Source organism: Mustela nigripes, chromosome 12 (assembly GCF_022355385.1).
Source record: "Mustela nigripes isolate SB6536 chromosome 12, MUSNIG.SB6536, whole genome shotgun sequence".
Taxonomy (NCBI): Eukaryota; Metazoa; Chordata; class Mammalia; order Carnivora; family Mustelidae; genus Mustela; species Mustela nigripes.
Window position 1 is genome coordinate 65,863,915 of NC_081568.1, and position 144,179 is coordinate 66,008,093.

The 144,179-nt window shown below is 40.1% G+C and overlaps 1 protein-coding gene and 1 long non-coding RNA gene across 6 annotated transcripts; one reads left to right on the top strand and one right to left on the bottom strand.

Moving 5' to 3' along the window:
* Nucleotides 1–23,017: 23,017 nt before the first annotated feature.
* On the bottom strand, nt 23,018–103,757 carry LOC132027852 (uncharacterized). The gene is made up of 3 exons (XR_009407227.1): nt 103,632–103,757; nt 31,259–31,391; nt 23,018–23,116 (listed from the first exon to the last, which is right to left on the bottom strand). It is a non-coding gene; the product is annotated as an uncharacterized LOC132027852 (long non-coding RNA).
* CTXN3 (cortexin 3) lies at nt 44,124–76,009 on the top strand. 5 transcript variants are annotated; one of them, XM_059416579.1, is made up of 3 exons: nt 44,124–44,148; nt 55,071–55,144; nt 74,394–76,009. In XM_059416579.1, exon 3 carries the CDS (start codon nt 74,493–74,495, stop codon nt 74,736–74,738), a length of 246 nt encoding a protein of 81 aa, XP_059272562.1. In that variant the 5' UTR covers nt 44,124–44,148; nt 55,071–55,144; nt 74,394–74,492; the 3' UTR covers nt 74,739–76,009. The 5 variants fall into 5 exon arrangements, with proteins under 5 accessions (XP_059272562.1, XP_059272563.1, XP_059272558.1 ...); XM_059416580.1 differs by lacking the exons at nt 44,124–44,148; nt 55,071–55,144 and adding an exon at nt 66,033–66,123; XM_059416575.1 differs by lacking the exons at nt 44,124–44,148; nt 55,071–55,144 and adding an exon at nt 66,271–66,580.
* Nucleotides 103,758–144,179: the final 40,422 nt, after the last annotated feature.

Here is a 144,179-nt window from a genome sequence, read left to right on the forward strand (position 1 = left end):
CATGAAAAGATGCTTAATATCACTCATCATTAGGGAAATGCAAATCAAAATCAAAATGATGTATCACCTCATGTGTATGTCAGAATGGCAAACATTAAACAGACCACTAGCAAATGCTAGTGAGGATCTGGAGGGAAGAAAACCCTCATGCACTGTTGGTGAGATTGTAAATTGGTGCATCCACTGTCGAAAACAGCAAGGAGTTCCCTCCAAAAATTAAAAATAGAACTACTGTATAATACAAAAATTCCACTTCCAGGAATATATCTGAAGAAAACAAAAATACTACAATAGAGAGATACCTGTATTCTCATGTTCATAGCAACATTATTTATAATAGCCAAGACACAGAAACAACCTAAGTGTCATTTGGTGGATGAACGGATAAAGAAAATGTGGGATGAGTATGTATGTGTTTGAGTGTGTGTAGAATATAGTTCAGTCTTAAATAAAAGGAAAGCCTGCCATTTGTGATAACATAAATAGAACTTGAGGGCATTATGATAAGTGAAATAAGTCAAAGACAAATATTCCATGATCTCACTTGTATATGGAATAAAAACAAACAAACCAACAAAAACCCCAACCAAACTCTTCATAGAAAAGGGGAGATCAGATCTGTGGTTACCAGAGGTGGGGAAAGTTAAATGAAGGACATCAAAAGGTACAAATTTCCAGTTATAAGATCAATAAGCACCAGGGATATAATCTATAAAGTGATGGATACAGTTAACACCACTGCATAACCTGCAGCATATATATATGTATATATATATATGTATATATATATATATATATAATATGGAAGTTGTTAAGAGTAAATCCTAAGAGTTTGCCTCATAAGGAAGAAATGTATATTTTATCTACATCGGATGACGGATGTTAACTGAACTTTTAGTGATAATTATTTCATAATTTATGCAGCTGAAATCATACATCATACTGTACACCTTGAATTTATATAGTTCTCTATTTTAATTATATCCCAAAACAACTGGAAAAGAAAGATATAACAAGTGTTGGTGAGGATATGCAGAAAAGGGAAACCTTGTGTACTTTTGGTGGGAATATAAATTGGTGCAGCCATAATGGCAAACAGTATGGAGTTTTGACACACACACACAAACAAAAACAACAAGCAAACAAAACCCTAAAAAACAAAAAACAAAACAAAAAGCCAAATATAACTACCATATTATCCAGCAACTCTACTACTGGATATTCATTCAAAAGAAGTGAAAAGACTAACTTAAAAAGGTATATGCACCTCAGGTCCACTGCAGCATTATTTACAACAGCCAAGAGAGAGAAACCATCTAAGTGTCCACTGATGGACGAATGTGTAAAGACAATGGGGAATGTAGATGCAATGGAATACTACTCAGCCACAAAAGAGAAAGACATCTTGCCATGGTGCAACATGGGTGGAGGGCAATATGCTAAGTAAGTCAGACCTAGAAAGAGAAATACTGTATGATATCACTTATGTGTGGAATCGAAGAACAGAAACAAAACACCCCTAAAACCAAACTCAAGAGAAAACATATTGGTGGCTGCCAGGGATCAGGGGTGGGAGTTGGATGAGAAAGGTAAAGGGGTCAAAAGTTACAACCTCCAGTTACAAAACAGGAAGTCATGGGGATGCAGCATACAGCGTGGTGACTACGGTTAATACTGTATTATACATGAGAAGGTTCCTAAGAGAGTAGATCTTAAAACGTCTCATCACATGAAAGAGTTATGAAACTATATGCGGCGGTGGATGTTAAGTAGATGACCCTGGGGATCGTTTCCCAGTATATAAAACTGTTGGGTTGTATTTTACACCTGGAACTAATATAACGTATGGATTACATCTCAATTTAAAAAATTTTTTGAAGGTAGTTTTGTGTCAAGGGAGGGTAGTAGTAAAGGGTTGAGGATGCCGAATTATGGAGAAAGGACGAAATACAGAATGATGGGGGAGAACTATGTAAAGAGCACTTCCTAGTGAGAGCAGGGTTCTCTCTAAGCCAACAAGAACAACACGGGATGAACCAGTGTAGGGTTCTAGAGCTTCCGGTCCTCACCTGTGTTTGTGATGTTGAATGTGGGTGTGCTAAACAAATCAGTCAGATGTCTGGATTATGCAATCTACCCATTTCCCGATTTTTGTCGTAACTAATTGCTACGGAAGTGTGGGTTGTAGCAGAATGAAAAGAACTTAATACTTGGCTCACCTGTAACCTTTAAGAAATTGTTAGAGTTGAACTGTGCCCCTTTAATTTTAATTGTTGAGACTGTATTTGGAAATAACATCTTAAAAGAGGCAATGAAAATAAGGCCATTAGGACGAGTGCTCAACCAGGATGACTGGTGCCTTTATAAGAGAAGATTAGGACACAGAAACACAAAGGGAAGACCATGTGAACACAGAGGGAGAGGACAGCCCTCTGCAAGCCAAGGAGACCTCAGAGGAAACCAATCCTGCCAACGCCTTGATGTCAGCACTTGCAGCCTTGAGAACTTCTAGGGGATCAGGAGAAAATACGTTTCTGTTGTTTAAGCCACCTGTGGCACTTTGTCATGACAGCCCTAGCAAATGAACACAGTCTCTAATTGTCACTGTATATAAAACAGCATGTGTAAACCACTGTAGGCCCAGTCCAGGGTGTGCAGGGGCTAGGAAGGCAGCAGAGGTGAGATGCACGGAGGGGCTACCCTGGAGAAGCCTTCCCCCACCCATGGGACACAGGTGCTTTCAGCTTCCGCTGAGTGCTGTCATATGGGACTGTGGGCCTTAGTGTGGCCAGACCGACCAATTTTTTCAAGACAACCTACATATCTGGATTGTCACATACACAACTGCCCAATTCCTAAAACCCTGACCAAAGAACAAATGACAGAGGGTGGGGTCTAGGCTTTGGGCTTCCAGTTGAGACCATATTGGAATGTAACAGATTATACAAATCTACCTGTCGATTCCCCTGAGAGCTTTAAAATGTGGAGTCGGGGGCACCTGGGTGGCTCAGTGGGTTAAAGCCTCTGCCTTCGGCTCAGGTCATGATCCCAGGGTCCTAGGATCAAGCCCCACATCAGGCTCTCTGCTCGGCAGGAAGCCTGCTTTCCCCTCTCTCTCTCTCTGCCTGCCTCTCTGCCTACTTGTGATCTCTGTCAAATAAATAAGTAATAATAAAAAAAAATCTAAAATGTGGAGTCATAGGATGGTTGGTGTGGTATGGACCTAAGGTATAGGACTGTATCAACTCCATCCAGATCTGGTTATGGTAGAAATTGCAAGGGACGCTACATAACATGTACATATTGAGATCAGTTCAGTTCAACTGCCACTAAGATGACCTATTATTCTATTTTCCTATTGCTGGGCTGTTGCTCCCATGCTTTCCACCAATCATAAAGATGAGTTTCCTCCTGTCTTTGTGAAGTTGGTTCACCCAGGATAAATCCCAACACTTTGTAGAATATCAGGACCTAGTACAGCAGCCTAAAACCATCCCTCTGGCTTTGTTCCTTATCACTGCTTTATTTAACATGAAAACAACAGGGTTGAAAAAATTCCAGTGTTTCTACCCAACAGAGCTAATGAGATTCTGAAGTCTCTTCCATAACATAAAAACTGAAAGAGTTTTGAAGCTTAATCAACAGGGCTTGTCACGGAAAGAACACTTATGGAGCAAAACTTAATGCCCCATTTTTAGATTTTCGTAATGGTTTGTTGGCAAGCTGGGTCTTTTTCCCCTGCTACGTTGCCTATGCGAAATGCTTTAAAAGGGTGTAGGCAAGTATGCTTGTCAGCAGGGACTTGGCAACTCATGTCTCCTTCCTGGACCCCCTGTGCCTTGCTTCAGCCTCAAGACAGTGAGACAGCCAGCCACCCAGGCAATGTTTTATGAATCTGATGCTATGAAAAGGCAGGCAATAAATTAGCGGGACGGAGTCTATCTGTCGCCTTTAGAACATGCCACTTTGGGTATATGACCTATGTGTTGCCAGCAGGCGTTCCTGAGACCAGATGATGAAGTAGAGGTCTATGCATATGATTTTATTATTTTTTCAGCTGACTTCGCCCCAGTGGATATATAGAAGGTGAGAGGGGAAAGAAAGTGATTCAATTGCTTAGTAGTAAAAATATACTTTGCCCCTGCTTCTTGGTATGAAACTAAGGAATGGTCGACAAACATTTCCATGAAGTAATAATTGCCTTTTGCGTAAGCGTTTATAAGTTAAAAAAGAAAAAAAAAGTGGTCTATGCCAAATTCAAGTGAAAATGTGCATGGAATCATGGTGGAAAATATATATTCAGCATGAGATCAGAGGGACTAAATTTTCTGAGTTTCCACTGCCGCTGCAGAAAGCTCAAATCCAGTGAATTATGGCCATGTGTATACTGTGTATCAGATGGACAGATAAAACTCCATTCAGTGAGGGCCCGGTTCTCGATAAGACCAGGCACATACTAACTACTTTAGTCTTCACTTTTCACAGAAGGTCCTATTACCTCCCTTCTCCACGTGAAAAACGGAAGCTCAAAATGGTTTATTACTCGCCTAAAGGCACACAGATATGAGGAAGTGGCAGCAAGATTCAAGTCCCATCCTTACAGGCACTGAATTCCAAGCTCCTTCTATTTTGACTGCTGAGATACTGATAAAATGAAGTTCACCTTCACAATTGTGTAATATTACACACATAGAGTGTGTGTGTCTGTGTGTTTGCATGAGCACGCGCACACACTCACTACCATCTGCCAGGCAACTCAGCCAAACCAAGTGAGAAGCCTGATTATGCTAAGCAGAGTAAGTCAAAGACAAAAACACTATGATCTCGCACGTGTAATCTCTAAAAACAAAACAAAAACATGACACAGTCTAGCTCATACATACAAACAACAGATTGGTTCCCAGAGGCGGTGGCGGGTGGGGGGTGGGGGTGGGTGGAATTTCTGAAGATAGTCAAAAGGTACAGGCTTCCAGTTATAAAATAAATAAGTCATAGAGATGTAATGTATAACATCGTGACCATAATCCTGTATCTCATCTTTCAAAGTTGCTAAGAATAGGTCTTAAAAGACCTATTCAGCACCATGAAAAATTTTTTTAAAAGATTTAGAAAGCACAAGCATGGGTGGAGGAGTGGCAGAAGGAGGGAGGGAGAGGGGGAAGAGAGAGAGAGAGAGACAATGCAAAAGACTCTCCACTGAGTGAGGAGCCTGATGTGGGGCTCAGTCTCAGGACCCTAAGATTATGACCTGAGCTGATATGGAGAGCCCAAAGCTTAACCAACTGATCAACCCAGGAGCTACAGGGAAAAATGTTTAACTATATGTGGTGACAGATGTTCTTAACACTTATTCTAGGGATCACTACACAATACACAAATCTTGAATCTGGAAACTAATATAATGTAATGTAATGTAACATAATAGAATATATAATATATATAATATAATGTTATGTGCCTCTTGTATCTAAAAATTTTTAACAAGCATGTTTGGTTATATAATTCTAATAGTTTTAGCAAATTTTTAGAGCATTGTATTTTATAATAATAAAGTAATTTTTATTTATTTATTATTATTTTTTAAGATTTTATTTATTTATTTGACAGAGAGAGTTCACAGTAGACAGAGAGGCAGGCAGAGAGAGAGAGAAGGAAACAGGCTCCCTGCTGAGCAGAGATCCCGATGCGGGACTCGATCCCAGGATCCTGAGATCATGACCCGAGCCGAAGGCAGCGGCTTAACCCATTGAGCCACCCAGGCGCCCGAATAAAGTAATTTTTAAATTAAAAAAGATCTAGTTTGGTTCTGGAGGAGGTAGAGATAAATGCATAAGCAAGAGATAGCAGAACTCCTGTGAATAGTGCTGCTGTCCCAACAGCTAGTGTGGGATCATGGGCAGGAGCCATTACAATACTAGGGAGGACTCCTGGAGGAGAGGACATTTGCAGTAAGTGAAGGATGGCCAGCCGTCTGCCATGTTCTGCACAGAAGGCCAAGCATGTGTGGGCACAGCAAGAGAAGCTGGGGAAAGGGAACCAGCAGCTCAAGAAGCGACCTGAGGTCATGTCATTTTATTGTACTTTTCCCTAAGATCACCAGATAATAAATTTTCTCAAGCAACCAACCACCCAGCTAGGAGCCATGTAAAAGACGAGTGAGCAGGGCAGAGGGTACCCAACTTGGAAGATATAAAAAAGTCACAATGCAAGGTGACTGAGTCACAATGCAAGGTGACCAAGGCCTGAATTGAAGTGCAGTGTCCAAGAGAGATGAATGGGAGAGATGCTGAAATTTTAGGTGCCGAGGCCGGCTTGGAAGGAGGGTATGCTCTGCCCTGGGGACAGGTAGGTACCAGCAGTGAAGATGGTCCTCCAGGTCTAAGAGCCACTTTGATAGCAAGAAAGACTTTGGACAGTGGAGGACTACGGAGGAGACTTAGGTAAGCTATTATCTCTGGTCTCCTGCTGGCTGGTGGGAATTTTAGCTCCCAGGAGGTCCATGTTCTCTTCTGGCTAGGGACTGTGCAATGTTTGAGGTCTGCCCCCTTATCCACCATTCTCAGAACCAGGAGGAACTGTGTGATTTCTGGAGCTTATCTGAATTTTCTAAAACAACCTGGGAGACCTGTTTTCAGCTATGAAGTTTCCCAGAAGATACCTGGCAGAATACTGTCCTCATCTCTGGAAGAAAGCTGAACCCTCCAAGAAAGGTCTTCAGACCCTTATCTTGTAAACCCAGGGTTACCTGCTGGGATTTACCTTTAAAATTACAAAGGTACTCCAAAACAATTTCTTGCCTTCTGGCTCCTTCATTTTCTTGTCCCTCTCTGTAAATCTGGGCTAGGTTAAATTAGGGAGAGGGGATTGCTTGAAGCTTTAAAATGAGGTTTGCATGGCTGGAGATTACTCCCTGCCACTAGAGGGCACCAGATGCACGTAAAATCTCTAGGTATTAAAGTGCCCAACATTCTTGAAATAGAGCAAAAGGTCACATGAAAAAGACTAGCAAGGAGGTAGCTTTCCCACTACCTCATCCTTATTAGCTTCGTTTCTGCTACTGAGTTTATAATGTTTTCAGAGTTTTCTTTTAATTCAGAAATCCAGTAAGTTGGAGATAACGCAGAATTGATGGTTTTCACAGACTCGTCTGACTACATGGTCTTTGCTACTATTTCCCTCTTATGTGCAAGATGATGTGCGAAACCTATCAACTCTGCATATGGTTGTATTTCAGATTCTGCAACAAAATAGCTGGTGTGGACAGAATGCCTCTCATAGATAGCAAAACCGCAAAATACAATTCCCCACTCTCCCCAGTAGAGTACAGGTGTCTCTATGAAACCAAGATATTAGGTTCTTCTGCTGAAATTTAGTAAAGCTGCTCAGACATTTGGTGTTTATAACCTTGTGAGGGATGGCACAGAAATACAGGGTCATAAAGAAGCTGTTAACAGTCCAGTTTTCTTCCCTAGGCTTTGTCTCTGGGGGCTGACCCTGGAGCCAAGATCTTTCTTGACTTTAGCCAAGCAAAACTAGACTCATTGTTTGACCTGTGAGGTTTTCCCTAATCCAGAGCCTTGTGTTTTGGGGAAAACAGAAAGGAAGTGAATATCTACCACAAAACTCTCTTTGCTTTTGTTGAGCGCTGACAGGTACTCACTACTGAGAGAGTACCCTGGTACTCTGGGACCTGGCCACCCCAGGCACACCCCGTGTCAGGTCAGCTGTACAAGGCCCCTGGGAAGAGAAGACAACATGGGCTGTGGCGGTCCCTAAGATAGGGGTTTGTAAGTGCTGTCAGGGTCCTCCTTGATTGGACAATATGATTCTCTTGAAAGTCCAGAGGCGTGAATAGATCTTTGTGTGCTCAGCCCTCATCCAAGCCAAGCCTCAAGAGAACACCATAGGCCAGTGGGTTTTGATTTACAGATACACACAAGGAGATGAGATTTCCTTTCCAGGAAAAGGGCAGGATGGGCTAATGTGCTTGAATTTACACACACGGGGCTCTTTTAGAAGCCCGTATTATAGTCAGGCCTTGCTCAAAGTGAGTCCTTCGGCAGGAAGTATTGCTCCCAAATGCTTACGGGTAGACAGGAAATCTGGAAAACCCTCAAGACAAGGAGGTGGGAGGGAAAGACAGGGACACAGGAATTTTTGAGGCCGGAACGTAAACATCTCGCTGTAAAGAGTTCATAAATTTCACAAGCCTCCAAATTTTATTTGGATCTGGTTTTCTTTGTTTTAGTGATTTCCTGTTTTTCAGGCGGGGGGTGGTCCTTTTGCCTGGAAACACTGACTCTATATTTTTCCTAACATGTGGTTTTCTGAGGGATAAGATTTCTCTAGTAAATGAGGTAGATTTGCTTCAATCAGCTGGGTGTCAATTTTCTGTTTGTGGACATGGTTCCTTCCCATCACCTATGCAGAAGCAGTAACTTAACCTTCCTTACAGCCCAACAACCTTCAACAATGACTTGTTGGTTCCGTGAACACTCCTAAATTTAGGAGAAAGATAAACAGGCAGTGCTTTTTAAAAGCATCGGGATTCTCATCACACAGTCCTGTGTGCAGAGAAAAATGTTTGCACTGGTTGCAGATTGAGCCCCAAAGCCCCAGGGAAACGTCTGTGTTGCTCACAGGGGGAGGCCTTCAGGAAAAGCATCCTTTGCCACTTTCCCATCCCTATTCTACACATTTGTCCTTTGTTCCCTGACCATTCAGAGAGACAAAGGACACCTCTATCCTTTTTTTGATTGGCTTTTCCTTAGTGGGGCTTCCTGCTCCCAATTTGGATCCTATACTCCATTAAGACTGTTCCTGTGACCGGAAAGTGATGAAAGAAACACATTCCAAATAGTAAAAACAAGTGTCCAGGAAGGATCTTGCCAGCAGGTTCAAACAAATGAAAAAGCCAGGCCTCTATTTCTCTGTCTGTATCTAGCACAGCTGAGGGAGGAGTACCAGCGAGGCTCTGGGTAGCTCTGTCAGGCACAGGGAGCCTGGCCACACCAACGTCCGTGTCACGGGCTGGACCTGAAAGGGAGGGGGAGGACACCTGCCCAGGACAGATGCTCTGGCAGTTTTTTGAACAGCTCTTGCTTCCCTTTGTCTCATGTCATATGTCCCCCCTCCTCCCTTTCTTACCCTATTTCTCCCCCTCCCTTTTTTTGGCATGTCCTTTTTTTATTCTCTGCTCAAAACCCTGGACTCCTCACACCTTCCAGTCACCTAGCAAATACCCTCAAGTCCCCTCTCTTTAGTGGGTCCCCTTCTGTGTATCATAGCTGAGATGACCAGGGCTCTCGTTATGGAGAGCTGATCATGTGCTTACTGTCTCCCTAAGGTGGTCCAGCAAACTTGGGGCTGCTGTACGAATCCGGATAGGCTAACTGTTGCAATAGGCCATCCCAGAATTGTAGTCGGTGTTTCTCGCTCTCCCGCCAAGTCACAGCCCATGTTCCAGGCTGTGTAGCTCTTTCAAGCAGTGAGCATGTGGTTTGTTGTGCCTCAGCTGTCCTGAAGCCTTTTGCGTAGAAGGGAGGGAGTTTGTGGAAGATCACAAGGAGCTTTTAGGGGCCAGGTCTCTGGGTGCCATCCCACTTCCTCCCCACGTTCTTTTGGCCACAGTCTGACATTTGGTCCCCCTCCAGCTGCAGGACAACCAGGAAATGGAAGGTGAAGACAAAACTTCATGGTGGGTGTGGCATGGTCTCTGCAAGGAGATGATGTCATTTCCTCCAGGTATGGGAATCGAGGCTCAAAGAAAAGAGTCATCTGTTAGTCATCTACATTGTAGAACCCAGATGCCAGCCCTGTGAATATGACTCCAAACTACCGTCTCAACCTTGTGTTCTGCATTCGTGGTCTTCCAGTAAAAAGTTATTCTCTCTTTTATGCCAACACTTGATCTTTTACAAATTTTCATTCCCCTCCTTATCACTCTGTGCTGCACCTGTGAGGGTCCCAGGGAGAAGGAATGCTTTTCTTCATATCTGCATCGTCTGCAGATAGCACGGTGCCTGGTACACATTGGGGGTCAATAAAAGTTTGACGCATGAAGAATAGCTGCAGTTGGCATGGGGGTGCATGGAAGGGGACCTCAGGCACCTCGCAGTGATTGGATTAGTCACCATACAACTTCTCTAGATTACAGGAAGTCTGGATAATAGTATTGCAACCGTCATCCCCATGGGGCTGTTTTCAACCCAGCCATAAGACTGATCATTTAAAAACATAAGTCAGAGCATATCTCTCTTCAGCCTAAATCTCTCCAATGACACACTTGTACCCTGATCATGGCTTGCTTCTTTCTTTCTTTCTTCTTCTTCTTCATCTTCTTTTTAAATATTATTTATTTATTTAAGAGAGAGAGAGAGAGAGAGAGACAACATTGGAAGCAGGGGGAAGGGCAGAGGGTGAGGGAGAAGGAGAAGGAGGAAGAAGGAGACTCCCAGCTGAGAAGGGAGCCTGATGTGAGCCTCGAATCCAGGACCCTGAGATCATGACCTGAGCTGAAGGCAGACACCTAACTGACTGAGCTACTCAGGTGCCCCAGATCTTGGTTTCTTAATACCATGCTCCAACTGTAGTTACCAGGGCTGCTAAGAGCAATAGCTGATTCTAGGGCTATACAGAGAAAATTCATGATGAGCCTAGAGTACCAAGAAATCTTGTAGGACCAAGGAAATACTACTACAACTTACAGTACCAAGATATGCAAATATGCTAAGAACAAAATAAGAAATAGGGCCATGTCAAATGGACACAGGAACTAATCTGAAAGAGTGCCCAATGTCCAAAGCCAGAACAATTGGAATAACCAAGCAATTATGGTAGTATTAGATTATCCAAAGAACGAAACGATTATACATGAGCCTGTCCTGATATAAACAAATGAATAAATAGAGGAGAAAGGATAAATCTTCCTTAGAGAAGAATTCCAAACATAAAACATAGCTGGAATGAAGGAAACATAAGACGACTATTCAAACACTACTTGTTATGGTCAAGATCCACTGAGAGATAGTATTAGTGGGCACAGCTTTAAGAAGCAGGGTATTTCCATAGCTTCCAAGTATCTGCAAATGTGTGAAATGCACATTACATACTGTGGCAGTTTTAACATAAATCACAGATTCTTTTTTAAAATTTTTTAAGGTTTTATTTATTTCTTTGAGAGAGTGTGAGAGAGAGAGAGAGATATCACAAGTAGGCAGAGAGGCAGGCAGAGAGAGAGAGAGGTGGAGAAGTAGGCTCACTGCTGAGCAGAGAGCCCAATGTAGGGCTCCATCCCAGGACCTTGAGATCATGACCTGAGCTGAAGGCAGAGGCTTAACCCACTGAGCACCCAGGTGCCCCTAAATCACAGATTCTTGATAGCTCCTTAGTCTAGGAGGTAGAACTTACTGCACTCCATTCCAGTGTGGGCTGCACGTAGGACTCACTTCCACTGAACAGAGTGTGGAAGGGGGAAAGAGTTACTTTACAGTGGGTAATCCTGGCAGACAACACGTTCATCAAGGGATCAAATTTAACACCACCAGTAGTTAACCACAGTGATATCACATACCCCCCATGATATGTGAAAAGAAGGACACTCATCTATATGGAATCTTCCCCCAAACCCATAACCCCAACCCGTAACCATGGACAATGCCAGGCAAACATAAATCAAGGTACATTTCCCAAAGACCTGACCAGGGCTCTTCAAACACATAAAGGTCATGAAATGCAAGAGAAGGATGAGAAGCTATTCTAGCTCAGAGGGGACGAAGGGGACATGACAAATTGCAGCATGGGATCCTGAGCTGGAAGAGAACATGAATGCAAAAAACAGTGAAGTATGAGTAAGGTCTGTAGTTTCGTTAATAGCTTTGTACCAACACTAATTACTTAGTTTGGGTAACTGCCAGGGTTACTTAGTTAATCCATTGGGAAGCTGGGTAAAAAGTAGATGGGATTCTTCTGGATCATCACTGCAATTTTTCTAGAAATCCAAAATTATTTAAATAGAAAATGCTTCTAAAAACATTGAAGAAGAAAACCTCATGTCTCCCTTTTGTGCTCTCTGAGTCAAACCAAAGCTCTTTTCCCTAGCCTGTGAGGTTGGTATGATGCTCCTCCCTTCCCTCTCTGTCCATCTTCTTTCATCCCCTCCATGCCTCCCACAGCTTTGACTCTGCTCGGGTCCGTCTGTCCTCCTACACTCCTAGCATGCTTTCACCTCGGGGACTTGACATGCTCCTTTTGCAAGAAAGCTTTCCCCGAACACACCTTCATTGTTAGTTCCCTTATCTCTCAGATTTTTATTCAGAGGTCCCCTCACGTGGAGGCCTTCTCCGATCAAGTTGTATAAAAGAACACACAGATCCCACATGCCAGGTTCCTGATCCTGCCTTGTTTCTCTCTATTGCACTTAACATCATCTGCCATTCAATATATTTTGCTTTTCCTGAACTATCCTTCTCATGGGAAGCAGAATAATGGCCCCTAAAGTTGTCCGTGTTCTAACCCCTAAAACTGATGAATGCATTAGGCTAACATGGCAAAGGGGAATTGAGAATTGCAAACAGAATTAAGATTGCTAATCATCTGACCTTGAGATGGGGAGATTGTTCTGGATTAGCTGGATGGAAGAGAGAGGCAGCAAATAAGTTGGGAGTGATTCAATGTGGCTCCATCCCTGTTTATTGGTTTGGGGAATTGAAAGAAGCCATGAACCAAGGACTGTGAGGAGCTTCTAAAAGCTGGAAAAGATGAGGAAACTCTCTCCTATGGCCTTTGGAAGCCATGCATCATGGCTGACATCTTGTTTTTAGTCTAGTGAGACTCACATCATTCTTCAGCTTACGGAATTGTAAGGTACAAAATTTGTATTGTTTTAGGCTACTAAGTGTATGGTAATTTGTTACAGCAGCACAAACAACTGACTCAGCACATGAACAAAGTCAGTGACCCATCCCTAATGTCCAAAAGGGACCTTGTCTGATGAGGGCTGTCACTTGACCAGTGTGGCAACTGATGCACAAGGCGAGGACCGTGTTTATCATCAATGCTCCAGAGATGGTCTGCAAGTCAGTGAGGTTCCATGAACACAGGGAATGTCTGAGGGGGTGGGCGCGTGAGGATTGGTGCCGTCTACGGTGGAGTTTCTGCCACATGCTCAGAGACCTCACAGGCATGGTTCCCAGCTATGGGGTAAATACCCTAAGTGAGTCCTTTACCATTTCTTGTGTTCAAGAGGCAGAGTCTCTAGTGGACTTGGAAAACACTTCCAGACCCTCCGTCTGCATGCCCTCACCACCTATTCTGCTTTAAATGAGAGAAATGGTGGCCATAGGATCTTGGAGCTTTCTGTTTGGGGCTGATTCTGAGGTGTTAAAGAAACCTGACAAGAAAAAGCTGATTGACGAAGGCAAGGCCAGTGCCTCTGCTGAATTTATTCAGAGTCCCTCTCAACTACAGTCAGACCTTTAAGGGGTTATAGATTGATGGAGGAATTTCCTTGTTTTTATTATGTAGAATAACAGAAGAGCCAGAAGCAATAAAATCAGAATATAAGAGCGCTTTATAAATAAACTAGAAATAATAGATACTTGAAAGATAATACCCCCAAGCACTTTAGAAATGACGAAAGTGCTTAGACATTTTTAGATGCATGACTCTGACTTTATTCCAGAATCGGATTTCGTCATTAAATTTCTTTTCTGAGTCACTCAGTGAAAGTTTTAACTACAAATAAAACACAAATCCAACACCCAGAGCATCCACCATTAAGTGGTCACTGATGGACTTAATGTCACTCTAATCACATTGTCTCAGTAGAAGATCTTGGTTTGCCCATGACAAGAAAACCTGCCTCAATTCAGCTTAAACAGTAATGGGAATTGATGGGCTTATATAACCAAGAGTCCTGAGGTAGGATGGCCTTTGGCAGAATGGACCCAAAAGTCTAAAATGTCATGGAGACTGTATTCGTTTTGGCCCTTCTCTCCAAAATTTGTTGGCCTTTTCCCTGGACTGGCTTCTCTCATTTCTACGGGTTCCCAGAGGAGTCAGGTTCCTTTCCCACATCTGGTGGACAGAGACACCCCGGCTGGAAATTCGGGGTTGTTACTAATAGAGCAGAGGTCAACAAATAAGGCCTGTGGGGGAAATCCAGACAGCTGTCTGATTTAGTAGATAAAATTTCACCAGAAGATCACCATGCCCATTCAAGGAGTTACCACAGAGAACTTATGTATTGAAAAGCCTAAAACATTTACTGTCTGGCCACTGACAGGAGAAGTTTACTGACCCACTGAAGCAGGATTTTAGAAAGTAACTCCTTGAGGTCACACCCAGCCCAGAGGCTGCTCTCTTCTCTTTGATTTTCTTTCTTTTTTCCCCACCAAAGAATAAGAGGAAACTTCTTCTCAGGCAAGTACAGCAAGTGATTTTCAAAAATCGTGAGCTCGACTTCCTGATGGTTTGGGATTTACACGGATCCCCACCATAGTGAAGAGTCACAGCAGTAGCTCTCATTTGAGAAATGGAATTCTTGAGGATTAACACTAATGATCACCAATAGCCTGCACTAGAGGTCAGATTCTGTGTGAGTGCTCTACATACACTGACCTCCCACAAAATCTCTTGAAGCATGTTCTGTAATTGTTCCCACTTACGAGGAGGTGCCCAGTGTTGAGGAAATGTCCCTGGCTTACAGAGCGGCTGCAGTGCAGAGTGAAAGCCAGGCCATGAGCCCCCAGAGCCCCCCGTGTTACTTGGCACGTGAGGCTGCCTCACTGCGTGGGAATTCAAACTGAACAAATGCAGAAAGAGGCCAGGAAGTATCTTTAGTTTGGGACGTGACTCAACACTAAACATGAAAAGGGTGAGGTGTGCAAAATAAGAGCAAAGGGCTTCGCCCAGAGCAGGGAACAGAGCACAGGGGAAGGGAGGAACAGAAAAGAAACATTCCCTTTAGAGGCCCCTTGCTCTAGGTTCAGGGAAGATCCTGATGAGGGGGCTTAGGAAGGGAACATCTGAGGCGAGGCACGTCAGTGTCAGACAGAGTGAGTGCCTTGGAACGCACCCCTAGAAGTCACTCTATAGGAAAATGGGCCTGTGGTCAACTCCCTTATAGAAATACCCACATGCGCTAAGCTAACTTGTTCAGGGAGATTCCCAGTGCCAGTGTTTTGACACTTTAAGAAATGTTACAGGAAAGGAACGTGTTTGTTTAACCCAGTATTTACTGAATTTATTTGCCCATTACCCGTTCTTCGTGGGTAGGTATGATGTCTATAAATATCTCAAAGAACAAACTTTGGATCCATTTTGTTGTATAATTTAAATGCATCACTTAAATATTCAGTAATAGGATTCATTCCGTAGCCCATCATGGGAAACGATTGGTTCTTAGGTTACTTTCTTGGGTTGTCTTTTTTAATCTTAGTAAAAGAGCCCTTCCAGAACCATTAAAATAGGAATCTGAAGTAGGTGGATCTCAACAGGCAAGAAAGAACGACCACAGAACGGCAAGGTGAGCTTCCTCGCCAAAAGGTGCTGTGGAAAGCCCGCTCATGGGAGACATGCAAATACCAGTTCTCTCTCATTGCAATGACAGCATCGAAGGTAGGATTGTTATAAGATCCTATAATATACTACAGGGCTAAATCGTGCAGGACGACTGAGTAGGTAATCAGAGATAGGAAAAAAAACCTGCAAATAGTACAAGTAATTAAAGTCGAAGGAATTTAAAGATGGAAGCTCTCAGCACAGCATGGATTATGGTTGAAAGGGGATGGTGCATCAGAGGATAGGACATCTGAGCTGGACCTTCGATGGTCTAGTGGATGTGGGCAGTGGAGGGAGGGGGGGGGTCTCACACCAGCAGGGGCAGAGCTAGCCTGGATGCACCCAGGGCTAGGGCAGCAATGTGTGGAGGGTGTTGGCTGTGGTTGGTGGGATCTGGGAGGTGACGTGGTCGGTGTATGGAAGACCTCAAAAACCTGGCAGAACAGCGTGGCTTTAATTCCACTAATAACACTGTAGGATTCTGAAGATAGCCAGAGTGTGTGTCATTTGACATAGATCTTTCAGGCTGCAGGATAAAAACGGGTTGGCAGAGAGGAAGCTCAAAGAGGAAGCAGAGTTTCCTTATTACAGAGAAAGAAGGGATGGTTACGGACGATTCATTCTAGTTCCATGCATCCAAGAGGGCTAACTTTCAAATCACCAAAGTCGAAGTCATTAATTTTATTCTTTGGAAATGTCCGTAGGCATTGGTTCTATAAGCAACTATAATTGACTGACCCTCTATTGAACCATCATAACAATTAAGAAGATGATTTGCTTGCTTTTGTTTGTTTCTCTCTTTTATTTATGAGAGAAAGAGAGAGAGAGCATGAATAGGGAGAGAGGCAAATGGAGAGGGAGAAGCAGACTCCTCACTGAGCAGGGAACCTGACACTGGGCTCAATCCCAGGACCCTGAGATCATGACCTAAGCCCAAGGCAGATGCTTAACCAAATGAGCCACCCCGGTGCCCCCAACATTCTTACTTTCTACATAGTCTTTGTGAGTCTTGAGTCATGCTGTTTCTTGAACCCTCCCTGGTCCACCTTTTCTGGAATAATGCTTCATTAATCTCATTAGTCTTCTCTCTTGCTGATGTCTTCTTTTTCCATCTTTCTTAGCTTTTTTTCCCCTTTGTCTGCAGACCTTCACAAAGCCTCTTTACTCAAAACCAGCAAAATGATTATCCTTTTACTTTCTCTTTCATGTATGTGTCCTTCTATCTTTTCCTGTCTCTGACTCTGTTCCCCTCACTCTTCCTTTGACCTGAGCTGAGGACAGATGCTTAACTGACTGAACCATCTAGGTGTCCGGTTGCTTTCTTTTAAAATATTATGTGTGCATATTAAAGAATTTTAACCAGGTACATTATTTATCACAGCATATTTGGGACGTACAGAAAAATCCAGGAAAGAAAGTAAATCATCCACAGTCAGAAATGGTTGTATGTTTGTGGACTATTCCTTCCAGGAAACAACATGGTGGGGCCTTCATGAGGTAGTAGAAGACCAACATGTGAGGCTCAACCATTGCTGTGGTGATGTTTGATGGCAGCCTGGGTCCAACTGAGGGGAGAGGAGCAGGATGCGGGGGCAGGTCACATGGCTGCTCATCTGTCTTGCTTGTATGCACATGTGAGTTAGGGTTAAATGATCTTGACTTTTCATTCTCAAGGGTAGGTCAACTGTCATCATCTCATTAATGTGACCCTTTGTCATGCCATCCAAACTCTAAGTTCAAGCCCAAGTCAATAGCACATAACAAAGAGACACTTCTGTTTTCCACAAGTCTTGAAACATAATGTGCGTCCTTAGTGAAGGTGTCTAGAGGGAGTTCACATCACATAACACACAACTGAACTGCCTGGAAACCTCTTTACCTGGTCATCTCTGAAAAGCCCTACCCGGCCCAGCAGAGGTTCCTAGAAAGCTCTCCCAACAAACGGTCTCTACAAATCTGTAGGATTTGCTGGCTCGCTCTTCAGTGTTCTTGATGCTTAAGCTTGCTTCCTCCTCTCCCTGTTATTTCTGGAAGTTTTCCTTTTTAGAGAGCTCAGTTTCTTTCTTTATTTCTTTGAATTTATGTGAAGAAATTAAGTGTCCCTAAGTACTCATCTTGCCTTTACCTACTACGCTCTCTGAGAGATGAAGGCCGGGAAGCTGAGCAGTTCTGAGAATCTTCCTTAGAAAGTTGAGGAGAGTAGAAGATAGTGAACCACTAGGTTTCTATAATCTTGTACCTGCCACATCAACAGGTGGAGGTGATCCATTTTATTAAGAGACTAGAACTCCTTAATCCAGATTATCTACAGATTAATTCCAAGCAAAGATGATCTCTGGAAAGTAGAAAGCTGAATACTGCTAGCAAATAAGCTGACTCTAAACTGGGAGACACCTGAAAAAAAACTCTCACTCCTAAGTAGTTGGCTTCTTTGTGATGTTTTCTGCCACTTAGAAGCATAGGTTTGGCCACAGTGATTTATGAGATGGAAAGGCTCACACCAGCTCTGGGGGCCCTGAATGTTGAGTAAGGCCAACTTGCTTCACATGGTTGTAGTTTTATATAAACTTTTCAGGAAATTCTGGGTGTTATTTGAGAGCTGAAATGATGACTTCTCAGCCTTATATTCTCTCAGTGGCCATTCATATCACACCCAAAGTCTGACCATATCAGGGGTACAGTCTGGGTCCCTGTGTTAGTTTTATGACAGTTAAAGATGGCTGGGTGTGGCCTCACCTTTGAAAATAACTGTGAGTCTCTCTTGTACTTTCCAGGTTTTGGTAGCAAAATCTTTATCTCCTGCCATTCCTTAGATCTATGGGTCTGCTCTCAGTCATGCCTCTCCTTGTCCCTCTGTCTGTCCTGCATTTGTATATACTTCTGGCTGCATGCACCGGTGTCTTCTCTATTGTGGAGTTCAGCCCAGTCTTGTCTTTGCGGTTTCTTTGGGAATCTTTTGAGCACAGACTATAACCCTTCCCTTCTGCCATAAGAGATGAATTGTAAGGCTGACAATGGAATTCTTAAAAAAAAAAAAAATAAAAAAGGCTTTCAGCAGCTTATGGTAAACTATTTAAGGAACATGAACCAACTGATGGGAGTTGCATGCAGTCGTGACATGTGAGAGAGAGAGCAGGGTGTCTGTTGCTCAAGAACTTGACAATAGAAGGAGTTCTGACTGTCACAAAGCACAGACTCTCTCATGTGGGAGGGGTGGAAGACAAGGGTAGGAATGTGAATCCATGACTTGCTGGAGTGTAGTAGGTCTTCAAAAAGCTCCTATGCTGTCTCAGTGAAGCCTGTCCAACCAGAGAATAAAAGAGGAGGTCCCAAATACATCAGATCCCACTTGCTAAGGAGATGGCAGAAGCTCCCTTGTTCATCCTGAGTGTTGCTATTGAAAAGGGAGGAGTTTTATTCCTTAAGATCAGTGCAAGGAGCTTCAAGGGACCACTTAGGTAGCTGAACACACCCCGTCCCCAGGCTTGAATGTGAGGCTAGATCAGCCCAGATTTGGTGGAGCAATGGGAGAGTGTACCTCCTTGAGCAAACAAGATGGCAGTGCAAAATGGCGGTCTCCATGGATCAGATGTGGGTCTTCCAGGAGAGAGCCGGCCTATCCACGAGGATAGTCTGGAGTAGTAAAAGGATCCCAACAGAGGCATAGACTTCTGAAGCCCAGAGGCCAACGGGATGATAGGTGGCCACGAAAGAGGCATTGTTTATTCAAGGGCACTGTGGTCAAAGGCTCCAACTGGCTTCTCCTAGAACCTGCTGCCATACCCTGCTAGAATCAAGCCCACCTGAGATATGCCCCATGCCTAAAGGGCACAAACACCAATTTACTTCTGTAACTTCTCTCCCTACCCCTATCCCTGGGCCTAATCACAGAGCAATTAGAGCAGAAACTGTCGGGGAGAGAAGGGAGGACAAGAGGGAAGAAGCCCAACATTTTCTCCTCCCCCTCCTCATGGCAGAATTCCAGGGCAGAACAGACACGGATGGGGTGATAATGAGAGGCTTCAACTCTGAACGAGTTTGGAATTTTGTGACTCTCCTAGAATTGCCTAAATGCTACAGTTTTCCACTGGACCAGACTCAGTAATGTTTGAAGGTAACCAGAGAACTTTTATTATCTAAGCATGATTGGAAATCAGAAACATCCCTAAAGTTCCCTTCTGGGAAGGGTCAGGGTCAGGAGAGGGTCAGGAGAGGGCAGGTGAGGGAGTTTAATCAGCAGAGAAAAAATAAAATAGAATTGGTTTCTAGATCAGTTAACAAGCTGGTTCCATGACCTGAACACACATTGAGATGGTGTGGCTTTTAGGTTCCAAGGAAAAGGTCAAATGCCAATGACCGGTAATGGTATTTGCTTAAGTCGCATTCTCTCTGAGACAGTGTCTGTAAATTGCTTGGCATCGTGTCTAGCACAGCACAACCCTCAATAAACAATAGTATTATTATGCTAGTTATGGTTAATTGTTACTGCACAGCGTGTGATTTAACACAGATCCATTAGACTCTCAACCAGCAGGTGAAGAAGCAGGGACAGTTCCAGGCGTCTGAAGAGGGAGCTCTGCAACCCTTCCTCCCCAGGTTAAGTCAGAGGTGATGGGGACTCTCCCAGCTGTGGCTTCCCCCAGAAAAGGATTGAAGGGATGAGTATGACCCTAGGGCAGTAGCATGGCAGAAGGATTGGCTGTCTTGATGTGGAATCTTAGCTCCTGAGTCCGTGGTGGCATAAATTATTAACCTCTCTGAAATTCAGTTTTCTCATGTTTAAAAACCCCAAAATAATGTGTACCCATGGTAGGGGGATTGGTAGCTACTTAACTGAGTTGTTGTGGTCCGTAGTGGGCATTCCATCTGTTTGTTCCTGTCTCCCACTTCACCTAGGCTAGCCATGTTTCTCTTTCAACTCTTGATATCAGGCATTCTCCGACTTTCCTGTTCTATGCCATGTTTCCTCTACTTATTTGGGAAAGTAGTCTAATAAATTAACCTCTAATGGTAGAAAGGAGTGGTAATTGCTGAGATTGGAGACTGCCTTTCAACAGGAATGTGAAAGATGAAAAGTAGAGAAGTAATCTCCGATCCTCAGCTTTCCCACCTGTGTCAACCTGATGGGACAGGGTTAGGGTTGGAAGGACCACAGTAAGTACCTCCACTAGGCTGGTGTTCCACTGGTGGCAAAAGCACCTTTTTTCTGATGTGGGTACCCGACTCTTCTAGCTGATGACGGTGACCTGCTCTGTATGCCTGTGCGCCTGGCGCTGAACTCGGAACTTTGCTTCAGGATCACATTGCATCTCTAACATCTGAAAGGGGAGGTATCGTTAGCTGAGAGAGACACCTACTCAGACCCCAAACTGGACAGGCTTCAGACTAGTGTTCATCCCAGACACATCCCCATGAGAAGACAATACTGACATGATTCAAGGCATATACATGTGGGTGGGGAAAAAAGATGAAAACTTTGCAAAGAGGAACAGAAGAGGGGGAAAAAGATGAAAAGTCCCAAACATGAAATACTTGAGATCGTCCTTGAGCTCTTCATCTTCCTTCCTTGTGAGCTAATACCCATTTCTGTTGGATCAGCACACAATCTGCTTTCCACAAATCTGCCAGGTACTCGACTGCAGACAAGGGGTCAAAGCATAATGCGTGTGCATGTCCTTTCATCTGGAGCTGGCATTTGGCGGTGTTTGAGAGGACTTAACTTTAATTAATTGACTCCTCAGGAAGAGAGCTGACAGTTTTCCCTTCATGGATTTTAGAAAGTTGCGTTTTTTCCCTCAAAGATCTTTACAGTGCTCTAAATCCCTGGGCCTGCAGAGGAGGCGATCATAAAAGGGACATCTCTTATGGGGGAGGGTCTCCTGCTTCACACCACATGCAGCGTTCTTCACCCTTGCAAGATAATGGAGACCCTAAAGGATAATCACAGGGGGTATTTGGCATTGAGATAAGGGGGAAATGCAGAAATTATAACCGAGGTGTGGTCCCTGACCATGCCTCCTCCTAGTCATCAGGAAACTTTCTGGTGGCTTCCCGTCTCATCCCATTCAAACTTCAGTGCCCAGTGAGCACCTCCCAATCCCAGTCCTCTCTCCACAGGTTCTGAGCACACTGCCATCGTCATCCCTAATCTGTGAAATGAATGCGGCCTCATGCTGGCTTATCCCCCTACCTGGAGTGAGGCAGAACTGGGGACTCATTTGCCCAGGACTGTGACCCAGTGAAGCCCAAGTAGTAAGTGCCATTGCGGGGGTGGGGGGGATTGCAATTCTGAGCAGAACATGTGTTGGATGACTGGATACCTCTGAGCCAGCTCCTTTGCTATCAGGAGTAACCTTGGGATTGTGACCTAGTTTGTGTGGAGGGTGAGGAGCTGAGTGTCTACAGAGCTATAGGTCTGAGAACAATCTCAGTGAGACAACACCTCCATACTGCCCTTCCCTGAACGGGGAGAAACTCCTATCAGGTCAGCATTGGCAGCTGTGCTGTGCTTCCTTCTGTAGGCAAGGACTGCATCAGCAGAGTGATAATCAAATCACGATAGCTGAAGAGTATTGACTACTGGATTGACCGATCCAGACTGAACATCTGTATTCTCGCAACATTCATATCTTAAACTCCTAGCTGCCAATGATGGTATTTGGAAGTGGGGGCCTTTGGGAGTGACTCGTGCCCTTATAATAGAGACCCCTGAAATCTCCCTTGATACCAGCACCAGATAAAGACACAGCAAGAAGACAGCCTTCTGTGATCTAGGAAGAAGGCCCTTAACAGACACCACATCCACCAGGGTCTTGAGCCTGGCAGTGCCAGCCCCCAGGACTGTGAGAAATTTGTGTTTGTTTGTAAGCCGCATTGTATGGTCGATGGTGTTTTCACACAGTAGCCTGAACAGACTAAGACTCTGACCAAGGGAGGTGTTCTAGGCTCCCTCCTGGGATAGCTGGTCATCAAAACTGGGCCAATGCACTGAACAAACACCCCTGAGTCTAGGAACTTCTTTTGGGAATAAAGACCCCAGGAATGGAAGAAATGCTTTGCCCCACAGGTGGACTGGGAGAATTAGGACAACTTAATTTGAACAGTAAAAAGAATGGGACCTTATTTTGTTTCCCCAGTTAGTAGAGTATAGCAGACAGTTCCATATTACACTGCAGATAATTATTATTAGGAAGCCAAAAAATGTGTGTTCCCACTCAACAGTCAGTTGTTTTTAGTGCTGATGTAATGGTCCCAAGAAGACTTTGAAAAATTTAAGAAATCCGTAGTTCCTGCTGGGAGCCATGCTCATGTAAAGATATGGAAGAACCTGCAAATACAGGATAGACAAGTGAGGAAAACAAGCCTGGAGCTCATCTTCATGAATTTATTATGAATGCCTGAAGTAAAAGCTAGAACCTGGTTTGAAAAATAAGGAAGTCCTGTGGTTTAAATCACTGAGCTGTCCCCATGCATCAAACTCTAGTGACGATCCCTGAATTTGGTCTTTCTTTTCATAGGCCTTGTGAAATACTGAATCATTTCTGGGAGAAGACACCTGGATAAAATAAGAGATGAAACAACAAATAAGAAAATGAAACATTTTCTTCTGAGAAAAATAGAACTAGGCACCTTTGAATCCCGTAAGCTTGGCTGTACCAAGTTTTCTTTCTTAACTATTTATAGCAGGGATCTATTTAAGTTCTGCGTGTATCCAAGAGGAAGATTTAGGAATGGCTGTGGTCTTGTTTCAAATGTTTCATTGCTAATGCTGATCCGTAATACGATAGCTTTATTTTTAACATACTCTCTTTAGACATATCATATATTCAAAACTTCCCAAGCCAGAATAGTCAGGCAAATTAGATCATGTCCAGCAAGTATCAGAATGAATAAAGGATGCCTTAAAGGCTGGCAGGGAAACCATTTCAGTCAAAGGCCATAGTCAGTTGATCAAAAGCTTTGTTCATGTCATTAGGAGAATCAATGTGTCTTTAATTATTATTGCTGTCTACTGGAAAAACCAGGGAATTACAGAATCTTGAGTCTGATTTCACCTTTCGAGAGAAAGATAGAGTCCACCTCTTGATAGGAAGTGACAAGATCCATAAGATCAAGTTGGATGAGACATATCTTTGGACAATACAAAAGCTATAAAGCTTCTGTTTTCTGATGGCAATAGAGCCAATGCAAGAGTTTTAAAAGAATGGTTTAACTCAAATCCTTGTAGAAGTTCAATGTACAAGTTCAGCCTAGAATATTCTGTCAGTTGTAAGAAAGCAGACATAAGCAGGTATCAAATCCAGCATTACTGTCTTCCATTAAGTTCTATATATGACAGTATAAGACAGTAGCTAAACCAGGTTATTCCTGCATCAAAGAAGCCAGCTGAGTGAATTCTACATTAATTTTTTATCCAGGACTAGCCTTTATGTTAACATAACATTATGCACAAACTCCAAGTCAATCTTTGGATTTTGCAGTGATGTTAGGAAATCATGAGATTGGTCCCCATGTTTCTGACACTCTGAACCTCTATTTAGACATAGAAATACCGTTGGCTCCCCTCATCTAACTTGTTGAAGAAATGTGGTCACCACCATGGGAACCTGGACTCATACTCTGTTTCCAAAGGCAAGTAAACTTTGAAACCAGGCAAATGACATTAGCTCAGACGAGGACAGACTCTTGGATTCGTTCGATCGATGCTAATAGATTTGTCCCTCTGAAATTTCTTTGCTGTTTCCCAGGAGGAACATAAAAATACCTATGTGTGATGCAATGTGGGGAGACAAAAACCAGCCTTTGTGCCTCAGGGTGCGGCCCTTTGGGGATGGAATTCAGACATGTTCAACATCTCTGTCCTTTCCTTTCATCTCTTTTCAATGCTGTTCTGGGTGACCAGGATTACCAAACACCGCTGGGCGGAACAATCGAGGCAGGGACACAATCAGCGTTTGTCTTAGGGGAACAAAAAGATTTCTTTTAGATTAGGAATCCACCAAATCAGGCTTTTGCAAAAACTTCTGAGTTGTTTTATTATAAGATCTATTGGTCGAGATAGTGAAGGCTTTTTAGCATACAATCTGTTGCCGTCAAGTGTATGATGTACAATTTAGATGATAATAAACAAGACTCAAAGTCCTTTTATGGTGCAGAATTGTGGGGTTTTTTTAAGCAACATTTGGCAGTATAATCAATGTTGTTTTCACAACTTAAAGTAAAAAGCATTTGATGTAAAACCGCTGTTGCAGAATGACATTGTATTCTAGCATTTTCTTCAAAAATGAACAACGTTAAAAATAACTTTTGAAAGAAATGACTCAAACCTCCAAAAGATATAAACTTATCTCAAAGTAGTTAAGTGATGGCTATCTGTGCATTTTAAACCATATCCCAAGTGTGGAGAAGATATAATAAAAAAGCAAAGAATCTTCATGGTTGGACAAATATTACATATTTTGTTCTCTAAAGAGAGGCTTTTTCACATCTTTATCTCTTTGAGGCTGGAGTGCCTGGTTGGGAGATAGGCAGGCTGTACGTGAAAACCTTCTGGACTATTCTCAGTTCAGCTTCCATTTGGCCCCAGGTCGGGAGCTCTGCCACTGGAGTTGCTGCATTGTTTCTCAAAATGCTTAAAAATGCAACAATGGGTAGGGCTTGGGAAGCTTTTAAATTGCTGAATATTATCAGCAGTTCAAGTCAATGTTGTGAATGCTTCCCTCAGTACCTAGATGAAGAGGGAGATGGAAAGAGACAATAGGATGGGAAAGAAGGGAGAGAAAGTGTCCTCTGCCAGTGACAGGGAGAGGTGTCACCAGCTGGGGAGTGGCTTAATAACCCTTTACTGTGAGTTTATGTGTGCATGCTCGTGTGTGTGTGTGTGTGTGTGTGTGTGTGTGTGTGTGTGTGTCTACTGTGGGTGTAGGTTTAACCTTGGTCATCGGTGCTCAGGAGATCACTACAAAACAGGTTGTATGACACTTCTATGTCTTTTTATTGTTTTCTTAATTTTAATTTTAATTTTTTAAAATTTTTATTTAAGTAGGCCCCATGGCCAGCATGGAGCCCAATGCAGGGCCTGAACTCACAGCCCTGAGATCAAGATCTGAGCTAATATCAAGAGTCTGAAGCTCAACTGACTGAGTCACACAGGCCCCCCTGTTTTTATATTAAAGAAAAAATTACCTAAGGAGCTCAGGTAATAAGGTTGGGGCTGTGGATGTCAGCTCAGAGAGCCCTGATCTCTGCCTTCCTGGCTTCACCTTGGTCAGGAAGAACCTCTTCTTGACTAACAATGATCAGGATGAGGTTCCCCTTTGCTTTCTTTAGGGGTGAACTCCTAAGGGATTCTGAGGAAACGACCTTGACTGGTCTTTCAGAGGAAGAGGGCCGGCGGTTCTATTCTGTGTTTTTCAACCTCTGTCCTTTGCTCTCCTCAGACTCTCTGAAATTTGTCACTTTTGTCATTTTCATTTTCAGAAACTGACAGTTCCCTGGAGATTTTTCACTCTACATCATCTCTTGACCTTTCTCTGAGAGGTTGTTTCTCATTTTGCTGCCAGCTTGCTGCATGGCCCTTTCTTATTTGCAAGTTCTTAGGGTGAATACTTTCTTGCATGAACTTTCTGGACCCCAGGCTGTATTTTACATGGGGACTAACTCTCCCCTGTGAAAAACAAAGACAAGACAAAACAAAATGAAAAGACAAAATGAAACCGGATAAGATGACATAATGACCTAAGTTTTCCTGCAAACTCTTGAATTCTACCATTTGGACCTTTCCGTTTCAAATCTTAGGCAAATTTGACTTTTCAGGATTTCTCTTTATCTTTTGTAAGCACTTTCACTGAACCGGAAGAACTATCTGCTTCATTCAGATTACTATCAAAATCCAGAGAATTTGACATTCCCTTTCTCCTTACTATTTGTGTGTGTGTGTGTGTGTGTGTGTGTTTGATACGAAAGCCCAACATTAATAGATGATCAGAACCATGTGTCATTTATATTTTACCTGACCCTGTTTGAAGCACCCTGACATCAGGGGTAAGATGCTAAGGGAGAGTCTTTCACTTAGTGGTGGATTCTAAACTAAGAAAGAAGAAAAAAGAGTTTGGAGAATAAATGTCTCTGACAGCATGAAATTGTTCTTGACATTTTAATGATAGAGAAAATACTTAATAAGTTTTCATTTAAAATAGTTAAATGATGGGGCGCCTGGGTGGCTCAGTGGGTTAAAGCCTCTGCCTTGGCTCAGGTCATGATCTCAGGGTCCTGGGATGGAGCCCCGCATTGGGCTCTCTGTTCAGTGGGGAGCCTGCTTCCTCCTCTCTCTCTCTCTCTCTCTCTGCCTGCCTGCGTACCTGTGATCTCTGTCTGTCAAATAAATAAAAATAAAATCTTAAAAAAAATAGTTAAATGATCTCATTTGTTCAAATGTGGCTGATTTGTACTTCCTCTGAATTACCTGATTCAGTCCAGAGTAAGTAGCTAAATACACATTATATTTATAATATAAATACATATTTAAGGAGGAATCATGAAAATTAAGACAACGTTCATGGAAGTCTTATGTATACATGAAGCTTCAGGTCCCATATCTTTGGTATTGTTCCTGTGCTGAACCTGTTCCGTATGTATACTTACCTTTTTAAAATTGCACTTTGTCTGAGATGTTATGCCAAAACATTTTCCCCATCATGGAATTTTTCAGATTATTTGGGTGAGTAGGACATTTTCCCATCTTCCTTATTTTGTTTTTTGATGAGTGGCAACTGAAGGCTAAAGCCTGTTTGGATTTCGGAAGGTGGGCGGGGGGAAGCAGATCCTGCAGGTGTTCTTTTTTTTTTTTTTAAATATTTCATTTATTTATTTGTCGGGGAGAGGGAGAGAGAGAGAGAGAGAGAGAGAGAGAGAGAGCACACAAGCAGGCAGAGAGGCTGGCAGAGGCAGAGAGAGAAGCAGGCTCCCCACCGAGCAAGGAGCCCATGTGGGACTGGATCCCAGGACTCTGGGATCATGACCCGAGCCGAAGGCAGTGGCTTAACCCACTGAGCCACCCAGGTGTCCCTCCTGCAGGTGTTCTAAGAATCAAATACCTTCGCCCAAAGTTTAAGTGATGCAAGGGGCTTCCTCTCTTTATTTTCCTTTATTTTTTTTTTTTAGGAGCTTGATAAATGTATTAGTTTCCTATTGCTGCTATAATAATTCCTCTTGAAACCAGGGAGTCAACACAGATTTCTTTCTTCTCTGCTCTTCAGAAAGTCAGAAATCAGTGTCATGGGGCTGCATTGGGCTACAAGGTTTTGGCCAAGCTGTTTCCTTCTGGAAGCCTGAAGAGGAGAATCCATATCCTTGACTTTTCAGCCTTTTCTCAAGGCTGCCTGCATTCCTTGCTCGTGGCCCCTTCCTCCATGCTTCCGAGTGAGAAGCACAACATCTTATTTCCTCTCCAACTCTTGTTTACACCTTGTTTCTCGGACTTTGACTTCTCCTTTGCCTATTTCATGAGTCCTCTTGTGATTTCTGGACATAGGCAGGTAACAAGGATTGTCTTTTCATCTCAAGTTCCTTAACATAATCACTGCTGCAAAGACTATTTTGCTATGTGAGGTTATGTATTCCTAGGTTCTGGACTTCAGAGGCAGACATCTTTGGGGGGCCTTCACATATCCCATTCTGTATAGCATAGGAAACAAATGCTCTGTATCCCTCAAAACTTTTTTCACTAGGCTTTCTTTTGAACCCTAGGGCACCAGAATGCCCTAGAATTAGCAGGCACTATTCTTATAGCTGAGGAGAAAATGTTTAAGCTGCAACCACTGTTATAATTTTAATATTTACACCATCTTGTCTCACAGAGGGCCTCTCTGGTAAAGGTTTGTTTATGGTGTTTGGGCTTGGGAACTTAGCTTTTAAACCTATACCACTGCTTGTAAGAGAGCATGAGGGCAGGGATATTGAAATGCTGTGAAATAAATTTTAGGAGTACTTTAGTTTTTTGGACTCTTTCCCAGCCAAAACAACATTTTCCATTTCCCATTTATACTCTGTGCCATTTTGAAAATGACTTGTCAAGGCTTCTAAAAGCTGGTCAGTCAGCTTCAAATATTCTTACTGATGGACGAGATTAATTTTTACACCAAGATTTTTTTTTCTGAAAGCATTACATCAAGTACTTCTGTCAACTGTTTACTTTTTACTCAGGTACCACAATCTATGGCTGATTTTCTATTCAGAAAAGGTTGGGGGCGGCATACAATAAAAGCATTCCTTGAAGCGACATAGGGACAAATGAGTTCGGAAGACACTGCCAAACAGCAGTTAATGTTAGACTGGGCAACGGAGGGCAAAATAGGATAAATGGTCACAGTCAGAGCACCACATCCCAGACCGGTACAGGGATGACCCCCGATACACAAGGTGCTTCAGAAGTCTAGGGGCATCCCAGTGGCTCTCAGGAAATGCCATGATCCCAAAGGGAAGTCTGTAAGTACACATACCACGTTTTTCTCATTCAGTCCCAGAGCAGCTGCCACACTGGACTCTTACTCTGCTGATAGGGACTGCCATAGAACAAGGGAAGTGCCCTCCTTCCCCCGCCTGATTCCCTGGGGAATTCTAACACAGGAAGCCATGGAAGGTTCCAGAACCAGGGTAAAAGTCCAGGGCAGTATCTGTCAAGTGCCCATCCCTCATCAAGTTGCCAAAGATGTCATGCTCACTGCTGAGTGCTCAGCAGTTTTTGTCATAATGAAATAAGCCCTGAAAAGGCCTCTTTTGAGACTTAACTCTCAATAAATCTGTCTGCATTTCCGTTTAATAAAAAATTTTCAAATTAATCCTCAAAATGCCAACAAAGCCCAGTTATCATAAATCTTAAGTTTATTTAAGGTAAGTAAGATTTTTTTAAAACCCTTCAGCTTATACACTGACTGAGGGCAGTAATTTTTAAGAAGTTAGGGATGTATTTTTTTATAGTAAAGTACTTATTTTTCCTGAGAAAGATCCAATATTTTTGATTAACTTTCTATGAATTAGTTCACATAAATAGTGTTTCTTTTTCAGCGAATCTAAGAATTAGATTGGATTTGTTACCGTGGGTGTTTGCTAACTGCTTATGAAGGTGCAAATATTAAATCCATGATTTTCTTAAGGGTTTCTTTTTTTAATTTTTAAAGATTTTTTTAATAGGAAATATTTATTTTATTTTATTTTTTTCAGTGTTCCAAAAGTCATTAGAGAGAGAGAGAGGCAGGTGCGTGTGTCCACTTGCCTGTGTTGGGTGGAGGGTGGAGAGGCAGAGGCAGAGGGAGAGAGAGTGAGAATCTTCAGCAGATCAGCACAGAGCAGGAGGTGGGACTCAACCTCCCCACTCTGAGATCACGACCTGAGCCAAAATCAATAGTCAGATGCTTAACTGAATGAGCCACCCAGGAGCTCCAATCTATGGTTTTTCATAAATAAAACAAAATACCTTTTTTCTGCAATCCACAGTAAGAACTACATTTTACAGGGCAGCCTAGCATAGTATAGATACACATTTACATAGTTTAAAAACAAAATTTTAAGAAAAATAATTGCCATTCTTGTAGAGATATTCAGTTAACTCTATTTTATTCTATTTCTTTAAGAGACTACTCGTTTATAACCCACTAAATCAATTCATGACCAGCACTATGACAAACATTGTGTTATGAAATGACACAAAAATCCATTTTATTTTGAGTTGGAAAGAAAAAAAAACCCATCATTCTGGGTAATTCAAATGAATTATCTGAACATATTCTATTATAAAAAGATTAAAAAGTTAAATCCTTGAATCATGAAGACTATGGTTTAATTTTTTTTTTTTTGTTAAATTTACTTTTCTTAGATTTATAATGACTTCTGAGTGACACAGACTATCCACAAGAATTTTTAAGTAATTTTTTAAAAAGTTGCGGAGGTGGTTTAGCCCCACGTTCCAATGGAATCTGTTCTACTGTTTATGAACACCTGTGATTATGTTTTAGCACATAAAGAATTCCATCCAGAGTATCCATACCAGCTAAATGAATGTATCTAAAGGAATCAAATGTCAGTATCTTTTTCTTTTGTGAGCAATATTCCACCCCTCCCAGCTCCCCCCACAACCTTCACCTCCCTGAAAAATAAGTTACAAGTGCTATTTTTATTCTGGAAAAATACTGTGTCTGTCTGCAGCTGGTGGAAGCTTCAAGACTTTCTGAAAGTGCTCTCTGCTGGGTCAGAGGAGAAGATATGACTGGGGAGGTTAAGGTTTTGACCAATGAAGGATGGAGTTAAGACTTGCAGAAGAGCAGAATGGGTGTCTAGAAAAGCCTGGAATGACCCACCTTGAAAAATTAAAGCCCAGAAAGATTAAGATGCTTCTCTACTCCAGAATTCCACTTGAAAACCAAAGACCAAACTGTGAAATAAGCATAGCAAATCCATTGAATTCTTATGTTTCCACTGGCTAGCACTTTAATGCCCTCAACCTACAAAATTGTTTCAAGTTTTTCCTCAGACCTTTAATGCCTCTCCTTTGGAAGTGCCCCAGGGCCATCCTCCTTGTCCTGCCTGTTGCCTGCCCCAGCTGCTTTGGGAGAAAAGGGAGGTTATAATTGCAGTTGGTGGCCCATGGGTGTTTTGTAACCATGTATAAGGCATTCCCGCTGGAGAGACACATTTTTCTTACCTTACTCCTCCAGTACATTTTTCCTGAATATAAATAACTCCAATTCATCTTCACTTTTATATTGCCTTAGTTGCTGCTTGTAAATGCATTTCACATCAACTGAAGAGTTTTCTAAGTGGGTGACCTTCACATCCTGGTACAGGAGAAAATACAAAATGAGACCTGGGATTACCATTTTAAATGGAAGAGCTATAGGAAGAAGAGAAATAGCTCCTCCAGGCCCTTGAAGCTGAGTTGATTAGTCAGAAAGAGCTAGAGGCAGAACACATCTCTTCCTGCTCTATTTGCTGCATTTCTTGACTGGTTTTTAGGTCCTAGGCTTTAAAAAGGAAATCCCCAAAGCAAAGAAGGGCACATGAAGAATGGGAAATAACATTTGCTTGGTGTCTGGGGCTTTGCACCTGTGCTCATTTGTCTGGGCCAACAATACCAGCCGTTCAATCACCACATAGTCATTGAGCATTTCCTATATACCAGGTTCTTACACACACACACACACACACACATCCCACCTATATTTTATATAGGTATATAAGTATCTTCCAGTAAGGGCTAGAGAAAACAACAATATATCAAAGAGGAAAAAAGGGAGTGTGGTAGGCAGGCAAGATCTCTCCATTATGGTGACTTAGGACCAGAATCCGAAAGTAAGTGAGAAGAGCCCTGTAGACTTGTATAACACCCGGATGTGGGTGCTGCTTGGCATGTCTAAGGAGCAGCAGGAAGGTCCATGTGTCTGGAGCTAAGTGCCTGGGTCACATGAGATGAAGCCATAGCGACAAGGCCCTCCCCTCCTCCCCCCTCCCCTCCTTCCTTCCCCCCCTCCTCCCCCCCCCCCCCCCCCCCCCCCCCTCCTTCCTTCCTGCCATCCTCCCTCCCGCCCTCTCTCCTTCCCTCCTGTGTAGTTGTGCCATTCCTTTGACCTCTACTTAGATTCATTTGTTTCAATTTGCTTTCATGTCAATTTCATTTTTCTGTCCATATTGATTTAATTTTATTTTTAGCAATGTAGGATATTAAGATGCTTTCAAAACCCAAAACCACACAAAATGATGTACTCAGAGAAATGTCACCCCCTCCTCTCTCCCCTCTCCTCCTTCTGCCTTATTGGTCACCAACTTCATTATTTTCTGGGTTTATTGTTCTTGTGCGTGTTTTTTGGTTTGAGTTCTTTTTTGTAATGATAAGAAAACATGCATATTTTCTTATTTTCACTTTATCATGAAAATATTGGCATTCTAAGTATGGTCTTTTGTACGTGCCTTTTTTTCCAACTTACTACTATCTCCTGGCAATCACAGCTGTTTGGTATTCCCCTGGGTATAGTATAGTAGTTTATCTGTTTTATCTCCTATACTTGAACATTTAGGAAGTTACCTATGTTTTACACTTACCAGTGATGCTGTAAAAGGATAACTTTGTGCCTCTGTATTTTTGTACTGATGGACATGTATCATCAGGATGAATTCCTAGAAGTGGGACTATTGGATCAGCAGTAAATCCATGGGTAATTTTGTTACTTCACGCCAAGCTGCCCTCTATCAGGGTAATACCCCTTTATAATCCCAACAGCCATATATGAGAGGGCCTATTTCCCCACAGCCTTACCAAGAGATTGTATTGTCAAGCTCTTGCATTTTTGCCAGTTTGATGAGTGAGAAATAGTATCTCAGTGTAGTTTTAATTTGCACTTCTTGTGAAATGGAACATCTTTTCATATGTTTTTAACGACATTTTTAGATCCTTTTTGTGAATCATCTGTTCATGACTCTTGCCTAATTTTCTATAGGATATTTTCTCTCAATTAAAAAATGTATTATATATTGGGGATGACAGCCTTTTTTCCTGAGGTAGATGCTGCAAACATTGTCTTACAGTTTGTCACTTGTCATTTGATTTTGTTCATAGTGTTTTTTTGTTTTCAAGTAGATAAATTCTTGACTTTACAGTTGGTTCCACTAAAAATTCTCTCAATTCATGTACTTGAACATGTTTTGAAGGTAGAGATGAGAGGTTTTGGTGATGAACTTCATGTGGGTCGTCAGAAAAAGAGGGTCAGGAATGATTTTAAGATTTTGACCTGAACAACCAGAATGTGAGAGTTTCCACTTCCTACAGAGAACTCAGTTTTTGTGGGGAATGTTAGGAGTTCTGTTTCAGCGATATGAAATCTGATATGTCTGTTAGACGCCCTGGTGGAGATATGAGGGGGGGTAGATGGCTACAGTATAGATTTAGGGAAAAGGTAAGAGACATTTAGTGTCAGCCATGTGGAGACAGAATTTAAAACCACAGAACTGTTAGGAGGTTTTGATGAAAGCATTATGTCCACTTTGGGGATAGATGTCCTGGTATTTTGAGGGCTTAAGTCACTCATCCAAGTAAAGAGCAGATCTGGGCCATAAATCGAGGTCTTATCCTCTATATTTGTGTGCTACGACAAAGTGCCCTAGACTGGGTGGCTTAAACTACAGAAATTTGTTTCCTTCTAATTCTAGAGGCTAGGACTTCAAGATGAAGGTGTCAGCGAGGTTGCTTTCCTCTGAATCCTCTCATCTTAGTTTGCAGATGATTGTCTTCTCCTCCCTGTATATCCGTGTGGGCTTTCCTCTGCAGCATGTCTGTGTCCTAATCTCTTTTAATAAAGAGGGACACTGGCCATACTGGGTTAGAGCCCACCCTGATAGCTGCAGATTAACTTAATCACAACTTTAAAGACCTTATTTCCAGACATAGCCACACTCAGAGGTACCAGGGTCTTCAACATATGAAACTTGAGGGTACATGATTCACCCCAAACACCCCTCTCTCTTTTTTTTTTCCCTCTCTTTCCATTATACCAACGTGTTATGTATTTGAAAGGAAATAGGGGTTTAGAGTTATTGTTTCATAGAAGATATAAAAAGGTGATGACTTTGATGCACATGAATTAATATTTCTCCTTGATTTGGGGAATATTTAGATGGATGAGATAAACATGAATGATATCTAACATGAGCCCATGGTCCTTAGATCTGCTCCCAGGAAAAAGGTCTTGTCCTTTCCGGGAAATGCAGGATCTGGAAAAGCCCCTGACACAGAAGTCCCAGCAGTAAATGTGGATCTTGTCTGGGATGGAGGAAAGTAGGATGGACACATTTCAGAATTAGTGCTAATGTTGATCTCACAGAAGTCATTCTTTGACCACTAACAAATGCAGATTAATGTAAATCAGAGACAACATCTTTAGGTAAAAAACATACGCCAAACTCCATGCATAGACTTCCAGCTAGAAGAAACCCTAAGGAAGAGAGGAAGACAAGCCATAAGACACTCCTAAAGACAGAGAACAAACTGCAGTTGGATGGAGGAAGGTGGGTGGGCGCTGGGCTGGAATGAGCAGGGGGAGGGCACTCGTGATAAGCACTGGGTGTTGTATGCAAGTGATGAATCACTGAGTTCTACTCCAAAAGCCAATTTGCACTCTAGCTGACTATCTAAAATTTAAATTAAAAAGAGAGAGAGAGAAGTAACCTCAAGGAAACTTCCTTATAAAGTCTTTAGTTATACATAGAAATCGGGAGCCAAAACTTACAGATTTTTACAATTAATTCGTTAAACATTTGTATATTTAGAAATGCATTAAAAAGAGAAGAATAAGCATCTCTGTGGTTCATGGAATGATCCCGTAAGTTCTCCAAGTCACCTTTACTTATAAAGATCCTAAAAGTACTTTTAGGCACTGTTTTTGTAATCTGTTTTTCAATATTTTTGCTACTGGGTTATTATTCACTACACTACAATATCCTGGTGCAGGAAAACATCTTCATAAATTACAAACTGAAACTCATCGAGATTCTATGGGAGACAAATTGCTTTAAGTTTGCCTTTCCAAGAATTTATAGTTATTTCCTAGTAACTTTGTCAGTGACATCTGTGATAATGTTTCTGGAATTAGAATATGTTCTCTTAACATTTTTACTTCTCAGAATAAATGATCTGAATGGAACAAAATTTGCTTGAAGACGTTGGGCTGGAATAGAGGTTGAAGCAACTTTGATTTTGGCTGATACCTAAGCAGAATTTTTTTTTTTTTTAAGATTTTTATTCATCTATTTGACAGACCAAGATCACAAGTAGTCAGAGAGGCAGGCAGAGAGAGAGAGAGGAGGAAGCAGGCTCCCTGCCGAGAAAAGAGCCTGATGCAGGGCTCGATCCCAGGACCCTGAGATCATGACCTGAGCCGAAGGCAGAGGCTTTAACTCATTGAGCCACCCAGGCGCCCCCTAGTTAGAATTTTTTCAATGGTAAGTTTGGAGGGCTAGTAAGACAGAACATTCCAGTTGCCTTGGGTTGCTTAGGAAGGTGACATGGGGTGTTCGGATAATAGTAGCCTACCAGCTGATATCATGGACACTGTGGTAGAAAACAAACACTAATAAGACCAAAATGTAAAGGTTAATCAGTTAATAAAGGTTAATTTCTCCTTAAAAATAAGAAAATACAACTACTTAAGAGGATGGATCCTTATCTTCCTAATCTTCCAAGAACTTTTGTTCTTCCCTCTGTGTGGCTCCCAGGTTCCGTTCACAAACATTGTTCAGGTAGACACAAAGCTACACAGTCAGGACCAAGCATGAAAAATGTGGACACAACAGTGCATCCCCCTTTTGGCATTTCTTCTTTTTTCAGTAAACAGAAGTGGCCTGGGGCTCCTCAGACCTGTGAGGGTTCTAGCAGACACCAATTTATTTATTCGTTTGTTTGTTTGCTTGTTTTTTAAAGGTATTTATTTATTTGACACAGAGAGAGAGAGAGGGAGAGAGAGAATGCACAAGCAGGGGGAGCGGCAGAGGGAGAGGGAGAAGTAGGCTCCTTGCTGATCAGGGAGCCTCACTCAGGGCTCAATCCCAGGACCCCGTGATCATGACCTGAGCATCTGTCTGACCGACTGAGGCACCCAGGAGTTCTGGATACTGATTACTTTAAAATATGGCCAACAGACCATCAGTCCCACGGTCGTGGACTCACTGTACTCTTCCTTCATGAGCTATGTTTCTTAAACAAAGTAGTTCAGGAGCCTTGAGGCTTCCCCAGGCCGAAGACTGCTCTTCTCCTAGGGCTCCAACTCTGCTTCCTGTCCTTTGTCACTGTGTTTTGGGGAAAAGTCACCCAGGACTCTGGTGTCCAGATGTTTATGATTTCCTTGTTTAGGGCTGCATACACATTCTTTCTGGCCCATTCTGACAACAAAGCAAACCCAACCCAACCCAACTATCCAACCAAAAACATCACACAGGGGAAACGTGGCTCTTCCTGGCTCTGCTATGATTCGGCCTTCCTTAGTTGCTTGTTTTTAAGACAGGCACTTACTAGCACAGCTCAGTACTTGATTTAGAGAAGCAAAATAGTAGTGTGTGTGCTCAGCCCTTTAAATGCGGCTCTGTGGCCAGGCTGTTCCCTGGGCCATGGAGTAAGAGAAACTCTAGGACCTTGCCAAGTGACCTAAACCATAGATTTGGGTCAGGTTTACTTTTATTCTCCTTCGCATGGAATCCACGGGAGAGGCACTGGAACCATAGCATCAACCTCACCAGGGAAGAGTGGAACACAACAGAAAGTTCTGGACCTTTTTCAAATCACACAGGCACGTTTAAGAGAAAAGTGAAAACGCTTCAATCTTTAATCGATGTGTGATCAATCAGGAATATGTCTTTTCATGGCTTTTTCTCTAAGTCCACCTACGTGGAAAATTAACAACTAGAGTCCCCACTGTGGAAATAAATGAAGACTCTCTCACAGGAGAGAGAACAGGAGTCTATTTATTTGGAGTTTGCTACGACGAGGGAACGAGCCACCATCAAGTGATGGTGGTGCCTTTAGCAGAGACTCAAAGGCAGGCAAAGAAGATGGAAAGCCTAGCACTGGAAGAGGGAAGGCTTCAGATGTGCACTGACTGGAAGCTGCTGGTGTGGAGGAGCTGCGGGTGGACTCCTCAGAGTAGGGCGTCCCATATGAGGGGTTGGGGGTACATATTTGGCTTTTTCCTGTTGTTCCAAAGATGGGAGCAGGGTTAAAATTAGGGAAGCTGCCGGTTCATAATCAAGTCTTGACTGTTTTGGACCAATTGCTGCCAGGGTAAGTGACCTACTGGGCTATTGGCTGGAGTTCTAGTTTTATTTATGGTCTGACCTTTCAGTCTGTATGGGGCGTCTAGGACCAAAGGTAATTATTTATTCTTAGGTTCTCTAGTATAGGGAACCCTGAATAGGGTCCCATTGTCTGTGGTGTATTGTAAGCCATCGTTTCTCTCAGACGGTTGTTTTTCATAATGGAGTTTTATGCTTTTTATGTAAGCAAATCTTTGTCTTTTGACTCTCTTTTCCTTTTTCTTTTCTCTTTTCCTTTTTTTTAAAAATTATCTTTATGACTTTGAAATTATGTGGCTTTCCTAAGAAGGACATCCTCTTTATAATATTACAACATATGTCTCCTACATCTCCTTCTAAGGTAATTACAGTTTAAAAGATAGCTTTGTAATCCAGATAAACTTAATTGTTACCCGCGGTGCGAAAAGGAACTACTACTGCTTTCTTTCCTTTTCCAAATGGATAGTCATTTGGAATTATACATTCTTCCCCCATCAACTCAAAAACTCCGGTGCTTGCTTCTGGGTTCTGTACTTTCGATCTATATTTTTGCTTTAATGACTAAAACATCACAGTTTACTTTGTGGGCAATAGCCTCTTCACTTCAGTTTTAATTTCTTTCTTTAACTTGCGTCATTGAGAAAAGTACTTTTTTAAACTGCAATTTTCATAGGCTTTGTTCCTTTCACTATTTTATAAAGTTATTGCCTCATAGGCACAAGAATGTGGTCTGTGTGATTTCTGCTTTTTGATTAACAAAGATTATTTTGGTCCCGCTATGTCAATTGTTTTCAAGTTCTTACTTCACAACTATTTTGAAAATAATGTATACTCTCTATTTCCTGATTAAATGTCAATATTCATTCTTGTTATGCTAAACCTCCAGTCCTCTATGACTTCTCTATCATTAACAGTTTCTAAGAAATTTATCTTCAATTTTCTCAGTAGGATTTTGGCTTGGTCAATTTCCCCCCTGAATATCTAACAGCTTTGGCTCCTATCAAAGCAATGTGATTAGTTTTGTAAATGCTTGTGACTATTATAATGTCTTGGTGGATGTCAGATCTAATATCTTAGATGCCTCTTTCCTAGTATTAGAAGGCTTATCCATAATGGAGAAGTAATTGGAAATCAAAGCAGGAAGTGACTAAATGTGAATTATTTTCACCTGGACACAACTGGGGCTCATAGTCTCCTCAAGAGAAAACATCTCCGTGATAAAGTCCTTTTCCTGAGAAGCAGCCGACCTCCTCCTAGGACCGTACTGGATCAATACACAATGTGGCCATGAGCTCTTCTTGCCCTAATGTTGCTATTTCCACACAGTCCATTGCCCATTTGATTACTTAGTCTTAGACATTTAAGACCATTCATTAGAAAACCTTTGAGTCTGCTGGGTTTTTTTCCTGGCAATGTTCCTTTTATGCTCTTACTTTTAATATTGATTTTGTAGGTCAGGCTCTCCAACCAATCTCGAGTACCTTTTACTATGTGCTTGTTGTACGATCTTTAGATAAAGATATTGGGGTTGGAAAGAAGTGGCTACTTAATGGCTACCAGATTGGTTTTTCAGTTGAGATTTCAAGCCTTCAGTGAAACGATGCCTGTTTTCCTCCAGTCCCGAAGTCAATTTTGTAGCTCTCAAGTCTGGAAATCCCCTCTTAGTTCCAAAGAGCTGTGATTTCTAGGTGAAAGCAAGAGGTACAGAGTACCCAGAACTATACTGGGGATTGTGAGTGCCATGGCTGCACACTATGATCTTAGTGGACAGTTTTCTGGATTTTTTTTTTCAAAAAGGGAAATCAAAAGTATAACTAATACAATTAAGTTTGTATAATGTTAGCAGGATTCCTATGTAAATTTAAAAAATTCTAAAGACCCATTTGTTTGTCGGACTCTGTGTCCCTGTTTTTTGCGAAAACATATGATAGCAGGGTGCTTGGGTGGTTCAGTTGGTTGAATTGGACTCTTGACTTTGGCTCAGGTGATGATCTCAGGCCTGTGAGTTCTAGCCCAGCCTTAGGCTCCCTGCTCTGTGGGAAGAGTGTTTGAGATCCTCCCTCTCCCTCTGCCCCTTACCCCCTTCTCTCTCTTTCTCTAAAATAAACAAATAAATCTTAAAAAAAAAAAAAAAAGATGCAGTAGCTCTAAACTACTATAATCAGTAGAGAACACGAAAGAACTGGAGGAAAATTCCTTGAAGGATTAAAGGCATTTTAAGTACAAAACACCCTTCCATAAAGATGATTAGAAAATAGTAGAATATAGTATAGAATCAACTGCTAATTTGAACAGCATTGTCTATTTCTGGAAGTTCAGAGAAATTTTTTTTTATATAGGTACGCTTTGATGACCCTAGACAGCCTTTAGAGCAGACCAGGTGATTTAAAGAGTTTGGGGGCATTTCTTCTCTCTCCTAGGGTCTCAACCTCTTACAATTATGTGAAAGATAAAGGCAAACCTACGTGTACTGCTCAGCCACTTGCTGAGTACTTTTATATGTTCTGTTTTTCTTTCTCTTCATCACAAACCTGCAATGTAAGTACCCATTTTACAGATGATAAGACTTCAATTCAGATAAAGTCTCATGCTTGAAATACTGAGCTTTCAAGCATTGGGGTCAGGGTTTTATATGGAGTCCAAACTCCTGGTCTTTCAAAACCATTATGCCACTGGGACTGCTGATTTGTAGCTGAGTCAGACAGAAGTTAGAGTAACCTGGGGACCCACTACTTGTGATTGGCATCTGAAGTGGCGGACAGTCTGCTGACCCTGGGGATGGCGGTAACACTAGGCAGTTAGTATCAGAATTGCTTGGTGTGGACAATCACATAGTGGTGTCAGAAGGGTTTAGTAGAGTAGAATAAACCCAGGAATGTTTTTCCTATCTGGCAACAATATATAACTAATACATTCTTAATAGAGGTAGTGATTCTAATGCTTACTCAGTTTTGACATACGAAGAATGTTTCAGGATTCATACAATTGGATGACTTTGCTATTTATTAGGATCTATCATATTTTCTTAATAAAATGACATGGAGGAACAAGAAGACTATTACCCTGAGTTTTTAATGGATTGTTTAAAGTATATTCTATCCAATATTGGAGACACAAAGGCATCGTAGTTAAGAGGATGGACACTGGAGCCATGCAAACTAGATTTTACATTTTTCCAGCTATGTGACCTTGGGCACATGATTAATCTAAGAGCCAGTTTTCCCACTTGTAAAATATGCAGAGTAATCACAAGTACCTCTCAGAGATTTGAAGGGATAAAATATGATAATGTATGTTTTTTGTATGCTCAGTGGCTTGTAGTGAATGCTCAATAAATGTCAGCTATTACCGAGCTGCTTTCAGTATTAAAAGTATGTTCTGATTACATTTAAAATGGAAATTTGGCAGATAAAGGACGGAAGCTCAAACCCAAATCTTGCCAGCATTATTTTTTTGTTAATGATATTAACAGAACAAGAATGACTTTCTGTTCATCTGGACAAGCACACAACCACTGACACCGTGAACTTGGCTGTTGTGGAATGCTAATCATCCCTAACAATGTCAGGGGCAGGCAAAGTGCCAGCTGGAGGAAATTTAATCAGGGATCCATCTCCCACATTTTTATGTTACATTTTATATACATTTATCAAAACTGGTTTGCATGAAAACACCTTGCAACGATAGAATATTCATGAAGATGGCTTCTTATACCTCTCATGCTTTATTTCCTGGATTTATATATTCTCCCACACCCCCATGTGTGTGTGTGCATGTGTGTGCACACGTGCATACAACACACATACACACACACACACACACTCCCTCTCTCTCTCTATTCAGACAATCATTTATTGGTTGATTTATTGATAATTGAGGAGCTTGTTGGCTAGAAGATGTCACTGATCATGAATTTACTCTGTAAATAGAGAAGAGAAAGTTTTGTAGAAACGGAGTTGGAGGAGTAGAAATGAGGAAAATGAAAAAACCATAGAAAATGCCAAACAGAAGGGAAAAATTATAATAAATAAAAATATAGAGACGAAGGGGAAGCCATAGGGAAAATGAGTGTTTGGTGTGAAAAATTACTATAGAAATGACTGAAGGACATATACTATTGAGGAATTGCTTATGTCCGTCACCAGCACTAACATCTCATATTGTTTCCCTTAGCTAGTTTCTTTAAGGAAAAGAAGGCTATTGTTAATCAACAGCACTAAAAGAAAGTGCAAGTTTAGTTTGTAGTTAACGTTAAATATTTGCCAGAGCTGCATGTGCTTACTTTGTACAAGCACTGGCTTAATTTCAGTTTGCTGGCACTGCAACTTGAAATTTTGAGAAACGAGATGATTATTGGGGTTTCCAGGTACATAGGGAAGTTTCCTGGATAGAAGATCCCGTGCCACCACTGAGACAGCTTTCCCATCTGTATGTAGAAATCATTTCATGTGTTCTTTCCTACCTGAATAGTAAATGAGTCAATGACCACATGTGGTCAAGGAAACAGAAATATATTCCTCACAGTTAATACTTTAAGGCAGCAAAGTTCAAACGGATTCCACAACAAAATGGGGAGGTCAAAAAAGGGGCAGCAATGAGAGTTTAGACCACTGGTCTCCAGATGGGGGATATGCTGTCCATCCCGCAAACAACAGGCTCAGGTGAATTCATGCATCTTGGATGCTGAGGGCTTGGGTGCCCCACCAGGCTTCCCTCACTCAAATAGGACCCAGAAAGATTGTCCCGTGGGGAGTGTGAGTAGCCCAAAAGACCTAATGTGACTGACATCATAGTTTTCTGACAAATGGCACACCCACATCACATGATAATGAAGCTCAAAGTCCATAAGCCTCACACCCGTGTTCACAGCTTCCAGCCACAGAAGACCTTCAAGGTGGAAGATAAAAACCAGAACAAACAGGGAATGAACAACTCAGCAGAAAAAGAAACAGGTGAGGAAAAAGACATCTTTCAACCCTTTTAATAAATATTTTAGAGAGTTAAGAGAAGATAGTAATCCATGAATTGAGAATAAGATGCTAGAAAGATTTCAGAAAACAAACAAAATGCAACATCTTTTTGGAGATTAAAATATAGAAAAGTGAAGAGTTGAAAATCAAGTCAGAGAATCAACTGAGAAAGTAGAGCAAAAACAACAGAAAACAGGTGAGAAGAGATAAGAAATTTAGAAAACAGTCTAGAAAATCTATAATAATTGAAATAGAAGTATACAATAATAGAATTTTAAAAAGAACAAGAACAGAGAAAATGGAAGAAAGAAAATCATCAAGAAAAGAATGGAAGGCATTTACTCAGGACTAAAGGTCATGAGTGTTCAAATTAAAGTGGCTCCTAGGAGGCTTAAACAATGAATGAAAATGGGTCTACATAAGGCACATCAGTGTGAAATTTCAGAACTGGGCACAGGGAAGATTCTCAAGGCATCCAGATGGAAAAACCAGTCATATACAAAGTGTTAAATAGCATATCAACTCTGTAAGTGAGAAAAAAGGAGCATTTCCTCAAAACTCAGAAAGAATATAATTTCCTTATAGAATTTAATACAGAGCCAGAATGTCAGCCCAATGAGAGGAGAGAATACAGACATGATCAAACATGACAGATATCATTTTCCAGAAATTGTGATCCAGCCAAACTGAAGGAGCAGGAGAAAAACATGGGACACAGCAAATAGGAAATCCAGCACAGAAGAGAGGGAAAAGGAACTTCTAGGACAAGAGTGAGGAGAGATTCCAAAAAGGCTGCTCTCTCTCTCCACATCATACAGGGTGCATGGGCCACAGCTTTAGATGGAAAACTTGTAGCCAAGGACAGTGCATCATGCTTTCCTCTGCTGCCAGCCTTCCCTGCACCCAGAGGGAAGAGATAGATACAGTGCAGATCATTGAAACCACTGATGAGATCCACAATGGTATACTATACAATGAGAACAAATGATGGCATAGTAAAATACTATGGTGTACATGAAAGATCAGGTCTTTTTTTTTTTTTTTTTTTTTTTATTGCAGTCTTGGTAAGAGCTTGTTGTTCCCATAGGCAAGAATGAAGGGGGAAACACAATTCTGCTTGAATAAGAGTAAATCTTCTTTATATCCCATCATTCACTCTCTATTAATGAGGGTTGGGTATGCTCCTGGGAATGTGTTGGTTGCCACTTTTAAGAGATCATAATAATTAATTCTTAATTAATGATAATTAAGAATCAAGGATGGTATCAAAGTAACCCCTGGTAGGGAACCTGGAAGGATGGGAATCTCTCTCCCTGATGGAGCAGTGGGTGAGAACAGGGTCCTTGTAACAAAGGACTAGGTCCGTAGCTCAGTTTTGCTTTAAGGAATCCCCTGATCTTTGTATGGAGAATTATGCTGAAAGACATAGAATCTTTTCTCACACTGGCAAGTGAGGTATATGAATCTGTGATTTTCACTTCAATTCTGGGAAATTTCTGATTGCCATTCCTCACATGGGCCACTCCAAAATCATGCACCTATATTTACTAGTTTTAAGATCTAGAATCCTAGCAATTTTGTCAAAGAAATATGCAGTTATTAGATTGTTCTGGTAGGCTTCCTTTTGTGTAGATTAATGCTATTTAGTTTAACTACAGTCAGTTCAGAACATGTAAGTAGTTAGGATTAGGGAACGTCTTTGAGAATTTCATGGGTGATGTATTTTTTTTTTCTTCCTGCCTTAGCCCATCAGGAGGATGTGTCATGGCACCCTCAGCCACAATGACACCCAGTAAGTAGAACATGCCTTCACACCCATGACGGTGGGTATTCTTTCTTCCTAACTGATTGTGATCCATGCGCTCCCTCAGACAATTTGAACAGTGCTGTCAAATTTAATCTATTCAGTTTATTAAAGTCTTGTCTCCTTAATTTTTGTGGTGAGATTTGACAGATAAAAAATGATAACTCGGGCACCTGGGTGGCTCAGTGGGTTAAGCCTCTGCTTTCGGCTCAGGTCATGATCTCAGGGTCCTGGGATCGAGCCCCGAATCAGGATCTCTGCTCAGCAGGGAGCCTGCTTCCCCCCCACCCCACCCACCTCTGCCTGCCTCTCTGCCTACTTGTGATCCTTCTCTGTCAAATAAATAAATAAAATCTTTAAAAAATGATAACTAATGGAAATTATTGAAATGAAAACAATTGTCTTTATTTTTGTTTATAAAAGATACTAGTGAAGTTTGAAGATGATTTTTGTTATGCTAAAGAAAAAAATCAATTTAAGTTTACTTTTGCGTGACTAGGAGAGATCAGAAATACTTCAGCTGCATTTTCCCTGAATTATTTGCTAACGTAGAGGACTCTCATTGTCCCTATGACAAAGTAGTTTCTACATTAATGTTTTATGCCTCAAATTCTGATATCAGATTTTAAAAATGTATTTCTTAGCTGATATCTTCTGTGGTTTATCCTTAAGAAAATAGTATTTGTCATGGGTGGTTTTGTAGAGTCTCTTTGGTATATCTAGAAAACATAAGCTGTAATCCTGTTATTTAGTTGAAAATCAACAAGGAGGACAAGACCACTTTGATACTCTCAGACAGTAACTTTCACAAAGCATATGAATTAAAAGATCAAAATTTTCTTTTAAAGACAAAAGAGTTTTAACTGCTTGCATTCACCCAGCAAAACTCCTATCTTATGTATAATCAACTCTTTTGAGTACCATTTGATATTCCTAAAGTTTCTGAACATCAGCTCTGAATCTTATAACGTGAATGAAGTGGAAAATCACACCGTTGGTTGTGTAACTTACAGTCATAAACTTCAAGGGTGAAAAATAAATGCAACTTCATTTATTTTTTAATTTTGAACTTGGGATAGAATGCTTCTGTTTTCTCATTTTGCCAAATAGCAGAATTTTTTTTTTTAAATCCAGTTACTTTTAGGCAATCTGTGTTACTTGCAGATTAAATCCCAATCTCTTGGGTAAATAGTCAGAGCTAAGGTTTCTGCCTCTTTTTTATTCTCCCAGAGATGAGAGGTGCCTGGGGGTGGGATTGAGAGAGGCCGTTGTTTTTACTCCCGATGTGCAAAGTCACTTGAGCTTGTCACTCAGTCAAGTGTATGTCTGTGTGTCTGGATGTCTGTGTGTATATACTCAGCAAAGTACCCTGCTTAATGAGTGACTCTGTTACTTTGGACTACCACTTTGGATGGGATTGTAAAGGATGATTTTATGAAATATTATATTTTGGAATACAAATGTTAAGTCTAGTTTAAAGATCCCAGAATATGTAAAGTGGCTGAGGAGATTTCAAATTCCTGGTCATTAAGAATTTCTAGGTCTACCGTGGAAGGAAAAACAGTGCTGAGGGAGGATGACTGGCCCATTAATGTTAAGATAAGATGATTAGAATAGTCAGACTATCTATACATGTATATATATATATATATCTGAATATGAACCCACACATTAACAAATAATGCATATTTGCATATTAATATACTCATGATTGATTTGCATATTATATACTATGTGTATTGTGGATTTACATATTAATATATATACTATATTTCTATTATTTGAACTTAGAGCTTTTCTGTTTTTATAATTTTTATTTCTTACTTTTTATTTTTTAAAACTTGACAGCATTTTCATTTGTAACTCAATATAGGTTTGAAATGATGTAAGATTATATATGTGTGTATATATCATACACTCATACAAAGCAATTAATGCTATCCATTTCAGCATTTCCCCCATGATTCAAAATACTTAGGTGAATATGTTTTTGGAATACCATTAGTCTAGAAGAAAACTTTGGTGAGACTCCTGTGAATAATCTTTTCACTCCCCATCGCCATGCTGTGAAATCCATAAATGAAGTGTGAGAGCATTCCCACTTCTCATTCACACTTGCACCACCGCACCCACTCACCCCAGAAGTGTTCCTGATGGATGGGAGCTGTGACTAATGTGCTGATGCCTCCCTGGCCGGTCCATTGTCCTTTTACACGGCCTCTCCTCACGCCTTCAGGGTCCTCTGAGGACCTATGGCCCAGCTGAAACACCAATGCATCTTGTGCTTTTCTCTGCTGTCTTGTGTGTGTGCCAGTGGACACAAACAGATAAAAGAGAATGAGACCTGAATACCCTGAAACCCCATTGCAAGGGTGTAGCTAATCGGCTGCTGTGGAAAATTCCCTGAGGAGATGTAGCCTCATCTTCTACACTAAGCTCGGAATGCCAGGTGTCAAGAGGTGACACACTCTTGTCCCCACACCTCAGCACCTCAGGCTTTGAGGTTTCCTCACCTGATTTCATGAAAGAGAGGGGAAAGGGAATGCTATCAAAACTCTCCTGCCTTAAAGGGACTTTTAAAGGGCAAACTCCTGGAGAGAGTTGGAGCTGCATGGCCTTGAGGTGATAGGGAATTTCCCTTTGCTGTCCTGTTGGAATCAAAACCCTCCAGAAACAACATAATCTTTTTCAAACTGTCCATTTTGCCTTCCTGGCATGAAAATATAAATCATCAGTACTCTATGTAAAGGGACTTTTTTTTTTTTTTAATTGCCTGACCATCAGAACTCTAAAGGTTTATTTATTATTGCTAGAAGAGTGTGGATTTTAGAGTTTCCTGGTGTACTGAATCATTCCCACCTCGCTAGTCCATTTAGAGGGATCGCAGAAATGAGCTGGCAGGGCTCTGGAAGAAATACTTGGTATAATATGTCTGAAGGAGCCTGGGCCCCTTTACTCCCAGGAAAAGCAAGCTAGGTCTGGATAAAGCATGCCCCTATCTTGTCGTTACTCATGTCCTCAAGTCAGTTCTCCTGTCTGGACCCATCACCAGTCCCTCAGCTCCCCACAGGCGGGTAGGGGATCTAGAAATGAATGTGGCCATGTTCAAGCTTACTATGCTCTTTTTTCTTTCAGATATCCATTAGCCTGTTTTTTGATCCCTAGAGCCTCCAACTAACAGTAATTAAGCCTGAATGGATATAAGTATCTTAAGAACTAGACACAAAGTAGTGTTTCTGGGCAGACTGCAACATTGTATTGTCTTGTAGAAAGCTAGATTTCCTTCTTTTACTCCTCAAATCATTCTGCCTTCTTACTGGAAGAGAAAGAGAATTAGAGAGAAAGAGAGAGAGACTTATACTCCCTACCTTCAGCTGTAATTATTAAAATAAATGACTTCTAAATGAGTCTGTGAATAAATGAGACATTTTAAGCAATAAATAGTGAATTCTGGCAAAAAGAGTTTCTCTCATCAGAAAAGTCAGTGAATATAATTAAAAATGTGAGGAGCCATCCCCTTTAAATATTTTGGATATATATTTATGAAATATATCTGTCACTATTTCTAAACAATGTCACTTTTTATAAAGACATTTCTAAATTCTTCCTGAAAGCTTGTCTAAATAAATATATATTTATGCATGGCCCACATAAAAAGGGAATTCTTTTTATTACTTGCATCTAGGGAAAACCTAAACACATTTATGACTTAAGATCCATTTAAATATGCATATTCATTGCCAAAAAATTTGTTTATTTAATGCAAAATGTTCTGCCTTCATTAAAATTTTGAGTGCTCATAGGAATTTAATAGCAGTGACAAGTTCAGTTAATAATCTCAAATATTTATACCTGTAATAAAGGCCAGTGGTTTTGCTTAACCTGAACGTTGTTTGCCTTTTTATTCATAGGAATATAAACTGAACACTGATTTATGAATTTTTTAACTACTTTTCCTTGATGCAGTCATTGATCACTGTTTTGTCTTTGGCCGAAACACCTTTTTAAGAAACATTTGCTTATGCCTTTATTAGAGACCACAAGGGCAAACATTAGCGAAGCCTGGCTGAAATATGAGTTACTTGAAAGGCAAATAAATGATTTTTTTTCCCTTTCTCACTGCAACTAATGACCTACTTAAGAATGAATTACTTACACAAGAAATTTTTTAAAATTAAGTTTTGAGATTAGGAGTAAAAGTGGGTTGAAATTCGTGAATTGACTAATTACTTTCGTAAGTCCATGCATAGTTGAAGCATATGGCCAATGGGATGAAGTTCAGATAATTACAGCTTTATTTAAATAAGTTCAACATAGAGGCTTTTCATTATCGAGAATTATTATGTTAAGAGGCCCTTTACAATCATAACCTTAAAAATATTGCCATGTCTACTACTTGCCATGAATATTTTTCACTTACAATCTGTGCATATTACTATCAAGATTGTGTGTTAAGTGCTCCAGTGGGCTAGGCTATTTAAGCTAGCTTTGGTGGGAAGTGAGGTGCCTCTTTCCTTGTATATGAGAACCTTGAGAAAGCTCTCAGGTTGAAATATATCTCCCTCTTTGCCTACAATTCCATCTCTGATATAGGTTCATTCCTGCCATTCTGATTTTCTTCAATATGATCCTGATTAAAGCACAATATTCCAGAGAAAGCAATATGTTAAGACATTAATATCCATTAACATCATTGTACTGATCTCAACTCCCTCCTAACTCACAGCTAGTTCAGAGCAGAGTGCCTCTGAAATTGGTAAGTTTTTTTTTTTTTTTAGGTATTTATTTATTGATTTATTTGAGAGAGAGAGAGAGAGTACCAGGAGGAGCAGAAGGATAGGAGGGAGAGAATCTCAGGCAGACTCCATGCTGAGTCCAGGGCCCAACCCACGACCCTGAGATCATGACCCAAACCGAAATCAAGAGCCAGATGTGTAACTGACAGAGCCACCCAGGTACTCCCAAAGTTGTTAAATTTTGATACAGGGAAATACAGAAAGTTCTTTCACAAGTCATCATGTGAACTAACAATACAAGTGGTCAACCCCAAAGAGAGTGTCTAGGGACAACTCTGAGTAACAAAATAATTTAAACTCAGTTCCTATGCTACCTTAAATCTCAATCTAAAACATATAATTTGTGCAAAGATAGACATGTTAAGAATTCAGTAGTTCCACTAAATAAATACTCACACTGTATCATGAAAAAGGTGATATAATCTACCTACTTTAGTAGATATTTACTTATTCTAGAAGGTAAACTAAGAATCATGAGACCACATAGTCAGAGTAAGTAGATTTGGAAGATACCCCCACATTTTTTCAGTGCTGGCTAGCAAGATTTTAGGGTATGTATATTGTTGGAAGAGCTGTATATTTGGAGAGAGAAGATAGAAGTGTGGTTGGCCTAAGGAACATGAAAGAAGAGCTTGCATTATGTGAGGTAGAAAATGAGTTTATATTAAAGCCAAAGAAAGAGCTTTAGGTTCAAATCTGGGTTGCTCCTGAAAGGTATAAAACAAAGTAAATTTATTTTTCACTTCAATTTCTAAATGAGAGGAGTGTTCCAGGACTGAACTTTTTTTTTTTTTTAAGATTTTATTTATTTATTTGACAGAGAGAGATCACAAGTAGGCAGAGAGGCAGGCAGAGAGAGAGAGAGGAGGAAGCAGGCTCCCTGCTGAGCAGAGAGCCTGATGCGGGACTCAATCCCAGGACCCTGAGATCATGACCTGAGCTGAAGGCAGCGGCTTAACCCACTGAGCCATCCAGGCACCCCAGGACCGTACTTTTTGATTGGATTTTTCTGAGTCATGTTCATACCTTATTTTTCTTGTAGCAAAATTTCCTATGTTTTTGTTAGTCACCAATGCAGAAGGAGAAGACGACTCACGTAGTTGTTAAAACTCATCAAAATTTTCAACGTTCTTTCCTCAGTTATTGGTATTGTGGGCTAGCATAATCTTCAGTGAATTTCCAAAAAAAAAAAGATCTAATAGGTGAACTGCCTTCTAGTAGTGAATTAGGCACAAACATATTATCTACTGTGGGAGGACCATAAATATTGGGACAGGAGATCTAGTGTGTGTGTGTGTGTGTGTGTGTGTGTGTGTGTGTATGGAAAGTACATGGGGTTTTCTTCCAACTTAAGTCACCTAAGTATTTTTCTAATAAATGTTGAGGAATGCTACCTGATACCCAATGTTTATTCTAATCTGGTAAAATACTGAGATTTTTTTCCTCCTGGAGTGAAAATAGTCTGGAGTTTCTATGTATGGTGTTGCTAAAGTTTTAGGGGCCCTGAGAGTTGTAGGTGGGCACTCATTTGTATGAATTTCTAGCTGAAATAGTGTGATTTCTTTAAAAGGTATGTAGATTAGAAAGTTAAAGATTTTATCTTATGCCTTGCTTTAGCTCTCCTAGGGATCTTGCTGTTCATTTGGAAAGGATGTATCTATGGTGATCAGGATAGTAACAAGCAGGAAACTTTCTGAACTGGCATAGAGCCCATTTCTCCCCTGGGCACCAGATAAACTGACACCACAAGTTACCAGCAGCGTTCACTGCAGCTAAAGAGGCCCAACTGAAACCCACAAGCACCATGCAACTCTGAAGAAATCTCTTATCTCAAGATTTTTCCTAGGTTCAGAGAGATGGAGCCTTATTTGAATTATTCTGAAAACACTCTTCAACACTAAGGCTAGTCAAGGCACATAAACAGGCTTGAGATTTCTTTCTTTCTATCTGGATTTGTTTCCTCTCTGCCTGTCATGCAGAATGATAATGGTACAAAGCTGTTGCTTCCATTAACAATCATGGCTCGTAGCCCATCTTTTCAGTTCTGATGCTAATCACGGCGAGGCCCCAGCAGCCTCTTGAAGCACTGCTGAGCAATCCATGTTCAACTGTGACCCGAATTCTAAAAGTAAAAAGCAAAGGTAACGTTTCCAAATAATTTATCAAGAAATGCTTGCACAGTGGTGCATTCAATTTGAGCATCTCTTAAGGATGTGACCTTTCAGTTACCCATACCCCTGTTCTTCCTTCCTCTCTCTTTCCTTGTCTTGCTTCACATATTCATGTGCTCCTTACCATTTATACTCATTGCTGACATTAGAAGCATCTGATTTTCATGTACTTCGTTGAGGAAAATATAGTTGTTGCCTTCAAAGCACTTACAAATGAATTAAAACAGTGGTAGAGGACCTATGACCTGGGAGTCAGATTTGGCCCACCTGTTTGTGTCCGCCTGGTGCGCTATGGATGGTTTTACAGTTTTCAATGATTGGGGGAGAAGTCAAATGAAAAATAGCATTTTTTTAAACATGAAAAATTACATGTAGGCTAAATTTCAGTGTCTATAAATAGTATGATTGGAACACAGACATATTCATTTGCCTGTGCATTAGCTATGGTTGCTTTCATGCTCCAACAGAGTTCCATAGTAAATACCAAAATGGTCTCTCCCACAAAGCTGAAAATATTTCCTCTTGGGCCATTTAGGAGAAGTTTGCTGACCTCTGAATTGCAATATAAAATAGTGAGCTCTCAAATGCAGTCACAAAGAAAGTGATGCCCTGAGGGGAAGTGAGTTAACTGCCTTGGGGAGGTTACATTTTCCATCACCTTTTATTAGTACTTAATATTTTGAAGACATCTCATATTTGTGGAGTTTCCCCCCTATCAATAGTATTTAACTATCACAACCAAATACAAGCTAAGGTGGCTCTACAATTAGAGTGAATGAGAAGGAAATGGCTTTTGCTACCGTGAATAAGAATACTGAATCCACAGGAGAGGAAACATTTGCTTTATATCAAAAAATGTGTGTTGCTAACACAATTGGAGAAGAATTTTCCACTGTCCCTTGGAGAGCTTTGGTAGTTCAGTGGCTGAAGATGACTCTGGGCCTCAGGTTTTGCCTCTGAAAGAATGATGGGCAGAGAGGCAATGCTTCCCGAAGATTTCCCCACATAGCTGACTTCCAAATCCCCAGCCTCTCCCCCTCTACCTACTTAGCCATATTGCAGTCAACTTAGCCATATTGCAATGCCTCATCTTTGAGGCTGAGGATGCTTACGTGCATAAACCCATTGCAGTTTGTTTTTGGTTGATAGGTCTTAATCACCATTTGGCTGGGTACATGCTTTCAGATGGACATCTGCAATGTTTCACTGCTCTGTGAAGTTTCTGAAAGGCCAGTCTACTGGTTAGTGTTTCAAAGAAGAGGAGAAAGTCAGGGAGAAAGGGAAGATAGGACGAGTCTTCACGAATGATGATTCTGATTCCTCATTATTGCCTTATGCACTAAGCCTTTTAAAAGGCATATTCTGCTGTTGAATGTTCCCAGGAGTTAAATAAAGTGCAAGAACATGCTCCTGGATAGCCTATGGGGAAGGTTAGCACACCCATCCTCGTTTTCCATCTGGGAAAAATGAGGTTTGGAAATGTTAGTGAATTGCCCGAGTGTATAGAATTTGGGAACTGGCAGAATTGGAATTTGTATTATTGAGTGGAATTATTTGTATTATTGAGCTGCTTCTATATCACAGCTACTTTGGTGTCATAGAATTTAATGAAAGCTACATGTATAGATTGAGCTGTCTCTGTTGGACAGAGGTTAAAGATAGGAACTTAGCGCCCTCTATACCTGCAAGGAAGCTGTCCTTTAATGCATGATCTGACCTGTGTTGCCCAACCCAGGACTCCTGGGAAGATCTTGATGTCTCCACCTGACATCTTTAGCTAACGTGTTCTGGAGAGCTCCAGATTTCCATCAAGGGCCGAGTGATAACTTTGTTTTAAAAGTATGAGAGAGGCAGATGGCTCTCAGAAGAATGAAGACAAAGCCTTGCCAGGTGGGGACCTCTATGGAACGTGAGGCAGACTGAGCAGATGTACGGTGCTGGGGAGAAGTACCTTCAGGGGGAAACCAGTCCTAAATCAGAAGTGGAAAGATCACCTCATGGAACCCAAATTCTGGAATTACAATCAGATGGGGAAATCATCCCATAAGCCCATATATTTATGGCAGGCCTCTTATATGCCTTAGACCAAACTTGACTTTCTGGAGGATACGAGGCTCCTCGTGGAGGTTTACGTGTAATTAGGGGGATAGGACATAGATTCTATAAAAGTTTGCTAAATAAAATCGTGCCCCTTGTAAGGATCTGAACTTGAGCAATTCTCCCAAGAATAACTTAAAACTGACTGGTCTGTGATTGCACAATAGTAACTATTAGCTCAGGAACTGAAATGAGAAATTTTCAATCCATATCAAAAACAGCATAGAGGATAATCAAATGGCCTCCAGAGGCCAGCTGCCCTTGTGTGAATCCCCCACCCATCCCCTCCTATCTGTGTGATATCGGGCAAGTTCTACAACCAGTTTATGTCTCAGCTGCCAAATCAGGACAACAATACCTTGTTTGTGAGGATTAAATAAATTACTACACGGGAAGCATCTCTGAAGTGTTTGGCACAGAGCGAAGATTTGATAAAAAATAACTGTGATCTAAACATTAATGATTCAGAATAGACCTCAATATTTCTTTAAGGTTTCCATTCCAACTTGAGCGTAGGCAGTAGGTTTTAAAATTATACTTGCATTTGAATTTGCTGGCTTTATGCAGAAATGAAAAATTATAATGTACTTTATCATGGGAAGATGTGCTATTATCATTGGTGCAATCAGAAGACAAAAGATGAAAGTAATATTTGTGATTATGTAATAGCTTGTACTTATGTAATAGCCTATATTTTCATGTGCCAGGAATGATTTTAAGCTCTTTTATATGAACTTAATTCATTTAATCCTTACAACAACCCTCAGAGACAGGTAGGTACTATTATTAACCCCATTTTATGTGTGTAAGAATACAAGCACAGGGAAATTGAAAGAGAAGCAGGACAATGCAATTATTTGGATTGTTCTACATCTTACATTGTCGTTAACTATGAACTCCTGTCCTTCCATTAGACTCATTCTTTCATATGTTTATAATCTATTTGCATATTTTAAGCAAAGTTTTATCTATGAATTATTTATATTAAGATTTTGCTGATTGTGGATTTTATGGAAGGTCATTTGGAGACAGGACCAAGCTAATTGAGGAATGGACTATAGTGGAGGAGTGGTTTCTGGAGATAATTAAGAGGTCAGAGAACTAGAAAAGCCAACATAAATGACAATTGCTGACAATAGAAATAGTCTTGAAATTACATTATGGTTCACTATGACCAGACTTCAAAATGGTAAAAATGCTTGAGTATAGGTTCTTAGTTGTTGTATGGGGGAATCCTAATGGCAAAAACTCATCAAGCAAAGCATCACGAGAAAATTTCCATTGAAAGTACTGATGAAAGCATCATGATTTCTAATTACTCTCTGAAATGACTCTTTATATTTAGGTCTTCCCAGAATATGCTTCTGCTTGAAATCCACTGAATTTATTTTCATTTTATAAATGGTAGCCTTTGAAAGGAATGTAGCTAGTGCTGTTACCAGCCACTAAGTTTGAATTGAACCAATTACTCAAATCATGATGGATTTGAATTAGTTTTCTTTGTGTTTATGAAAACATGCTTGCAGAACTGAATTTTCTTTCCCATCACTTATCAGTAAGAAGATAGCTCAAGTATTTTAGAATAACAATATAATTACCTCTGATTGGTTTATAGGCAACATTGAACTATTTTGATACTTATATGGATTTTGGGAAATACTTCCGGATATTCGATGCTTTCAGTGGTCAAGGCAGGACTGTATGGACGTTGTTACTGTGCCTGTCCACAACAGGCAAAGGCAATCTTGCAGATTTGATTTTTCCTGCTATCCATCCAAGAACACTCAAGAAATCTCTCTCATCCTCCAGGTGAAAATTTCCTTCTAATTTTCCTCCTGAAATACAGGTAGAACCATTCTACCCTGGGAAGGTGGAACTATTGAAGAGCTGGGGTTCCCTCCAGGTCTCCTGATGGAGATGGTGAGTGCTCTGGGAAGCTCATCTAAGCATGGGAAGACAGTGGTGATGTTTTTCTTGTGTGCATATGATAGACCTAGAATCATAACATTTTAGGTCTAGTTATAACCTCCTTCATTTAATAGCTGAGCAAAGCAGGACCCAAGGGATAGCTGGCTTAGGGTAACATGGCCCATAGCCACTGTGAGAATGCAGATCTCAGTCTTCTGTGCACTGTTTTACTTCCCATAGATCCCATCCTAAAGGACCCAGGAGTCTTCCAGTAACTTTCAATTGTTTTTTCTCAGTGGTAGATTGCACTGCTCTGAATGAGTTATCATGTCCAGAATTGCATAAGATTCCCTCCAAACTGCAGCTTGCTTGCATTCTGGTTATAAAATATAGCCAGAGACTAAAAAAACTTTCCTTGATATAAAGGAACTCAATATTCTTAAACCAGCAGAACTCTGATTGCCTTATTTGTTGATACCTCCTGCAGTAAGATGTCCCTGAGATGGAGTGTGGAGCTGTCTTTTTGGTTCCAAGCTAATTAGAGTACAGTTCTGAGAAACGTTTTTTTTTTTTTTTTTAATTTTATTCATTTATTTGAGAGAGAGAGAGAGAGAGAGGAGAGAGTGAGCATACACATGCACAGAGGGGAGCAGCAGAGGGAGAGGGAGAAGAAGGCTCCCCGCTGAGCAGGGAGCCTGATGGGGGGCTCCATCCCAGGACCCCGGGATTATGATCTGAACCAAAGGCAGACGCCTAACTGACTGAGCCACCCAGGCGCCCAGAGAAATGGTTTTATAATACTAAACAAAAACATGAAACATATTGATGGAAATGTCTTTTTTAAATCAAGTTATAGTAAGTTTTGTGGACTTATAAGTTAGACAGTCTATTCCTGCATCCAACCCCTGACCCAAGGCTATACTCAGTGGGGGGCACCTATCATGAAATATTTGAACTCAAGAGCAAATTCAGTTGTCTCAGTGTAAGAGGTAGGGACAGGGAGCAAAGGACCACCAAACTCAGCTGTCTAGTAGTTGGGTTAGTGGTGTTGCCACACAGTGGCCTCTTCAAAACCCCTATTAGCCTCAAAACTCTTAAATCTCCACAGGAAGGTGAATGAGCTGGTCACTACCAAGAGCACTGACATAAGGGGAGGGTATTTTGTTTTGTTTTGTTTTGATTGCTCTGAGGAGCTTTTTGTTTCTGCACTGAGGAAAGCATCAGGTTTGTGTTCTCCTTAGAGGACAGAGAAGCAGCAGAACCATTAAACAATCTTTATGCCTTATGGAGTCTCTAGTTGTCTATACTAATGCTTCCATCTTATTAGAAATGTTGCTGCTGTTTTAAAATTCTGATTCTACCTGCATCCAGGATAGGGTGTGGCCAAGGTCAGGATGGTTACAAGGATTTTACGGGGATGTGCAGTTAGGAAAAAAACAACAGAACAATAAAAGATGGAAGAGGAGAACAAGGAAGACAAAAATAATCTCTGATGAACAAAAAAGTTATTTTTGAAATGCTGCAGGTGGGTTCAGATCATGATCCTCTTCTCTAGGGATCTCAAACCCAAGAAATGGTTGGTTGCCTTATTGTAGAGATCCAGCTCACCACCTTCCACCCCCCTCCCGGTCACACCCACACCCATGCTCTTTCCCTCCTTCCCCTCCTTGTTTGCTCAAGACACTTCTGCAAACCAGAGGGTTAATGTTCAAACTCCAGATTGGATGCAGTCTCTTGTATGTCCACATCCGCTTTCCCTGTCCACTAAGAAATGAGTGTCTTTCCAGAGTCTCCCATCAAACTTTGAGTTATTTAGAACACTGCCATGTCCATATATCTGAGGCTATACAGAAGAAAGGTAGGCAAAAATATTTTAAAATGTGATCTTTGTGTTCTTGAGCAAACCACTTCATCTCCCCAAACCTTGTCTGTTTACCTATAAAATTGGAATAATTATGTAACGTGTCTTGGGATGGTATGACCCCTGTGAGGTACTCAGTATGATACTTGACACATTGGGGATGGAGGAAAAACGAGGCTATAAATACCAAATTAAAACTATTAATCATTTCCAAATAAACACACTGGGAATGGAGGGGATCTAGAAATGTCAGGCTGAGACTTGGCCCACTCCCGAAAGAGCAAATAGCTTTGGGACTGCACTGGAAGGGCAACATGCAAAATGGACTGTCTCCTTGGGCTAAGCTAGAAAGGAGACAGGACATACTCTAAAAGAGGACCTAAGAGATCAGAGGCTAAATAAATGAAATGAACCCAGGCAACAAGATCTAAGCTGAGACGAGAAGCAAAGGGGAGGCCTGGAGGTTGAAGCAGGAGGTCCAACTGAGGTTAGGGCGACCTGGAGCAATGACTGACTGGATGGGAGACGATGTTGGGTGAAGCTCAAGGATGCTGAGAAGAGTGACATTTGTATGCCAGAGAAAGGTGATCATGGGCGTGTGATCTATGGGAAGTCACTATGTAAAGGGTACAGCTCCAGTTAAATGTAATGGTAGACAAGGTCACTGTTTGACAGAGTTCCATGTTCCTCTCTAGGGAAGAATTATACTTCTTAGCCTATTACATTCAGACGTGGCCATGAGATTGCTTTGTCCATGTAATTTAAGCCACTTTGTAGAGGCTGTAAGAATCATGACATGCTTTGCCATTCTCTCTTTTCCCTCCACCTACATAGCTGACAGGGGCTGTCCCCTTGGTCTGGGTTTTGGAATGAGGAGAATGATCACTTTGGAGAAGACTCCTTAAGTGACCCATAATGAACATGTAGCAAAAAATAAATTTTGTTATTTTTTTGTTACTGAAAATGTGTTTGTTTTTTAATCACAGCATTATCGGGCCCATCTTGACTGGTTCAAATGCAGATTACTGGTTGGAAGCTAGTAATTAATGGTTATGCTTGGTTAGACTTATTTTAATATGGCAGGCAAAGTATGACAATGATGTTGTAAGAGAAAACAAGTAGGAAAGAATACAACTGTAATGTTTATTTAGGACAATTTGTAACAGAGAATGAAATATGTGGGTAAATTTGTTATTTCTGCTAATATGATAGCCAGTCAAAATAAATTAATAAATTAATTAATAGGAGGCCCAGCCTTCTTTATTCTCAAGTATCTTACAGTCTAATCAGGAAGTGAGAACAAATTCACACATACACATACACAAACACACACACACATATTACTTTCACTGTATAAAAACATATAAAAGGGTACAAATCTCACCACTGTAAGAGTTCAAAGTCTAGGGAGACCAAAGGTACAAGATGGCTGAATTTTGTTATTGTGATTGTATTATTATTTTAATTCTAATTAATATTTTATTGTTGCTTTTGTGCTGTTAGATATTAAGAAGATATAAAAAGAGTAGTTGTTGACTGGAGTTCCAAAAATAAGTTCCATTCCTCTTCTTTGTCGTATTTAGTTTCCTGAGCCAGGTAGTTTTTTAATGGACCATCCATGATGGGAGAAGGATAATTTGTTGTTTGATGTAAACAGATGACTTAGGGAAAGTTGGGGTTCTGGAGAAGGAGAAATATTTTGGAGGGGAAAAAAAAAAGGTATAAGGAGCTGTAATCAGGTAGACAAAGAAAGCATGGACTTCATCTCTAGATGGAAATCAAGACAATGTTCCAGGAGCCAGCAAGAGCTCAACTCCAATCATAGAGGCTAATTTTCAAAGGCAGGACCAGAGAAGGGGTGACAGTTAATGACGAATGGCCCACTCTCCCATCCTGACTTGGTGTACAAATGTGGGCATGTGCAGGGAACGATAGAGATTTTTCTTCATCGTTTTCTCATTTGCAAATACAGCTTTTCTTGGCTTATACATTAGTAACCCATAGTCCACTGAATATTGTATTGGCATTTGACCCGAGCCCCTGACCGTATTCATGATAGACAACACCAATTGCTAGGCTATTGGCAACACTAAATGTTCATTTTTCTCAATTGCCTCCATATCCATTTCTGAATTAAGAGAAATGTTGAGAACCAGAGCAAGGACCCTTCCTAGAAGTCATGCTGAAGGGCATTCTCATGAGGATGGAAGCAAATGAAAGTTGGTATCTTCTTGGCCTCAGGTTATTTTAAAGGTGCTATTCCTGAGCATTGAAAATGAAGAGCTGCCTTTTCACAAGCTCTTTGAAAAATTTTCCCAAATTAGTATTCAACCTCGACTAATTACCCATACAGCATTTCCACCTTGGTGTTAGTAATATACGTTGTACCTCTTATTATTGCATTTGTTTATATATCATTCCTGCAAAATAAAGTTTATAAAAGACAAGTTTTTTTTTAAGATTAAATGTGGTGTCTAGTGCTTCAACCAAGCAACCATTCTAAAAAGATTTTATTTTTCAAAATGTGAACTAGTACATCCAGCCTTTTGTAGATCAGCAATGGGAAAAATTAATTATTATACATAGTAACAGCTACCACTAATGACATATATGTCATAACTTTCTTCAAACGTTTCTGAAATCTAATGGGGTATAAATATAAATAAATGAACAAAGAATAGCAGTCAGTTAAATAAATAAATAAACAACATGTATTAAAATAGATGACGTCTGAATGATAGGGGAAAACCAGGGTAAGAGTTTAGATTTTACTGCCTTGCCTGTGATTACAAGAAATCACATTTGAAGTATACACAAGAGGTCTGAAGAACATCTAGAAGGATTAGCTTTACTTATGAGCAGAATAGACCACAGTCCTCAAGGGGAGTTTCAAGGTGTTCAAGGAAGCCCCTTGTCCTCAAAGAATTATCCACTATTTGCTGCTGGCCCCTAAGATGCCATCATGAGACTCATTGCCTGGGTTTCAAGCAAGGGTTTTGTTTCTTTTTTAATGGTTTTCCCATTACTCTGATGATTTTGGCAAGTGAAATTGCACATAGTTAAATACACAACATGCACACGTTTAAACAGTCAAATTGCTTGGAGAGGCTAATAATGTGAAATAGCGCTCCGGTGTGCAACCCTCACCTCTCAGGTCTCACCCCAGGCGGAAACAGATTTTAATGGTTGCTCTTTAGCTCTCTGGTAATTTTCTCATTAACAAACTAACCCCACACTTGTCTGTTTTGTTAATGCTGTCACTCCCTATTCTTACCCTGCCGCCCTACGTGACAGTCTGGGTCAGTCTTCATGGCTGCCTCTCCCAGTAATGACACCAGGATTTCAGGCCCACAAAGGGGCTGAACAGCTCCAGAAGGCAGTGGGAACACTCCCTTATCCCCAGACCTGGCACTTCTTCCTATTTGTGGCCCCATATCTCCTGCCTGACCTCAGTGTCCCCTGACGGGCAGACACCCTCTCCCAGCTGCAGCTTCCCCTATCCACGGGTGTCTGAGCACGCCACCAATCAGCCCTCCTCCATTCATTTCCTGTCCCAGAAATAGACCAAGCTCCTCTCTGCCTCTCGTTCCACTCTGCTGTCTCCGTCACTATGGGCTTTTATCCTGGTCGCTGTTCACTATCACTTTATTGGAGAAAAGAAGGGGAGAAAGAAAGAGAAGAGGCATGTATTTTCGATGGAAATTTCAGGCAGAGGTTCTCTAAGGAGGGCACAGTATATGCGTGTTTCTAATGATGGGTCCATAGATTTAATCCAAGAGGTCTGAAACACTTCCAAGTTTAAGCTTAAGGCTCTTCCCTCAAGGACTTAAAATGCCTAATCTTGGGGTAAGGACAGTTGTGTAATCACTATGTTATGGTCCTGAAACTAACACTACCATTATCTGTCAACTGTATTTCAATTATAAATAAAATAAAATAAAATAAAATAAAATGCCTAATCTGGCCCACCAAGAAGGGGAAAAAGATACTTAACTGTATCATTTTCCAAATGTAGGCTTCATATGCCCTATCTCAGTCATTCATCATACAAGTTTCTTACTCAAAATACAGATTCTTGGCCTTACTGAATTAAAAATTGTGAGCCCGGGCCCCTCAATTCTGCATGCTTAACAAGCTCATGAGGTAATTTAATATCATATGTAATAGAAATACAGATGTATTTCTATAGAAATACATAGAAATATACATAGAAATACATAGAAATATACAGATGTATAGAAATACATAGAAATATACAGATGTATAGAAATCATCTGTATTCCTATTACATATGATGGAGACTATTCACATGCTATATAAAAATATGTAATAGATACTATTTGCAGGCAAAATTATAGATGATAGGCTGCTAGCAAAGTTTGAAATGCAGGCTTGGAAGAGAAAGATGTATTCTTAATGTCCGCCTTTTTTTTCTAAAGATATAATTAATTAATTAGTTTAGAGAGAGTGAACAGGGGGAGGGGCAGAGAAAGAGGAGAAAGAGGGAGAGAGAACCTCACGCAGACTCCCCTCTCAGCACGGAGCCAGATGTGGGGCTTGATCTCATTACCCCAAGATCATAACCTGAGCCAAAATCAAGCATCTAAGGTTTAACCCACTGAACCGATCAGGTGCCTCTGGTGTCTGCCTCTTAAAATAATATGCTACCTGACTGGAACTTTTGATTGATCCCACTGGAATATTGGCATATATGTAAAGTTAAATGATTTTTCAAGCAGCAGTTGATTACATCATTCATAAGACATAGCATTAAGGCAGCTGGAATTTGTGCCCAGTGACCATAGATCACAAGTTCTGTTTATGACCATTTTTTTCATTCTTCAGCCTCCTTTCCATCATTTCCACAAGTTGAAATCTCAGAAGTTGAGATTGGTTTTTCCTTTTTTTTTTTTTTTTTTTAACCAGCATTTTTTTAAACTGCTTTGTACGATTAATTTTCTCCCATGGGTGTTTTCAAATTGATTTTTAGTGGTGAGATTTTTAGTTCCAGAATTTTGTCAGGTATGAAAGTCAGGCTAAGAGGTAGGTAATTCTCAGGCTGACTCTATTTCATTTTCTAAATCATCTTAATGTTTTAATCTGCTCAAACCTCAAAGTGTTCATGCAGTAAAGGTCCCTTCTAAAGAGCAGCTGTTGAACAAAGAGAACAGTGCCGAAATGAGAGCATAAAAATGGAGAGGAATGGTGTGTCTAAAGCTCTAATCGGTACTTTATATGACATTTTAAAGGCATTAAGTATTTCAAAGTCATTAAGAAAATTGTTATTATTGTACAAGACATATAAAAAGGATAAATTCACCCACTAGGCTGTTCAGTTCTCGGTATGAATTTCTTTAGAACAGTGAAGAACCCATAGTAATGTTCTAATACCTTCATGCTGTAATGAGAATTAATATCTGAAAGTTTGCAAATATTGTCTCTAAAGAGAACAGGGTTGGACATCAGCTTTTTCATGATGCATTTCCTTCCTTGATGCCCTATTATTTTTGACTTAAAAGGAAAAAATGAACAAACTTGTTCATTTTATGGGGCAAGCCTTGTTGCTCGCAAATATTACATTCTATCAGTGTTTCCTTCCTTCCAAATGCATTTCCAATGGGTTGCAGCATTGTTTGATTCTCATTTTATTTCAAATATTACTCTGTTCCAGATTCATCAGCTACTAATTGAGCATTCAACATACCACAGAATGCATTCAAGAAAAAAAAAAAAAAATCAAACCAGGAGGCTGCCAATTTCAGTTGGACTTTAACCTGCTTGCTTTTAATAATGCTTGAATATAGATCCTAATTTATGGGCTTCATGTGAATATTATTAAACCTTCCCTACCATTCCCTTGTGCTTTGAATGTTCATTGACCTGTGAAGATAGCTGAGTGGATAAATAAACTTATATGTAGACCTGGCAAATCAGAGGGATATTAGAACTAGAGCTCATCGTGATTTAAAAAATAACCCAACTTTATATTACATTATGTATCAATTTATTTTTTTAAATAAAGAAGACAGAAACATAGAAATAACCTATAAACTGACTTTCACTGCTTTTTATGAATTAAAAATGCAGGACCCATTAATATGTATCCAAGTCTGCCTTTCTTTCCACCCTTAATTTCCCAGTGGCTGGTGGTTACAGGAGTTAAACATGGCTTGAGCCTCTAAGGGGTGAATGAGAGACTATGGAGGGAGAGGAGCCAAGGGGGCACCAGGGAGAGGGGCGGACCAAGAGGGAAGAGGGCTGAGATATCAGTTCTGCTACTCCACCTTACTTTGTGTCCTTTTATCTAGCACTTCCCTAAAGACAGTGGTCAGCTATATCTCAGAGTTGCCACAAAGAGCAAGGAAGATCGATACTACAAGTTTTTATTTTTTTTTTTTTTTGGGATTTTTTTTTTTTTTTTTTTTTTTTTTTTTGCCTGAGACAATGAGAAACCACAGATGACCTTGTGAGATCAAGTCCTGTAGAGAAATGAGGACATAATTCAGATGTCTGCTGGCTGAGCAGGGAGGAGGTGAGGGGGTGGAAAACAGTGGAGGGGCTCATCTGCCCAGAAGCTTGGTCAACTGCAGCTAGATGTGGAGCACCTCTGGGTCCTTCCCAGGGAGCCTCCCAGAATTATGCCGTGACAACCTGAACAAACGCAAGCAGACACCGACGTCCCCGTATCTGTCATCCTCCCCCACCCAACACGGAACATATATATCTGATGCTGAGTGAATGAAACTAGTGAATGTTTCTTGACTACGTGAAAGAAAAATGGACACAAAGGAAGCAACTAGATTTTTATCAAGAATCTAGGGATGAACATGAGAAGAAACCCAGGTTTCTATTTTGAAGATTTTATCAAGAATCAATTTGATTTTGAGAATTAGACAAAGAACTACAGTAATGCTAATGCTAATAATAACAGCTTCATGTTGGTATAAAGCTTGATGGTTCATGAAGCAACTTTTTAAAAAAATACTCATTGTCTGTTACTTTATGAAAAAATGCAGCATGGGAAGTTGTGGGAAGAATTGTAATTGAGAATATTCAAGAGTGAGACTTGAAATTAGAATATAGAGAAAGTTCTGAAAATAGATTTCTAGTACTATTGCCTTATGATGTGTGGCTACAAAGACTGAATTAACACCCAGTTGTAACCCTGGGATCAGAGTGTGCAAGAGGGGCATAGCACGAAGTCATTCTATTCCCCGCAAATCCATGGGAGTCTGAGCTTTGCATAGCCTTGTGGAGCATTCTAGGTTCTCGATTTAAAGCTGGACCAGAAAGCAGAAATTTTGAGAAGAATTCAGAGGAAGAGGAAAAGAGTATTAAAGACTAAAGAACCAGGACCTACTGTAAGATGTTCAAGAAACTCAACATTCCACCAATCCTTATTTGCTGTTTCAGAAGTCACAATGAGTCACATAACAAGTGCATGGGGGGAATGGGCTCACTCCCATCATTTCACTTACAACTACCTCATAAAAGCAACACCCAAACTTGGCTGCAGGATCTTCACCAAGCATCCTTTGGTTTCCCTAGTTCGGCTTCCTCGGCGAAAGAGCATTCTCACAAAACCGTGTGGTGGTTCCTGACTGACTTTGCAACCAGGGTAGAATGAAAAGAAATACGCCATTCCATCGAGACTAAGTAAGCAACGGAGAAGTTAGTTTAAACAGAGGTTGTCAGAGTGGGGTATGGAATCTAATTCTCTGGAGAGTTTTAAAAATAGGCCAGACACTCGTCTCTGTGGCACGGCTTCAGCCTGCGGAGGAGCTGAGGGGCAGGCACAGCCTCTCATGTTCCCTTCCACCTCTACCAGTCTATAGGGTAAAACAATATCTGAGGAGGCCTCCTGGGCAGGGTGAGCTCACAGTAACTCCAGCTCCTGTCTAACTAGAGGGCTTTCTCACCCCATGGAATGAGAAGTATATAAGAACGGGTGGGGTCAGAATGTTCCCTGAGCCACCCTCTGTTGGCATTACCGAGACAGGTCGCTGCCTCCACCAGCGCTGTGGGCTGAAGAGCACCAAGGATACCAGTTAGTATTGAACGATAGTGCTCTGTTGGATTTCATTTGTTCCACTGCTCTGTGTGCATGCGTGTGTGTTTGTGTGTGTGTGAAAATACAGTCAGAGAAGCTCACTGGAAAGGAAATACGGTTAAAAATCTGGAAAACCTATGGGGAGAGAACCTTCCTATTTGAGTGAGGTTAGCTCCTAATGTCAAGCATTTGATTCTGACATTAGATCATAACATCTGGCATTTACATTTTCTTGGGTCTGAGGTCTAGCCAGAGTTGTTGTCTGTTGCTAGCAGATGGAAATTTTCCTCATAGACAATGAGCTCTCTCCCAGTCCCCTACAGCTACTGGGTAATGGCCGGCCTCTCGAAAGAGCCAAAGAGACAGCAAAGCTGACAGGCCTAGTCAGAGTGAGCTTTAAATATCGTGCACCCCATCATTTGGTGGGTGGGTGTTGTTGCTAACTGTGCTTCCATTTCAACAAAGAAAGTGGTGAGTTGCCAAAAAACAAGGATGTTCCATCTTAAGGATTGTGTTGAATTTTTTCCAGAGAAGCACTTTTTTTTTAAAAAAAAGATAAATTTTATCCTAAAACATTTTCCAAATTTATTTAGGCATTCTATCCAAGGAAAACAATTCAACTATTGTGCCATGTAACTAGAATTTGTAGAATTAGAACAACTTCCTCTCACTGAAGTTCTCTCTTTATTCATCCGTGGTCTCTGACAGCCTGGATGGGGTGGGGGTACCTGTCAAGGTCACAGTCAATGCAGGCTGGCCAAAGGTTACGCTGGACCTGGCTGCCCACAGCCTAGCAAATGTACAAACAGGTGGTAAAAATGCGATTTTTAAAAAATTGTTCTTTCCTCTTTGCCTCCCATAATTACTGCTTTTCTGAAAGGTCAATTTTGTTTTTGTTTTTAGGAAAAAGGGCCTTCCTTTGGCTTCCCAAATACTATGTTGGTGCCCTTCCTTAGAAGTCTTCCCCTTAATTAAGTTGGCCCGAAGGTCACAAACCATAATCAATATGGAGGCCGGGTACTGCAAGGTGCTAATTGACATCCCCAAGGAGGAATAGTGTCACCAATCAATAGGGAAGAGGTGAGCATTGGTAGATTTATGGCTTTGATTTTGAAAAGGTAGGGGAATGCCCAGTGATGGTCCCCCACCCTGTACTCCTTTCGAATGTTAATGCTTTCTTGAAGATGATTTCAGACACACTGCTAGGATACTGCCTCTACTCACTGAAGCAGAATCCTCTGAAGAGTTGCTGAGGCAGAACCAGAATCATGGCTCGCCACAAAGCAGCAGCCGTATTGGCCGCTAACGATGCCTCACACAGAAAGACGATGTTCCTTTAACTCGGGGGTTTTAATGGGAAGTTTCTAAGCCTGAAACAACGGCTTGAGATCTGGGGTGTGCCATTAGCTGCTTGCAGCTGCCACTGTCTCCTGCCTCAACCCAGCCTGGTCGGGAAGAATGGAAACTAAAGAGGCTTGTAACTACCTGTAACTGTTCCACCGGGAAATGGATCAAGTGTTTGTTCAGCCAGATTCAGGTACTTGACTGACACCGGGTCTTTGATGGGCTAATTAATGCTTTTCTCTAACTTTACGATGTATGCATGAGCGATAATCACAGAGATGCCTTTTGCATCCAAGTTCTGAATTTAGATCTACATGTCAGATGAAGTCTAATTAAACAGTTGCTAGGTAAAGTTAATAACGAGGGGGTGAAATGGAACGATGCCTTGATGTTTAAAGCATGCTTAAGTTTACAGTGCTGCCGATACTGGAAAAGGAGTAGTAAAACAGGCTCTTTTCTTTGCTAAGCTGCAGTAAATTATTCCTGAAAGCTATCTGCCCATTATAGTAATTCTTCCATTCACCCGAAACATCAAACCTTCCAAAATGTTATGGGGATGTTTTAATTTGTTCACAAAGGATCACAACTTAACTACTCCTAATGATAATGCTGACTGTCCCTGGTGTCCCTGGGTGGTCAGCACAGTGCAGCCCCAGCCTTTTGAGGTATCAGCAAGCACTGTTTTTCACTAGGAAACATGCAAGGACAGAGAAGGCAAACCGGGGATACTAGTAAGGTTTATTGTTTGAAGAGAAAAGTTCCAGTTTGCTAATGGTGCCTTTTGGGACGCCCAGTTCCCGATTGGGCACTCACGTGGGGTTTTCCTGATGTTCTGAGCAAGGCTGCAGACTTCCCCTGCAGTCCCTTTAAAACTCTTCTAGCAAGTGTTGGGAGGAAGATGAAGTCGGGGAAGAAGTAAAGAGAAGGGTAGGGCTCAGACTGAAGAGAAAGGTCTCCTGCTGACCCAGAGCTAGCGAGCCAGGACCAACAGGGTCCACTCCCAAACCCAAGCAGGCTGACTTGGCAGTGACAGTCTGAGGGAACAGACTTCCCAGTGCAGCAGTGGGGGCTGGTGACGGTTCCGAACCTGCCTGTTGACGTTTGTAGCTGACCACACTCATGTGTGTGTCAAGCCATTGTTTCAGCGCTTTCTAATAGCCGTGGGTCTTTTTGTTGGGCGTACAAAGTACTATCCGTCCTTAGCCATCCTGTGAATTCTGAAGCATCAGGGCTTTTGCACTGGATCAAGAGGGCTGTATTCAGAAAAGAAAAATATGGAAGTTGCTATGTATTTATGTGAGAGAGAGAGAAAAAAAAAGGGAGGTATATGTTGGTTAAAATATATGAAGTACCTAAAAAGAGCCAGGAACTCTTTACCTGAATCTCTGGGCTGGTCACCAAGAGGGCCATGAGTTCTTTGAATTTATAGGAAATATTTTGCATCCTTGTGCATATATTCTGGAATGCAAATTACTGTTCCCTGGGCTCATACACAGTAGTTCTACAAGATTCATGGGTAATAACTTTTGTTTATGTAGTGATCTGACTCCTTAGATGATAAAGTAGGTTTTGTGGAAGGCTCACAGTTATAGGGGAAGATATATAATAGGGTCAACTGGGATGTTTACACGTCTGGGGTGTGAGGGTTGGGAGGAAGGGTGGAGTTCATCTCTGGAGCCTTCAGTTTTGCAAACGGCAATGCAGTCAAGGCTTCGTTTAGCTCAAAAAGCAGAGATGATTCTATTTAGTCTCACTCTCATCATATGTATTATGTTAATCATTGAAAGGCATGTTAACATTTCAACAGTCAGTTTCAGAACTGTTGCAGAATAATGTGGCACTTGGAGGAACTTGGTATCTGTTAGACATTGCAAATTCAGTCTTGCCCACCTCGTCAATTCCCTTCCTGGTACAGTCTGCAGAGTGGCCTCACGAGTCCGCCAGATAAATATAAATAAGATACACAGGATGGCTTTGTGGGATGGAGTGTCCTGTCCGTCACAGGCTAATGTAAACTCTACAAACCTGTGAGTGTTCTTGCTCAGCAGACCCACTGTTTTTGCATCTATTTTTGGAAAACATGTCAAGTCACATAATGAGGTTTCTGGCCTAGAAGTTTTAAAAACGGGGTGTGGCACTTAAGTGGTTTAGAGGTACTTAAAATACAGGCAGGATGGCTTCACGGCACCCTGCACACCGTGAGCTGCCGAGGGATGACTGGCTTGCTACTCATTCCTACATGCTGGGGAGAAATTTGCGAGTCAGCAGCCTTCGGGGAATGCTTCTCTTCTGGTAACTGATTTTTATGATTTGGGGCGGTTTACTTATAATCTCCATTCCCCAATGTGCTTATTTGCATAGGAGAAATTAGAAAGAAACTTGTTTTGCACACAAATGGTATACAGAGGAAGCGCTCATTCATCAGCATGGATTTATTGAACGCTTACAATGTGCTAGGCAGGACTTCACAGACACTGCATCTGTTTTAACTATGACCACTGCAAACCGCTGTGGAAGGGTGGGGGGAGGGTGTCTGTGAGCTACTGGCCACAAAAGTGGAGGGGGGGCGGACCACAGAGCTCCACAGAGCCATGTGCCAAAGGCACCAAACTCATTCTGTTGCTGTCGCTTTAAAAATAAGAAAAGGAATGTGTCACTGCTTTAAGGTCTATTTTCTTCAGATAAAATAATTTCCTCTACTGTTAAATTGTATAATGTGATGCTAACAAAATGAAATGCCTGAAGGATCCAAGCTTGGGGAGGGTGCATGTTGACATGTGTGGTTTCCAGGTAAGGCGTCTGGCTTCAGGATATTTGGAACGGTTGCTCTTCCCTAGGACCAGAGCCCCTGAGCTCAGAAAGGCTTGAGCCCTGGAATAGCAGGGCCACCACTAATTTTTGTATTCGATGGGACTCGACCCATCAGCCTGGAAGCCCAGGAAAATGTAAAAAGCCAAATAAATGCTTTTCAAATCATGAAATCGGAGACTATTAACATGTCACTGTGACTCAGACTAGCGACAATTCTTTGAAATAAAATCAATTTCAAACACAATGGTCTGACATCCCAGGCTGGCTAGATGACATGGGCATTTTTACCCCTTCTTTCTATCAGCTGGCCCCTCAAAGTTTGAAAATTCAGTTCCTCAGATTGTAAGGCGCCAGAGATTTGACTCAACCTCTATTTAAAAAAAAAAAAAAAAAAAAGGCAGTGACCCCAGAACGGCCCGGAATTTCTCAAGGAGCTTGCTATTTAGTAAGGGGACCGAGCTGAACATCCGGTGGAGACGGGTCCTGTGAGAGGTGCTGCGGCAGAAAGCAGGTGCAGGGCTCCCCGGGGGGCGGGGAGGAACAGAGCAGGAAGTACCCCATCCCTCTGGTGCAGGGAGAGACGGAGGCCCCACTGAGGAGGTGGCACTTGGTGCAAACCCCGAGGGAGGGAGTGAAACCCACAGGCGGGAATAGAGCGAGGAGGAGGGCATCAGGCAGAGAGCACTATGACTAAAAGCTCAGAGGTGGGAAACCTGGAGGGGTTTAAGGAACAGCTCGTGTTAGGTAGAGCTGCTGCGCAGACCCAGTGAGGACGGCCTCCTCAGGTGTCTGCAGACTCCATCCCACGTAAGTTTGTTCTTCTTGGTCCTTGCACTCCAAGCCAAATGCAATTTGACGTGTGTTCCTGTTCGAACTTAGGAGGAAAAGAAATTCCTATCTGACAAAAATTCCATTGTCGGAATATGACCTCATTGGTCATCCAGGAAACAGGGCTCTCAGGTCCGGGAGGGATTCAGTGGCCGGTGAGGGTCTTTGGTCGTTGGGGCGCTGAGATTTTCTGGAGGGAAGCAGTGGTAAGATCTGAGCTGAGAAGGCTGGGTCTTGGTGTGGTATGTCGGAAGCATGAGGAAAGAAAGTGAGGCCTCTGTGTACATCATTCTAAGTGGGGCCCGTGGCTGGTGTTGAGAGTGACTAGGGCTGAGAGGAACTGCTCGCCCTGGGCTTCGTAGGTAATGCAGAGGGTTCTACATTTTGTGTGATTGGAGTCCAGGGAGCTTGACTCTAGGGATGCGTTATGAGATTTTTGAGAATGGCATCTTTTAATTCAGTTTTCCTTGGTCCAGTATTATGTCCTGAGCCCATACAGATGGAGGTCCAGGAAGACAGGCATGTACCACATGATGGGGAAGATTATTAGGATTGAAATAGGGACATGAGAAACTGTGGTCCTCTAATACTTAACACAACCGCCTTTTGTTATTATTACCACTTAGGATGATTGTGTTGGAAATCCTTTGAAATAATTTACTTGCCCAGATTTCTCTATTTGTCTAAAAGGAAGATTTCGTTATTCAGGTAGAAGCCATCGTGACTGTTTCGTTTCACAAGGATCATTTTTGCAGAAAGGGGACATTTCACTCCAAGGCAGACATTTTAAAAATTTTGCTGTCTTTGAATATTTGGGGACTGTGGTAGTCCAGGGATCACATTTATTTTTCTTTTTCTGCCTCTTCCTCTATCCGATGCTGCCTTTAACTTAAATGTGCTGTGGAGCTTTCCAGATTTGTAAATTATTGATTAGCTGATGGCGGGTTTAAAATCAAGCAGGCTCTTCTAGGGATTTCCATCCATCCCAGGCAAAACTGTGAGAGACCTGGCTTTTCTTCCTTGGTCTCTGTATCTCCATATCCCTTTATAACCATCTCCAGATCTTCTCAACTGTATCTCCCATTCCCCACCCTCCCCAGGAATTCTCTCCTCCTGGGCCATTGGCCCTCAGCACCCCATGTCTCCTCCCCCCAAACCCCAGTGGCCCCTCATTTCCAGCAAGACCCATGAGCCCCTTACTATCTACCACATTTCCCCTCCTTCAAGTGAGAACAGTTTTCCCAGACAAATCCTTGCTAAGTGTTAATGTGTCACTCTCCTTGGTAAAAGACTGCAATTTAATAAAAGGCTTTGAAGAGTTAGCCAAATGAAGTTATTTTAACAGGTACTGGGTTATCATAGTATGCTGTGATGATTTATAAGGAGCTGTGGCACTTTCAAAATGCTTTCCTTTCTGTTTTCCCATCAGTTGGGTGTATCAGGAAGGGGTTGGAGGATATTGTGTTTCTGTTTCAGCGGGCTTCTAAAAACCAGTGAGGAGGCTGCAGAGAGGGTTAACCGTATTCTTGCATCTGCCTTTTAATCAGCACAGGGTGGCATCTGTGCAAATTAAAACTGATTTTTAAGTCTTTCTAAGGGTTGGCTTCCCTGGGAAGAAGCCAGGACCCAGGCTCATTTACAGGGCAACAGAAGAGGGAAATGGGGTTCATAACCTGAATCAGGATGACTGGGTTACTTGTAGGCCTTCTTGGAAGGGTCACCCATGCCTGAAGCCCCCACATGAATGGTGAACCAGCTCGAAAAGGTGAGTGATGGAGGAAGTCTAGGCAGTACGAGATGAGAAGTTAGGAGAAGAGGAATTGGTACTTTGCCTTGGACGAACGACAAGGGTGGGAAAGACTGCTCCTGGGCATCAAGATGGCTCTTGTCAAATGGGCCCTGGGGGTGAGAAGGGATGGATTGAATAAGAAAGGTATCACTCTTTTGGTCCCCGACCTTGTGGCTAGGGAGTCATCGTAGCCTCAAATTGTCCTATTTCTGGTTGCTCACTGTTTTCGATGAACTTCACAGACCCAGAAATCTTTATGTCGTATGCTTACATAGTTAATGGGCTTCCGTTTTCCTCTGTTTCCTTTCTGGATTACATAATGTTTTCATAGAGAATGTCCTAAAAATGCATAGCTGTCTCAGCCGTGTCAAGAGCAGATACAGACACAGAAAGGGACTCTGGCCTCATTTGGGCTGGAGGGGAAATGGGCGTAGAGTGGGACTCCTGGTAAGTCTGTGGGGAGGGCAGGGTCAAAGTGATGGGATGCTCAGTAGGACATGGAAGGACAAAAAGGAACATGACAGGAGAGCTTAGGCATTTATTCCTTGAGCAGCACACAACTTTCTTTTGACCCAGCCCTTGGTGAATTTTATATGCGGTATGAACAAGTCTAGTTTGGGTATCTCTTGGGTGTGCAAACGGCCCTTGCTGGAGGTACTAGGGACTAGTACTAAGGAAGTACTAAGGACTGCTGCTGGCCACCCTTTCCTGCCCCCTCCCTTCAACCCAGTTATCTGCCAAGAGTTAACAACCAAGGTTGGGGGGTGCCTGGGTGGCTCAGTGGGTTAAAGCCTCTGCCTTTGGCTCAGGTCATAATCCCAGGGTCCTGCCCCACATTAGGCTGTCTGCTCAGCAGGGAGCCTGCTCCCCCCTGCCTCTGCCTGCCTCTCTGCCTACTTGTGATCTCTGTCAAATAAATAAATAAAATCTTTATATATATATTAAAAAAAAAAAAACACAAAGGTTGGGAGGGTATTTAAAAGCAAGCAAATCAAACCAAACCCAATCCGTCAACATCTTCCATATCCCCAAGGAGCTTATTTTTAAGAAACACCATCAAATTTTATCCCGATCTTGCTTCAGAATAAAAATGAATGATAAACAAAATCTACTGCAACTATTCCAGCCTTAAACAAAATTTAGTCCCGGAGCTGCAGAATATTCTTTCCCCCCCAAATTGGTAACTCCTTCCTTCTAGACACTGGTTGTAAATCCCTTTATAAATGGTGTCCTAAACTGTGATTTTATAAACTTTTAAGTGTCAACATACGTTCAAGCTGTTATTATGATCACTAATGCTATACTTCAAGGCAACAATTAGAAGTTAGCTGTAGAAATATTGTGTTCGAGCTTTAAGTCATAATTTCTATTTTTATTTGGATGCTTATTTCACTGGATGTAATTTCTTTTGAATCCATGTTAATTCCCATAGCTGAGTACTCTCTTTTGCATTTTTTCTTATAAGCAGACTCACACATAAATTTAGTTCAACATCTTGAGTTTTTATGGCCTTTGTGTATACTCCAACTTGCCCTTAAAGACAAACAGTAATATCTACATATCTTAATTTTTCCACCAGTAAAATGGAAATAGTGATAACTTATCTTTTTCCTTCTCCTCCTCTTTATCAAATGGTCTCAAGCAGTAGAAGGCCACTGTAAGGCTTTTTTGAAAAAAATGCAGCCAATCAATTCCTTCTCCTTAGTTCAGTTCTTGAGGTGCTTCTCTGGGTCAAGTATTGACCTGGCCTTTGTTTTCTGAAGAAAAAAGAAAAGCAGCAGGAGCTTGATGGTCTGGGAGTCTGAGATGCCTTCTTTTTCCCTTGGTCTAGGCAAGAGAAAGCAAAGGAGGAACATCCTGGCTTCCACAGCCATGTCTGAAGAGAAGCAACTCATAGTTTTGTTTTTCTTCTTTGTATATTTTTTCTAAGTGTTTTCGCAGACATCCATCCTCATTATGGCACCGTGAGATACACAGGCATTTCTGATTCCATTTTTCGGCTTAGTGATCAAGGGCCCATACTCATTGAGTGGTAAAATGGAGGCCAGAGGCTTGGGCTCAGAACCCCTGAGAGTTTCTCTGTTAAGTACCTTTTCCAGCCTCAGTTTCCTTACACTGGGGTTTTAGAGGTCTCCGCTTTCACAGAGCTTGTAGTAGAGTGGCTAACCTATGTTGTGTTTAGCTAGAGTCTTGGCACATAGCTGATCTTCCATCAATGGTATCATTATCAGAATGATGTGAAAGTCATATTATTGGAGGGAATCTGGAAGAGACTTGGCAGGGGACACTCGGTTTGGATGTCAAGCTGGCAGCATACCCCGAGGTCAACATTACCTTGCGCATTTCTCATCTTCTGTACTTTGGTTGTCTTCCCCGCCCAGCCATCCTGGCCCCAGGTGCCTGCTCTGAGGACAGTTTGGTAATTTCATGCAAGAGTAAAATATTCTCTCTCATAATTACACAGAATGTAGCACGTCTGGTGAAAAAGTTTAGAGATTCCTTGTTTTCTCTGACGAATAGGACTGTAAGCACAGAAATCATTTTCTATGATTCTCCTTGCCTTTCATTCTTCCTGCAGATAACTCAGCGTCTCCACGGGGCAGCCACCATGATCTCAGCAGACTGATGATGGGAGAAAAGGAAACTGGGAGATCCCGTTCTTCTGCTTCTCTGGACGATGGATGGAGGACAGCCTGTCCCTTCACCCCTAGTGCCCCTTGAGAACGCATCAGCAGATTCTAGCATGTCTCTGGAGCAAAAAACCACATTTGTGTTTGTGATTTTGTTGTTCATTTTCTTGGGCATCCTCATTGTCAGGTGCTTCCGGATTCTTCTGGACCCATATCGGAGCATGCCGACCTCAACCTGGGCTGATGGACTTGAAGGGCTGGAGAAGGGGCAGTTTGACCATGCCCTTGCTTAACAGAGGGGAGGCAGGATTCCCCTCCTGAAAGGGGGACATGTGGCATGTCTTGGTAAGGAATTCTCTTTAGTCAATGTTCTCAACAAACTAAGTTTTAACAGCACCTTGTCCTAAACCTCCCTCATTTATTAAACATGCTGTTAAGTTAAAAGCATTTGAAGGATATTGGAGATGAAGGTTTATAACACTCTCCTAAAATAGGAAGCCTTGGATTTCCATGTTGACTCAGTGAATGAATTTGTTGAACATGTGCAATGGGGAAAGCAAGAGCATCAGCACTGACACAAACTTTGCCATAAAATGAAGCCCTCTACCACCCAACCAGAGAATGAAGAATGGAAAGGATCTGAAGCAAATCTGGTCACAGCACCATGAAGAGGCTTTCTTGTTCTGAGTTCTGAGTTCTGAGTTCTGAGTGTCTCTCAGTTGGCTTATTTACATGGGAATCTGGGTTCTGGGCAGAGAGAGACTGGGTTGAGTGAACCTGGGGGAGCCTTGGGAAGCCAGGGGGTGGGGGGTGCTTAGCACAGATGGTTCCTTCCCTGGAAAAGATGAGTGATGTTGATCTCATTTTATTTCTCAAGTACAACTGAATTCAAAGGCTGTTGGAGATTTGTAAACCCTACACCAGGCCAAGTACATTCTAGGTATTCATATTAATTATTAGTGTAGAGGTAGCTATACATAACCTGAATTGACTTTCTTGATGCAAGTGATTAAAATAATGGGTTGTGAGTACAGTTATGAGTTGTTGTTGCTGTTGTGTGTGTGTGTGTGTATGTATTTTTAATAAAAAGCTAATTGTTTAGAAGAGAAGACTGTCACAGTCTTAAGAGGAATGTATGTTTGTGACAGAATAGAGAAGCCAAATAAAACTTCTCAAGAAATGGTAGTGTCTTCTCTCCTGTTTTACTGAGACGAGTGCCTTGGTGGCCGCGTGTGATGCTGAGCGCGGGGGACGAGCCGTGTTCGAGAGACAGAAAAAGCTGCAAGGTCATCGAGTTCATCCCTCTCCCATTTCAGAAAGGGCTCCCACACATTGTCCTGTACACGTACAACCTATTCTAAGCACTATTTAAGACCACTGAAAAGAGAGCTGTGAACACCTCTTATTCCAACTTCTCTTGGTAGGAAAACCTTGTATTTACACTAAGCCCCTGAGGCCATATTATAATCTCTGTCTTCTAATTTTCTCCTCAGATAGCCATCCTATTTTTTAATTAATTAAAAAAGTTCAAAAAGTCAACTATGCCTAAAAAAGCAGCCCTTAGTAAAATTGCTTCCTTGTCTTTTTTTTTTTTTTTTTTTAAACATTCTTTGGAGGGCCTCCTGTTCGGATTTTCCCATCTCCCCATGTTCCCCTTGACTTCGTTTTTAAATTTTTAAAAATTAATTAATTTTTTGAAAATAACTTCTACACCCAATGTTGGACTTGAACTCACAACTCCAAGATCAAGAGTCATACACTCTTCCAACTGAGTGGGCTAGGCATCCCTCTTGACCTTTTTATTAAAAAAAATAATAAAAGCTTTATTGAAATATAATTCACATACCACAAAATTTACACTTTGAAAGTGTACAATTCAGCAGCTTTTAGTACTTTTCCAGAATTGTATGACCATCACCACTGCCTAATTCTATAATTCTAAACCCATTAGTAGCGATTTCCCAGCCCCTTTCTTCCAGCCCCTGGCAACCTTGAATCTACTTTCTGTCTCTATGGGTTTGCCAAGTCTGGAAATTTTATTTAAATGGAATTACAGAATATGTGATCTTTTGTGTCTGGCTTTTTGCAGTAGCATGTTTTCAAGGTTGGTTCATCCATGTGGTAGCATTCCTTTGCATGGCCAGATACTATTCCATCATGTACCAAAACATGTACCATGTTTTGTTGGTTTATTGGCTGTCACCATTATACAGTGGCTAGTATGAGTATTGCTGTGAACATTTGTTTCCAAGTCTTTGTATATTTTCAATCCTCTTGCGTGTATTCCTAGAAGTGGATTTGCTGGGTTATATCTAACTCTATGTTTAACTTTTTGAAGAAGGAAGAGACTGTTTCCCAAAGTGGTGGTTGCATCATTTTACATTCCCACTGGCAATGTACGGGGCTTTTGGTTCTTTTCTTAACTCTCTCCAATGACCCAAATTTCTTCTTTAGCTATAGACTTCATAATGGAACACACCACTTCAAGAATGAGCCAGATTAAAAGGAGAGAACTACCTTGTGGTATCTACATGCTGCTAGTTTACTGATGCCTCTGAAGATCCTTTGCTTCTAGATCTAAAGCAAAATACCAATGCTGAGCTACATGTCATCCTGTGGTCTGTGATGTCACCTGAATATTTTTTTTCTGCTTTACTAATACATATTTATTTAACCCACTAATTAAAAAGCTTTCTTTTTTTTATTGAAATGTACCACATCCCATGTGTCCTTATTCAATTTTTTCCTATTTTATTGGGTCTATTTAAACCTATTCAAGTATTAATGAAGCACCTGCTTTGAGCCTGGCCTTTCTGGCACAGGGCCACTTCTTGCTCTTTAGTACCTTTCAAACTCGTTGGAGGCTTAAGAAATGAAAGAAGGCTTGTGTCTGAATCCTTGTTTAAATGACCAGTATGGACTTAGGGCTCCCATGGTATCAAAATCATCTGTGACCTTAAAAGATATATATGCCCCCCTACCCCCACTAATTGTTCTTATAAGAGTTATACATGATCATGGTAAAAAATGTATGAAGGTCATGGAAAAATATAAAGTAAGTGTCCATAGTCAAAATTCTGCCTTCTTAGGTCACTCCAATTCCAGTTTCTCTAGGGGAGGTTGTTGAAAATATAGAGTGCTACAGCTATCCATCCCCTGAGGCTGATTCTGTGGACCTGGGTCCGTGAACAAATGTTATGGGAGACAGAACACGGGAGTGATGGACATGGGCCAAAACATTCAAGGAACTCTCCTGGGACAGAATGATTTAGGTGCGATGGTCCACGTTTAAATGTTTGGTAGAAAGTTTTTTGCAATGGAAGTCATTATTGTGAAATAAATTATATCTTGACCTAACAGGATGGAGAGGTTTGGGATATATGCAAAAGAGGAGAGGAGGGGAAAACAACCGAGTAAGGAAAACTCTGTGGGTGTGGAGCCTGCCACGAGGAGAGCAGCCTGGCTGGGGAAGATGGTTGGGGCGCAGCCAGAGTTTGTGTAGAAGGGATAAAAGTGGACACCAGAGTGTCCTTAAAAGCAAAATGAAGTGTGGAGTCAGTGCAGGTTGGCGAGAAAGAAAATGACAAGAAGGGTGCCTGTCAGTTCCAGTTTGTGCAGCCTTCCTCGGGGCAACGTGGCGATCTGCTTCTATAATGGGAACGGACTGAAATAGCCACCTGCCCTCTGAGGCTTGGAGCCCAGGATTGCCAGTAACTGCAAGGGGGGCCTCCGGAAGCCTGCTCCTCTTTCTTCCCTCCCTTCATTCCTCGGCCCCATTTTTGTTTCCCCTTCTCAGATTACTGCTCCTTGTTCAGCCTGCCCTCACTGGGTCTCCCGTGCTCCAGCCCTCCCTTGTCCAGAGCAGGAGGACCATAACAAGTGATAAGAAGCTTTGGGCTATTCAGAGTAAATCGATCCCTCCTGTGAGAAGTGCTAACTCTCTGTTTTAATTACTCATGGCTCCTTGGGGTGAACAGCATATTCTCCAAAGGTCATATAAGCCCTCTCTTTCCCAGCTTTCTGGCTTCAGGAGTTACAGTGCAGCATTTTGCCTACCTTACAAGATATTTATAACAAGCGCAGCTGCCCTCTATCGTGTATATCTGCATCCCAGGATGAAAAAAAACTACTTTCCCAAGGTCAGTCTGGAGTAGAGCTGCTTTTTGATTCAGAAAAATATGGCTAACTCATTGTCCGCCTAAGATCTGCCCGGTGGATGCCCCCAAGGGACCCCAAGTTCTAGATCATCGGTACTCCCTCCAAGAGACCTCTTTTAAATATCTTAAGCATGGAGCAAAGTAAGTCTGACATGGGGTGTGAAGCAGATTAACTTGACTCCTGCTGTTGAAGTAATGAACATTCCAAGCCAGATCATTCTTTTACTATTTTTAAGGGTTAAAGCTGAAACAAAATAAGCAAGTTTTAGGAGGCAGAAGTTGGAACAGATGCTTATGTATGTAGGAAAAATATGCATTCAAGTTCCTTTTTTATTGGCTTCGTTGCATAGTGTTTTATTGAAACCCTGGAGCTTTCCTGTTGTAAATGTATTAGTAAATTTGGGGAGATAAGAAATTTTACTTGTCCACTGTAAATAATTTTTAAAAACCCTGTAGTGAAGAAGATGTCAACTTCCGAAGCTGATATATAAAGCATATTGAAACCCAATCATTTAACCCCAGAGCCCTGAACAAATTCTGATTTATGAGATTTGAGGTGTGGGTCTGCTGAAACAAACTGAGGGAGTCTTAATTGTTGATGAGTCACAGAATTGTAGAGCAGAGCCAGGATCTCGGAAGAGCCCAAATCACTAAATATGTATTGTATGTACAATCTGGGATCAAAGTAACCCAGGTGGCAAGTTATTTGCTCTTTGTGAGGTTTGATAGAAAGAGTCTCTAAACTTTGTATCTCTTGTTTCTTAAAAGAATCAGTGAATTATCTCCAGAGAGATATGAGATATCTACCTCATCAGAAGCAAGGCCTCTCTGTCCTACAGTGTGGTTTGGCCGGATGAGCCAGGGTCCAACATTTCAGCCAGCTGGGGGCCCTTTCCAAGGTCATTTTTGAGAAGAGCATTCCCTGGGTGAATTTAGTATAGAATGGAAGTTTCGTTTGCAGTTTCCTGCCATAAACTATGCTCACGTCTTGTCACAAAGCATCACAAGATACTATTCTATCCCTCCATCCTGTTTCATTTCCCAGTATCCTGATTGATGTTACTGTGCTTTAAGGCAGGAGAGATTCCCTTTAAACCATCTTTCAAAGGTGATTTCCACCCTCACTTTTTCTCTAAGCCTTATTACCCAGCCTAAGAGCTCCAAATTTATGCCAGCTTTTAAGAAAGTGGCTCTCTCTGGATTCTTTGGAGCCTGAAGAGCTAGAAAGAAACACTGCTGCTGTCTGTTTCAAGCCCCTCACCTCGCTTATGAAGAAATGGAGAGGCAAAGAGGCACGCTCTGTCATCTCCACCTACTGGTTATAGCTGTTTGCCTTATGTAAATGGTGTGAAGAGGGATTCAAACAGAATGGGCAGGTAATCAATCCACAAGGTAAAAAGATGTCCATGTTCTAACTGTCATGATGGCTATCCTTAAGTAATCTCTCTCTCTCGGAGGGGGAAAACAAACATTTTATTTCTTAAAACAACAACAACAACAAAAACCCTATGGGTACTGTATTTTCTTTTAAGGTCTTCTCCAACTTTAGTTTAAATGTCTAGACACCCAGAAATATTTCTAGGTGGATTGTAAAGGATGCCTTAGCAAAGATTCTGTTTCTCAAAACGCAGGATAACCAATCCAGGGTAAAGCTTCAAAGGGTCTTTATTTCCAAGTAGATTTTTGAGTGTTTTTTCTTAGCTGAAGAGGCAGATGAGGGAGATTACAGCATGATGTTCATAAAGGCTTTGGCTGTGGCCCTATCTCTGGCTTATCAAAGAGACGTCTGGATCCTCTTGGGGCCCAGATAGAGCTTCAGAAGATACACAATGAAGTATTTCAAGTTTGAAAGTACTCTTTATCCCTTTTTGTCATGCATTTTTTCCTAGTTACTTCATTTATTTCTTTCCCTCTCTTTTCTGATAAGTGGAGTGTTAGAAGAAGCTCAATGCAACATTGAATGCAGCACTTCTCTGGTATGTGAGTATTAATAGTCCTTAACAGTCACCACGAATGGCTGCCTGGCTTCTGCCTGACCACATCCAACTTCTTCTGGAGTCCATTGCACTTGGAGCTTATTCTGCTTCTTCTTTCTTGTTCTGTTATGCCTATTTTTTTTTTAAATAGAAATATTTACCTATCTACCATAAATGTGTCTTTTGGTCAATTTTCACCAAATGGACATTGTTTTATTCCTCCTGAAGTGATCCAACGTAGTTTTTGTTGAAAACGATGTATGGATCTCTCCTCTTTCTGCTTGTGCTTCTGGAAGAGGCATGACAGCACTTTGTTCTTTGTTTCAAAGACGTATGTTGAGAGATAGGCTCTGTCATCCCTTAGGAAAATGGTTGATGGGTTTGCTTGGACACTATCATGAAAGAGTGGGATTTTCTATGGACAGGTTTCCTCTCCTGCAATGCAACCCACAGAGGGCAGACATCGTCTGGTGGTTCTTTGTGTTGCCCTGGGGAGCTGGCACAAGAAAATGCTGGTGTTGTTGGGGCTGTGATTGCTGTGATGAACCCTCCTCTGTCTCTGAGCCTCATGTCTTCTGCCAGCATTCGTGAAACTGTGTCCCGCTAAACTGTCAGCTTCCAAGTACGGTAAAACCTCAGCTCCTTCATAGCTCTTGACATATCAGCATTCCCCCAGGATTAAAAAAAAAAAAATGCAGTTCTTTTAACCATCTCCTACGGTCAGGTGTTTTGAATCATCTCTTGCTCTTATCAAATATTCTGGATGCTCTTTGGTTTAACTCTGTCTCTGCTGCCTAGAAAGGAAAATAACCGTCCACACGCAATATGACTAAAATGAGTGAAAACAAATTGTCCTTTATTTTGTTCTGAAAGCCACAAGTTGTGAGGCAGCCCAAGATGAAATGATCTTTTTGGCAGCCATGTTGCTGTTGATTCATACCGAATTCACCATCAACCTAAACTCTGGGGCCTTCTCATTGACACCAAGGGGAAAATTAATGTATGCCAATGTTATGTCAAATGTAAGTTCCCACCCTATTCTTGTACAGGTTTTAAGTTTTACACCTGAGTCCAGGAATTTAAAATTTCCCGGTTGTGATTTCGCTGTATTCCCTTTGGACTACTGTTCTAGGCTTTTTATAACTTGATTCCTTCATTATCCTCTTCCGTGGGCTCACCATCTTTGCAACATCCGTAAATTGGCAGAGTAAGCCATCTATATATTTATCCGAATTAATGATGAAACTTTGAGCATCTTGGAGCTGAGGGGAGAGCCCCGGGCCATGCCATGGAGATCCGCACTGCGTTTCGGGCATGAGTTGGCAGTGGTGATTGTAAGCAACTGTTCCCCACAGAAGCTCCATGGAGACGCTCCATGGAGACGCTCAGTGAGGGGTGAGCAGGAAGCAGGAGGACTCATTTAAGTCTGCAGCAGAGCTTAAGATGACAGGGAAACCGCCAAAGTGATATTTGTGTAACTTGCAGTGCTCAGCTGAAACGTTAGGGATCCAAATTGGCAAGTGGGAGTCACACAAATGTCAATAAGGGACTGGATCCACATTCCCTCCAGCTTAAGACTCAGAGGCAGTGAAAAGACTTTTGGCGACACCCACCTCTCTGCCCAACCGCTGTCACTCTGGTTTACATGAAAATGATCATGTAATCGCTGCCTGAGGAAAACTTCTCCCCCTGTGGCAGAGATCATCAATCATATGTTAATCCAGATGAGAAGGCTCGGACTAAGGAAAAGTGCTCCTGCCTGGTTCCCTGACAGCCTGGGTTCATTACTGGTTCAAGGATGACAAGGGAGCTGGGAAGCTTTCTGAAGTCACTTAACTCCTCTGGGCCTCACTTTCTTTACTTGTAAATTGAGATGTTAGACTGCTAAATCTCCAAATATCCTTTTACTTCTTAAAAAACAAAACAAAACAAAACAAAAAAAACAGCTATAGCTAGAAATTGGGGAATCCTTTATGGAATGCCAATATGAAAGGCACTTAAGGAATCTGATGCTATGCCCAGGTCACATGGCCAGTTGGGGGCAACGTTAATATGTGAACCCAGTTTGCCTTGAATGCTTTGCTCTCTACAAAATAGCACTAGGAGTCAGACCAAGAGGGAAAACTCTAAAAATAAGTGAAACCCCAGAAATAGAAATCACATTTTCTAGAAATACTCATTGAACCAACATTTTGCTGAAGGTTTAGTTGTTATTACTGTTATTTTTAAGAAACTACCTGGAAATGAGGTTTTTAAGGGCTAGAAAGTGGCCTTGGCCACGGCTTGGAGGTTCTCTTAATATAGTGAGTTTTGTTTTGTTTCCGATACTCAGCCTAGTCACATTCAGCCTCCAAACCTCACTAAATTTGTGCCCTTGGGAGAATGGGTTACCTTTCTTAGGACTCATTTTCTCATCTGTACAATGGTATGAGATTCCTAGCATCTGTGATGCCACCCAGTTTGTTTGTTTGTTTTGCAAGGACTAAATGAGAAGTTGAGACTAGTACTTGACTAGAAAGCTTTTAACAAATTTTGGCTTAATGATTGTGACAATGTGGGTGCGGTCTTTTATTGGCATATCTCACTGAGATGCTAATTTAGATATGTGTCCTTTAGCTATATGCTTCAAACATAAAACTCTGCCATTAAAAACTAGGTCATTGAGGGCAAATTTGATAAAATTGTGCTTTTGTGATGATTTCATTTATTTTTCCAAGTTGAGGATATAATGTGGAAAATGTCCATTTTAAGTGACGATTCCTTCGAGCTCAGCTCATGTTATAATAAAAGATTTAACTTTGGAACTAGCATAGACCTCTAGGCACTGAGACACAAGCTTTCTCTTTTTCCATTCCCCAGAGGTACTCTTTCATCATAAGATTTTTTTTTTCTTTGCAAGAGCCAACTTGCAAAATCTTTGGAAGCAGAAAGGGTTCACTCTCAGGTTTCTCATCATTGTTTTGCTGGTGACCTTGATAAAGTCAATTGAATTCCTTCATGGTCCCTTATAAAAAGGAAATAATAAATGGGACGATTTAGAAAATCATCAATGATCTTTTTTTGAGTGCTTAAAATCCTGCCTTCATATTAAATATCGAAATGTGAATATTTAAAAATAATGACTTTCTGTTTGTGTTCCAAAAAGAAGTAAATTAAGCACACATTTTATTGATAAAACAAGAAACATTGCACATGGTGCCAATGCTACTTTTGTAGTCCCTGAGTGACATATTTGATGCTGAAACTCTGGAGAATTGGTTGTGGATGTTTTCTAGCAGGATAATCCCTGCCCCTTGCCAGCCTGCCTCCCCCTCTAAGATAAGTAAAGGCTGTTGCCGCTATTTTTAGTTTTAAATTAGTTTTAAATAGGGAAAACATTAATCTTGTGATTACCCTCCTCGCAGAGTTCCAAGACTGAGCTTTCACGGAGGTCACGCTGTTCCTTTGAGTGATCTGTAACTGAAGTTTCAAAGAATACCCAGGAATGAAACTATGTGTTTATTTAAATATCTCACCAAGGAGGGCAAAATATGAGAATGATATGTCCTCTAACTTTTGCAAAGGAATTCTTGGCAATAACTTGGGCTGACTCCTTAAAATTGGATAGCTCTGCTCAGGACGTTGGACAGTTTTCCAGGATATCAGGTTATTGGCCATGGCTTTTTGCAGTGAGGTTTCTATGGGGCAAATGCCTCTGGGGAGAAACCTCCTATTGGTGAATGCTATAGGATATACCACTGGGAGGCTCAGTGGAGTAACTCCCATGGTCAGCTGCTATCACCACCCCCACGCTCCACCCAGTGAAGTTTCTCAAAATGTCATCTCTCTCTTTTGCACTAGGAAGTACCTGCCTATTTCCTTGGTTGTTCTGCATTAACAGGTCATGTTCTACCTTTGCTTACATTTCTGGGAAATTTCAATTAAAGAAGCAAAAGCTTCCAAAAGCTGCAAAATCATAATTTTCATTAATCTATTAATTCATTCATCAACCTGTATCACTAGTGCCTAAGGGGTATCAGGCACTCTGCTAGGTCCTTGTTAGGTTTACAGAGATAAACACAGAGCACTGACTATTAAGGAGCATACACTCTAGGTGGGAAGCAGGAAGAAGCTCATATTCTGATGACTCACTACTTAGTAATTTTTGAAGAAGTTAGCATTTTGATAAAATTTTGCTCAAGGTGCCTCTTGAATTAAATTTGTGTGGGTTTTTTTTTTTTTTAAGATTTTATTTATTTATGAGAGAGAGAGAGAGAGAGAGAGAACACAGAGATAGAGGGAGAAGAAGTAGATTCCCTGCTGAGTGGAGAGCCTGACATGGGACTCAATTTTAGGACCCTGAGATCATGACTGGAGTCAAAGGCAGATGCTTAACTGACTGAGTCACCTGGATGCCCTGATTTGTGTTTTAATATACCTTCTAGAGACAATAAATTACACTCTATTTCTTTTTGAATGGATATAATTTTAAAGCATTTCATAAAATTCAGTAAAATACAATATATGAGCAAATGTTACTGATATATGTAAATACCTTGAAATGAGGTATTCATATCCCAGAACTACCCAATGATTCATTTCTAGAAATGTCTTTCAAGTGGATTTAAAGAAAACCTTTGGATTTATGCCAAATGAAGAATTATAAATTCTAGGAAGTTGAATTAAAGGAAGCAAATGGTGGGAAAAAGAGTTATCCATGTAATCCAGACCCCTTCTGCCCTAAGGAACCAGTGCTAAAGTCTATAAAGGGGGAGAGGGTTGATATTCAGATTACCTAATCTGTAAACAGTATCCACACTGTCTGAAAGCTCCGATTAATTTCAGGATAAGGATTACTGTTATCATCCTTATCTACCTCATATTTCCTAGCCACCATACTGCTTTAGATATAACAAATGTGCACTGATTATTTGTCACATAGCACAGAAGCAAATTTAGTTGGGTGCCCAAATGCCTACTTATCACTGTGGCCACTAACTACTGGTGGTGATAAACTTCCATCCTCTGATTCTCAAGGTCAAAAGCATGGCAGACTTGTGACTGCCTTTTTTTTTTTTTTAAACCCCCCTTTCTACCATTCTCTCCCATTTAAAAAATTACTAGTAGGCCCTCTGTGAGCAAATTTTGTTTTTTTGTGTGGGCTTTTCCTCAAGGTTACTTTTCATCAGGGATAAATTTTGCTTTCTAACCATCTTTCGAGCCCTATGTAAATGACATATTTAAAAACAGAACTATATTAATGGTTCTGTCCCTTTTAAGCTAATCCCATCTTATATTAAATTTCAGCTTTTTAAAAGTCACTCCCCAGCCTCAGTTGGAAATGGAATTTAGTATAATAAACATTTACTTAATAAACATACCAGGACAGAAGAATTGGAATGATAGATTATCTTACATTTAAACATCCACTGGCAAAAACTAACTAACTCTTTTTCAGTTTAACTTGACTGAATCTTTTTGGCCAGAAGCCTTTCTGCACTTAGCTGAACTGGCACTCTTCATATTTTAAAGAGACACATGGATTTCCAAACTTAATCTTTAAACCCCTTACAGCTTGGTCTCTGTTATAATTCACTAATTCCCTTCTGCTTGTTCAAATGAAAGGAAAGGCTTACAGAGGAGGGATGAAATTATTTTGTTAAAAAAATCAATAACACACTTTAAAATGAATGTGGGGCCTTTTTGTTCAAGGAGATCAAAATTCATTGCATTATGCCTTATGCTTTTTACATTCTCATGCATCTGTTTTCTCATAGTACCAATCTGATAGCCAAGGCTCGAAGTTGCTATGCCATTTTCCTTTGTTCAATCATTTATCTGACCAAAAGATACATGGAGAGTTTCCTGTGTAGAAGGCATTGTACTGGATGTACATCGTGTCAGCATGATTGGCTTTGATATGTTTAAAATCTAAGAAGAAATTTAAGGATTACAAATATCCGGCAGACTACAGACTGAGGATGGGCAAAGAAAGATGGGTCCCTGCTGGTTGGTAACGATGAAGGCAGTGCCATTTATCTTAGATCTTGAAGAGTAGGTGAACTTTCAATAAGCGAAACCAGAAGAAAGAGGAAGAATGAATGACGTGACTTAAGAGGCCTAGGTCTGGAAAGTGGTAGATCTGAGTTCTGGCCATTGTCAGAAACTCTTTTCATGAGCTTTAGGACCACAGGGTCTTCATTTACAATCAGTGATTGGACTAGGTGTTCTTCAACACCCTTCCCCACCTCCCAGCATTACCATTTCATGGCCTTGATGGGGCGTGAAATTAGTACGGATTGTCTGGAGTGAGGAATAATCAGGAGGAGCTGGTGTGTGGGGGTCCATGTTGAAAGAGAGAGTAATAGAGTTTGATCTTAAATATCATACTGAGATTGAAGAATATTAGCAATAATAACAATATCCAATATGGAAACAGTATTAGATTTTAGTTTTCAAGAGCAAGAACTTTCGGGTCCGCTCCACCCATGGCAGACATTGAGAAGACAGAACTGAATGGCCAGGTATTTGCATGGGGTTTTGTCACTCTTTCCTCTGTATTTCCAGTTGCTCCAATTAGTTGATTTAGACAAGTTTGGTTACTTCTTAATCTTCTCAGAGAGGAATCTGTTCCACCGTTTGAGATTTTAAGTCACAATATTATCAATCTTGGCATCTCAAAGGAGGAGCCAAGACCTTCAAATGGCATCAGAAGCCCTTCCTTCTATCCTATTTTTACCAAGTTGCTGGTTTTGTCAACAGGTTGATAGCTTTAAGAACTCAGGCAAGGAGATGTATTATTGCAGCTTGTGAAATACTTGTGAAAGATAACTTTCTTTGAACCAGATCAGAGTTAAACTTAAAGTCACTGAACAACTCCTGTGGAAACGCAATTCAACTTTCACAACCTCAGAACAAGGGGTGGTGGAAATTTTTCCATCCAAAAGAGTTTTATCTCACTCTGCATTACCTTATTACCCCAATGCATATAAGAAGGAGCAAGAAACTGGGGAGCTATAATGCTATAACAGTTTGGACTTCATTTGCTAGGCAGACAGAAGTAATTGTTTTTTATTTTTGTGTAGGAAATGGTTTGATTTGAACCTTTCATTAGGAATACTGACTTAGAGACAGAATGCAGCATGCATGACGGGCAGGGGAGGAAGGAGACTATACAGGTGGAGAAACGTGCTAGCATGCACTTTAGGAAGATTTAATCGATGATAATATAGTAAGAGTGGAATGAAAGAGATTCAACAACTGTTGAGAAAAAGACTAGAATGATCTGGAACAATACTGTCCAATAGAAATATAAAGCAATCCATACATATAATTTAAATTCTCTGGTGGCCACATTGAAACAAAAGATAAAAAATAAGAGAAATAATCTTAATAATATATTTAAATCAATACATCCAAAATATTGTCATCGTAACATGTGATCAATATAAAAAAGTATCAGTGAGATATTTTACATTATTGCTTACTATCCTAAGTGTTTGAAATCTGGTGTGCACTTTGTCCTTACAGCTCATCACAATCCAGACTAGCCATATTTCATGGCCTTGATTAGCTTCATGTGGCTAGTGCCTACCATATTGTTCACTATAACTCTAGAATAACAATAAATTATAGATCTATTGGAGCCTGGAAGTAGAAGGGGAAGAATAAGTGAGGGTTTGAGTCTCAAAGAAGAAGAGCGACTCCTTTATTAAAACTGGAAATGTTAGAAGATGTAAGTGAGTGGGGAGAGAGAGGGAACAGAGAGGAAGATCAAGGAATGATTCTCATTTTGACTTACAGGCACCAGTGGAATAGCTGTTAAGAAATATGTGGTCTGCAACTGTGAAGGAAGAGTTACCATTTGGCATGCAGGACAGGACTCAGAATGGAGATAAAAACTTGGGAACTGGGGCGCCTGGATGGCTCAGGAGGTTAAGCCACTGCCTTCGGCTCAGGTCATGATCTCAGGGTTCTGGGATCGAGTCCCGCATCAGGCTCTCTGCTCAGCAGGGAGCCTGCTTCCTCCTCTCTCTTTCTGCCTGCCTCTCTGCCTACTTGTGATCTCTCTCTGTCAAATAAATAAAAATCTTTAAAAAACAAACAAACAAACAAACAAACAACAACTTGGGAACTGATTCTGAGGGGGTGATCGCTGAATGGTGGTGTCCAATGATGTAACCAAACTCAGGGAGAGGAGAGAGCCTTGAGGAATGCTGCAGTCGGAGGGGACAGGAAAGAAGATGGTGTGGTGAATGAGAAAGGGGCCCACGCAGGGGCCTGGAGGGAGAGCCAGGTCTGGCAGTGCTAGAATGAGGGACTCCTGAGCTGAGGCCTATCCAGGTTTCAGAAGGGACAGAAGACAGGAGAGAAAGGGAATCACCGTAAGAAAGGGATAGTAAGAAATTCCCGTTTTGATTTGAGGGTCATTCTGCCACGAACTGGATTTAGAGAAACTACCATGTATCTGAGTTTTTATTTTCTAACCGTAATACTAGAATAATACAAGATAACTCATAGTATTTGATTCCTCTCCTATGGGCCAAATACTATGTCAAGAGCTTTATAAACATTATCTTACTGAGTTTTCACAAAAGCCTTATGAAGTATATTTCAGGGTTCATGCTGTGATAGGGTTTTATTAAGTGATAAAATGGCCTAGGGACACATTTATGACTTATCCTAAACATCTTTCTTCTTAATGAGGTTGTCAAGAAGTAGAGAAATGTATATGGAATATGGCAAATAGTAGATTCATAAGTTTATATATATAAATTTTTTATCCCCCCCCTCCCAAAATAAACCCCATTTCTGTCAGCTTAAGATACTTGCTTAGGCTACTGGGCATATTAATCCTCCAAACATCAATTTATTATATTTGGGTTTCTCCTGAAATCAACTTTGCCATACTAATTTGGTATAAACTCTCTTAGGTTGGAAAGTGACAAAATTAAAAAATGTCTAGGCCTGGGGAAAGATTACATTTTAGGCTTTTGGCAGAAACTAACCTTGATCATTCTTAACTTGTGTTTGGCATAAACCTCCTATGATTTCATTCAGACCTTGCCTCCCTATATATTCTTAATATATTATGTTTCTTCTAGAAACTGAGCCTAAAATGACATTGTTTTACTTTTTTTCCCAAGCTACTAAGAGCCAACCTTTTGTGGAAGTTGCTAGTCTAGAAATGACCTATGATTTTCATTCAACCATAGCATAATAGCATTTGTAGAATGCTTTCTACTTATTAGGTATATTATATGCTGATCATGAATTAATGTGTTTAAATATTCTAGGATTCTGTGAGTTAGATGCTATCATTATCCATAGTTTATAGATTAAGTCTAAGCAGAGGACATTTTTGTTACTTGCTCAAGATCCCACAATTAGTAAGTTGGAGAGCTGGTACTCAAAGACTGTGTGGATACTGTATATGAACTAAAAGGAATTAAAATAAAAGCTTAAAAACAAAACCCCAAAGACAGTGTGGCTTTAACCACTAAGTTATATTATATTGCAAATGGAGAGCATGGGTGTCTGAAATGCATAGAAACGGTCTCAAAAGTTTAGGCCCCACTGTAAGAGCCAATTATAATTCCTTAATCAAATTTGCAAGCTAAATGGAAATTTGTTATTTCATTATATCAATGCTCATTTTCTGAGTATCCATGATCCAGCATACAAGAGAGAATGTTGTAATGCATAATGATCATAGAGTCCTTGCCCTTGAGTCATCCATAATCTAGTTGGGGAGACAAAATGACACATAGAACAGAGAGTAAGAAAAGTCAGGGTGCAGTTAAATGCTAAGTCATGTGGTGTATCAGATTGTATACTAGGAGGATGGAAAGAGGGAGGAGGCAGAGGGGCAGTGTGGGCTGGGAGAGACTCACAGAGTGTGCTAAGCGAGAAAGAGAAACTGGACGAAGAAAGGAGAGGAAGGATACAACAGTCAAGAACAACGAGTTGAAGACGAAGGAGAACCCAGAGAGGGGAAATGAGCATGGTATGATGGTTTGTATTCCTCACTCCTCTCCTTCTTCTCTCCCTCAGTACCCCTCCCTCCTGCTTTCTGTATATGCACACACACATTCCTACATCCATCCATCCTTATGGTTGCCTATGAATGTGTACTACGTGTGTACACATAGATTTATCTCCAAATAATACCTGCCTTACACAAGTTATTAAGATGTTTCTGATAAACTCAAACATGATGGGTTGCTAGAAGATGACAATCTGTAAATTTTTTTTTTTTTTTGGAGAGAGAGAGTGGGAGGTGGGGAAGGGGCAGAGGAAGAGGAAGAAAGAGAACACTAAGCAGGCTCCACTCCCAGAACAGAGACTGATGTGGGCTTTAATCTCATGACCCTGAGGTGAGGACCTGAGCTGAAATCAAGAGTCAGAACCTTAAGTGACTGAGCCACCCAGGCACCCTCAATTTGTAATTTTTGAATCTGCAATGAATGACCCATAAAATGAGAGGTTATGAGAGAGAAGTAAGGAATTGGCTGCCCTTGACTATAACCAGCAAAACCATCTTCCTTTCAGAAATCAAGGACAGGCTGATACTTACTCTAGGAAGATATTTTTATTAAAAAAGAACTCTTTATATGGCAAAATAGATTGTTTTTTGATTGACATCATATTTTACCCTTAACTTGTATGCATTTTTGGTTTATCATTACTATGAGCAATAGAAAGAAAATTGTTCTGTGATATTATCCCTCTGTGTTTGGCAATAAAATCCAAGAAAAATAAAATATTCCTCCAGTACAGTGAGTTAGGTTACTGAGATGAAAGTTTCCAGTTTTATGGGTTGAAGTAGAGTTGTGAATCATGGATGCTGTTCCTAAAAAAGCTAGGTTTCTGTGACCAAGATAAAAAATTCTTATATAAAATTCACAATATTCTCTGCTGCTTTGATTGTGTAAAACAAAGGGGCCAAAATTTCTGTTTTTGTTTTTTAAAATTTTGAAACATAGTAAATTGGATTTGATTTGCCACAGGAATTTTAAAACCTGTAGAAAGATATTGCTTCATATTTAACTGAAAACTACTGTAGCCCACAGACTAGGATTTAAATGCTATTTTATTTCTTGTCAATTGAAAATGATATTCTAGGTCTATTACTGTATCTTAAACAACCCTCTGTGAGCAACCTGTGAAGGAACAGCCATGTTTGTATTCTGCAGATGTACTCAGCTGAGCAATGCTATTTGCACACTATCATATCTGGAAGTTGACCAACATGGCAGAACCAGGTGGCAAAATTGATTCTTTTCTTTTGCAAAACCCAATATGAAGTTGTAGATGTTATAAAGGCCATCAGTAGTAGTATTGTTTCTGATTCCATCAATAGGACCTATGTCTGTATCTGAGCTTTTGTGTCTGGGTATATAACCAAGACATTTGCCTCTTGGAGCAATTATGCATATGCTAGATTTCTAGAGTCAACAAACTTTTTGCTTAATATTTAAACAAATATTAAGCAATATAAATTGCTTATTATTATTAAGCAATATAAATATTAAGCAAAAAGTTTATTGACTCCTCACATCTTTCTGGAAATGTAGAATATTTTCCAACAGTGACACTGATTTTTGTTGATTGGTGAGGGATGTTGCTTACATCTTCTCTGAGAACTTCTGACTTCTGGTTCTTGTTCTATTGAATTCTCAATCTCTTCTTGGTCTTTCACTTGCTATCTGTCAGGCCCTTCTGCACTATTTCACTCTGTTTTACACTCTCTGAATCTCTCTATTACCCAAATATCTCTGGATCAAGGCAATGTGTAGAGTAGGTTTTCCTGAAGATCTGCCAGTGTATAGGACAGTTATGTAAAATGTACAGCGTATTTGATGGAATCTAACCTTCAGTGTTAGACAGCCTTGTTCTTCAAGTGGACCATTCCATTACAGCTATTTTTCACTGGTTGTATATTTGACTTGGGCCACATTCTACTGTCGTGTTGCTGGGTTCTCCTCTCTTCCTTCAACTGTTTCCCCTCTCTCTTCACCTTGCTAATTTTTAACCCCCAAATTCCTGTATAATAATTTATCTATATCTCAAAATAGAAGAATATTACCAGAAGTGGCTATATGAGGCTCTGCTGTGAAGACATTATCTTTGTCACCAAAATACTCCATGATATAATTTGTGTGATCAATTCATAAGCTTAAAATGTTTTTCTAAAGAGTAATACAAGCTGAAAATATTACAGAGGAACTGATAGGTCTGGGGCTAGTTTCAAAATACTCTGGGGGAAAGGAATGGGTAGAGCAAGAGATGAAACAGTAGTGATGACTAATTGTATCAGTATTGTATTGTGTCAATATTGATCATGACTGTTGAAAGTGGGTGATGACTACACAGTGGCACATTACATTTTCCACTCAACTTTTTTAAAAAGATTTATTTATTTATTTTAGAGAGAGAGAGAGAGAGACAGTGTAGGGTAGGAGGGGTAAAGGGAGAAAGAGAGGATCTTATGCAGACTCCCCGCTGAGTGTGGAGCCAGACTCAGGGCTAGATCTCATCTCATCTCTCTGAGTCAGAATCAAGAGTTAGCTGTTCAGTCAACTGAGTCACCCTGGTGCTCCATTTTTTTCACTCTACTTTTGTATATGCTTATAAAACAATCTCTAATAACTGATTTTGTTCTATCTTATATATAGTATATAATTTATATACAATTAGTTAATATATACTATAAAATAAAAAGAATTGTATATATTATATAATAATTATACTATATACAACCATATATAATTAGCATAAGCCAATCTAAGAGATTTGTTTACTAAAAATTAGAGGGTAAAGGCAAATATTGGTTGAAAGACAAACTTAAAGGTATCCTAGAGATAATTTAAGATGGAGAAATGCAGTGATAACAAATGCATTAGTTATCATTCAGTGCACAGTAAATTAGAATAAAATTTAGTGGCTGAAAACAGAAAATATTTATTATCCCAAAATCCCATGGGAAAGGAACCTGGGGACAGCCTAGGTGGGTGTTTCTGGACCAAGGTCCTACACAGGTCCTTCATGCCATCAGATTGTTCACTGGGGCTTAAATTATCTTAAGGCTTAACTAGGTAAGTATCTTTTCCCAAACTCATTTATGCAACTCTTGTCGGGTCTCAGATCCTCACTGGCTGTTGGCCTGAGAACTCAGTTCTTTGCCCACATAGCTCTCCCCACTGGGTAGCTCCACACATGGCAGTCATTTTCTTTAGAGAGTGACTGAGAGAGCAAGCTGAACATGAAAGCTACAATCTTCATGTAACCTAATTTCAGATGACATACCATTGCTTCTACTGTGTTCTGTTTCTTAGAAGCATGTCAGTAAGTCCAGGCCACAAAGGAGAGGATGACATAAGATGAAAATACCTGGGAGATGAGGCCCAGTGGGGGGCCATAAGAGTGGTTGCTTGTTACAGCTTGCATGTTAGGCCCCAGTGGTTCACATTCCTTCCTCATTCAAAATACACTCACCTGCTTACAGAGTCCCCAAAGTCTCATTCCATTATAGCAGTAGCTTAAAGTCTAGAGTCTCATCATCTAAATCTGGGCTAGGTGTATATGAGGCTTCTATCTCATTAAGGCATAGTGGTTATTTTGTTTTGTTTTGTTTTGTTTGTTTTAAGATTTTACTTATTTATTTGAGAGAGAGGAAGCACAAGCATAAGCTTGGGGGAGAGGCAGAAGGAGAAGCAGACTCCCTGCTGAGCACAGAGCTCAACCTGGGGGCAGAGCTTGATCCCATGGCCTGAGTTAAAGGCAGATGCTTAACAGATTGAGCCACCCAGCAACTTGAGTGCAGTTTCTCTCAACATAAAGACCTATGAAACTAAAGGTCTATGTAATCTTCTCCTGATACACTCAACACATAATGGTGGAACAGGTATAAGATAACCATTATAAGCATTTGTGGTCAGAAAAGGAGAAAAAATGGTAGTCATAAAGGAGACCTTGGTGCACAGCAATTCAGAAATCTAAATGACAAAATGTTGGAAATTCCTTAATTGGGTCCTACAATCATTCTCCATGGCTTTTGGCTTTGGTCTTGGGACCGTTTTAGTCAGCTCAGGCTACCATAACCGTACCATAGGTTGGGTGGCTTAAACAAGAGAAGTTTATTTGTTCACGGTTTTGGGGCCAGAAATCAAATATCAAAGGACCAGCAGTGTTGGTGTCTGATGAGATCTTTTATCCTGGTTTGCAGATGGCCACCTTCTCACTGCATCCTCAAGTGGCCTTTGCTCTCTCTCTGCGCATGTGCAGTGAGAGAGAGAGAGAGAGAGATCGATCTGGTGTCTCTTCCTCTTCCAAAAAAGATGCCAGTCCTATCCAATTAGTGCTCTACCTTTACGACCTCATTTAACCATAATTACTTCCTTAAAGGCCCTATAGCCAAGTACAATTCCATTGAGGATTAGGACTTCAACATCTGAATTTCGGGAGACATGATCTAAACCAAAACAGGACTCTTATTTCTGCTTGCTGAGTCATCCTTCCTTTTTCATGAAAGATACCATACATTTTCAAATGAGTAGCTTTCCCAGCTTAATGTCTGACATTTTGGGGGATCTAACTGTCTCTTTGTACTTTTATACTGTTTCTGTCCTTTTCATACACGTTTAATCTCAAAGGGCCTTCTTTATGACTGAATAGTTCTCTGAGGCACTACCTTTGATCTTCCTGAGGTCTCAAAAGATTTTGCAGTTACACCCTTGACTTCATCTCTAGACCAAGGACACAGTATCATGTCTTTGGTATTTTTGCCAAAAATGCACAATTGCACTTAATCATGAAGAAACATCCAACAAATTCAAATTGAGAGAAATTTTACAAAATATCGAGCTAATGCTCTTCAAAAGAGTGAAGGTCATAAAAGACAAAGGAAGCCTGAGAAACCATCCCAGATTGAAAGATACAAAAGAGATATGACAACTAAATACAGCATGGGGTCCTGGATTGGATTCTAGTTCAGAAAATGGATATGAAGAGAAACCTGGCAAAATTTGAACAAAATAAGTAGATTATTTAATAGTAAAGCAATATGGAAAGGTTGGGCAAAAGACATATAGGCATAGTACAATACTATTTTTGCAACTTTTTGGCAAGGGTGATATTATTTAAAATAACAAGTTTTTTTGTTTGTTTTAAGTTTAAATAGCTTACCAAGGAGTGGTTATGTAAAGACCTGCAACTTAAGTGTAGGCTAGGAAGTGAAGAGTAGTGGAGGAATTTTCTGAAGAACAAGGTAACAGGTAGTATGTATCACAGCCAATCCTAACCATTCCAAATTTTAGGCCACCAAATTAAACTAATTGTTGTCATGAAAATATGGACTATATTGAGCACTGAGCATCTATGTTGGCTTTGCTGACTTTATTTTTCACAGACAGATATATAAAGATACAAAGGTAGAAATCTCCTAGCCCTATCATTCAGATGCCATTTGAATATGAGTAAAATTTGAGATAAATTATTTATTTGTAGACCACTTATTTTCATATTATTAAATAACAGACCAATAAATATATAATATGCTAGACCCAAATAAGCAGGAATGCTATAGCAAAAAAAAAAAAAAAAGGTCTTATCTCTGTAGATTTGGATGCTGGAATGCTGTTATGTCAGCAGAATGTTGATACACAGTCTTACACAAAATTACACAAAGAATAACAAAGAATGGGCATAAAGAATGGGTACCAAGGTCACAAATCCAGGTTTAGAACTGTTTGTTCCAGGAGCAGGGGAAGACGGAAACTTGTAGAGAGCATGAATGGGAGACAGAGGAAGAAAATGGAGCTTTCCAAACTACATTGTTACGGGAATGTGTAAACTGGGGTGTGTGTGAAGTTTGAGTTGACATTCTAGGATATACTCATCTCCAATCTGGTGAGGGTGCAAAAACAAAGGCATTTCTAGATGGATCTGATTCAAAATTGGAGTCAGATCATAGGGGTTAGAGTAATATGAACCATCTAGCACAGCCAACTGCAAGAGGGTGGTATATGATATGTTAATAATAATTAATGAAAAAATGGTAGGCATGGGATAGTGGAGTATAAACAGTCATTAGAACAGTTTTTTATCATCAGATAGATCTGGATCTGCCCCTTACCAGTGACATGAGCTTTGGAATGATAATTATTCATTCTGATCCTTGGTTTAGCATAGTAAAACCTGTCTCATAGAGTTGTTGTGGAAATAAATTGAGGAAATATATATCAAAAGTAAGACACACATATTGTTTCACTCATATGTGGAACATAAGGAATAGCATGGAGGACATTAGGGGAAGGTAGGGAAAACTGAAGGGGGGTAGAGTCAGAGGGGGAGATAAATGATGAGAGGCTATGGACGCTGGGAAAATATCTGAGGGTTTCAGAGGGGATGGGGTAGGAGCATGGGGTAGCCCGGTGACGGTTATTAAGGAGGGCACATGTTGCAATGAGCACTGGGTGTTATACGCAAATAATGCCTCATGAAACACTACTACATCAAAAACTAGTGCTATACTGTATGGTGACTATAATAACATTAAAAAAAAGTAAAACACAGAGTAGGCATTCAATGAATGGCAGCTTTGGCTTATATCATTATGATGATGATGATGATTAGGCCACATCTAAGCAGACTGGTGTTTCAGACAGAGGTGTCCCATAAAGACACTGAATAACAAAGCAGATTAAAGGAAAAACTCAAAAAACTTTTCATAATTGTCAATATTCTGTGGGTTAAGGACAAAAATTACAGCTTGATGAGCCCTGGAAGTTACAGGGTTTCACTCAAACACTACAGATCCTTGGACAAATCCAGAAAAATTATTTCTGTTTTCTCTGCCCACAGGTAAAAGTAGAACTAATATATTCATTTTATCACTAAGGAAATGAAGAGAATTTCATTACAACAGCCTTACTCAAAAGAAGCACTCTTGATTTTTTGGGCCAAATAATTCTGTATTCTTGTTCTCTGAAGCATGGGTGGGTAGGGAAAGTCAAAGGGGAGAATTGAAGTCACCAGCAGTTGGAGGACCCTCATGAGAAATTTAGCAAGCTTGCGTTTCAAGGACTTGGAATGAAGTTAAAAAATGTAACACAATTTTATATAATTACAATAGATTTTCTGACTTTGAGTCTTTACTTGTTCATGTGCACAAATGCATAAACATAATCATAATTTATTCTAGGTAAAGTCAGTGAAAACATGATGATTTCTCAGGCAATCCTAGCACCTTATAATAATGATAATCTAAGCATATTCTGGATAAAGCTTTCTCTGGCTTTTCTCCCTTCTATTCTCCCTGGATTTGAGTCTAAGTTGGAGGATTAAGGTAGATTGGTAAAGAAACTTGCTCAAAAGCTATGCAATATTGCTGGGAAGGAAGCCAGTTGCTTCTTAGTTTTGATGTGTTTTGATCCTATGCAAATGTCCTTTGAGATATAACTAACTTGCTTTGATTTTCAGGCATATCTTGTGTTTCAGCGCCCACAAGAACATACAGTTTTATAGTTCAAGTTTGGTCATTTGGTGATCAGCCACTGCTCAGGGTTTATCCATTTAGTAGTCTGTGATGTTGCCATGGTCTCTGGTTGTCATGTTACATTTTCATTGGCTCAACCTCTAGGATTCTTTTGGTCTTCTTTCTCTTGTCCTAGTTCTCTCCTCCACCCCTTGTGCCCAATCTTGAGATTCAAGATTCAGGGATGATCAGAGTCTCTTACTGTGTCCCCGATAATGTCTATTACCCACCTCTGCTCTATTATCTTCAAACTCTGTTCTCAAGGAGAACATTGACTTGGGGGCTAACTCCAGGAAGTCAGACTGGACCAGTGAGGTATTCTCTTCCCTCATCATGGTGCCAGCGATTTCTCCATGCTCGTTGCTCTCTCATTGAGCCTCACCCGTGATGCAAGAGATGTTCCTTTTGGTATCAGAAACCAAACTTTATTTATTTATTTATTTATTTATTTATTTATGATTTGATTTAATTATTTCAGAGAGAGAGCACTTGTTTCTGAGAGTGTTATGTGTGCAATGAGTGGGGGTGGTGTAGAGGAAGAGAAACTCAAGCAGACTTCACATTGCTTGCAGAGCCTGACCCAGAGCGTGATCCCATGACCCCAAGATCACAACCTCAGCCAAAGCCAAGAGTCAGATGCTTTATAGACTGAGTCACCCAGGCACCCCCAGAAACCAAAATTTAAATGACAATTCCATTGTATCGTTCCCCACCTTTGTATGTAGGGAGAGTGATGGGAAGGGTCAGGGTCAGGCATCAAGACAGAGGAAAGTCTAGAGGTTCTTGATTCTCTTCCAAATTTGATCCCTTTCCTATACAGCTTAGATGGTTTTCTGGTCTGGGGTAGGTTTTCTGGCTTGGAGCATGAATCTGCTTCACCAGATTGTTTTTCTTCTCAAATCTTTTTGGTCATACATTATACTTGCTTCAATGCTTTTGACTGGGAGTCTGCTTTCCAGCCCCATCAGATCCTAGGTAAATGGCAGGCCCATATCTCAAGATCCATCATGGAAGGGGTACAGGAAGAAAGAAAAAAACCTGGTATTTCAAATGATCCCCCTGACAGGTGAATGTTATTCAGGTTTAACTTGGTTTCTAACAAAAATCCTTCCATCATTGCTCTGCTGACAATAATTTGTAGGGTGCCCTAAAAAGGATTCTAGCATGTCCTACACTCCTCTGATAAAACACCACTAGTTCTCCTTGGGCCAGTATTCTGATTTTATTCGTGCAATGTGCTTTCCCTCTGTTGACATGTTCCTGTTGTCTACAGGCTGGACATGTTCACAACTGTCCTTCATTTTTCTGGATCTCATCCATAGACATAAGGTCCATTTTAGCCACCTATGACATCTTTCCTAAGCACATTTCTTTTCTAACTAGCTAAGACTTAATTCTTTCTGTTAGTGTTAAAAAAAGAGACAACAGAACCCAAATGGGGTCACTTGTGCTAGTCCCACATCTCCAAACCAAGACTTAACACCTAACCTAATTTCTTCCAGGAATGTAATCTTCTTTTCAATCAAAGTATAATTAACATGCATATTAGTTATATTAGTTTCAAGGGTACAACATATTGATTCCACAGTTCTATATATTACTCAATGCTCACAGTTCTATATATTACTCAATGCTCACCATGTTAAGGGTAGTCACCATACAACATTATTACATTATTGACAATAATCCCTAGGCTGTACTTTTCATCTCTGTGACTTATTTATTTTAAAACTGGAAGTTGGTACCTCTTAATCCCCTCTAGTATTTTGCCCATCCCTCCATCTACTCTCCTCTGGCAACAACCAATTTGTTCCCTGTGTTTAAGTCTGTTTGCTTTTTGTTTGTCCCTTTGTTTTGCTTTTCAGATTCCACATATAAGTGAAATCATATGGTATTTTTCTTTCTCTGACTCATTTCATTCAGCATATACCCTCTAGGTCCATCCATGTTCTCACAAGATGTCATTTTTTAAATGGTTGAATAATATTTCATACATATATATCTCACATGTTCTTTATCCATTGTCTTTTTGATACTAGCACCAGGAATGTAATCTTAACCAGTTAACCTTGGAATTTCCTGGACAGAGATAGTGAGGTAATCCACCAAATAGACCCCTGGGGGTCCCCCCAAACGAAGGTGACTTTGCATGAAATAATCAGCTCTTTATTAGTATTCCTTGTTCCAACTCCGTCTGCCTAGAAAAGTCTGCTGAGATCCTTCTGGTTAGAGAGAGATGCTGCCCAATTCATGAACCATTGAAAAAGCCCATTAGATCTTCTAATTTATTTTTTCTTTCTTCTTCTTTTTTATTTTTTTTTTTGCCATTAGTTATATTTTTACCCTACAAGAAATATGTCACATCAATGTAGTGACCATGTCATATACTCCATCTACTGTGATGTGTTTAGCATGGCTGCTGGTATATAGTAGATGCTAAATATTGATTCATTGTTCTACACTAGCTTAAAAAGAAATGTGAAAGTCACTGTTTCAAATTATTTTCTCAAGTTTTGACAACAGTTTGATTTCTGTTTCCTGAAGACAAAACAGGCTTCTGAAATACAGAAATGAATATTTCTAATTTTCTAAATTTTGACCGTATGATTTATAATAAAATGACAATCACAGATATAACAAGCTTTTAAAATTGCCAAGTAAACAGTCTGGTTTGCTTCTGTGTTTACTATTACTCATTTTCAGCATGTTATACTATTTTCAGAGTCGGTTATCCTTGCCATCTTAAAATTTTCTCTACAAGAAACATGCATGCAAATACATTTAATAAAGTAAAGAAAGGCCAGTACAGCATCAATATAGAGATTCATGCTAAGGAATAATTGGAAATATTATTAATGCCAGCCATAATAATGTAAGTTCCCAGAATGTCTTTCTTGTAGATATAGATAAATTCACTAGGAATACCACTGGATAAATCAAAATTATGTTCAATTATAAAAAGAACTATATAATTATATGATTTTTCTATTATTACTTATATCTTACTGATAAGACCTTGATTTTGTCAATATTCTGTCTATTCATGCATTTAGCAAATGATAATCAACTACTTACTACGAGTTAGGTATTGAGGTTACAATGGTCTCTGATCTCACAGAACTTACAAATTGTAGTTTCTTTTTTTTTAGTTTTTTTTTTTTTTTTTAATTTATTTGAGAGAGAGAGCACAAGCAGAGGGAACAATAGGCAGAGGGAGAAGCAGGCTCCCAGCTGAGCAGAGAGCCTGATGTGAGACTCCATCCCAAGACTCTAGGATATCCATTACTGAAAGCATGATATCCAGGACTTCCTGGATATCCTATGACTGCAAGTGAGAGGACAGAGAAACTGCTCGATCATTGACAAACAGAGGCAAGAAGACATTTATGCCGGAAACATACACATGTACCATCAGTAACATCACCCTTACTCTTCTGTCCTGGTGGATAAGAGATATTTTAGAGTTCTCCCAGAAAGATGGTCCTTGAAGGATATTTATTTTCCTTTAAATAGCTTTCAGTAGGATGTCAAAATGAGTCTCTACACAGACAAATAAACCAGATAGCTAATAATTCTTCAGATGATTTAACAGAACCCCAACAAACATCCTTCGTGGCCAGGCGGTCATTTGGCAAGGCTACAATATTCCCAGCATCTCCATTCTCATCAGCGTGCTCTACTTTGCTAATGTCTGCTACACAGTGATGCTCTGCTGACCTGGGAGAATATCACTAAATATTAGGAATGACTGGATAGCGCATATTTATTTTGACAAATGAAGTTCGAGAGAGAAGAATGGGACTTTTGCAGTTCTGTCTTCTGGGCCATTACTGAAGACATGATGCAGAAGATGGCAAAGATCTCTCTTTTCCCTTTGCTAGAAATAGCACTTAAACTGTCAATCTAGCTCCCTTCTCTAATTCAAATGTGATCCAACAATTAAAATGTATCTCTGTTTAGAAAGTGTTAGAGCCTAGTTGGCTCAGCTGTTTTTCACTTCAAAGCTGAACAATGTATTTTCCAACAGCTTTCTCATTACAGGAGATTTTTGTAAGCTTGCTTTCATTCTTTGCCTTTGATTCTTTGAATACTCAAATGGGTGCTGGTCAGGATATTTTAGTTTGCTTAGTAAAGCCCACATTATAATTTTCTCAGCATAGGTAAAGAGTTCTAGTTAATTAAATCACATCCATGAATTGCTGCCATCACACTCACTTTAGAGATGTGATAGCTAATAACTGCTCCTTTTTAAAACCACATTAAATGGGTCATGAATAAATGCTAAACCATCTGAAGCATGAGTAAGCAAACGAGGAAAATATACCATTGGAAGGGAGCTAATGAGTAGAGGGATTTCTCTTGAATTTGTAGATACTGGTTAAGTTCTATGGTGGGGAAGTATTAAAATATTAAGTTACAGGAGCCTTGAGGTGGCCAAGAATCTTTCTTTCACTACAGACTTAGAGGAACAGAGGAGAGATTCCAAATGCACATGGGGCAGTGTTCTGCTCATCTCAGCTCTTGCGAATAGAACCACAGGTAGTTTTTTTTTCAAGGAGACCTTCACTTTAGCCAGACATCTTCGAATGGAAGAAAGCCACAAAGCAAGTCAGGGAAAAGGAAAAATAGTTGAATAACCATTTTCCATTGTATAAGCTGCTATAAGCTTCTGTTTTTATAATAAATACCATGTAACATAAAATGAATGGAAGAGAAATTACCAAGTGTCCCAGAAGCCCATCTCAGAAAATGTACAATCAGAAAAAGTCTTCTGAAAATTCTCTTACTGTATCTCTCAGGACTGAAAGAACTATAACTATTTTGGGCATGTCCTTCTGACCCCACTTTTCCTTCTAGTGAGTCAACAGAATTCAATAATCAAATGTTTCATAGGATGCCAAAAGGTCTGACATAATTCCCAGGCACAGTTAATGGAGTTACTACTGGGGAGAGGCAGAAACCATAGGTGTGTCTTTGTTTCTTTGTTCAGTCTAGGTCTGACTCAAAACCAGAGGAAAACCATAAAAGCATGAAGCCAAGAAGACAATTGTATGTTTGGCCTTCCTGTAGAGACAATGGGAGGACCATGAGGCGTCCACATTGTCTCAAAGCAAGTTTCTGGATTTCCTCTATCCTGAGTTCCCTTCCTGACATTCTCAGAGCAGCCCATATTCAAGGACAAGGCATTGTGCAAAAACAAGATTTAATTAGGGACCCAGGAGGTGGCAAAGATTTAGCATTATGCAATCAAATTAAATATTCTTCTGCAGCTTTTTGTTTTCTTAACAACTTAGCAAAGTTACTCAGAATATAATAAATCCAATGGAGAATAAAACCAAGTGATTAAATCAATGGTGGCAAACTCTATGACCTTTTCAGAGCGTACTTGGTTTTCCATTTTTGTCTGAATCCATTCCAAAAACTAACTTCAGAATCAGTGTGGAAAATTATTTGATTCAGTGTCCAAAATTCAGGGTTTTGTCAGAAAGAATCAAATTGTGCCTTTATGTCTGAGTACTGTTTCAGTGAGTTTTTTACCTTTAAAAGTTTTAGCTCAGGGCGCCTGGTTGGCTCAGTGGGTTAAGCCTCTGCCTTCGGCTCAGGTCATAATCCCAGGTTCAGCAGTGAGCCTGCTTCCTCCTCTCTCTGCCTGCCTCTCTGCCTCTTGTGATCTCTCTCTCTGTCAAATAAATAAATAAAATATTAATAATAAATAAATAAATAAATAAAAGTTTTAGTTCTACTGTGGAATAACTGGGAAAGCACTGAGACCTAGTTCTGGCTTTAGTAATTAATTTGTTCATTCATTCATTCACTCACTCACTCACTCATTCATTCACCAACAGATTCATTCATTCTTTCCACAAATATATGTTGATAACTACTATGTGTTGTGCACTATGCCAGGCTCTAGTGATGCCATGTTGATCAAAACTAAACAGCCTTTGTCCTCAAAAGCTTACTTGTTCAGTGAGGAGGAAACCTATGTTATCAAATCACAACATACTATAAACATTTCTAAAAGAACATGATGCTTATCAGGAGACTTCAACTAGCCCAGGTGCTAACAGAAGGTGTCCTTGAAGACAAGATTTAAAGATGAGTAGGAAGAGTTCACTGTGTGAAGAGGAAGGAGGAGTATCCCAGGTAAAGGGAATAACATGTACAAAAGCTTTGGGCAGGAAAGAGCACAATGTTTTGGAAAAGTTAAAGAAGGCCCAATGTGGTTGGAAGCAGCAAGAACTCTAAAGATGGTGTGGATCCTGTTTTCTAAATGTCATCCTTTACTAATAAAAATGAGGACTCCCTGGAAAAATGGACAATCCCAGGACTGGAGAAGGACAAGTATAAGATGAGACATGTAAGAAAGGCCTCAAAGAATAGAGAGGAGTTGTCAAAATGACACTGAAGCAAAGGCAGCTTTAATTAATTTGACCAAATTTCTGGTAATTTGAGTATCAAAATATATAGTGAAAATAGCACATTATAAAAGATTGAATAAAAAATGGATAAAAATAGGAAACAAGTCCCTAGTAGATGTAATTATTACACATGAATAAACATTCAAAGTGTGGTGAAGAATGAAATATTCACATATTCTCAAATTACCTCCCTACAAAATATTTCTTAATTAAAAAAAGGAAACAAAAATTAATGGAGAACCTTGGCAGATACCACCTTTAGGGATCAAAGTTAACATCATTAGTCACCGTATAAATTGAAATTGTCTGCTATTTTATAGCAATCACTCAGAAGAACACAATATAATTTCTGGTTCTTGCCAAAATGCATAACCGTCATGAAGACAAGCCAGACCAATCCAAACAGAGGGACAGTTTCCAAAATAATTGGCCTGTAGTCTTCAAATTTCAAGATGATGAAAGCCAAAGAAAGAATGAGAAATTGTTCCAAGTTGAAGGAGACCCAAGAGAGGCGATAACTAAACACAATATGTAACTTTCAAATTGGACCTTTGGCTAGGACATTTCTTAAACACAATATAAAAAACTGAATGGGATCTGAGAGATGAATTGACATGAAGTTCCCGATTTTGATAGTTGTATTACAAGTATGGAGGAAAATGCCCTTGTTTATAAGAAATGCACTTAAGGTTTTGGTGGGAGGCGGGTAATGGAACACCCCATCAGTAATCTATGCACCCAAACAATTAAAGGGAAAAAATTCTGTGCTGTATACTTTCAACTTTTCTACAAGTTTGAGATTTTTGCAAAATAAAAAATAAATCACTTAATTGAAAAGTATAAGGACCAATAGCTTGAAATCTTGGCCCTCAATTTCACCACCTGGACAAAAGGGAGAATAGTTGAACCCAGGAATCACACTCAGCTGCAGTTATACTCTAGTGTGCTACCTGGTCCCTGAGAAAGATGAAAAAGAATATGTACTAGTTTTCTATTGTTGTGTAAAAAATTACCACAGACTCGGTAGCTTAAAAATATTCATTTTCGCATAGTCCCACAATCTAGAAGCCATGAATGGCATGGCTGGGTTCTCTGCTGAAGGCGGAAATCCAGGTGGCAGCTCACCACATTCTCAATGTATCCTCTTGGGCTGTCCTCTTCCAAACTCACCCCTTTTATTGGCAGAATTCAGTTCCTTGAGGTTGGAGGATTGAAGCTGCCACTTTCTTGCTGGGTACCTCTCTCAGCTCCTAGTGAATGTTCTCATGTCCTTTAGTCCCCTCCATCTCAGCAATGGAGAGCCTTCCTCACATGGACTTCCTTCCTCTCACATTTTCAATCTCTCTGGCTTTGTCTTTTGTTATATCTAGAGAAAACACCCTGGGTTTAAAGAGTTCATGTGATCAGACCACTTCTCTAGCTTAAGATCAATTGATTCGTAATCTTCACTTCAGGCAAAATCCCTTTTACCATAACACAATCATGAGAATAATACTTGGGGGAGTGACTGCGGGGGCCATCTTGGAATTCTGCCTGCCACAGGATGGAAGAGAGAAATGTGTTGGAGTGGCTATCAAACAATGGGTAAAGAAAGGATGAATGTGCTTCTCAAATTCATGAATTCGGGGTTGGGAAATTCTGGACGATAATATTTGAAACATCTTCAGCAGTGAAATTCTTTGATTTGTCTTTATTGGGCTGTGAAAACAGGCACAGTGTGTTTCTGATTTACTGCTGCATTCCCAGAACTCAGCTTAATGCCTGGCACATAGTAGATAATCAGAAATATTGAGGGAATGAAGGATAAACAATAAGTAAATGATTGACTTTGACAACCAAAGATTTATTTTCTTGTTTAACTAATATAAGTCTTCAGTGCTGTTCCCTCAGTGAGTTGTTTTTCCAGAACAGTCTGGTTAAGGGGAAAGCTGACAGTTAATATTCAGATCCCTTTTGATTGATGATACTTATGTGTATATAAAATTCCAGAGTTCTTTTTTTTAAAGCAAGTATAATTTGCTAAGAAGACTTGAAATATATTCATTGATCAATAAGAACAGCTAATACATTAAGATTGAAAGAATCTTATGATGTATGTTTCAGTCAACATATATTATGATGAAAACTTAAAATATTCCCATAGGGTATAGGAAGAAATGATATTAAAGATTATTTGGGGGGATAAAAGATTATTATTATTTATTTATTTATTTTTAAAAGATTTTATTTATTTGCCAGAGAGAGAGTGAGCACAGGCAGACAGAGTTGCAGCAGAGGCGTAGGCAGAAGCAGGCTCCCCGCCTAGCAAGGAGCCCGATGTGGGACTCGATCCCAGGATGCTGGGATCATGACCTGAGCCGAAGGCAGCCGTTTAACCAACTGAGCCACCCAGGCGTCCCCCCAAAAAAAGATTATTTTGGAAATACTTTTATTGTTATTTGTTATTATGAAATGTGAATATGCTTAAGGTTAAAAAGAAGAAGAAGAAAAATACACACGAGTATGAAAAAGAAAAAATAATCCATAATCCCACAACTCAAAGATAATCAATATTAATATTTTGATATGTATCCTTTCAGATTTTTTTCTCTGCAACCACAAGTAACAACATACCAGCACATACATGTATAATTTTACATAGATAATTTTACATAGAGTTGTTATACTCTGCCTCTTTTGTTTAAAAGTATACCATAGACAGAGTTCTAGGATCATAAACATACTTATGAACCATTAAATTTAATAGCTGTAATATAGCTTTTTATGTGGTTGTAATAACAAATTTTATTTAGTCAGCCTTTCCTGATGGGCTGACTAAATAAATCATCTTCAGTTTTAAATCATCTCCAATTTTTTTGAGTATACATTTCACTGTAATAACCCCCTGGTACATAAATCTTTGTACTCTGGCTTACTTATTTCTGTAAGCTAAGTATGTCTAAGTACCAGTGAGAAGTAAAAAAGTGAGCAAATCTTGCTCTTTCCAGATTGACCTCAGAAATGTTTAACCCCACAAACAGGGTACCTGGGTGGCTCATTTTGAGCCACTGCCTTCAGCTCAGGCTCTTTGGCTTTCTCTTTTGTTACGAAACACCCTGCTTTTAAAGGGTTAATGTGATTAGGTTACACCACCCAGACCACTTCTCTAGTTTAAGATCAATGGATTCCTAATCTTCACTTCAGGCAAAATCCCAGGTAAAAAGGGATCCTGGAATCCCAGGATCAAGTCCCCCATCCGGTTCCTTGCTCCGCAGGTGGGGTGCGGGGGTGGGTAGTCGTCTGCTCCCTCTGACCTTCCCCCTTTCATGCTCAGTCACTCTCATTCTCTCTCTCTCAAATAGGAATTTTTTTTTTTTTTTTTTTTTTAATTTGACAGAGAGAGACTGAGAGAGAGAGAGGGAAGACAAGCAGCGGGAGAGGGAGAAGCAGACTCCCTGCAGAGCAGGGAGCCTGACTGGGGCTGCATCTGGGATCAGGACCAAGCCTAAGGCAGACACTTAACGACTGAGCCACCCAGGCACCCCTCTCCCAAATAAATAAATAAAATATTAAAAAAAAAAAGAAGTGTTTAATCCCACAAACAGATTACAAAGTGCCTGTTTATCCTTTACCGACAATGGATATTAACAATTAAATATTTAATCTTTTCCAATTTGGTACGTGAGATATGTTGCTTTCATTTGCCAATGAAGATGGAAAAAAACATCTTTTTTTCTATTCAATTTAAAAAAATTTTAAAAGATGGCTCTTAGACATCATTTTCTTATTCTTTTGCTAGAAACTGTATTTTTGCCCTCTTCTAAATATTTAAGCCATTGTCTAAATAAATTTCCAAAATGCATTCATATGGTGGGCAGCCTACCGGATGGCCCCCAATGATCCCAGCCACCTGGTATTTACAACCTTCTGGAACCCCCGCCCCTTGAGGTCAGTGAGCTGGCCTTGTGATTCCCTCCTTTGCCCTGCCAATACAACGTGGCAAAGGGGGGGGGGGTGTCACTTCTGTGATTAGGTTATGAGACATCATGACTTCCATCTGTGAGCAGCTTCTCCCTTATGGCTTCTTGGCTGCATGCTTTGCTGAAGCAAGCTGCATGTTGGAGAGGCCCATGTAACAAGGAACCCGCAGGAGGCTTTGGCCAAGAGCCAGCAAAAGACTGACCCTCTCATTCCAGCAGCCCTGGAGGAAGTGAATCCTACCAACAGCCATGTAAGCTTGAGATCGGTTCTTTTCCCTGCTCTGTCTTCAGATGTGTGGCTGGGCCTGGTGGCCAGCTTTATCATAGCCACAGCTATGTCCATCCCATGGTCCTGTATAGTCTCACGATGAGATGCCCCCTGTGGCACATTTTATCTTCAAAGTTTACAAATGTGTACTTTCCAATGTATGGAAATGTGACTTGAACATATTCTGTCTTATGGTATAAATCTCAAATACTTATTTTGAAATTCCTATATAACCAAGTTATCATAGACTGTATAGCAATATGAGCATTTTAGAATAGCCAAAAGGAAATTGGGCTTGAGATTTATTTATTCTTGACAAAAAAGCTAAAGGCAACTCTTATGTTTATGCTTGTTATTTTTCTTATAGGACTTAATGGATACCTTCTCAATATTTTACTTTTCAGCTAGAACAGGGATTCTTTTTTTCTTCTTCTTCTTCTTAAGATTTTATTTATTTATTTGACAGAGAGAGACACAGCAAGAGAGGGAACACAGCAGAAGGAGTGGGAGAGGGAGAAGCAGGCTCCCTGCAGCCTGATTTGGGGCTGAATCCCAGGACCCTGAGCTGAAGGCAGACGCCTAACGGCTAAGCCACCCAGGCACCCTTAGAATGGGGATTCTTAATGACTCTCTTCTGCTTTGATTTCACAATAAAGATTGGAAATTCTATACAAATTATTTGCATGTACTTGTAGTTATATAGATTTCAGCATGTACTTATCTGTGTCCAGACTTGTCTAGATTTTGTGAAAGGCAAAAAAGATAAATCTCTTACTTCTTGATCCTAGGGTTCCTAATTCCCCTGGGAAATGTTTCTTGGCAGGGGAGCTGGGTTGTATAAAGGCACACCCATTCTCTCATTCTGTCTCCAGAGGATTTGAGGGTATCTCTGCTTTTCTCCAGAATAATAATACTTGTCCCTCAGTATTTCTATGTTAATGTGGGTGAAAGTGTTTAAAAACTTGAAGAGTTTTATTAATGTAAGGGATTTATCCATGACTTCTCCTTTGATTCTCTGCCTAGGAGGCATGTTCAGGGGTAGAGGAATTATAACAGTAGGAAAAAAGAAAAACTCTCTTCCCTTTCCACATTGCTTCCATTCCTTGACTCCTTGATTTTGCCTTCACCACGTTAAATGCTGCTTCAAGAGATGCTTTGGGACAGGGGAGGGCAACAGTTTTCTTCCGCTCATTTAAGGAGGAAGAGGAAAGTTAGAAGAAAAATTTAAAATGCCTTATAGGGGCTATCTTCACACATCCACCAAGTGAAATTCACCAACTTTTCACAAAATGGTGAACTCAGCAGTGAACAAAACAAGTGTTAAGTTCTTATCCACCAAGTATTTTTTTCCTCATACAAAGGAAGGTGACAACACAAGAATCTGAAAGGTGAGAGCCACAGGTGGATTGATGTGGGCAAGAAGAGCTCAGAAGGGAGAGGGATGAAGGGGCAACATGTCATCTCACTGATAATTTTAGCCCTGGTAAAGCCATGTCTGAGTGACCACTACACATTCTGTTTTAAACAAAACAGTGTGGTTGCTTCCCTCCTACCCAAAGTCAGATTCCTTCTTATTACCAAGTTTACTATCTTATTTTGGTTTAACATCTTATTTTATTAAGAGAAGTCCAAGGGGTGCCTGGGTGGTCAGTGGGTTAAAGCCTCTGCTTGATCCCAGGGTCCTGGGATAGAGCCCCGAATCGGGCTCTCTGCTCAGCAGGGAGCCTGCTTCCTCCTCTCTCTCTCTCTGCCTGCCTCTCTGCATACTTGTGATCTCGGTCTGTCAAATAAATAAGCAAAATCTTAAAAAAAAAAAAAAAAGAGAGAGAGAGAGAGAGAGATTGAAGTCCAAAAGTCTGTGTTAAAGGCTAAAAGAGTTCCCAGCCTTGGCACGTCTAAAGAAATAAAACTTTTGAGCATCCAACAGAGTGGAGAGATTATTGTACTTCCAGATATGAGCCAGAAATACAAGGGGAAAGACTGTTGTCACAGGAAAGCTCAACAGAACATACATCTCAGTAGGAAGATGGGGATTAATCCACTATGAGTAGCTCCAGTCCTCATTTATAGAATACTTTAAGAAGAGAAATGCCTTCAGGTTTTTTCCCTGATGAGTGATTAATATCTAAGAAGGGACAAGTTTTCCCTTCTCCCTTCTTCACTGAAGTACTTCCAGAACGAACAGATATGCCACAAAGGATGATGGAGACAGAAGACATAATTTGGAATCAGAACACAGTGATTTCACCCAGTACTTCCACCCATATGAACACGTCATTACAACTCTTGACAACTCAGTTTTCTCACCACTATGTCGCCATGTTGTTTTGAAATCTACTGAGGCTAAAAAGTGTGAAATATCTTGTTCTCCACATTACACTCATGATTTTTATTGCTACATGTGTGTATAAATTCCACAACATCTTAAGAGAAGCAGCCTGACTTAGTTGTCCAAACACAGATGCGGTGACGGAAATGTAACTGCCACTCACAGGCAGCAGGAAGGATTTGAATCTTCATTCCATTCCCTGAGGATACATCTAAAGATATGCCTGGCACAGAAGAGCCCTGCAAAGTTTGTACAGTTACCACACACACAACTAAAATAAGCCTGGCTGGTTGTTTACATAAATGACGACCCTTTCTGATGACTCGAGTTTAAGAAACCAACCCTTGAATTAAGTCACCACATTTTTTTTTTTTTTTTTTGCAATCGCCAGAAAGTGAACCTAAAAAAAAGTTAAGTTTGAGTTTGTACTAACTAATATTTGTCCTTGAAAAGACTTGAGGCAGAGGGTTGGGAGGGAAGGGGAATCTTACCAATTTCCCAAAGTATATACTGTGATTGTTAGGCCTTCTGATAAATTTTCAGTGTGTGAATCTGAGTACTGTACTTCATGACTTTACAATATTTTGAGCAGTGGTAGGTTGGAGGAAATGCACTATAGCTTGGCAGTGAAGAGCATGGATTTTAGTTCTAAAAAGTTATGTATTTGAATTTTAGGCCTTTTAGTTACTAGCTGTGAGATCTTGGGTACATAACTGGTGCAAGTCTGGATTTCTACCTGTGGGAAGGGACAATCACCATAATGATTGCCAACCACAGTTTTAAGACTTAAAATGAAATAATATAAATAGAACTAAGACACATTGTAAGATCTCAATAAATGGTGACTCTGCTTGTATTAGTTTTGATGCACCCTTTAAGTGTTTAAAAATAGAGATGGTGGAAGATATTTTAATGATATTCTGATTCCATTCATTTTCATAATTAACACATATGTGTACTTCTCATCTTATAGCAACATTTTTCTCTTATGTGGGTATGTTCTCTTTTGTAAAACAAAATAAATCAATCAGATAATGAGGGGCGGGCATTACACTAAAAACATAGAATTTTTAAACTATTGAAACATATAGTCTTTTGAAAACCTCATGACAGCTGTGTGTCCTCTTTCTGGCCCAATGCACAAGTCCTTACATGGACAAAACTTTGTGTGTCATTAAAGGGGTACACGGACCTCTTCTAGCAAAGCTGAGATTTTTAAAAAATGAATAAACATTCAATATTGCAAATAAACCAACCCTTAATTTATCTGTTGTATAAACACAAATTTTCACGTAGTGAGTTTTAGTGAAGTACCTTATACAGATTACTGGTATTTAATGTGTCTGAAACATAGTGAAATGCCACAATGTTTGCTAGATAAAATTATTTTTAACCCACGCTTATTATCCATGCTGTCCCTAGAAGATTTTCATCCAGTGAGCACTCCCTGATATACTTTCAGAATTTCTGTCAGGGGCTACTATTGAATCACACCAACTGATTAATACTTTTCCTTTAATGCTTTTCCTGTACTAAAGAACAAGCAAACACAGTGATCTTTTTTTCTCCCAGAAGAGTTTTTTTCTTTAAGCTTTGTATTTCCAGTAAGTATTTTTCAGAAATTTCTATAAAGTATTTATTCTCATAGCATATCAGTATCTACTGGGAGTAATTGGATATTTAAATCTGAAAATCAATGAGTAATGTGACAAGTTTATCACTAAATTACTGGCTTCACCCCTGGCCTCAATACCCCATTAAAGTTGATGTAATATACTATCTCAATATTTTAAAATAACAAAGAGGTAATAGACTCTGAAGACTTGCCTGCCAGCAGAATGGGATATTCCTACTAATAAAAACAAATCACAATGATAACCTTTTAATATATGTTCAAAAGTATGTTTTGAGAGATATAAAAAATCCCAAGGAGATACAGTTTAGCTATTAGGCAACTTGTGAATTTTCACTTATGAAATCTTAAATTAATCAGGGAAATAACTTAAGGAGATGTTGTCACCCTAGGATAACTCAGGTTATTTCCGCATTTGTGGTTTTGATCTGCTTTAGGTCAACTAACGAAGTCTGATTGTTTGCTTCATTTTTTTTTTTCATAAGCTACATCCATAGTCCTTATGATATTTATGGTGTTTTTAATTTTTTTGCAGTTCCGTATTAACAGGGAGAAACAACCTTCACTGGCAGGCATTTTGTTTGGTTGCTGATATTTGGCATCTGCCATGTGTGAAATGACAGCAAGATCATTCAGGAAATTCAATATACCCACAGAGACAAGCCAAACATGGCAGCTTATTTTCGGAACCGTCCTATCATGAGGATTATTTTGTTCTTGGAGCAATCTCAGAAAGCCTCCCCTTTATCAGACTATGTCTTGATGAAAGGGACAGCCGATGTCTGCTACATGGAGAAGGGTCTTCTCTTGACAAAGTTGTCTTACTACTGTTAATGGTTTTCCTATTGTAAGGAAGATATCTTTTTGTTAAATATTTGGGTGAGCCTGGTGATGGGTGTTAAGGAGGGCACTTATTGCATGGAACACGGGGTGTGATGCATAAACAATCTTCGATGTTTACGAATCTTCGATCACTGAAAAAATAAAGTTTAAATTAAAAAAAAATTTTTTTGATTATTGTCTGTTTCTAGCAGCACAGACGGCAAAATGGTTCCTAGAAGGCTGGGCACAGTCATCTGATAAATTTTAAATAGTAAATCCTTATAATAATGTATATGGCATTTTTATTTGTAAGCAATATGCTTCTGAAGAAGGAGGCTGGGCAATGTACCTGTTATTTCTTAACATTTTTTATTTGTATTCTTTATACTTGTAGCATAGTCCAGCAAAATTTATTTAGTGACCTAAAATCTGAAAATCAATTCCGAAGTTACTGTTCATTTTTCCAATTTAGATTTTCCATTTAGATGAAAGCAAATAATATTAATTGTAGGTAAAAATTAAGAATGCTATCTATTACTATACTTAATCATGTTTTCCATCTTTCATTCTTTTGATTATTTTCTTCCTCTTATGTATAATTTCCACCTAATCTTGAGATTTACTGTTCACGTAACTTCTTTTGCTAATGCAAGACAGAATGGCTCAAATGACCTGTCATAAATGATAAGTAATGAGTATGATATATTGAAAGTAGGTAAGTAGCTCTATCTAACCAGTTTTTGAGAGTTCACACTCATGCTAAATTGTTTTTCGATTTAGCAAGTATCCCATGAACCTTCTCATAATAATAAAGTTAAAAATAAAAATAATAAAAAATAATAAATAAAAATATATATAATAAAATAATCATTAATGTCTTACAAGGACAAGCAATAATTCACTTGATTATATTAATAATAATAATATATTAATTAATATAATTAATATTATAATATTAATTATTATTAATTATAGTTAATTTAATATTAATAATAATATTCATGTGTCTGGTAGATCATGAGCATTCTTTTCCCTATGTGGTATAGGTTGAGGTTGAGTGTGTTGCTATTTGATATTAAGAACACTGACAAACCTGCGTTACTTTTCAAACTGACTATTGAAAAAAAATTTTTCTTGCTTCTGACCTGTCATGCATTCACCATCTTTAGTTTCAGATTTCTTCTCTTTTTGACTTAGATGGCAGTTAATAATTATTTTCATCCTCGAAATTGAAACTACAAATACATTTCTCAAGACTTTTTAGTTATTGAGGATTAGCTGATCTTTGGATAATTGTCCAAAGTTGTCTGTGAATCAAATATTGCCCTGTGCTGAAATGGGCAGTTCTGAGAGGAATAATTTCTCCACCGCATTGCTGGCTCATGCTGATGATGACTGCTTCTAGAATGGGGGAAACGTTCTCTGCATTGAATAAGTACTGATGGTGCAGACTCTCTTTCCTACCGGTCATTTGCTTTCAACTCACATTCACATCAAGTTCCAAAGTGCTGTCTTCTTGGCGAAGGATAATGATGAAGATGTGACCTACAGGTTAAAGACGTGGCTTGTCTGTGGTGTTCAGACTCTGGTATTTGGAGTTGAGAACTCTTTCCTCTTATTCAGTGGCCTTGTATTAGCACTTTGCTAAAGGAAATATGTGTACTTTTATCACATCTCTGTTCTCTCCCGTCTTTATCCCAATTCAGAATCTTCTGACATCACCTTCAATGTTCTTTGTACTTCAGGAAGGGTATAGAAACCTCTCAAAATCCTTGTCCATTTGTGCAAGCAACACACACACATACACACACACAAATACATTTAGTACCAAGTAGAGTGCCTGGCACAGAGGAAGTATTCAATTAAGTGAATGAATTCAGTGAATAATTGAAAAGATAAAGGAATAACTAATGAAGTGAACTACAGTAAAATACAAAAGGATATGAAGGAAGATTTCAGTGAATTTTCAGGCTGATCAAGATGTTTTCACTTGTTACTGGTTTATGAAGGTCTGGATGATGGTTCATTACTCTTTGGGATAAAGAGATTAAAACGGATGTCTTGGGACGCCTGGGTGGCTCAGTTGGTTAAGCAGCTGCCTTCTGCTCAGGTCATGATCCCAGCATCTTGGGATCCAGTCCCACATTGGGCTCCTTGCTCGGCAGGGAGCCTGCTTCTCCCTCTGCCTCTGCCTGCCACTCTGTTTGCCTGTGCTCACTCACTCTCTCTCTCTCTCTGACAAATAAATAAATAAAATCTTTAAAAAAATAATAAAATGGATGTCTCTTCTAAGTTAAACAAACACATTAAAATAAAAAATTCAAAATAATTTCTAAGCTACAGCTACAAGGTGATTGGTAACCCTATGAATGTAATTAGATTAGTGAGTACAAAGTATTCTAAATAGAAATATTATAATCTAAAAATAAATTATCTATAAACAAGTACATAGTTACTGTTCATTAACTTCATAGTTTTAAGACAGTGAGTCTCAAATTATATTTTGTGGCAGAGTTTTAAGTGTTCTCACCTTTTCTTTAACTTTTTGTTTCCCTTGGTGGTATACAGCTCAGTAAGGGTTGAAATGGTACATTAATCTTACTGAAAATTTTCCTAGTCTAGATAATGTGAGAAAATATATAAAAAGTATTTATATAGAAATATCCTATATTAGTAAAGATGTGGTTTTTATTATTTCTGTATAATAAAATATCAAATATTGAATACATATGTGAATATATACCAATTATATGCAAGTATATCAAGTATATACCTACATAGGAGAGTTTCAGAGGCTCTCAAAAATATTCCATCCTTCCCCACAATGTAGTATTCATGGGATTTGAAAGGAATTGATCCTACTATGAATTCTAAGGATGAGTCCTGATGGATTCTTTGCCTTTCCCACAATGTTTTATTTGGGAGAGAACATACAGTTCAGATTTAAGTCAATCAGCATGTCCCATAGTGATCAGATATTTAGGATTTCCCAATTAGAACAAAACATAGGACTTCTGTTCTAAGCTTATGGAAATCAAGTATCATTCTCTATCTTCTGTCATAAACAAAGTCACCTGTAGTCCCAGTTATTATTGGCAAACATCCTCTACCCATGGAGAAAACAAGCTTTCAGAAGAGGCCAACCCTGTTGACAGAAGACTGATGAGATGGAAAGACTGGTGAGATTATTACATGGTGATACTATCACTGATTAACCTTGAAAAACTTATAACCTATGCACTTTCTAGTGAATTCCCTTATGAGTTAACTGCTATGAATTGCCTTTCCTGTTACTTGTAACTGAAAGTATCTTCACTGTACAATATCCATCAAAACATGGTCATCCATTGGCTGTGAGATGTGAGAAAATCTGGGCATAGATGGCTTTTCTGAGACATGGCTTCTTCTTCTTCTTCTTTTTTTTTTTTTTAATTAATTTATTTTTTTCAGCATAACAGTATTCATTGTTTTTGCACCACACCCAGTGCTCCATGCAATCCATGCCCTCCATAATACCTACCACCTGGTTCCCCCAACCTCCCACCTCCTGCCCCTTCAAAACCCTCAGATTGTTTTTCAGAGTCCATAGTCTCTCATGGTTCACCTCCCCTTCCAATTTCCCTATGATTCCCTACTGTCACCTCAGTTTTACTGACTTGCAACGAGATTTTTTTTTAATTGGAAAGATAAAATATTTGGAAAATTATATTTAATTTTATAGCTAACAAATCTCTAGGAAATTTAATAGTGACACAAAGGGCATAGATTCTATAGAGCCTAGAGTAGCAAAGCAGTAGAAAAAACAGGAAGAAGTTTAAGGAAAGCAATGAAAGTAAACAAAAAAATAATTGAAGATTGAGCTGCAAATGAAACAATTTTGGGTTTCCTGCATAAAACTCCAAAAACATGAAAAATGGAAGTGCAAACATTAGGTTTTTATTGGTTGGAAACAAAAGCCAATTCTGCTGTGAAAAGAGAAAGAGAATTAACTGGTGGTATTATTGGGGCTCAGGAAATCAACAGAGGCTGCAGGTAGGGTGAGGAATAGACAGAAAAAGAGGCCATTCCAAAAACTAAGAAGAAGGCCTTGTAACAAAGTTCAAACCCTTTGTCTGGACAGGGTCTGCCCCATCTAGGGTTATATGCTAGGGAGTAAGTACCTGAATTTATTGTCCTTTCAGAAGAGAATATGAGAGGAGAAAAGCAATTCCCACAGGGAAATCTGGGGCTATTTGGCGTCCCCAAATAGCAAATGCTCACTGCAGTACAGAACTATAAGGAGGAAAAAGGAATGTTTACTTCCTGCCATAAAAAAATTCCATAAATGAAAAGTTAACATTCCTACTTATCAATTAACAGATTTCAATTTTATTCCTATGTTTCCTGAGGAAAAACTTTCAGATCAAGTGGTGGGCAAGTCTTTCTGCTCACACAGATAAACATCCCCCTCTGTTAAAATAGGTTGGAAGCCTAGAGATAATTAGACCCACTGTGTCAAGCAATCAGCAGACAGTGGAGAACTCACAAAAAAAACAATGACAAGATTGCTGGCTAACTCTTGAGAGAAACAGAAGGAAAGCCTTTGCAATCAGTAGAAAAATGTTTTGGTTATTGTGGTTCATGGACTGATGTGTCCTTGTTTGTGCCATGTTCCTTTGGTGTCTATCTCATCTTCTTCCCCTCTTCTCTTCTCCTAGCATAGACATACCCAGACTCTCAGACATGGGCACAGTCACCTTGGGTCCATCACAGTGAAAGCTTAGTGAACTTCCCTAGGTCAGCTCTGTGAAAGCAGCCATTTGTCTCCACAGGATTGTATCACTGCAGGAGGAATACCTACAAGGTATTTCTGTTTGCTTTTATTTATTTATTCTTTTTGATGTTTGGGATCTGTTAAGTTAGAAGAGCCCTTTGGAAAGACAAGATCTGCTTCATTGACTCTTTTCCCAATAGAATATTCATGCCTGCCAGATGATAACCCTGAGAGAATGATCAGCTCCATGAGAAGGACAGTATCAATTTCATTCATGCCTAGTGCCATGCCTCGTTCACAATGGGTTTTCAAAAACATATTTGGTGAATAATTAAATAAACGATTAAAAGTGAGTGGATAGATGAAGGCGAAAGTGCCTGTAAAGACCTCCACTATGGCTTCCTTTCCTCTCTTCAGCTGCACCACCTCATTGTAAATCTACTGTCTGTTCTTAAGTCTTTCCTCATTACTTTGCTTCCTCTTCTTCCCTCCTTTCTGGTCTTACTGACCCTTACTCATCGAAGTTTGATAAGGCTTCCTGATAAGCATTAGCCCAAGAGCACATTAAGTATGTATACTCATTAAGATTCCTCCTTGTTGTATGCATATATGCGATTTGTGATTCTCAGGAAAGATGCATTTTTGACAGATCACAAGGTGACTCTGCAAATTGTATGTAGTAGTCTACAAAAGCCCTGACAAGTTTACAGTTTTTTTAGTTTAAAATATTGTTAATGGTGGAGGTACCAATGAATTATATATATTTCTAGAAGTTTTGTTGAAACAACCCCTTTGTCCTTTAAACTAGAGGGAAAAATTGTAGTTTTTTGTTTTTTTGTTTAATTCAGTCCAGCTTTAAAAAACAAGACAATTTCAATGATATTTGTAAAGAAGAACTTTTCCTTAAGTATCATTTATTTCATTATTTAGCCTGGTCAGCCAAGAATTCTGCAGACCAACATATCTTCAATAAACCTGCTAATTTCTTCACCACCTCCTTCTGAAATCCTTCAGTAATACTCATTTAAGGAGGATTAACAGTGGAAAAGTCACTTTGTTTTTCAAGGACTTTTTGAAAGTCTGTTTTTAGACCAGCCATATCTCCCCACCTCTCTTTTTGATCAGTGAGATGTAAGATAAGATTAATAACCATTATAAATAATTAGTGCTTACATCGCCTTTCACCAGCCATTATTGAGATGACCTTTTTTTCATAAGTTGTTATGAACCAGCTACATGTCAAACATCTGCACATTCCTCTAAAATCCACTAAAGCATAATTTACCCTGTGGTTTTTTTCTTGTTTTTTGTGTTTTTCTTTTTTTTTCTCTTTTCTTTCTTTCTTTTTTTTTTTTTTAACAAGAGGAGTAAGGAAACAGAACAGAATGTTAAGAGTTGGAAGGGTGGACAGAAACAACTCAAGTAAGTCTTTTATAAATAAAAGAGCTAAGGCATAGAGAGGTGAGATGATTTTCTGAATTCCAGAGGCTACTAACTAGATATGAAGCCAATACCCAGTCTTTGTATTTCCACACCTACCTAGTTAGTGGGGACTTTTTCACTCAGAATACCAACCGCTCCACAGTTCATAACTTTTTTTAAAAAATATTTTATTTATTTATTTGACAGACAGAGATCACAAGTAGGCAGAGAGGCAGGCAGAGAGAGGGGGGAAAGCAGGCTCCCCGCTGAGCAGAGAGCTCGATGTGGGGCTTGATCCCAGGACCCTGGGATCATGACCTGAGCCGAAGGCAGAGGCTTAACCCACTAAGTCACCCAGGTGCCCCCACAGTTCATAACTTATTCATAGGTTTTGTTTTGTCTAAACCAAGGATTGGGGTGACTTAAAATCCTATTGTAGAAGTAAGTATTAATTATACCCTTTAACTGATAAGTTCCAACTATGCTCACTACTTTTACAGTCATTTGATCTAATATGCTGTATCCCTAGAAATCAATTCTGTGATAAGAAAAATTGCTGTCATTTCAACCTAAGTTATTTTGGGATAGGCTATGTGATCTGGTTTGGATGAGTCTAGGATAGAAAGAATCCAAACCCAGAAGTGATTCCCAACTGTAGACTGCAGAAGTCCTACATTCACTTCCTGCTGGGGCAGGAAGTGTGGTGCAGACAGGCTGACCTGGGACCATGAACACATCCAGGGAGAAATACAGCAACCTGCTGGAAGAAAGTGGCTAGTGTTTCTGGATAAACAAAGGCAAGAAGGAGCAGCAGAGCAGGTAATTTGTGACAGTGAAGAGAATGCCAGCTCATCGGCTACGATTTACCACCCCTGCAATCCTGCATCAGGAAAGAAGCCTTCATCAGGATGTGGCCAGGTGGAACCTTGCAGTCTCTGGATTCCAGGGAAAGAAGATCATCACAAGGCTGGGCGGGGGGGGGGGGGGGGGTGCGTGGAGCCTGGGGCAAAAACTACTGCCAGCCTGCAAACCGACCCATTTCTGTGGATGCAACCCTCTTAGACCAGCAGCATGACTGTCAGCACTGGTTCCAAAAGCAAGCAGGACATAGCTTGAGCACAAAACCACTGCTTCTGGCCCGCTTTGAATGCGTTTTCAAGAAATGATGAATCTGTGGTGGTTCTACATGAATACTCATGATTGGATCTGATTTGTGAGATGTTTTGAAGAGTTACTGTGGCTTTGTAATTGAGATTTTTTTTTTCTTCCCCTTGGGAAGTAACTGTTCTTCCCACAACCATTGTGGTTGCCTAGCAACAGGGAACAGCAGACCAGTCACAGGGATTCTGAAGCTAAGGAATGGGGATAGTTGATGTCTGTCCCATGGACGGGGTACATCAGTGGGCCTGACTTGAGATGGGAGAATGTTATAGCAAGAAATCTGTGGCCCCAGGGTCTGAAACCCTGGAGAGAATCAGGTGAGTTCCCAGCTCCGCCTGTCGCAAAAAAACTCATGGGAATTTCTAGATAAAGGCCATCTTCCTCAGTGCTTCAAAGAAAACCTTTCTTTGAAGTCTGGGGGAAAACATCAGACAGACTTTTCACCTGATCCTGAAAAGTGACCCCTTTCTTTGAATGATGCTTTCATAGGGCAGGGTCTGATAGACAACAAGTATTCAATAAATATTTGTTGAATGAATAAAATGTCCCTTACTTGCTCTTCTCAAAATCACAATCACACACTTACCCCAACCATTTTATTGGCATGGGGAGGGAAGGCCGAGCCAGCCGTTTACTGGAACCACTGTAATGAAATGTCACCTTCACCATTCCCTTGCCAGGAGATACCCACAACAGAAGCTAGGTCATTACAACTCTCCTCAAATAAAAACCCAGATCATCTCTGGCGACAGACATGGACGTAAAACTCACCCCTGTAATTAACTGATCTACGGTTAATCATGGGGAAATTCACAAGTAGGCACAATACGTATTTCCCCTTCAAATGTGGAAACACCTGCGACTTCGCATTTTCTTTTAAGCCTGGAATAGGAGACAGCCATATCTCCTTTGTAGAAAGAGCTAGATTGTGACAGGTGGTATCCTGTGATATGTACACTACAGCTCTGCTTAGTTAGGCTTTAAAAGTTATTTTCATTACATGAAATGTGTGGGCCTTGTTTTTATTGGCTTTTCACCTGGGGTCTATGGTCCATAGATGCTATGGGAAAATCACAAATTCCCCAAAACTTTTTGTGAGATGTTGTTTCTGTGTGCAAAAGGTCTGTGACCTTCAAAAGATTAATAGTCTTTGGGAAGGAGAGAGTCTTTTGTCTGTTAAAGAAAATGAAATTTAGCAAATGCTCATTTTCTTTTAATTTCCCTGAACACAGCACCTAAAGAGATAATATGTCAATGTGCTGACAATCCAAGAGGTGAACATAATGTTACTGAATGAAGAGAAAATGCTCTGCGATTAACAACTTTGAAATAAATAGCCCCGTGTACAGCCAGCAGGGAAGCCAAATGAGGAGCAGGACTGTGCTCTCACTGCAAATTATCACTGGTGTTTTGGTCTCCATATGGAATCATATGGAACTGAGTATTTATGCAAGTGGAGAGCAGGGTTTTGAGCTTAGACACTGCCGAGTACATACTACCTTGGCTAACCCTTAGGTGGGTTCAGTTCAGCTCCTTCAGTTCTAAGGAGGAGCAAACTTGTCCCATGTGCCCGGTGGTCTGTCCTACTTTTTTTTCCATCCTTCTTCTCTTCTCAGGCCCTTGAGACAGATCTTCTCTACAGTTTATAGAAACCAATTGGGAATTTGCTCCTATGTTAGTCCAAGAAAAGAGGATTAGGCCTTGGATGCAATTAACCTAGGGAATAAAGGAGGCATTTTCCCAGGAAATTCTTTCCCATAAGACTTGGGTGCTCACTAGCTATATTTCCAAACCAGTTTTATTAAAATCTTTTATTCACATGGACTAAGTGGTAACTGATTACTACTCCTGTTAAAAAAAAGGGGGGGGGGTAAAAAGTTTGAAAAACAGATATTTCACTCAGAGGAAGGAAATATTTATGTTCTTGTCACTTACAGAGAAAAAATGACTGTAAAGCTGAAATGTCCTATTAATACTCCCTGCCGATAGAAATTTAAAGGATTTTCTCAGTTTTTCCAGGAACCCTGAAGTAAAACAAAACCATTGCAATAAAAACAAGCTTCACAAATATGTTTGTTAATTCTCATTTGTTTTCTCTCAAGGTTAATAGGCTTTCTGAAGCTTTTTTCTCCTGAATTATGCTACAAACATGACTCGTACTGTGTGTATGCTGAGTAGCTATGGTTACTCTGAGGCCATGACTCATGACCTTTAAATATTATTGTCAGGCAGCCAAAGCTCCCTCACATTTAAACCAGTAGTTTTGTTTCAGGCATTATTAAAAGAAGGTGGTTTTGAATAGTTCTTTCTCTTGTACACTTGTGGCACATCTGAATATGTATATAAGGGTACTTGTACCCACAACATTCTGTATTTTTTTTTTTTTTTTTGCTTCATTCAGTAACTATGTATTAGTTTCTTGGACGGTATGCCATCGAATGAATAAAAAACAAACGAAGATATTCCTTGTCTGCTAGGAAGTATCACTGAGGAGTTGCAAAAACATAGGTTGACAAATAATTATTTATATGATGAAATGTGATTAGGGCTATAATAAGAGACAGATATCCATACACTACTTGTGGACACAGAGGCAAGAAACAATTTGCCCAGTAGGATCAAAGAAGCTTCAGGAAGAGGTAGAATTTGAGTCATGGTGTGAAGAATAGATAGGAGTTTTACAAACAGAGAAGAGAGCAAGAGCATTCTTGTCAGAGGAAACAACCAAAGAAAAGGACAAACACATAGCCTGGGGCCACTGAGTAGTACAGTTTGATGAGAATATCATGTTTGTGAGAGGCACTGATAGAAGATAAAATGAGTTAGATGGGAAGAGGAGGCCCCTTATTAAGGTCCTTCAAAACCATTTGTTGTTTTGTCCAGCAACGTGATGGCAAAATTTGTTTTCCATTTTGTGATAAAGAGGTACTGTCAAGTAGAAACACCAAAATACTGGTTTTTACTGATTTGGTAGGATGAGACAAGAGCAATTACATTAGAACCCCAGCATGTCCTTCCACTGAGTGGGAATCTAATTAATTTTGTTCAATAGTCACTGATTACTTTGTGAACATTTTAAAAGGTTTTAAGGTTTTTGAAGAGTGAAAGACATGCACAGTAACATGGAAATCAAATAATACGTTTGTTATGGAAAGAGTAGGATAGAAAATGATAAAAGTACTCTGGGATTTTAAAGTTAGGCTTATTGGTTGGCAGCAGAAGAACAAGACTTTGAGATTGGGGGTTTACTAAATCACCTATCTATAAATTCATTCGTTAAAAAATATTTATTGACCATCCTAGCCCGTTCAAGATGTGAAGGAAAGAGTAACAAAATAACAATAGAAAAAAATTCCCTATCTTCAAGGAGTTTGCATTTTCAGTTGGAAGGAGACATAATAAATATAATTAATAAGCAAATTCCACAGTATGCTAGAAGGTGGTAAGTACAGCAAAGAAAAATTAAGCAAGGTCATGAGGATGGATAGAGGGCAGAAAGGTCAATTTTATTTTATATTTTTAAAGATTTACTTATTTATTTGAGAGAGAGAGTGCTCAAGTCAGGGGTAGGGCTGAGGAAAAATCTCAAGCAGACTCCCTCACTGAGCATGGAGCTGGACTTGGGGCTCAACTCATGACCTTGAGCTCATGTCCTGAGTTGAAATCAAGAGTTGGATGATTAACCCACTGAGCCACCCAGGTTCCCTGAAAGATCGATTTTTAAGAAGGGTGCATATGGTAGGCCTCACTGAGAAAAGATATTTGAACAAAGACAAGAAGGGAGTGGAAAAGAGTCAAGCAGACAACTATGGAGTACATGCTCCTGGCATTAGGACTTGAGATGAAAGTCTAATGCGTAGGTTGAAGAAGAATGAGGAAACCAGCAGGACTGATTGAGGAGAATATCAGATGAATTCAGAGAGGCAAAGGTGGAGTTGTATGGGATGGGGAAGGAGGGAGTAGAATGGAGCCTTACAATGGATGGGAAGGGTAAATGGGTGAGACATCTTTAGGACTTCATATGCCATTATAAGGGTTTGGGCTTTTATGCTGAGTGAAATGAGATCTCTGACTGGAGGGTTTTGAGCAGAGCAGTGAAATAATTTTTATTATAGTCAATGTACTGAAAATAGAACATAGTAGGTGAAGTTGGAAGCAGAGAGCACCATTTAGGAGATTAATGCAATAACCCAGGCAAGAGCTGATGGTAGTGTGAGGGTTGGACCAGGGTGTTAGCAGTGAAGATGGTGAGTTGGCCAGATACTGGATATACTGTGACTATAGAGCCAAGAGTTTCCTGTTGGATTGGATATGGATTCTGAGACAAAGAGAGAAGTCAAGGTGTCAGTCTGAGTGAGTGGAAGGAATCCGTCATCATCAACTGATATGGGGAAGATTGCAAGCAGAAGACTGGAGGTAGAAATAAGGAGTTAGGTTTGGAAATGGTGAAACTGAGATCTCGATTAGAGAGATCTCAGAGTGATCTTAGAGTGGAGATGATGATTAGAGAGATCTTAGAGTGGAGATGTCAAGAAGGCAATTGCATGAATGAATCTGGAATTCAAGGGAGAGGTCTAGAAATGCATATTTGGCAGTGACTAGCATACAGATGAATTTATTTATTTTTTAAATTTTTTAAAAAGATTTTATTTATTTATTTGACAGACAGATCACAAGCAGGCAGAGAGACAGGCAGAGAGAGAGGGAAGCAGGCTCCCCGCTGAGCAGAGAGCCCGATGTGGGACTCGATCCCAGGACCCTGAGATCATGACCTGAGCCGAAGGCAGTGGCTTAACCCACTGAGCCACCCAGGTGCCCCATTTTTTTAATTTTTAAAAAAGATTTTATTTATTTATTTGCCAGAAAGAGCGAGAGGGCACAAGCAGTGGGAATAGTAGAGGAAGAGGGAGAAGGAGGCTCCCTGCTAAGCAGGGAACTGGTACAGGGCTTGATCCCAGGACTCCAAGATCATGACCTGAGCCAAAGGCAGATGCTTACCCAGCTGAGCCACCCAGGCACTCCCATCTTGATGAATTTAAAGCCATGAGGTTAGATGACATGTGACTAGAGGAGAGAGGAGGCCTTGGAGTATGCCAAAGCTGAGAGTGCAGGGAGAGAGAAAGAACCATCAAAGGACACTGAGAGGGAGCAGCAGGGGGAGGGCAGAAAGAAAACCTGGGACCTTAGGACATCCTGGAAGCCAAGTGCAGAGAGTCTGTCAAAGAGGAAGCAATGAATCATGTCAAAAGCTGTCAAGTAAAGTGAGATGTGACAAATGATCACTACAACAGTGATGTGGAGATCGCTGATGAATTAAGTGCAGTTTCTGTGGAATAGTGCTTGTGAGAGTCTGGATGCAGAGCTGCCTTAACAGAAAACAGGAGAGGCAGTGAGAATACATCCTCATTATAAAGGGGCTCAGGGTAATCAAGCAGAAAGTAAAGGGTTAAGAGGGCTCAAGATGCAATAAATAACAGCATGTTTGTAAACTACTGGAAATGATCCTAGAAAGGGAGATTGAGTGACCAAGAGTGTAGGAGACAAAGAACTCCCCACATCTGCTGTTTTGCAGGATGGTATGCTTTCTTCCACATTTTCCTTTTTCTTTTTTTAGTTGAAATAAGAGATTTTGCAGGTTTTCAGAACAGACTGTACTGTTCAGACTGCTTATTCTCAAGAGAACCTTTAAAGGCTATTTTATCTTCTTTGAGTGAAGTTTACATTCCATAGTTTTGATTTCCTTTAGAAAAGTTCAGAAATTGACATTTGGAGGAAATACTTTATAACAATTACCTTCAATGACACAGTGTAAAGATCTATTTGATGTGGGGTGTGTGTGTGTATACAACTATGTGCACACCTGAAATAAAATTTTGGAATTCTAAACTCTTTAACTTTATTTCAGCACCACGTCTACAAGTTCAGAGTCAAATATGCAACAAAGGAACAAAAAACCGGTAAGAGATGAAGTTTGCCTGAATTCTTTTTTTTTTTTTTTAAGCATTATAGTCAACAAAACGGAAACTTCTTTAATTAATGCTGAGACTTTCCTGATATAGTTTGCTTTCTCATTTTATTAGTAAGGATTGTAAAAATAAAGCATGGAATATCTTTTTGTCTGGTAGAAAGCGGCCAAGTGGGTAGAGTGCCAACTAAGCAATATTACTGGGCCGTAGGGAAGTTAGGGGTGCTGTGGTGTGGCCCTACAGTATCACAGACATTCTGGTTACTCCAAAGTCTTTGCTTGTATGTGAGGAAATTCTGGAATTCAAACAAGGTACAGACCGGGTAAATCACATTATCTGGTTTATTTAGGCTAAGGGTGAAATCACAGTCTATTCTAGATATTTCTAGTTCATGCTCTTTCAAGGGGGATGATGGCATACTTAGTTCTGACCCTTGAGATCTTGTCTCTTCTGTGAGCTCTCTTATGCCCTCAGTGAGGTTCTTTTTACCTTGAGCCTCATCTTGTACCTATCTCGGCCTCAGAGAGCAAGTGTGAAGGCTGTTGAGAAATGTTGTGGCTGGGTGATGGGGAGATGGGAGCGCATTACACTAGTCCTCCACTTTTATGAGAGAATTTGAGAATTTCTCTTAAAGAAAAAAAAAAAGCTGGGCGCCTGGGTGGCTCAGTTGGTTAAGCCACTGCCTTCGGCTCAGGTCATGATCCTGGAGTCCTGGGCTCGAGTCCCGCATCGGGCTCCCTGCTTGGCAGGGAGTCTGCTTCTCCCTCTGACCCTCCCCCTTCTCATACTCTCTCTCTCAAATAAATAAATAAAATCTTTAAAAAAAGAAAAAAGAAGCTATCTTTACACTCCTGATTCAGTTTTAGTAAGGATCCCCTAGACTCCACTATAGACATTTCTGGAACAACACTTTCAGCTCTAATGGAACTACTCCCTGTAGCAGTGTGGTATGGAACAAAGATCACAGGACTAGGAATCAGGCCCAAGTGTCTCACCTCCGAGCTATGTGACCATAACCAAGTCATTTAAGCTCTCAGGGTCTTGTATGTCACCCATAAAATCAGGATGATGAACTTCTACTTTGAATATGATGTTTGGGTTGTGGAAATGGTTGGTGTACCTACCGGTGCACTGAAGTATAGTTATTTGGAATCAATAGCATTCCAATGGGCTCCCCTGTGGGCTGGGGGGACTTTGCTCTTGGATTTCTTGATTTCTTTCTGGATTCAGCAGCTCTGCCCTACCACTCCTATCCCATCTCAGCATCACCAGCTAAGAACCACTGATCTAGTGAAGTGCTTATCCAGAAGCCCATTCTTGTCCTTATTTTTTCAAAAACATTAACATCTCTTTTCTGAGTTACGTTCACTTATCCTGACCCAGACAGACTGGTTGTATCTCTGAAATCCATACTTATTTTCAGGAGGAGGGTTTTGTTAAAGAAATGGACATCAAGGGAGGCCAGCTTAGACTAGTAGAACATGGATTTTATTAAAAATCTACTTACTAACCGTAGTGATCCTTTAATCCTACATTGCCTTTTTTTTTTTCAGTTGGAAAAAAAAAAAAAAAAAAAAAAAGCCTAATAATGAAGATTTTTAATACATATGTTGGAGCTGTTTATAATTCTGTTGTCCACAGAGAAAGTATTACTCACCAGTACCATATGAAACCATTTTGTTTCTCCTCTTGGAACCCTTGGATTAGCAGTGAAATTGCAGTTTTGGAAATTTACAGACTTCAGCTCACCAATTCCATTTACTGCCTTTCCCTCTAACAATGCTAATCAATTAGCACCCTAGAGATAACCCTCTGGTTGGCTGCGTATGACAAGGCAAAGGACAAGGTGCCAATTACCACATGTAAGATTTCTGCCCAGGGCTCCCAATTAGCTTCCTGGAGTTCAGAATCTAATGCTTTCAATTTACATTTAATACAGTTGGGAGCCCTGGGGCTGCACGTAGCTGGTTCTACAGTGTTTTTACATTTCCAAAAGAATACATTTAGCTGGAGGAGGTTAGAATTAGAGATCTCAAGGCCATAAGACATCCACAGTTAGTGCTGTCTGCTCATCCCACAATGCCTTTCAAGTCTTGCAACTCTTAGAATGGTGGCTCAGCAGAGCCTCATTCTGCTGTGTACCAGGCAATACACACTAGCTTGCAGGTGGATCCCAGATGCCTCTTTTAAACAGTGACAGTTTGCTTGCGCCCAAGACATTGACACTGAAGGATGAAATCTGTTGAATTCTGTGAGAATGTCTGCACCACCCACATATAGAAACAAGCTCCTCCCATCTGGATATCTGGATGCGGTAGTTCCCTATTTTGTCTTTACTATACTCTTCTTTGAACACTACTTTAATTTTTAGACTCTCCTGGTAAACTACATTCTTAGAGGGAGAACTGGCCTTTCTTTGTTTATCTCTATGTCCACGGGACAGAGTCTGTGAGAGCAAAACAGCACTCAGTCATCATTGTCTGAAACAGAACAAATGGACCGAGCACGAGGTATAGTCCTCGGTCATCAACAGAGGCCGTCCCGCTGATTCCCTACAGCAGCAGAGTGTGGTGGGTTTCAGAATCATCACTCGCTGACTGACACTTTCCTTTTCATTATTACCACATTAGAAATTAAGAAATTGAGATTCGGGGAGGAGGGGAATGATTTCAGCTGTTGAGTGACCAAGGAATATGTGTGTACCCGATAGGAGGAACATCCCAGCATAATGAGGTGATGAGGTGTTAGTTTTTTTTTTTTTTTTTTTAGATCCACAACTCAGGGGCCAGGTTGTCCCTGTTTATCTGCACCCTATTCTTCTGGGCCTGTTGGAGGATGCGGATGTTATTTAAACTGTTGCCTTTGCTGCATTTTAATATGTTCTGACAGAGAGCAGCTAGTACATATAAATCATCTCATTCAAAGCTGTTTAGGAAATAAAAATTCTATTGCAAGGAGGCTTGACCTGAACTGGATACCTGGCTCAGGATTTCTCCCTCTGAACTATTCCTGCCAACTGTGACACACGGAGATGAATTATGTAAAACACATGATGTCACTGGTTATGTGACATCCTCCAAAAGTGAGGATGTGGGCCTGAATTCATCAATGCTAGAATATGTATGAAGTAGTTCGCCCATTGTGCAAAACTAAGCTTATTATAAAATCTCACAAACCCTTTAGCTTCCAAGTTGCAATTTAGTGATGACTTCATTAAAGAATCATCTTAGGTGCCAAAAAAAAAAAAAAAATGAAAGCACCTTTTTTTTTTTTAAAAGATTTTATTTATTTATTTGACAGAGATCACAAGCAGGCAGAGAGGCAGGCAGAGAGAGAGGAGGAAGCAGGCTCCCCGCTGAGCAGAGAGCCCGATGTGGGGCTGGATCCCAGGACTCTGAGATCATGACCTGAGCCAAAGGCAGCGGCTTAACCCACTGAGCCACCCAGGCGCCCCTGAAAGCACCTTTTTAAAAATTTTTGTGAGGTCAAATTCATAGCATACAACATAGAAAGACAGCTCTCCAAAATGACCTTTTGGAGTAGCTGAAAGGTTTTTGCATTTGATAAACTGGGCAAGGCAAGCAATGCCTTAAATTGTGTGAAATTGTATAAAATCTGTTCTTTTAATACTTGGTATGATATAGCATTATGTTTGTAGGAAGCAGGTATTTCATCACATTCTCGTATTTCTAAATTTTAATGTTCTAAAATGGCTTTCAGAATATTCTTCCCATTAAGGACCAAACTTTCAAATCATTTGTTAATATATCACTGGTGTTTTAAAGGACCATTTCAAATGATTTAAAGGAAATATTCCTATTTATTCTTAGAATGAGATCAATATAGAACTCTATTTCTATGTATATTTAAACAAAGATTTGTATCTATTCTAGAAAATTGGAGATAAATATAAATATAAATATATATATATATTTCCCACTTTAATTCATGTGAAATGATGTCACAGAATTTTCTGTTTTGGATTTCTTTCTTTCCTCTGTTCTTTCTCCTCCTCTTTTTTTCTCTCTTCCTTTCCTTCCTGTCCTCCCTTCTTTCCTCCTTTCCTTCCTTCCTTACTCTTTCTCCTTTCCTCCCTCCGACCTTCCCTCCTTCTCTTCCTCCCTTCCTTCTGTCTCTCTTTTACTGAAGTAAACTTGACTTTTGACATATGTACAAACCAGTCAAGAGAAGGAAACTATGGGGGCGCCTGGGTGGCTCAGTGGGTTAAGCCTCTGCCTTCGGCTCAGGTCATGATCTCAGGGTCCTGGGATCCAGCCCCAGGTCTGGCTCTCTGCTCAGCGGGAAGCCCGCTTCCTCCTCTCTCTGCCTGCTTCTCTACCTACTTGTGATCGCTCTCTCTCTGTGAAATAAATAAATAAAATCTTAAAAAAGAGAGAGAGAGAGAAGGAAACTATCCATCACCCCCAGGAGTTTCTCATACTCATCTCTCTCACCCACTTCTCCTTACCTGCCTATAGATCATTCTCAAAGAAGCATTGGTTTGTTTTGTGTCACTGTATATTATTTTATGTTTCCTTGAGCTTTACATAAATGGAGGTACACAGTACATACCCCCTTTACTGGCTTCTTCCACTTGGCCAAACTATTTTGAGCTTCATCTATGTTGTAGTGTGTGTCAATAATTCATTTTTATTGAATAGTATCCCACTGTATTGAATGCATGTTTGTTTATTCCTTCACCTGTTGGCTGACATTTAGGTTATTTCCGGTGTTTGAATCTTACAAATAAAGTTGCTATAAACATTCCTATACAGGTGTTTGTGTGGACATATGCTTTCTTTTCTCTTGGGTGAATACCTAAGAGTGAAGTGCTTGAATCATATGGTAGATATACTTTTAATTTTCTTGAAAACCATCAAACTGGTTTTCAAAGTGGTGGTATCATTTTACTATTTCCAGCAGCATGTCAAGAGTTTCAGTTTATCCACATTCTCTCCAAGCCTGGTTAGGGTCAGCCTTTTAAGTTCCAGCCATTCTGATAGATGTAGCCCTATCCCGGGGTGGCTTGCATTGGCATCTCCTTAATAGCTAATGATGTCGAGCGCTTTTTCTTGTATTTCTTTGCCATCCTTATGCCTTATTTGGTGAAGTATATATTGAAACCTTTTGTCCCTTTCTTGTCATTTATTATTGGGTTAAAGTTCTTTATGTATTCTAGACACAAGTAATTTTTCAGATTATGTGTTTTGCAGTTACTTCCTCCAGTCTCTGGTTACTCTTCTCATTCTCTTAACAGTGTCTTTAGAAGGGCAGAAATTATTAATTTTTATGAAGTTTAATTTATCACTTTGTACTTTCATTTATCAGGCATTTGGTATCTGATCTAGGAAATCTTTGCCCAAGGTCACAAGTACTTTCTCTTGTTTTCCTCCAGAAGTCTTCTAGTTTTAGGTTTTTACATTTAGATCAATTGATTGATTTTGAGTTCATTGTGCTTGATGATGACTCAAACCCGAGTCTCTCTCTAGGAATTTCCCTCAGCTGAAAGAGCTCTGATGCTCCAGGGTCATCCCTCTTCATGGGATCATCTTGTATCCAATGACTGGTTGGCCAGTCTCTTTCCTTAGACTGAAGACAAGACCAGGTCTCTTTCCTTAGAGGGCAATTCTGAAAGGCAGACCTGCTTCACAACCCCCACAGAATTGCTGAGGCTGCTATTGCATTTCTGCTTCCCCTTCCCTTACAGGTGTCACTTCCAAGAGCCACCTCCAGTAATCTGCTCCCCAGGGTCCCTAACCTAATAAAATCACAAAATCAAAATAGGTCTAACCTAATGCATAAGGTTTTGCAAATGGAAATTCATAGGAAATGCAAAACAGCCACTGTGCTGTCACTTAGGGCAAGACAAAAGCTGTCATTGTCATTTCGATAGCCCTTCAGAGAAATATTCCTTCATAGAAAAGATTTAATGAATATACGTTTGCAGAATTTAAGGAAGCAAAATACTTAATAATGTATGATAATATCCATTTATTTGATATAAAAAATGGATTTTCTCCCCATAAAAGAATACAAATAGTATAGAAATTGGGTCTTTATTTCTGGGGATAACTGCTAGTTATCTAGATAATATCTAATATTACTCTCTCTGGAAGAGTAATGTTATCTTCCTAGAGGCTGGGATGTGACATAACATATTTGGTGCAGTTTTTACCCATCATTCAACCTGTCATACAGTTTCTTTCATGTTGAGATTTTGTAATAATTGAAGGCCTGATTCATACCATCTTCTCCTGTCCTCATCCCCACTCTGTCCCTGTACAATCATCTCAAGCTCATCTAACCTAAACTATACAGCTTAAATGCTATACACAAGCAACTTCAACAGAGATTTCAGATCCGTAGTGTGTCATGTGGTGGCAGTGATGCTAGACTTAGTCAGTGAGAAAGATATTTATTCCTTTGGTTATTATCAAGAAAGACCAAATCTTCTGTTCATTTCAATTTAATTTGCTTGTCATTAAAATTTTTGCAGGCTATCAGTTACAGGTGGCAAATGGCTTAATATTTTATTTAGCAGAAGAATTTATTTCTTCTTTACAACATCCATCCAAGGTGTGATGGAGAGGGGCTCTATTCATCATAGCTACTAAGAGACCCTCTGAATGGAAACATCACCTAGGAATGCACTTCTGCAGTCCTCGCAGGTAGCAAATGAAGGAGGCATAAGCTGGAAGTTAAATGCACCACTTCTCCTATTTTATTAGTCAAAGAAGTCACGTGGCTTAAAACAGCTTCAGAAGCTGGGGAGGTGAAATCATATCATGAGCCTTGGAGAATTTTCAGAAATATGTTGATGGACAAAAATTACAGCAATATAAAACTACTTAAAAAAAAAAAAAAAGAGGGGCGCCTGGGTGGCTCAGTGGGTTAAGCCACTGCCTTCGGCTCAGGTCATGATCTCAGGGTCCTGGGATCGAGTCCCGCATCGGGCTCTCTGCTCAGCAGGGAGCCTGCTTCCTTCTCTCTCTCTCTGCCTGCCTCTCAGGGTACTTGTAATTTCTCTCTGTCAAATAAATAAATAAAATCTTTAAAAAAAAAAAGAATCCAATCTAAGGAAAAGAAAAAGAAATGCTATAGATAGATAAAAGAGAAAACATTAGTTCTGGAATTTCTCATTTTAATAATAAGTTCTTTTAACTTGAGAACATAGGCCATAAGAAAGATCTTAGCAGTTCAAGATGTGGTTGGCCAAAGCACTGGGAAGAGTTCTTTAGAAAATGATCCTTCACAAGCAATTGGGCCAGATGACCTATTTCGTTTTAATTCTATGATACAGTACATGTTTAAGAAACAAAAGGTCCTGTTTTCACATGCAAATGTTTTCCTTTTTTTTTTTTTTTAAATGTCAACAGGCAAAGAAATTTAAAAAACATGTGGCACTGAAACAGATTGTTTACAGATAGGATGTTTTTCAGAATTTCCCCAAGAGGCATCAGTGGCTGAAGCATTTGAGTATCTGCAAATTTGTTTCATCAAATGCCCATGACATTTTTTTCTCCATTTGGCTCTTTCAAATGGCAAAGAGTTTCAAACAACGGGCACTCTTTGGGGAAAGCATGCCAATTTGTGCTGTGTAGTGCTGACACATTTTATTTTCTGTGAGGGCGGAAATGTTGAGAAGTCTGTATGTATAGAAGGAAGGAAGTTGTGAAATACAAAAATGGGGTAGAAGTTAAATGTATACATATTTAAATAGATACAATTTAAGTACATATTTAATTTACTTCCAGGGCTACTTTGATTTAGTATTCCGAATAAACCTAATTTTCATGTAAAATTTTCTCAGTGTCTCAAATCTGAAGGTTTAGATCAGAGGAAGACATGGCAAGGGGGAAGTGTGTTTTCAGACCATCTAATCCATCAGTCTGACTCTGAGAGCACTCTTCAATTGCTGTGGTCTAAAGAAAAATAAAAAACTTCAAAATTTCCCTGAAAAAGAATATCCTCCCAAAGGGCTAGGACAGTTACTCAATGGAGCCTTTCCCAAAGGAGTGTCTCCTTGAGACTGGAAGAGTGACCCCTGAGGGAGAAACACAAGGATGCAGGCTCTCAGGGATTAAGCTTGGCCTCTGGCTGCCCTCTGTCTCATTTGGCAGATAGAATAACATAGGCTTAATTTGTTTTGATAGTTTTGTCAAACTGAAATTTGCTGCTGGGAATAATAGCCCAGGTCGTTGTGTCAATAGCTGAGCTGTTTGTGTTAGATCAAGTATCACAGTCAATTAGTTATTTCAAAATATGGCTAATAATCTGTACTCAATGAAGTTCAGATAAATCGAATGTTTCTCCAAGTTTTGATTAGAGTTTGTTTCTTCACAAAGTTGATTCTCTCCTCGGACAGATTTATGCATTAATACACAAGGATGAGAAGCTAATTTAGTCTCTGACTATTTCAACCTATTTATGAGGCATTTATATACATTCAAAATAAGTAATAGAAAATATTTGTACCATCTATTACAAATAATATCCCTAATGTGTTATGGTCTCATATAAACCAGTGAGGAAAAAAATCAGTCCTTAAAAAAGAAAATGGACAAAGGACACAAATCACAATTTACAGAAGTCTTGGGACATACAGATATCTAGTAAGATGTCCAAATTTGCAAATATCATATAATACATCCAAATAATAGAAGGAAAATATACTAAAATTTTTTAAATTTATTTATCATATTTACTTGTTAGTGTGACAGATATAAAAAGCATTCAGAATGAGGGGCAATATAGTAATGGCAATATAGTAATACTCTGAACTCACCTCTTCCCACAGACACACCCAATCTATAGCTACATATGGATCATTTCCCTCTGAAAAGATCTGAACACTAGATGAACTACTTTTTAAAGCAAAGTATCAAAAGGACCAAAAGATATGGGTAGGAGAGGCAGAAACATAGTCTCATAAGCCTATCACCAATTACCACAAACACAATAGGGAAGAATCTCATCAGACAGGCATGTCTCCTAGAGGAGCAAGGTATTGGGACTCTGCACTGGGGACCCCAGCTCCTGGTATCTGCACTGGAAAGATGGGCTGCCAGTATACCCAGCTTGGGAAATCAACAGGGCAGATGTCCAAGAATCCCAAAGTGCCAGAAAAAACTAAAATTTCCCCTTTTGGGGGGCTCACATGTGGTCTCATCCCAAGACCTAATGAAAACATAGCTTGAAAAGTACCTAGAGTATATGTGAAGGAGATTTATTTAATGATCTTGAGGCATTGGCTGGGGGGTGGGGGTGGGTAGGGGATATCTGAGACACTACTCAGAGATAGAGGTATTGAGGAACACCATTGTTGCACTTTCCACATAGCCTGCTAGGGCAAGTGGATGAGCTCAAATCCTGTACCCTCCTATGCCTTGGTGGTACAGCCAATGGTGAGCAGTTGGGACATTTGCTGAGGCAGGACAGCACAGCTGGTTGCAGTCTCCCTAGATCCCTGGCTCCAGCCAGGTGAGTGCAAACAGTTGTGTCATTCTCCTATGCCTAGCCTAACGCCAGGATGCTCTCACAGACAGGGCACTCCTTTGCTGCACTACTAAAGCCTACTGTATACAATCAAACCATTTTCCCACCACCTTTCTGAAGTCCTTTCTGCCACACTCTCTAGCAGGCTTACTAAAGCCAGAGTATGCATGCAGTTCACACAGGGGAAACTCCTTGATGACCTGGTGGTCTTCAGGATGAATGATCCAGAGTTTCACAGGACCACAGCAACCAGAAAGAGAGTTCTTATCAGGCACCACTCTGAGGGCACTGTATAGACAGCGGGTTGAAACATACCCCAAGTCTTTCTTGAAAAATGTTTATTTTCTTAGTCTGGAACTTCGGTCTGACAAAGAGGCTTCAGGTTGGCCACACACCTAGGGCTAAGGAAGTGAATCCAGGGAATGCAAGTAGGGAGATATAATCCTTGTGTACCACTTGGCCTCAGTAAGACTCAAAACACTACTCAGAAAGGGACTTACACACTTGTCTGGAGCCCTGATTTTCGCAACCCTTATCCAGGGAACACCGTTAGATCTCCTTGTCTGGAAGTCAGCAGAGTTTACAACTTTAGTCCCACAGAATTGTGTATATTGGCACACTTTAAAAGCTGATGCTGGAGTCTGAATTCCAATCAACCTGAAACTAGGTACTAAATAAGATTCCTTCCCTTGGATGACTGATAAGTTTTCACACACACACACCTAACAATGGGGGCATATCAAGAATAAGTCAGGCAGTTAAAACAATTACAGAAGTTCGAGAGACAACTGAGAGCTGGGCAAGTTGAAAGAGAAGGATTATTACCTTCACAAGGTCACTCTTTCAAGACAGAGAAATATAGCTGTTCTGCCTAATACATAGCAACAAACACAAACTGTCGAGCAAAATGAGGGAATAGGGAAATATATTCCAAACAAAAGAAAAAGACCTTAGTGATATGAAGATCAGTAACCCTCCTGATAAAGAATTCAAAACAATGGTCATAAAGATGCTCACTGAACTCAGGAAAAGAACGGCTGAATGCAATGAGAACTTCAACAAAGAAAGAGAAAAACTAAAGTACCAAATAGAAGTCATAGAGCTGAGGAAGACAATAACCAAAGGGAACAACATGCTAGAGGATTCAATAGCAGACTGGAAGAAGTAGAAGAAAAGATTAGTGAGCTCGAAGACAGGGCAGTGGAACTCACCTCACAAAGCAGAAAAAAAAAAAAGAATTTTTAGAAAAATAAATAACTTAAGGGACCTTTACAACAATATAAAGCAAAATAGCATTCCCACTATAGAGGTCCTATAAAAAGAGAGAATGGTGTAGAGAGTTTATTTGTAGAAATAAATGATAGATGAAATCTTCCCTAACCTAAGGAAGGAAACAGACATCCAGATTCAGGTATTCTAGAGAGTTTCAAATGAAATGAACCACACCAAATGAGCCTCACCAAAGCATACTAAAATAAAAATGTCGACAGTTGAAGACAGAATCTTAAAAGCGGCAAGAGAAAGACAGATTATTATGTACAAGGAAAAGACCATAAGACTATCGACACTTTTTTCACCAGAAACTTTGCAAGGCAGAAAAGAATGGGTTATGACATATACAAAGTGAAAAAAAAAACAAAAAACAAAAAACACCCCAAAACCAAAAAACTTCTCACTAAAAATATTCTACGCAGCAAGTTTATCATTCATATCTGAAGAAGAGATGAAGAGTTTTCCAACAAGAAAGAGTCCTGAAATAATCCACATATATATGGTCAACTTATGTATAACATACATAAGTATGGGTATCTATTCAAAGAAAACGAAAACACTAAATCAAAAAGATATATGCCACGCACATGTCCAATGCAGCATTATTCATAATAGCCAACATATGGAAACAACCTAAGCACCCATCAAAGGATGAATGGATAGATAGATATCTCCCACTTTCTTTATCCATCCATCCTTTGATGGGCGCTTAGGTGCTTTAGTGTTTTCATTTTCTTTGACTAGACAGATATCTCTAAATATCTATCTAGATAGATATCTCTCATTTTCTTTATTCATATGTGATATATATATGATATATACATGTGATATGTGAGATATATATATATAACATATTACATTACATATATATTACACATTACTCAGTCGTAAAAATCGGAAACGAAATTTTGCCATTTGAGCAACATGGTTGGACCTTGAGGCTACTATTCCAAGTGAAGTAAGTCAGACAGAGAAAGACAAATACCATTTGGTTTCATTTATACATGAGATCTAAGAAACAAACAAAACAAAACAGGACCCAAACTTGTGGATACAAAAAATAGTTATAGGGATGTAATGTACAGCATGGGAAATATAGTCAATAACATTGTATTAACTTTTTAAGGTGACAGTAATTAGATTTATTGTGGTGGCCATTGGGCAAGGTACATAAATGTCAAATCACTTTACTGTACACCTGAAACTAACATAATGTATGTCTTTTATACCTAAAAAAAAAGTATTGAAAATGTCATTACTGGCAAAGTTGTATGAAAACTATGATTCCTGTAGTTAATTTGGGGGATGCTATCAAAAATATGTATCGAGGGGCGCCTGGGTGGTTCAGTGGGTTAAAGCCTCTGCCCTCGGCTCAGGTCATGATCCCGGGGTCCTGGGATCGAGTCCCGCGTTGGGCTTTCTGCTCCGCAGGGAGCCTGCTTCCTCCCCTCTCTCTCTCTGTCTGTCTCTCTGCCTACTTGTGATCTCTCTCTCTGTCAAATAAATAAAATCTTAAAAAAAAAAAAAAGAAATATGTATCAAGTATATACTCTTTAAAGAGTATATACTCTCCAAAATCCAGTAACTACTTTCACATTTGTATTAAGAAAATTTAAAATAAGTCCACAAGGATGTATAAATATGCTTATTACAGGGTTCTCCAACAGTAGAGAAAATTATATTCACAAAGTAGTATTTATTGTGACCTTTAAATAGATGGTAATTTTTAAACTAGAAATTATAGAATATGGGGGTGCTTCACTAGCTTAGTCATTAGAGCATGTTACTCTTGATCTCAGGGTCATGAGTTAAAGCTGTAAGCTCGGTGTAGAACTTACTTTAAAAAATTACAGTATAGGGACGCCTGGGTGGCTCAGTTGGTTAAGCAGCTGCCTTTGGCTCAGGTCATGATCCCAGCATCTTGGGATCGAGTCCCACATCGGGCTCCTTGCTCAGCGGAGCCTGCTTCTCCCTCTGCCTCTGCCTACCACTTTGTCTGCCTGTGCTCGCTCTTTTTCCCTCTCTCTCTCTGATAAATAAATAAAATCTTTAAAAATAAATAAATAAATACAGCATAGAACATCCATTATCATTCAAATATAGGTTATACTTATGACACATTGCTAATTGCAAATTATTCCAATTTAGCCATATATAATCATGTATACTGTGAATCGATGTTTTACACATTATGCATCTCCCGAGTAGACATATACAAGTCTAGAAAGTAATGCACATACACACACACCCAAAACAGAAAGTAATGCACCAACTGTGGTCTTGGTCTGCTAGGGCTGCCATAATGAAATACCGTGGATTGGGTGACTTCAACAATAGACATTTATTTCCCACCAGACACAGTTCTGGTGGCTGAGAAGTCAGAGATCAAGATGTCAGCATGGCTAAGTCCTGGCTTGAAGATGGTTGTCTGCTTATTGTATTCTCATATTGTTGTCTTGGGGAGAAGGCAGGGGCCGGGGGAAAGAAAGGGAAGAAGGAAAGGAGAGGGAGAGAGAGGAAAGGTACCAGAGGGACAGACTACTCTGCTTTATTCTTTTAAGGACACTAATCCTATCATGAGGACCCCACTGGGATGAGAACATGGAAACGCTATGGCTTCCCAGACACCACACCTCCTGTAACATTGTAAGTCAGGAACTGCCACTTATGAATTTCAGTGGGCAGGGGACACATTTGGTCCACAGCATGCAGCAGTCTCTGGGTGGTAGGAATCTGGAGGATTTTCACTTTATTTTTATACCTTTCATCATGTCTGAAGTTTTGGGACATAATATACAGATAATCCGTGGCACAGAGATGATGTCAATACCTATCTTTTTCCTCCTTTCCTATCCTTATAAAATTGAAGTCTACTTTATCTCTCCTCCTTTTATCAACCTATATATCACATTATGAGCTCTTGCAGAGTAACAGATTTGATTCATTCATCTTTATTCCCCTGGGGTTTAGCTCTAGGTCCTACATAAAAAGAGCTCAATAAATGCGTGAATGATTCTCATGTGTTTGTTTTTAAATAACTGGACATATTGTGTTTTTCACTTAGGGAAGAAAATGTTCCTGAATCATACATTTAATGCAAAGGAAAATTAAATTGTAAGATATTTTTAAATTAAATGTGGTTCAGAACATTCTTTGGAAAGGAGCAAGCCCTGTTTTGCTTCCCTCAACTGCCTAAGGAAAATGCTATAAATTCTAGAACAGCCTGCTTTCCCTAGGGGCTCTTTCTACTCAGAATCTTCCTTAAAATAGAATTATCTATGTCCATGGTGACTATATTCTGAATCGTATTAATTTTTCTCCCTCTGAATAAAGCAGCATTTGGGCTTCTTGCCTTCAGATGTGTTCTGACATTCTTTTTTGATGATCATGTCCCTGAAAATCTAGAAAAAAGTCTCCCATAACTTTCTTTATGGCTGCCAAACATGTAATGCTGAGATCGAAACGGTCCAATTTCAAGACCGAGTTGCGGTTTAAAAAAAACAGTCAACGGGGCTCCTGGGTGGCCCAGTTGGTTAAGCAGCTGCCTTTGGCTCAGGTCATGATCCCAGGGTCCAGAGGTCTCCCTCCGCCCCATTCCCCACGCATGCTCTCTCTCTCTCCCCCAAATAAATTAAGAAAATAGAAAAAAAAGAAAGAAAGAACAGTCTGGTACCCATAAGATACCTTTTAAATTCCTCAAGTTCCTAACCCTTAGTGTACAGGGAAAAAAATCGTCATCATTTACCATCTGGATCAAATAAACCCAACTAAGTTTTTTTAAAGTTCTTTTTAAATAAGTTACAGAAGAATAAAGGCATAGTTAAAAAAAAAAAAACTCATTAAACATTTGAAAAAATTTAAACATAGAAAATATCTTTGTTATTTAGTAAAAACTGTGGCACATAAACTCATAAAAGATGGGAAATTATGGTTATCCATCCTCTTAGTAAAAAAGGAAAGTCCAAGTTCTTGTCAAAAAATATTATGTTATGGGGCGCCTGGGTGGCTCAGTGGGTTAAGGCGCTGCCTTCGGCTCAGGTCATGATCTCAGGGTCCTGGGATCGAGTCCCACATCGGGCTCTCTGCTCAGCAGGGAGCCTGCTTCCTCCTCTCTCTCTCTTTGCCTGCCTCTCTGCCTACTTGTGATCTCTCTCTGTCGAATAAATAAATAAAATCTTTAAAAAAAAATTATGTTAGACTCTGTCTTTTAAGAAAATACCCTATTTCCTATTTAGTCCTTAGAGATGTGTTTTTCATTCATTGATTTGTGAGTTTGAGGATATTCATCGAAGTCTGTAGGAAGTTATGAGGTGAAAATGTATAGTGTATTTCACTTGCATGATTAATTCTATTATCAACATTAATGTTTATAGAGTTACACTGTCCAAAATAAGTAAACTGCAAGCCATATCTGTTATTTAAAATTTTCTAATAGCTACATTAAACACTTAATTAGGTGAAAGCAAAATTTTTAAAAGATTTTATTTATTTATTTGACAGACAGAGATCACAAGTAGGCAGAGAGGCAGGCAGAGAGAAAGAGAGGAGGAAGCAGGCTCCCTGCTGAGCAGAGAGCCTGGTGTGGGGCTCTATCCCAGGACCTGAGATCATGACCTGAGCCGAAGGCATAGGCTTTAACCCACTGAGCCACCCAGGCGCCCAGGTTAAAACAAATTTTAACAATATATTTCATTTAACCTGATGTATCCAAAATACTGTCATTTTAACATGGACCCAATTTAAAAGTGTACTGAAATATCTTATATTGTCATATATTGGGCTAAGTCTTCAAAATCTTGTGTGTTTTGCACTTACACTACATCTCAGTTCAATACAAACTCAGTTCAAACCACAGCTCAAGCACTCAAAAACCACATATGGTTAATGGCCAGTGCAGGGCACAGTACCATTCAAGAGTGGGACTCTTCATCTTCACTTTCTGATTTGTCTACAAACTGGGCAATGTATTCCTTTGTCAATTTTCTTTTCTTTGGGCATTATGAATGGAAGACGAAAAATGCAGTATTCTCAACCATGTTTAGTGAAAGCCAAAAATATAAAAAATACTGTCTCCCCTTTTACACCTTGAAAAATGATTCAATACCTTTGGCAACATACTAGGAGACTGAAGGAAGATTATTAATTTTGCTATTGTATTGTATTTCTAGTCGATTCCACAGTATTAGCCTTTTTACACTGGCTGGCTCAGTGGAAGAGCACATGACTCTTGGTGTCTGGGTTGTGATTTCATGCCCCATGTTGGGTGTAGAGATTACACTTGCTTCCTCTTGCTCCAATTCTACCTCCCTCTTTTCATTTCAAAAGCCCAAAACAACAGGCTAGCAAGAAAGTTAAGGAAGGGAAGAAATTGAGCTGATATAGTAAAAACTTTCTTGACCAGGCAGAAGAGGGTACAGGCAGTAACCTCTTGTACTATGCTTCAAATTCTTGCTCTTACATTATGCATAATGATTTACTTTTTCCAAGAAAGAATAACCAGTCTAGGTATAGTCACATGATGCCAAGACCACTAGAGTTTGTAAGAGTTGCTGGCCTTTGTAATCAACCCTTAAGCTCTTTCCGAGGCTGTGAGATCCCAGAAACTACCCATTAGAAACCTGAAAACCTAGAGGTTAAAAAGATGATGATCTTTGAAAAAACTTTCTTCTATGGCTCAGGGGCTAGACTAAGTATTTTTCAGTATTCCTAAATTTAATTATTACAGCAGCCCCCACAGACTTAACATTTTCTCCATCTTTAGAGGTGAGGAAATGGAGGTTGAATGAACAAAATTCATTCCAGTTTATATGAAGGGGAAAATGAGTTACTAAAAGATATGAGGTATTTCAATGGGTTCTCTAGGAAAGTTGGAGAACCACACTTGGAGATCACGGCCAGTTAGCCACCTTAGATTCTGGGGAGGTACCTACCACTGGTACCACAGGGTATAGGCCCCACATCACTTGTCACATCCCCTGAATATGAGGCTTACTTCTGAGTCTTCTGTCACTGCAGTCTCTGCAAACAGGATGATGACCCTGTCTACCCAGCCCCATTCCATTCTATTTGTTACCTTTTTCATACCACTCTCGTCCACCTTAAAGTCTCAAGGAGGTGCAACTGGTTGATGGAGCCTGAGTCACAGGCCTACACTTTGGATGCAAAGGATGCTTGAGAGGGAGTTCCTGACTTTTCCACTTTGGAGAGATGGGATTCATAAGATGGGAAATTATCCAAACAGGGAAAGACAATCGGCCATCAAAACAGCATGACAAATGGCTATCTCAGGGTACAAGATGAATTGGGTATAATGGTCTCCTTTCAGAGATGAGAAAGTGAAGCCTACTGAGTAGCTAATGTTGGGCATGCTGTGTCCTCTTCTTTGATATGCTGGCCATGCCTCTTAGTCATATTTTGACTAAGGACCTTAAAAGAAGTGGAAATTCACAGCAAAAGAGAGCTCTCCCATCTGTCCTCTGCTTACCTTATCATGTTGGAATGTACTATGGAAACTCTTGCTGAACTTTTATCTGATCTGAAAGGATTCATAACACATTTCTCCTTTAGATCCTGGTAAGGAAAGG

Coding starts and splice junctions, on each gene's coding strand:
- CTXN3 (XM_059416579.1), top strand. CDS start 74,493: ATGGATGGAGGACAGCCTGTCCCTTCACCCCTAGTGCCCCTTGAGAAC.